This window comes from Molossus molossus, unplaced genomic scaffold (assembly GCF_014108415.1).
Source record: "Molossus molossus isolate mMolMol1 unplaced genomic scaffold, mMolMol1.p scaffold_m16_p_19, whole genome shotgun sequence".
NCBI lineage: Eukaryota > Metazoa > Chordata > Mammalia > Chiroptera > Molossidae > Molossus > Molossus molossus.
The window spans coordinates 40598714-40734269 of NW_023425354.1; the positions used below are offsets into that span (position 1 = coordinate 40598714).

Consider the following 135556-nt stretch of genomic DNA (forward strand, 5'->3'; position numbering starts at 1 on the left):
CATCTTGAAGAAAAATATCCCGCTGGAAAAGGCAAATGATCAGAAATAGAAGGATACAGGGGACTACAAGAAGATGGCCAGAGAAGATTGTTGGGAAAGGAGGCCAAGGGAGGAAAAACTATAAATGAATAAACCAGGCCTCTGTTGCCCTGGCCGGTTTGGCTCAGTGGTTAGAGCGTCGGCCCACAGACCAGAGCCGCGGGTTTGATTGCGGTCAAGGGCACGTACCTCGGTTTCGGTTCAGTCGCCGGCCCTGGTTGGGGAGCTGCGGAAGGCAGCCAGTCAATGTGTCTCTCTCCCTCCCTCTCTCCCTCCCATTCTGTCTGAAAATAAATGAAAAAATATCCTCAGGTGAGGATTAAAAAAAACCAAACAAACCCAGGCCTCTGCTATATGGATCTTCTTTCTTAAAGGGTTAGAAGTAATTGTGATTTATATATAGGACTGAAGTGATATGGAACTGGGTTGTTTATCATTGACTAGGCTTTATTCCCTTTAAGATTTTGATGAGGAAATCTCACACAAGGTAAAATTTGCTTCTTTACTCATGCATGTGAGAGGTCAACCTTACTCAATCTGTATTAAGGGCTAGATGTAGAATTTGAAAGGTTATTCATTTAACTGACCCTTTCCCAATGAGCCTTATTTACTTACACTCAAATCTTGAAAATTATCTGGAGGGCTCACAATCCTGGTAGTCAACCAGGAAGGATCAAGGGGTGGGGGTGCGGGGAGCGTCCATTTAAGGCTACTCTCTAATTACTTTTGGATTGAGGATGACCTGGGTTTAGGTCACGGTGCCAAAGCTCTGCACCCTAGAAACGAGAACTGGATTTATCCTCTCTTCATAAAGTAACTTCAACTGCCCAACTCAAGTCACGCGAAGTATACAGAGCCGAAATCAGATAGCCACCTGAACACCGAAGGTGCTTTTGTCGATATCCATCTTCAAAGCAGTTCACGGTCAAGCTGCAGTGACTAATGCAACAGGCCAGCTTTGCCTGTGGAACATTATCCTAAATGTTTAGCGGAAAGAGACAGGAAGCGGCCCATGAAGAAAGCTGTGTGGGCTCAAGCAGTGTCCCCGGAATAGAAGGTGGCAGAGCACGTGGTAGTAATTATACTCTTCAAATAATAACACACACACACATGTGAGTAGGTAGAATTGGTTAATGTAAGAAAGAGAAGAGGAAATTCATAGAGTTTGTAATGGGCCCAAAGTATTGGAATAGAGATAAGGATACACTGAAACTTCGGTACACACAGACACACGCTCACATGTACACATGGTTTTTCAGTTTAGTTTCTTAAACATTTTTCTCTCCTGACTCCACAGCAGCACATGGGTTACAGGGGTCTAGTAGATCCAGCTATGGAATTCTATGCTACTCAGAAAATATATGGCTAGCAAGACAGCATCCCTGTTTTCTCCTGCATGGTTTATGCATCCATGAACAAACAGATGTCAGATACCAATGATCATGACGAGAAATGATATAGGAGATGTTCACAGACTTGATTCTAAACCTAATCCTAACATTATAGGGTGGTTTTCATCACCTTCAGACACACCCTCACGCATCCCAAACCGTCCCGTTCAGCTGCATCATAGAGTCTGACATGGAAATACGTCCGGGAGGTTTCACTGAAAGCAGCGGCTGGCGGCCATGAGAGTCTGGGCACCAGTCTTTTGAGACTGTCTCTATGAAGAAGGCCCTTCCACTGTCAGGCGTGCTGGAAAGTCATTCAGAGAAGGCGGTGACTAGTCAGAGCTGGAGGAAGCCACTGTCCTCTCACTGAAGCGTTTTAAACGGCATTCAAGTGGATGTCTCCGTGGGGTATTTCTGTTGTTGTTTCTGGACTGATACCTTTCATAATACGCTGTTGGGAAGAAAACAGAATGTCATAAACATTCTTGTAATTTAACAGTATTGGAAAAGCATTTCAACATTAATATGACAACAAAGTTTAAATAGCATTTTAGTGGCATTTAATAGTAAGTTGGAATGGTCTCACTGACTCGCCTTAAGAAAGGAATGTCCAATTTATTCATTCTCAAGTGTAAATTAAAATAGACTTTTCGGGAACTATAAGCATCTGTAAACTACTTATGAAAGTCATTATATCACTAAAGGGAGAAAATGATGAGACTTCAATAGAACCTGTGCTGGCCTAGAACATGCCTCTGACGACCTGGGAAAACACATCGTTTTCTCGGGAAGGAGGAGGTTTCACGTGGGCACAGCACACCGCGCCCACAGTCAGGATGTTACTGATTTAATGACCTCACCTGTAAAGGCATACTGGTCAGTTCATACAAGGGTGCAAATCATCACATAATTACTTTTAAAAAGATGTGACCATTGAAATCACTCCTACAGCAATCCCATGCTGACGTGGTACTCATCACAGGGAAAAGGCTGAGACTTTTCTTTTTTAAACAATTAGAGCTCCTTTGGGATATCTTTTTTTTTTTTTTCAATTGATTTTAGAGAGAGACAGAAATATCAATGAGAGAGAACATCGATTGGCCGCCTCCTGCGTGCCCCCCACTGGGGATCGGGCCCACAACCTGGGCATGTGCCCTGACCGGGAATCGAACTGGTGACCTCTTGGTGTGTGGGTCGATGCTCAACCACTGAGCCACCCCGGCCAGGAAAGGCTGAGACTTTTAACATTATAAACAGCTGAGGTACACAGAAGCTTCAAGACAGATCTGAAATATGCTTGGGCTTGTGTATGAAATATATAGCCCGCCTTGTAAAAGCATCAGGGTGACATGAAGCAGCTCAGGGATGCGGAGAAGGAAAAATAGCAGCACTGCCGGGGCAGAGAAGAATCTTTATTAAGATGCTTAGTAAAGTCGTTGATGGCAAAACTGGATCTGAAAGCCTCTTGATTTATGGATTTTAGGGGAAGCTCTAGTAGGTGTCCTTTTTATGTTGGATTTAAAAAGTACATAGTCCCCTTCAATGTTTTTTTATGTCCTGGTTCTGGGAGTTTGTTGTTCTTTAAGAAGCAGGGCCTATAGAATTGAAACAGTTCCATTCTTGCCCGGCCAGTGTGGCTCGGGGCACAGGACTGGGTTGCGGGCTCCATCCCCAGCAGGGGGCGTGCAGGAGTCAGCCGATCGATGTTTCTCACATCGATGTTTCTCTCCCTCTCCTCCTTCCTCACTCTCTAAAAAAATCAATAAAAACATATTTTTTTAAAGTTCCATTCTCATAGTTAATGAAATTCACAAAATTGTACATGTTGTATTCCTCATGGCCTTAATATTCAAATACTGAACTCTCACACTGGAAACCCATCAAAAAGGAGTTGCTGCAGTGCCCGTCGGCTACTTGGACATGTGAAGTCATAGAAAGCAAAATTTCACAAACCATCCTTCCCCACAGGTGAATATGTAAGCTGATTAACAGAAGTATGTAAGCTGATTCAATGGAATATGTAACTTGATTGCGCAGAAGTAAACTTGCTAATTGGGAACTAGACACACAGATCACTCTAACTAACCAGCCGTAAGTGTCACACAGAAAGAGCGGAAAGCACTAAGGTGTATGGCAAGGAGGAGCCACAGTGTAGAGCAGAACATCTGGCTTCTGTGCCCTGGCCCCCACCCACCGGTTCTGCTGCCCTTCTGGCTGCTGATTCCCCCCAAATGCCAGGCCCACCCTCCTTTTCTTACTTTGTCAGCATTTCAGTTGCCAGACTACTATTGCTCTCAAAATTTTCCAGCCCCGGCCTTCTGCAAGGTGGTAATCTTAAGAAACGGATCACTGTGGGACACTTACTTATTAGGGACCAGTGTCTTCGTGCAAAATACTAAGGGCTCCTGTGAGTGGCCTAATCGAGTTGATGACCAACCTGGAGATTTCCAGGCTGCAAATCCCAGGTGAGCGAATGGGGGCTCACTCCACAGACTCCAACTTCGTGCATGGCCAGGGCCCAAAAGAGTTAAGAAACTTACCTTCCTCTTAGTCTTTATTTTTTTGACCATATCAAAATTTTACATGAAGCCTCCCTCCCTCATAGATAGAATGTTACAGATCATCAAGTATGGTATTCACAAAAAATTATAGACCCTTGGTATTCTTGGCAAAAAAAACCATGGCATGCTTTATCCCTCTCAGAGTTAAGCACACACAAGGGTGTGTTACAGCTTTTGAGAAGTCCTGCAGTAAAGGAACCTATTTAATTTGCCTTGATCCAGCATTCTCCAAAATTTTTTTTTATTCCTCACCTGAAGATATTTCTCTATCATCAGATGGAGTGGGAGGGAGGGAGAGAGAGAGATACAGAGAGAAACATTGATGTGATAGAGCTACATTGACTGGTTGTCTCCCGCATGACCCCAACCAGGGCGGGGATGAATCGCAACCAAGGTCCGTGCCCTTGACCAGAATCGAAGATGCAACTCATTGATCTGAGGGCCAACACTCTAACAGCTGAGCCAAACCAGCCAGGGCTCTCTAAAACTTTTTGGCCACATAACCTTTTCCCTCAGCAGTAACTTCTATTGATACCCCATGGAACTATTTCTCCTGAAAATATATTAACATTTGGGAAATGTTAATCCAGTCCAATGCACATTTTAAAGATGAAAAACAAGCCCGGCTGGTGTGGCTCAGTGGATTAAGCATCATCCCGTGGACTGACAGGTCCTGGTCCAATTCCTTGTCAGGGCACATGCTCAGGTTGCCGGTTCAATCTCCAGTAGGGGGCGTGCAGGAGGCAGCCAATCGATGTTTCTTACCTTGACATATCTATCTCTCCCTTCCTCTCTTTTTAGAAAAATCAATAAAACCATATTTAAAGACGAAAAAGTAAGGCCCAGAGAAGGTGAACAACTTGCCTTAGCTGACTCTTTTCCCTCCTAGTCCTTGACTGGCTGTATCATGATGCGTCCTGGTAACCCACTGTTCCCTCCCTGGTGGCCTGTGGTCAAGAAGGCCCTACAATCAGCCTTACCTCTATTACTAACAGATCTGAGCTCTGTTCATTATATACCTTTGGGTGGCGTTTGCTTGTGGCCAACAGGGGGAGTTTACAAGAAAGCTGACCAAGATTTGAGGTGCAGTCTGTGACCAAAGAATACTGACATTTATTAACCTGAGTTCCCACCCCTGACCTTGGCCTCTGGGTTTGAGTCAATAGAGCCAGTGGACCCACGTGACTGCCATAAAGGACAACCTGAAGAAACAAAGTCAATGATTCTAGGTCTGAGCGTGTTTCAAGCAACACCAGAGTTCAAGGCCCTGTGACAGGAATGAGGCGGGGACAGGTCTGGTTTGGATGCAGGAAATCAGTAACTCCGTGCAGAGCTCTGTTCACCCAGAATTCAGTTTTCCTGTTTGGAAAAGGGAATGAACTCCATTCTCAGGAAGAGCTGATGTTTCATTGCCTCATTCTCTTGCTTCCTGTTCCTTATAACACGTTTTAGGGAGATGAGTGTGTGGGTCTCACGTTTGAGTTTTGCTTCTCAAAGCCCAGAGACAAGCCCACCTCGTTCTCTGCTCATTAGCGTCCCGTCCCGGCTAGCTTTCCCCAGATCCCACTCTTCCCCTTTGAGCTTATTGCCTGCAAAAGCGCCCACCCACGGACTTATAAGTGACCGGAACTACTAGTTCTAGCAACATGGGATGAAAAAATGGCAACTCACCTCTCCCTAACCTCTAGCAGCAATTTCTACATCAGCAAACGATTAATGGCAAACGGAGGACAAAACAGAAACGGCCCTGCCCTGAGTGAAAGGAGTCAGGAGACCTGGATTCCGAGCCTCCCTGGACTGTGTGTCCTTGGACAGGTCACTGAAATACACACATTTTGAGCAGCATTATTCCTAGCCTGTGTCTGTCTGCTAATAATATCCGCCCGTCCACCTGACAGGGTATTTTGATAACAAAGTGGGATAATCTACCTGAAGATTTTTTTTTTTTTTAAATATACAATTTTGTACAAATTGTAAGGTTCTGTTGTTAAATTTTGTACAGCCCACTAGTCCTTACTCAAATGAGTCTCGCTAAAAGGGCAACTTTTTTGTTGTTTGTGTTGCTCCAGGGGCTTGAGCTAAAACTATGATATTATTATAATATCCTTATTTAGTGATGATTTTCAAAATAGCCCTTGTTACACTGTTGTTAGAACAATGACCATGGTCCTGGCCGGTTTGGCTCAGTGGTTACAGTGTCAGCCTGCAGACCAATGAGTCTTGGGTTCGAGTCTGATCAAGGGCATGTACCTCAGTTGCGGTTCATCCCTGGCCCTGGTCAGGTTGTGTGGGAGGCAACCAGTCGATGTGGCTCTATCACATCAATGTTTCTCTCTCTCTCTCTCCCCCCCTTCCTCCCTCCCACTCTATCTGATGATAAATGGAAAAATATCCTCGGGTGAATATTTAAAAAAAGGGAAGAAAAATAACCATGGACATTTTCCACCATAATCTCCACTTAAAAATGTATCACCCCAGACACCACTGATTTGATGTCCGTGCCAATGGCAAGCAAGAGGTAAAGTAGTTACTGGTAAGTTTGGGACGCGACACACACCCCACGCCGTGCACTATGGCGCTCCCAAATGACCAGCTCCCTCCTTCGCTCTTTAGTTGAGAATGATGGGAAATGCCTTAGGATGACCGTGGCAGCCATGAGAGGTCAACATGGTGTACGTTACATAAATATATAAGGTGAATTTCATGTGGTGGACGTAGCTCCTTTGAATAGAACTTAACATGAGAACCCTTTTCTCCCCAAACAATTACCAGTCTGAACACACACACACACGCACACACACACACGCACACACCTCCTTCAGTGTCCCCGGAGTGACGATCAGCCGGTAGGTTATGTATGTGGGGACGCAGAGGAAAGACGAAGTGCCTATGCAGTAACCCAGGACGATGCTCCAGTGAGGATAGGTGTACTGGAAAAGTCGCAGCTGTGGCGGGCTCATCAGAAAACTGCAAATGATGAACTAAAACAGAAATGCCAAGGAACATTTAAAAATCATAACGATATCTGTGCAGCTACAGTTCTGATATCATGAACACCGAATGTAAAGCTAAGATGCTGTCAGGGAATTCCCAAAATGTGCTCTATGTTAGACTGAACTCCGACACACAAAAGGCACTGATGTCTGTGCCTACTTTTCTGCAAAAATAAAACAGCCAGGTGCTCACCTTGCTTTTCCTCCCCACCCCCCACCTCAGCCTCTACATGGGGATGCAGAGACCTCAGTGTTATCAAGGGAGTGACAATACCCTCTTCAGGGCAAAGGGGGAGAGAACGGCATCCCCCAGAAGTGGTTTGTGCCTCTCTTAACAGACCGGAGGAGTAAGCTGGGTGACCTCTCCCCGGCCCGGCCAGTCCTAGGGCTTCCTAGTTCTCTCTGCTTTGCTGGCATTTCCTCCTGCATTCCTCAGCCGCGGTTGTTTTTGGTCTGATGGGAGGTACCTATGTCCAGGGGATATAATAAGGTTCTCAAAACCTGAGGAGGACTCGGGCTCCTGGGTCTGGGCACCTTCTCTCCCCTTTCCCTGAGCTCCCTGCTTAGCCTGGGGTTCAACAAGGCTGGCTGTGCCCGGAGGCTGGCTGGCTGCCGCAGGCCCTCGAAATGAAGGGGATAATGGAAAGAAAAAGCAGCTGATACACTTGTCACTTGAAAATTCAGTAAAAATGGTGACCAAGAAAAATTCCACGATGCGCTCCCAACACTCGGTTCATGAGCTTTCTTATTTCAGTTCAGTTTCCGGAGAGAGGGCGAGTATCGGTTTGTGCCTAGTAACCACTGTGCTGAAATACTTATTGCTCTTGATTTAATTTTATTTTATTTCGTGGTCATAAAGAAGACAGTAATGTAAATTATTTGTGTGGTTAAACATCTATTTATATCTTTTTTTCTTTGTCTGCAGGTAATAAAACGGGAAATTGTTAAACACGCATCCATCTTCTGAACAGTGTTGTCCTCGGCTCAGGAGGAGGCTTTCAAAACAGGAGCCCGGCCAGTCACAGACCTTTCTCTGGGCTCGCTCTCCTCACTCCAGACTTGGCAACTAAGGAAGATAGTTTAGGGACAGGGGAAGGGGAGGGGTCTGGTTAGGAGCCATCCCGGCTGTGACCGTCTAGTCTTGATGTCAGGTGTGAGATCCCAGCAGCTCAGGGAGGCCTCAAGCCCTGCGGTGGCCAGTACGCCTGGCTTCGGACACCCCTTTGCACATCCCAGCCTCTCCTTGCTCATACATAATATTTTCTTTTTTTATAACTTGGCTCCAGTGACAAAGACTATTTTTAGTAAGCTACTCATTGTTTACCTAAAGCAGCCTTCAAAAGCCCAGAGCAGGGGATCTGTTAAGTAAACCCAGAAGTGGGAGACAGACTTGCCTCCTCTTTGCCGCCCCGCAGCCCTCGCCTTTAGAGGACATGAGTCAAGCGAACATCACAGGAATCACGAGTAATGTGCCTGAACCCAGATCTGTGCGGAGGCTTTGCTGGACACCAGAACTCACAGACAGCACCCCAAGTGTTCACAGTCTGCTGGACAACCAGCAGTGCGCAGAAATGAAAACAGTGAAAGGCTGGGGCCAGGATTAGGGCCAGACGTGGGCACGCACCTTGGGCACATTAAGGGGTGCCAAAAGTTCAGGAATCAAGACAAATAATATCTGAGTACAATATGTTAAAAAGACAGGACCTGCCCTGTCCGCTTGGGTTCAATGGTTAGAGCATCGGCCTGTGGACCGAAGGGTCTCAGGCTCGATTTCCGGTCAAGGGCACGTACCTGCAGGTTTAGTCCCTAGCCCCAGTCAGGGTTGTGCGGGAGGCAACCAATCGATGGGTCTCTCTCACATGGATGCTTCTCTCTCTCTCTCCCTCCCTCCCACTCTATCTGAAAATCAATGGAAAAAATATCTTCAGGTGAGGATTAACAACAACAAAAAGACAGGATCTGACACAGCCAGATTAGGGTGAGGGGAGTGAGGTAAGTCCTCCCAGTACAGGGTTGGATCCTGTCTCTCTTTAAAATGTTGATATTTTGATACAACACCTAAGGCAACAGACACAAAGGAAAAAATGAACACATGGGACTACATCAAACTAAAAATCTTCTGCACAGCAAAAGAAACAACCATCAAAACGGAAAGGGATCCCCACTATATGGGAGAACATAATGGCCAATGATGCTTCAGATAAGGGGTTAATTTCCAAAATATATAGAGTGCTCATACAACAACAAAAGGAAGACAAAGAACCCAATTAAAAAATGAGCAGAGGACCTAAATAGACACCTCTCCAAAAAAGACATCCAAATGGCCAAGAGATATGAAGAAATGCTCAACATCACTGATCATCAGAGAGATGCAAATTAAAATAATTATGAGGTATCACCTCACACCTGTCAGAATGGCCGCCATCAACAAATCATCAAACAACAAGTGTTGGCGAGGGTGTGGAGAAAAGGGGGACTCTAGTACACTGCTGGTGGGAATGCAGACTGGTGCAGCCACTATGGAAAACACTATGGTGTTACCTCCAAAAGTTAAAAATTGAACTTCCATTTGACCCAGTGATCCTACTTCTAGGAATATACCCTAAGAAGCCTGAAACACCAATCAGAAAGAATATATGTACCCCTATGTTCATAGCAGTACTATTTACAATAGCTAAGATCTAGAAACAACCCAAGTGTCCATTAGTAGATGAGTGGATTAAAAAGCTGTACATGTACACAATGGAATACTATGCAGCTGTAAGAAAGAAAGATCTCTTATCCTTTGAGATGACATGGAAGGACCTGGAGAGCATTATGCTAAGCGAAACAAGCCAAGCAGAGAAAGACAAATATCACACATGATCTCACTTATTTGTGGAATATAATGAACTAAACAAGCTGCTGAACAAAATTAACCCAGAGACATAGAGGTGGGGTACAGACTGACAAGCTGCAGAGGAGGGGGGGTTGGGGGGGGGGCGATAAACCACAGAACTTACATGCATGTATGCATGACCAATTAACATAGACAACAAAGCTGGGGATGGGGGGGTGGGGGGAAGGGAAGGAGGGTGTCAAAGGGGGAAAAGGATGGGGGTCCTTTGGCAATACAGAAACATCTGTAACAAAACAAATTAATAAATAAAAAATAAAAATAAATAAATAAACAAAATGTTGCTATTTTGGGCCGGCCAGTGTGGTTCAGTGGATTGAGCATCATCCCATGAACTGAGAGGTCCAGGTTCGATTCCCCGTTAGGGCACATGCCCAGGTTTCGGGCTCAGTCCCCAGTGCGGGGCATGCAGAAGGCAGCTGGTCGATATTTCTCTCTCTCTCTTCCTCCCTCTCTCTCTAAAAAATCAAGAATAAAAATAAAATGTTGAGATTATGTTCACCAGGGACTTTTATGCATTAATTTCATTTTTAAAAAATTTCATTAAAAGAGCATTTATCTTGATTGTTGAGACTTTTGGCACCCCCTTAAGCTTTATGTCCCTGTCGAGTGCCTCAGTTGCTTTTCCCAAATTTCAGCCCCGACATCATTTCCCCGTGTGGGGAAAGCTAACGCAAACAAACAAACATGACTTCTTCCCTCACGGAACTAATCCAGTGTCTCTCCTTCCCTTGAAAAACAAATGAAAGAATGTAAGTAGATTACAGAGAAGCACTGGTAATAATATAAATTAATAACCCACTGATGCCAGGACTTAGGCTTCTTCTAGTAACAACAGGCGAGGCGATTCAGACCAACCCTCTCACTGAAAACAACCAAAATGTCTGGATTTAAAAATATGTATGTTTTGCCCTGGCCGGTTTGGCTCAGCGGTTAGAGTGTTGGCCTGCGGCCCGGAAAGACCCGGGTTCGGTTCCCGCTAAGGGCATGTACCTCAGTTGCAGTTTGTCCCCGGCCCTGGTTGGTCGCACGGGTGGCAGCCACTCTATGTGTCCCTTTCACGTTGAAGTTTCTCTCTCTCTCTCTTTCCCTCCCACTCTATCTGAACAACAACAAAAAAGAAAAAATGTCCTCGGGTGAGGATAAAAATATATATATGTTTTAAATGTATCTCCAAGTGACAGGGAGTTGGTAAGGTGATAAGGAACTACCGGGCCAGGATCTGGGGGAACGCTGGGGCCCAGAGCACACACCACAGCCACTGGGCACTGAGGTTCTGCTGCTCGGGTGGGCTTTGGTTTTGGAAACCTCCGGGTCCAGGGGAAGGGAAGGAAGTCAAGGAGGGATCCTGGGGAGAGCACAGGCAGCATTGCAAAGGCAAGGTGAGCATATTGTTCATCTCATACACTAATGTGTTGTATAAAAAGCACAAAAAATAAAGGGCTTTCCTGAAAAAGCAAAACAGATCACAAAAAGGGCTGTTTCCAAAGTCAGGGAAGGCACAGCCGTACGCCACGGGCAGAGACGTCCTAAGACGGAATGGATGGCCCAGGCACTCCTAATAAGCTGGAGCTCGATTGAAGGAAGTCTAATAAACTTTTTGGCTCTAAAAGATCAAAAAGCCTTCCTCCCCAAATAAAATTACAGATGAATGAAAGGACAGGACCTCAGACCCTGCTGATGTACACGTGGTCACTTTCTCCCAGGCTACCCCAGAACACACTTGGGATGTTAGTAGGGTGCGTTTCTGTCACCGGGCAAACATCTCCTTCAGACGGGCGCCAGGACACGCAGGGCACATGCAGCGAGGATGCAGTGGCCAGGAGGACACACAGGGCACATGCAGCGAGGATGCAGTGACCACTGAACACATCCTGGCAAGTGGGCAACCTTGAACCTGGACTTTCTCACCCAGGTCCTTTGGCAATACAGAGAGTCTACTTTTGATTCAGGTCATGCTTGAGGACCTTGGTGTGGGGCTTCTTTAAGAAAAGGGACACAGCCCAGCTGGTGTGACTCAGTGGTTGAGCATCGACCCATGTACCAAGAGGTTGCCGGTTCGATTCCCAGTCAGGGCACATGCCCAGGTTGTGGGCCAAAACCCCAGTGGGGGCCTGCAGGAGGCGGCCAATCAATGTTCTCTCTCATCGACGTTTCCACCTCTCTCTCCCTCTCCCTTCCTCTCTCTCTAAAATTAAAAAAAAAAAAAATTTAAGAAAATGGACACAAAGTTACTAGGACCCTGCTGTGAGCCACACAATACATGCTTTCCCGGCCTTGAACAGTTCTTGTCATTTGACTTTGGACAGTTCACTTAACATCTCTAAGCCTCAATTTCCTTAAATGTAAAACAGGGTGTTAGAACAATAGTACTTCACAGAATTACTGTGAGAACTAAAAGAGCAATGGGTGTCGTTATCACTGAGCGGAGGACTGAAGCAGTAAGGTGACTACAGCCCGGAGGACCCCGTGGTGTTAGAAGCCAGCAGAGGGGCGAACCACGGGGGGTGTGTGTGTGTGTGTGCGGGGGGGGCACGGTGACGGGGAGGGGACACAGAGGGGCCTGCAGCGTCTTTTTGTTCCTTGGTGTGGTTTTGGCTACCAACGTGCACTCGGTTACATTCATTGAGATGTAACCTACGATTTGTACCCTTTTCTGTATTCATGTTTCACCTCGACACCGCTTGTCTTTTATAAGTGTGTGAGTGGCTCTTTCCCCAGGGCCAGAAGGGAAAGGATAACTCACCAGGAGAAACAGAGGGCTGACGACCACCCAGCAGACCCTCCAAAACCACCCAGGGCTGAAGCCCAGCATCTCCTTCACATCACTGCAGAACTGGGCGATGCCTAAAATCAGCCGGAAGAGAAAGAGACGGATGGAGTGTGAGGACGTGGACTGCCCGACCCCTCGACTCAGAGAGAGGAGGAGCTCTGCAATTTCTCACGGGGGGAGGGGGGGGAGGCTCGGGGCCCCAACCTGGGCTGAAAGGGGGGCGGGGACTTGACACAGAACTGCATCTCATAGCAAGCAATGCCCTTCTGCACAGAGTGGGAGGACAGGTGGACATTTGGGAAGAGACTAAAGTCCCCTGTTGGTGCCCATGCTGCCTTTCTAAGATCTCAGCACATATTTTATTTTAGTGTTACTGTAGAAAAGAAAGTTAAGCCTGGCCGGTGTGACTCAGTGGTTGAGGGTCGACCCCTGCACCAAGAGGTCACTGGTTCGATTCCCAGTCAGGACACATGCCCAGGCTGTGGGCCCGATCCCCAGTGGGGGGCATGCAGGAGGCGGCCAATCGATGTTCTCTCTCATCGATGTTTCTATGTCCCTCTCCCTCTCCCTTCCTCTCTCTCTAAAATCAATAAAGAAAAAAATATAATAATAAAAAAAAAAGAAGTTAAATTTTATTTAGAAATGATGAAACTGTTAGACGTAGATTGACTGTGGCCATATAACCGAGAAAATTTTAACTACCGAGTGGCCCAGTCACGTGTCAGATCATGATCAAAGTTCTGCTGTGAAAGCGCCTGGCATGGACATGAGCAGTGAGACTCCGCCTGGTGGGAAATGGAGAAGGGGCAGGAAGGTGGCTCCACGGTGGCGTCGCTGAGAGCCCCCAGCAATCCCTTCGGCAGGTCTGTGGTGATTCATACACTTGAACTTTGTTGTCTGAATTGCAGGGCAGGTGGGAGAACTTCTTTGTCAAAAACTGGACTTGGCCCTGACTAGTCTGGCTCAGCGGTTAGAGCGTCAGCTCATGGGCCGAAGGGTCTTGGTTTGATTCTCAGTCAAGGGCACATACCTGGGTTGCAGGTTTGATCCCTGACCCCAGTTGGGGTCATGCGGGAGGGAACCAGTCAATGTGTCTCTCACATCGATGTTTCTCTCTCTCTCCCTCCCTCCCTTCCACTCTATCCAAAAATCAATGGAAAAATATCCTTGGGTGAGAATTAACCAAAAAAACTGGACTTGCCCTGGCTGGTTTGGCTCAGCGGTTAGAGCGTTGGCCTGCAGACCAGAGGGTCAAAGGTTCAATTCCAGGTCGAGGGCATATACCCGGGTTGCAGATTCTCGATACCTGGCACTAGTCAAGGCACATCCAAAAGGCAACTAACTGATGTGTCTCTCTCACATCAATGTTTTTCTCTTTCCCTCCCTCCCACTCTCTCTAAAAAAATCAATGGAAAAATACCCTTGGGTGAGGATTAACAACAAAAATGGACTCACTTGCAACTCAAAATATGGGGCCCCCGTTCTTCATATGCTGCATAATGACAAACATGCTAACACTGTTTTATTATCATAGAAACTAGAAAAATAAATGCATTTTCAGAATGAATTAATCTCGTCTTGATTTTAAAGAGGAAGAGAGGCATCTCCAAACCTGGTTGTCTTCACTTGCATTGCCTGTGCCCTCCCCACCCCCATCCAGGGACGCCTGGGACCCCTGCCACCGGACTGTCAGCTGACTGTCTGTGCTCCTGATGGTCTCATCCTTATCAGATTCCATCCCAGGACCAGAGTGGGTTTTTCCAGGGCAGATAATCCAAACAGGAACATTCTTGCCTCTTCTCTAAAAGATAAACTCCTCAACTCTGCCTCGGGGTTCTGGAGGGAGCTCCTGCTTGCGAAATTTAAACTGAGGAACACTCCAGGTGAGGGTAGGACCCGGTCCACTCTGCGAATGCGTTCACCGTGCACTGGTTCTGTGTGTCCCGTCCCGGCCTTCCAGCCAGCCAGGATCCTGGGCGAGCTGTAGGGAACCGCTTCAGCCTGTCCCCACTGGGCAAACGTTTAAACTCAGAGGGAAAAAGAAACAGCCTCCCAAGGGCATGAGCAGCCTGGTGTAGAGAGTGCGGAGCGATGACCTGTTTCTGGAGAAGGCACAGCTGAGCTCATCGTCCAGACCCGCCAGGAAGTGACATCTTGCACACTGCCCTGCCCTCTTGTGAAATCGGCCCTTCTCTGTGCTGGTGGCTTCCAGCGGACCTCGAAAGGAATGTGGCGGGTGGACGGAAGCGCCTTACCGTAGAACCAGTACACCGCGACGGCCTCCAGCAGGACGACCGTGAGCACCGCGGGGCCCGTGGCGTACTCCTCCAGCAGCTTCACCACGTAGGCCCCGCCCTGGGAATGAGACGGGCCTGGTGACCGGTCCTCCAAGGCATTGCCTCCTCTTTACCACAGGGGCCAAAAGAAACGTCAGAACGGAGGCTAATACCGGGAATTCCCACCTTGGACCTAATATGTGTTGGACTGGCCTTCTCAGGGTGGGCCAGATTCCACCCCCGCTAGGCCTCCCCCTCCCTATGGAGCACTTTCTTCTGTTTCCTCTTCCCGCTAAGTTTTAAGAGAGAGACTCAAAAGAGCCTTGATCTATTTTCAACTTTCTTCAGTTTACTGAACACCTACTGTGGAGTCTATCCTGGAGAATCCCGGGCCCTAAAGACTGAATCTGGGCCCTGGCCGGTTTGGCTCAGCGGTTAGAGTGTCGGCCTGCGGACCAGAGAGTCCTGGGTTCAGTTCCCACTAAGGGCACGTGCCTTGGTTGTAGTTTGTCCCCAGCCCAGGTTGGGGTCGTGTGGGTGGTGACCAGTCGATGTGCCTCTCTCACATCGATGTTTCTTGCTCTCTCTTCCTCCCTCTCTCCCTCTATCTGAGGATAAATGCAAAAAAAAATTGTCCTCGGGTGAGGATAAAAAAAAAAAAGACTGAATCTGGGACAACACCAGACCCACCAAGCACACTGGTCAGAGTTTTGCCTTCTGTCCTAACTCACAGACCCCTTGGGTCCTGCTCAGGGTCCCAGCACCCTACTGCAGCTCCACACACACTGGGGTCAGGCCTTGAAGATGCTTATCTGCCAACTATGCCTTGAGTCTGGACACAAGCCCAGGATGCCTGTGGGTACTATCTGACGTCAGTCTTCCAGTGTTTGCTTCAGCTTCCAAAAAAGAAAAAAAATCACTGGAGAAGGTCTGCCTTCTCCACCACGGCATGTTCTCTGGGGGAGACAAGGCAACATTGCAAACATGAGAAGCCAGCCTCCAGATGTTCTGCACATCAGGGCAGCAGGGCAATATTGCCATGAAAGTGGCCCCAAGGACTGGAAGTAAACTGGAAAAGCAAATCTCGGTTTGTCTCTAGATATTCTGCCAAGGCTGAAGTCTAGTTGGATCTACTGTAAAATGACAAGAGCCTCCAGATTCTACAAACAGATGCCACCAGAAACAGCTGTTCTTTTTATCCTTGAGGAAAATCTTTTTATAAGCCCTCCCTTTGGCCCCAAAGCCAGGGCACCATGGGGGCTGGAAGGAACGACTTCCTGTAGCATTCTGTTGCCCTCGGGAGGTTGACTCAAAGCTGAGGGTCGTGATACTCACAAAAGTCAGGGTGGTCAGGGACCCGAAGAAGCAGATAACCACCACGCCAAGCACTAACAACTCCCGACGCTTGGACCAGATGTGCGGAAACTCGTCCAGCACAGCTGTGATCACCCCCTCCAAGCCTGCAAACTGAGAGGGACACACAAATGGTCACAGGGGAGGCTTTGGGACAAATGTGGACAACAAACAGGAGGGAGGGGTTAAGGCTGCCAAGTGACCAGGCAAGCAGCTCAGGACCAGTTCCCCCTACTCACCTGCCCTCACTGGAAATAACTTTTCCTGTTTACACTGTCATTTAGAACCCATCCCTAAGGACACGAAGGAAAGAAAATACAGTATGTGGGCCCTGGCTGGTTTGGCTCAGCTGTTAGAGCGTCGGTCCGCAGACCAAACAGTCATGGGTTCGATTCCGGTCAAGAACACACACTTCAGTTGTGGTTGGTCCCCAGTCCTGGTCAGGGTCATGCGGAGGCAACCAGTCGATGTGTCCCTCTCACATTGATGTTTTTCTCTCTCTCCCTCCCTCCCACTCTATCTGAGGATAAATGGAAAAATATCCTCCGGTGAGGATTAAAAATAAATAAAAAGAATAAAATACAGTATGTGGAGAGGACTTTTTCATGTGAGGGCTCTTGGGCTCGGAGTCTTTGGTTGCACCAGAAAAGCCAACTCAAAGCCGGGACTCATTCCACACTACGTGCAAGGCGCTGAGCTGAATGCTGGGTGGGGGGCACCGAGACCCTGAGTGACCTTGCCCTGACCTTCAGCTGCTGCCATCTGGTCAGGGACAGCGCCCAATAATAACAGCTCACACGTGCTGAGCCCCTGCCTGTGCTTGTGTATACACACAGTCGTCCCGTTCACGACTCTGAGGCCCAGAGGGTGGGAAGCGCAGTCGAGGAGGATGAACGAGGGGCAGGGGAGCACCAGGGGGGAGCAGCCAACACCACCTGGGGAGGCCAGGATGGGAGGGAGGGGTACAAGTTCCTCTTCCTCCTCCCTTTCCGCCTCATCTTCCTTTCCCCCTACCCCTTCCTCCTCCCCAGAGCCAGATTTCCCTCCCATCCACTCACCGTGCTATCCAAGCCCAGTGTGATTAACATCAAGAAGAAGATGATGGCAAAGAACGTGGACGCCGGCATGTTGGCTATGGCTTCTGCGTATGTGATGAAGAGGAGGCTGGGGCCTGAGACAGGACGAGAGAGAAGGAGCCCACGGTGTGTTCAAGGACCCGGCCCTGGGTGTCAAGGGAGCTGCCCCATCCCCACCCCACGGTGAACACCTGGAAACGATTGCCATCTCCAAGGCATCACATTTCTTTAAAATCTTTGAAAAATTTTAAAGAAACATTTCAAAATAATTCAAAAGTTAGCTATTGATAAGAGCAATCCAATGGGAGCAAGGGACCTGAACAGAACCAAGGTCCTACCTGCGTCTTTGGCCACCTCGGACACATCTTCCTTCCTCATCTCAGCCATGTATCCGAGCACCGTGAAAATGACGAATCCTGAAATGAAGCTCGTCATGCAGTTCACCAGGCTGGTCATCAGGGCGTCTCTGGAGCAGAAAACCCAAGGGGTTTGAGATGTTTCCAAGTCAGGAGTCTAAGGAGCATCTGTCTCCAGGTGTGGCCAGGTTGAGCAGGCTGAGCTCACGAGACTTCAAGCCTGTCCTGGGGTCCCCGTCCCTGCGCCCAGCCTGGCCTCTCAGACTGGATGGATCAGCCTTGAAGCACAAGCTGCTGTTATCATCACACATGGCAGCGGGGACAGCTGGTCAGGGGTGGTTTTAAAATACTGTCCTGTTTCGAACCAGCATAGCACAGACCTCTCGGTTTCAAGCAAGGTTTGCTCTGAAGCAGGGCCTGGGTCGGAGTGGGAGCCAGAAGGGGACTTTGGCCTTACATTTATGAAGTCCCCAGATTTAGACTTTGACATTATGTACAAATGAGGTTATAATACTGCCACAGTGACATTCTGTCTTTTTTAACAGAAGACCCCATCACAGGACTTCTGGTTGGTGTCCCAATGCAACACAAGGCCACGATGCTTAGGTGAATTCTTTTTTATTAACCCTCACCGGAGGATATTTTTTCCATTGGATTTTAGAGTGGATGGGAGGGAGGAAGTGTGTATGTGTGTGGAGGGAGACATCAATGTGACAGAGACACATTTATTGGTTGCCTCCTGCTAGGGAGCTAACCTGAAACCCGGGTATGTGCCGTACCCCAGGGAATTGAACTAGAGGCCCTTTGGTCTGAGGGAGGATGCTCTAACCACCGAACAACCTGCCAGGGTTGAATTTCTTAAAAAAAAAAAAAAAAATTCTGTCCCTGGCTGGTGTGATTCAGTGGATAGAGCATAGGCCCTCACACCAAAGGGTCACGTGTTTGATTCCAGGTCAAGGGCACATACCTGGGTTGTGGGTTTGATCCCCGGCCCTGGTCAGGGTGCGTATGGGAGGCAACCAACCGATAGATGTGTCTCTATCACATCGATGTTACTCTGTGTGTATGTGAATGTGTGTCTCTCTCTCCCACTCCCTCACTTTCACTCTCTCGAAAATTCAATGGAAAAAAATATCTTCAGGGGGGGGATTAACAAAATAAATAAATAAATAAATTCTGCAATTATTTTATGAATAGTGTAATTCAATTGCTGCACATTGCCATCTGTGATAGAATATTAAAACAAAGCCAAGTCTGCCTGGCCGGTGTGGCTCAGTGGTTGAGCATCGACCTATGCACCAAGAGGTCGCTGGTTTGATTCCCAGTCAGGGCACATGACCAGGTTGTGGGTCCAATCCCCAGTGGGGGCCATGCAGGAGGCGGCCAATCGATGTTCTCTCTCATCGATGTTTCTCTCTCCCTCTCCCTTCCTCTCTCTCTAAAAATCAATAAAGAAAAATAAATAAAAACAAACAAAAAAAAAAGCCAAGTCTAAAGACCATGAGTAGTATTTAAATCATAATTGGTTCAATACTCTCTTTTGTCAACATTTCTGAAATAAGATTTTGCCACAAAAATTATGGCATTTTGTGTTGGTCAAAATAGTTTAATCATTATACTTTTTGTATATATATACACAAACAAATTATCACATTATAATTATTTTGTGAAATACAATAAGTCAAATCCAAACGTTTAGGGTCTGTTGCAGTTTTTGTAAATCTGCTTTAGAATCTCTTCTTTAATTTTTTTAATATACAGAAACTCACAAAACAGAAGTGGCATGGGGCCTCTCTCAACCCGAGTTGCCGGGGTGAGGCTCTGGCCACAGGTGAATTGGTCAGGGACCTCTGGCACCCCCGAGGGTCAGAGTGTCAACATGGCCTTAGTCCAGCCCAGTTTGAAGCCATCGGTTCAATCACCTTCCTCCAGACCAGCTGACTTACAGTTACCCCATTTTTAAACTTTGCTTGGGGGCCCCCGATACTCACTGATAACAGTTGTTGTTGAATTTGTTGTAGCTAGCAAAAGCCAGTAGGACCCCAAAGCCAGGACCAAGTGAGAAGAAGATCTGAGCAGCAGCATCCACCCACACCTGGAACACAGCAGAGGCAGGGTGAGGGCTGAGCCCCAGGCGACCCCCGGCGCCGGCAGGGCCAGCGCCCTCTGCCCCACTCGGCTCTGTGCAGACACAAAGAAACAGCTCTCAAGGCTCGTTCCAGGATGGCCACATAGCAAGTGCAAACAAACGTGATTTCTCTTCCTACCATGTGGGCATTAACCAATCCAGTGGCCTCAACTGTACTTTGCATGCTTATATTTCTGATTTAAAGTATCACTGTAGACTTGCCATTGAACCCAAATTGCAGTTGTCGCTCCTGTCTTATTTGGAGGACTCGCTTCACTTAATGAAATGACAGAGAGGTGCACGCCGTTTTCCTCGTTGCCTTACCCCTGTCTCCAGGAGTTTCTGCCAGCTGGGTTTCAAGTAGAAGAAAACACCCCTCCAGGCTCCGGGGAGGGTGGCCCCCCTCACCAGCAGGATCAACAGGATGATGTAGGGGGAGGTGGCTGTCACCCATACCACCTGTGAGGAAGGAAACCCAGGTCACCACGTGGATGATGGGATCTTTTATTCTTGAAAACCTCCAGGAAAGGAGACCTACCCCCCCCCCCCTCGTAAACTTAGGAGGCAGGGTGGTATAACAAAGATTGCAGCCTTTAGAACCAGACAGGTATCTGATCCACTGCTCACTGGTACTAACAACCTCTAAGTCCACTCCCCAGCTGTAAATGGGGAAAGTATCCTGCAGGAAATAGTCAAGTAGCCAGGGTATATAAAGCACTGAACACAGTCCACGATGGGTTTTCAGTAAATTATTGCCACTATTAGTAATTATGACACTACTAATGGGTTCAAGGAATTTTTTTTTATATAATTATTTTTTCCCATTATTTATCCTCACCCGAGGACATTTTTTCATTTTTTGTTCAGATAGAGTGAGAGAGAGAGAGAGAGAGGAAGAAAGAGAGAGAGAAACATCAACATGAAAGATACACATTCGAGTGGCTGCCACCAGCACGACCAACCAGGGCCAGGGACAAACTGCAACCTAGGCACACGCCCCTAGTGGGAACCGAACCCGGGTCTCTCTGGACCACAGGCCGATGCTCTAACCGCTGAGCCAAACTGGCCAGGCCTCTCCCCCCTTTTTTTTATTCTTCTTTCGAGGATATTTTTCCATTTATCATTAGATAGAGTGAGAGGGACGGGGAGAGAGAGAGACAGAGAGAAACATCAAAGTGATAGAGACACATCAACTGGTTGCCTCCTGCACGACCTGACCAGGGCCGGGAGGAACTGCAACCAAGGCACGTGCCCTTGGCTGGAATTGAACCCGTGGCTCATTGATCCACGGGCCACCACTCTAACCGCTGAGCCAAACAGGCCAGGGCGGATTTAAGGAATTTTTAAAAAAATTATGAAATGGGTCTTGAGACTGGACCATTTCTAGAACTTTCTAACAGATTTGGTGAAGGGAGCTTGGGCATCATGGAATGTCTGGCGTAGAAGGAAACCATGCCCTCTTGTCAGTGCCTGTCTGGGTGCCTGAGTTCTGAGTCTGAGATCACCTTGCCAGATGTTTTGACACCTTTCCAGATGCTAAAGTAGACAATAGTGAAGATCAGCATGATGCAGAGGGTAAGCTGCCAGCTGACGCCGCCCGGGGCCTGGAGCCCCCCAGACTGGTGAATCTGCAGGACGTGGCGCCTGGAGTGAAAGAGAAGAGAAGGCCCAGGAGACGGTCCGAGCTGCGACCTGAGGCCCCTGCCCGTGAACCTGGAGGCAGCGCCAAGAGGCGAAATGGACACAGCGCCGCAAGCACAAGTGGGCACTCAGCCTTAGCAAGAGCTGGGACTGGCTCTGCCCGACCTGTAGGAGGGGCCAGCGCCTTCCGCTGACCAGCCCTGGGAAACGCACTCAGCCCAAAGGAGCCTTCCAGGGCGCTCCTCCCCTGGCTCAGACCTGACCGCCAGGGCACACGACCAGCACGACTGGCTTCGGGGTACGTGAGGACTTGTAAGTGTGAGTAGCAGGCCCCTTCCCCACCCCAAATGTGCACGCTGCTCCAGGCATCTTCCCCCCAAGGGTCGATCCCACTTACGAAGTGAACACATGAAACCAGGAACTATGTGAACAGTGTCAAATGATCAAAGTGGTCAGAGGCTTTGCTTCCATGACACTGGCTAGAGGAGGGCCCAGGAAGAAGGGCGGTTTGGAAGCAGCGGGTCATTTTGGAACGTGAAGGTGAGGATCGTCCTGGGCACATTGGAGCCACCTGGCAGGCTCATCGGAAAGACCGGCCAGCACAGAAGGCCAGGTATGGACACTCAAGGTAGAGTCCCCCTGGGCCTGGGCCAAACCCAAGGGTGTGGCCTGCCCTCAACAGACCACCCCCTCACTTACAGGCACTTACATGTAAAACTCCTCCGCAGGCGATGTGGAGTCTTGTGTCCAGGTGACGTTGCCCTCGGAGAAGTAGTTGGTGCAGTTGTCAGTGTTCCAGGGGTTATTGCAGCTGGTCCAGGGCAGCTGGTTGGTGAAGGAGGAGATGAGGTAGTAGAGCGCCCAGGCCATGATGGTGTTGTAGTAGGAGGCGATGTAAAAGGTAATGATGCAGATGGCGTAACCGATCCCTGGACAGAGGGTGAGGGAGGCCGACATGAAAGGCAGCCCAACAGGGAAAGACTGCAACAGGGCACTGGAGGGCACGCAGCAGGGGAGGGGCAGGGTGGGGGCTGCCTCTCACTTCATTCCCCAAAAGCTCAGGAGGCAGCAGGAAAGCGGCAGTGTGGTAAACGACTGTACGACTGTACGGGCTATAGGCGTTTGCAAGGTGACAGGGTTCAGAAGTGTGTGTGCTGAGGATGCTTTAACTGTTTCCATTTCGTTTACACTGTCCTTTATTCTGTTTCCTTTTAACAATCTCATACCACTTGAGCAGTTAAAAAAATTACTGTACTCAAGTTGTCTCCCAGGGTTACCGAAAGCTTAACGGATTTCAGAAAGTCCCCAGCTCCCACCCACTGATAGAAATCACCACTTGGAACATCCACCCACCCACCCACTCAAGCCTTTCAGTTACCTTTGAACATAGGGCAGATTTTCTTCCATATTGAAATGCACCCGTTTCGGTGGTACTGGCCCAGCACAAGCTCCATGTAGAAGAGTGGGATGCCCCCAAAAATGGCCATGATGGTGTAGGGGATAAGGAATGCCCCTGAGGCAGATGAAAAACAATTTTACTCCCTGCCCACATCTGTGCCAGGACGGCCCAAGTGACCTGGACACCAGGGGCCACGCCGAGAATCGCAGAGCCCCCTGGTGCTTGAGCTGAGTGACATCACACTGTGTTCACACTCTGAATATTTCCTCCCCTATAAAATCACAAGGTTGAGGACAGCCATCCATCATAATCACTGCTGGGCTTAAAAACACACACACACACACACCCCCCCCAGGCTTCCGGAAGCAGGAGCTCCAGGTATGGGAATAACAAAAAAACCCCACAAAAAACAAACAAACAAAAATTTAAGCTCCTACGTGATTCTGATGCAACCAGCACAGGGACCAGTATTTGGGACCCTTGGAACAAAACTCCTGTGACAAGCCCTGGCCGGTTTGGCTCAGCGGTTGGAGCATCGGCCTGCGATCCGGAGAGACCCGGGTTCGGTTCCCGCTAAGGGCACGTACTTCGGTTGCACTTTGTCCCCGGCCCTGGTTGGTCGTGCGGGTGGCAGCCACTCGATGTGTCCCTTCATGTCGATGTTTCTCTCTCTCTCTCCCTTCCTCTCTCTCTCCCTCCCACTCTATCTGTACAAAAAATGGAAAAATATCCTCGGGTGAGGATAAAAAACTCCTGTGACAAACTGTAGAAGAGCTACAACAATCTACACGTCACTCAATTAATATCTTTGTTCCTTAGGATTACCCCTGACTCCAGACACTTGATTATTGATATTTAGCTATTTTCCATAATCCCATTGAATTTTGAGCCAGGATGCTCCCTCTTGAGCCATTTTGGCAGGTGTGCCTGAACAGCATAGTTTGTCGCAAAGAGGGCGGAGCTGCTGCATCTCAGCGGTGTCCCCTGGTTCTCGTGGCTGAAGCAGAACATGGAAATGCCAAGTTAAGGACTGGTCACCTGCAGCCTGAGCGTTAGCCCAAAGGATGGGTCAGCTTGATTCTCCCAGACAACGTTTCCTCCCATAAAGTGCTTTGAACCTAAAAACCCGAAGTCAGTGCAGCTCAGAAAGGTCCCACCTAACTTGCAGTCACTCTGAAGAAATCTGAATTGGGAATAAGAACCACATTGTATCATCATGGTGGCATTTGTCCAAAAGGTTTGCTTGCCTGGCTTCACCGTAAGAAATGAGTGTGTGGGAAATGGCACCGGTGACCCAGCCCCTTATGTAACGCTCAGGCTAAGGTTGGAGACGAGGTGATTCCAACCTCTGCTCCTCCTGGGCAGCGAGCGCTGGACTCCCTCTCCCGCCCTCGGAGCAGAAGCTGCCTCTGCAGCTGCATGGACCACGGCCCTAAAAAGCAGCCAAGACAGGCAAGTCCGTGTCAGGCCATGGACACAAATGAATTACTTCCCAAACCTCACTTTAGTTGCTCTCCCAAATCTGTTCCCAGAGCTCCTGTCAAAATAAATATCGACGGAAAGGATTCCCATCGTTTGTCCTGTTCCGGTTCTGAGAGCAAGTCCAGTGCGTCAGCACAGAGGCCGCACACCTGCTCACTCCTCCCTCTGGGCTCCCAGGTCCAGGCCCACAGTCAGCTTCTGTTTTTCAATCTGGAAGTTAACTACTTGGGAGGCGTTGGGGGTAGGAGGAGGAGGAACAAAAGCTAGTCTCTGGCCTCAAAAATCTAACCCTCTCGTCAGAGATACAGGGCACATCCATGCATGGTTTGAGGTCGGCATTAGTGTCCTGCTTGGCTGGGTAATTAAGACTCTGCACCTGAGCTGACGCCCTTCTCTGATCTCACCCAGGTCCAAAGGCCCAGGAGGGTCTGGACCCTAGATCTACCTCCCAGTTTTTCCTTACACAGATCTCCCCTCTCTGGACTCCTCTGAGCAGGAGCAAAGGAGCTCAGCACAGGGCTGCCGGTCATCCCTCACATCTCGCGGGTGGAGAGGGGAGCTTAGATAATGCAGGGATGAGAAGGGCTCTTCAGCAAATGGAACATTAATGATGATAAAATCTGCTGAGGTCAGATTAGGGAGATTTCATCCAACTTCATAACCCTGAGAGCCTCAGGCATGCAGACTCAAAGTGTGCTGGCTTACTGGAGATTTATCTTTTAGATAAGCTTCTAAGTCTAAGCAATCATGTTCCCAGACGCATATCAGTTAAACAAGACAGAAAAGATTGCTGGTGGCCGGTGATACTGACCCCCTCCATTCTGGTAACATATGTAGGGGAAGCGCCAGACGTTGCCCAGGTCCACAGCATAGCCAATGACCGACAGGAGGAAATCCCCCTTCTTGCCCCAGGTCTCCCGTTCCTCTTGGTGAACCTCAGCCACTAGGGCGGTGGTGGCAGCTGGGACAGAGTGCTGAGTGTCATCTCCTGCACTGGGGCTCGGAACCGCTGAGTACCCATTGGAGATGTGGCCAGATTCCACCTTATCCGCAGGGGCGGGGACAGCCTTCCGTAGAACTCCATTTTCCTGACAGTCTTCTCCATCCTTACACACTGACAGCTCCTTCTGGGAATTTAAGGGTGTGGTCTCCATTCTGCTGTCTAGCAGATAATACTGACGCCCATCTGCCGAGGACCTGGACTGAATTCTTGGTGCACAGTCTGTGGGGTCTTCAGAGTTTACATCAATGGGTCTGAGAGCTCTGTTGGAAAGGCACACAGAGAAAGAATATTATTTTATTGATTTTAGAGAGAGGAAGGGAGAGGAAGAGAGAGATAGAAACATCGATAAGTAAGAACATCATTTGCCGCCTCCTGCATGCCCCCCACTGGGGATTGGGCCCACGACCTGGGCATGTATCTTGACTGCAAATCAAACCGGTGACCTCCTGGTGCATGGGTTGACGCTCAGCCACTGAGCCACACCAGCCAGGCCATAGATTATTTTTCTTAATCCCTTCACCTTTTTCATGTGATTTTTATCCTTCGTTTTGTTTAGGTGGTGTCATATTTATTGATTTGTGGATATTATACCAACTTTGCATTCCTGGAATACATCCCACTTGATCATGGTGTATGATCTTTTTAATGTATTGCTGGATCTGGTTTGCTAATATTTTGTTAAGGATTTTAGCATCTATGTTCATTAGGGATATGGGCCTATAATTTTCTTTCTTTGTAGTGTCTTTGTCTGGTTTTAGAATTTGGATAATGCTGGCCTCATAAAATGAGCTTGGGAGTCTTCCTTCCTCTTGAATTTTATTTATTTTTTTATCCCCACCTGAGGATATTTTCCCATTGATTTTTAAATAGAGTGAGAGGGAGGGAGGGAGATAAGGAGGAAGGGAGGGAGGAAGGAAGAGAGGGAGGGAGGGAGAACGAGGGAGAGAGAGTGAAATATTGATGTGAGAGAGACAATTACCCCGACTGGGACTGGGAATCAAACCCGCAACCTGAATACATGCCCTGACTGGGAATCTAACCCATCACCTTTTGGTGTACAGGATGACTCTCCAACCAGCTGAGCCACACTGGCCCTGTGTCTTTTGATTGGAGCATTTAAGCCATTTACATTTAAAGTGATTATTAATGTGAGAGAAGAACATTGATTGGCTGCCTACTGTATACACCACGACAAAAGTTTGAACCTGTAATCTAGATATATGCCCTGACTGGGAGTCAAACCCACTACTTTTTATTTATTGCCTTTTTATTTTTTTAACTATGTCCCTCTGTTGTTGTTGTTGTTGTTGTTGTTCTTCTTCTTCTTCTTCTTCTTCTTCTTCTTCTTCTTCTTCTTCTTCTTCTTCTCCTTCTCCTTCTCCTTCTCCTTCTTCGTCTTCGTCTTCGTCTTCTTCACCCATTAATATTTCTTATAATACTGGTTTGGTGGTAAGGAACTACTTTAGCTTTTCCTTGTCTGGGAAGCTCTTTATTTCTCCAATTTTAAATGATAGCCTGGCTGGTTAAAGTAGTCTTGGTGGTAAGGTCCTTGCTTTTCATCACTTTAAATATTTTATGCCAATCCCTTCTGGCCTGAAATGTTTCTGTTGAGAAATCAGCTGTTAGTCTTATGGGAGCTCCCTTGTAGGTAACTGTCTTTCTTTTGCTGCTTTCCAGATTCTCTCTTTGTCTTTACATTCTTTTTTGTTGTTGTTCACTTCCTCACCCGAGGATACTTTTCTATTTATCATCAGATAGAGTGGAAGGGAGGGAGGGAGAGAGAGAGACAAAGAGAAATATCGATGTGATAGAGCCACATCAATTGGTTGCCTCCCACATGACCTGACCAGGACCGGGGATGAACCATAACCATGGTAGGTGCCCTTAACCAGAATTGAACCTGTGACTCATTGGTCCACAGACCAACACTCTAACCACTGAGCCAAACCAGCCAGGACTCTCTCTTTGTCTTTAACCTTTGCCATTTTAATTATGATGTGTGGGCCTCTTTGGGTTCATCTTGTTTGGGACTCTTTGCACTTTCTGGACTGTGTGTCTTTTTCCTTCGCCAAATTAAGAAAATTTTCAGTCATTATTTCTTGAAATAGGTTCTCAATCCTTTGCTCTCTCTCTTCTCTTCTGGTACCACTATGATGTCAATGTTGTTATGCTTCATGTACTCCCAAATGTCCCTTAAATTACCCTCAGTTTTTAAAAAATGTGTTTTCTTTTTGCTGCTCTGATTGGGTGTTTTCTGTACCTTGTCTTCCAAATCACTGATGTGATCTGCTCCATCCAACCTATCTTTGTAGTATGTTCTTCATTACAGATATTATATTCTTCATTTCTGATTGGTTCTTTTTTATAGTTTCTATGTCCTTTTTCATACTGTTGTAGTTCACATTAAGTTCCTTGAGCATCCTTATAACCATTTTTTTAACTCTATATCTGATAAGTTGCTTGTCTCCATTTCATGTAGCTCTTTTTCTGGAGATTTCTCTTGTTCTTTCATTTGGGGCATGTTTCTTTGTCTTTCCATTTTGGCCATCTCTTTGTGTTTGTTTTTATGTATTAGGCAGACCTGCTATGACTCCCAGTCTTGGTAGTGTGGCTTTATGTAGTAGGTGTCCTGTGGGATCCAATGACTCATTCTTCTTGATCACCTGAGCTGGGTGCTCCTGGAACATCCCTTGTGTAGGTTATGTGGGCCCTCTTATTGTAATTGCGTCTTTATTGTTATAGGTTTGTTCATGCATGGGGTTGACCCTCAGACTGGCTGACTGTGAGGATGAACCATGACCACAGTGTATGAGCTGTGCAGGTGCTGACCACATGACATGGAATTCACCTCAGCAGGGTCTGGTGCCTGCTGAGATCTCCCTTTGGATATGCCACCTGTGAAGCTATCTGGATCCTGTTCTGATGTCTGAAGATGTCCACTGGGTGTGTTGGTTCTGGGGCCTCTTGGGAAGGACTCTGGTGCCAGACAATGTCAGACACTGTCTGTGATTGGTCCTGGACAACCTGTTTGGAGCTACAAAGACTCACAGTTTGTGGCTGCCTCTGCTGGGCTTGGGTGTGTGCAGGAAGAACCAAGCTATGCACCAAGATTGGTTTTTACCAGCACTGGGCCCAGGGACAGGTCATTAAAAGTCCCAAGGCACCCTGGAATCCGCCTCTGCCTGCTTCTGCCTGCTGGCTGCCTGTTAAGCTCAGTCACTGAAAGAGCCTCTGGCAGTTCTCAAGTGCATAAGGCAGGTTCTCAGTGAGTCAGCAGGTAGGAGTGCGTGGTGTTCACCAGACTGATACAGGTTCAAACTTAGTGCCAGGGCTGGATCTGAGGCCACTCAAAAAATGTCCCAGGTTATACCAAGTCTAGCTGTCACCCTCTGGGTGCTTGCACACCTTTGTGGTGGGGTGGGGTCTCATGGTGTCATCAGGGTGAGGCCAGCAGTTTATTAGGCCCAAACAAACCAAGATTTGGCCATGTGAAGGGAGGTCTCTGCACTTGTCGGGCATGCTGGGGGGAAATGGCTCCCATTCTAGAGCCAAACATCTCAGTCTGACTCATATTCTTCTAGGAGCCCTATCTCAGCAGGGCAGGACCGCTGAGAGTCAGGATGATGGAGTTAGTGGATGTCTCATAAGGGGGACATTCCATCAGGCTTGGGGGAAGGTGGGGGCTGTGGCCCCTGCCCCAGAACCACACAATGTGAGTCTATCTTGGATTCTTCCCAGACAGACCTGCTGGGGATCCTGAGCTCAGCAGGGTGGGACCACCAGGAGTCAAGAGAGTGGGGCCTGGAGAACCCAGAGAATGGGGCTAACAGATCTCCTGTGAGGGGGGAAGCACCAGTCAGGTTTATGGTAAAAGGGGGAAAATGGCCCCCACCCCAAAGCCACACAACTCAGTCACTGACATCCTTGAGTCTGCCTAAACCTCTACACCTTGGCTCAAGTGGTTGACTGCTCAGTAGGGTGCAAGCTCTACAGTGTGGGGCTACAAGGAATCCAGAAGGTGGGGCTAGTGCATTTCCCCAGGCTGATGCCATATGGAGGGGAGTGCTCCACCCATGAAAGATGGCGTCTGTGGTGTAGGAGAGGGACTCAACACAGGGGTCCGGGTGGCTGTCCCTTCGTCTCTCTTCCCAGAGCCACAAGCCCCAGTGGCTCCTCACATGACTCTAGTCCACTCCGCCCTCCCTCCACCAGAACTCAGGGTGAATGACTATGAATGAGATTTTGTGTGTTGGCCCATTAAGAGGATGCCTCTGTCTCTAGCAAACTACCGTCTCTCCCTGGTGGACAGAATTCCCACTGTTCTTCACAGGCAGATGTTATGTGGGCACCTCTTCCCAGCTCTGGTGCTCTGGACTGGGAGCCCAGCTTGGGGTTGAGACCCCACACTCCTCAGGGGGAACCTTGACACTGAGATATCCCTCTGGACCTCAGCTGCCGCCCATGGGAGCAGAGCCAACCCTTTTTGAGTCTCCGTCCTTCCTTCCAATCTAGGTCTGGCTTCTTCTGTAAGTCTTGGTTATAAGACTTCTTTTAAGCTAGTCCTGGGTTGGTTATTCAGGTTGTTTGTTCTATGTTTTAATTGTAATTCCAATTTGGTCCTGGAAGGAGGTGAGCGTAACATCTACCTACTCTGCTGCCATCTTGGATCTGCTCATCATACCTTTTAAACTACATTGATTAATGGGATTACAAATGTATCTGTTAATTGTGATACAACCTATTTGCTATATGAGAGTCAATAAAATTAACTAAATTTTTCAATCTATGCAAGGCATCAAACCACAATCAAGTAATTTGAAAAGGAAAAAACCCAAACAAACAAAAATGGACAGCAAATCACCAAGGTCCTGACAGGCTCTGTTTAAGAACAAAGTATTGACTTCTACTTTGTTTCTTTTTATCCTCACCCTAGGACATTTTTGCATTTATCTTCAGTTAGAGTGGGAGGGAGAGAGGGAGGAAGAGAGAGAGAGAGAAACATCGATGTGAGAGAGACATATCCAGTGGCTGCCACCCTCATGACCCCACCCAAGGCTAGGGACAAACTGCAACCGAGGGACATGCCCTTAGCAGGAACCCAACCAGGACTCTCCGGACCGCAGGCCGATGCTCTAACCGCTGAGCCAAACCGGCCAGGGCTTGGCTTCTGCTTTGGAACTGGAATCTCACACTGGAGTTTACCAGTAACTCAGAAGAATGTAAGGAGAGTGCTCGCTTTAACAAAGCTCCCCCACCCCAAAGTCTGGCTGGTTTGGCTCAGTGGTTGAACATCGACCTATGCACAAAGAGGTCACGGGTTCAATTCTCGGCCAGGGCACATGCCAGGTTGTGGGTCAAATCCCCAGTGGGGGGCATGCAGGAGGCAGCCAATTGATGTTCTCTGTCATCGATATTTCTATCTCTCTCCCTCTCTCTTCCTCTCTCTCTAAAATCAATAAAGAAAAAAAGTTAAAACAAAACAAAAACCACAAAGCTCCCCAGAATACTTTGTCCTGGAATAACAAAGAGGCAGTTTTCACCTGCAAGTAGATAAAGACAGTCCTCTCCATAATTTAAACTGAACACGCAAAGCATATTCTATGTAAACCATAGATGTGACTTAAAGAGGAAAAGAACAAAGGATAGAGGTGAAAAAGGCACCTTTTGTGAGGCACCCCAACTCCTGAGCTGTGGACTTTTTCCACACTCCCTGTCACCCAGCTCTTAGAAGCCTTTGGGCAGCTTTTAGCTGCTCTGACTGTGTCTGGTCCACCTGTGTTTCTCCTTTCTATGTTCCCGTCACACCCTGCTAGTCCTACTGGGCCTCACGTGGCGCTGCTGCTCACCATTCATTCTTCTTGCCACTCCCAGCAACTCCTGTGGCTAATCCACTTGTTATTCTGCAATAGTGGGCAGTGGGGGCACCTGTCATCCACACCAGAAGAGCCAGGGGAAGGAGCTCAGCAGCTACAGATGCCAGCATGGCTGGTATCTCTGCCCCGACACGCTGTGGTGGGGAGGGCTGGGCCGGGGCCCCCGAGCCTCCATATCACTGCCGTGGGCTGGGGTGCAGGGAAGTCAATTCAGCCCTCTCTCCTCTGGATTGAGGTCTGAGACATCAAACGTGGGGTAGAAATCCGAACCCTTTTGGACTCTGAACCTATGGCCTGTTATAAAGTAGTAAGCAACCACAACCGTCCAGCTAACTTCATTTCTTCTGGGCCTGAACTTTTCAAACACTGGAAACAGTTTGAGATTTAAAGCATGTATCTGTTTAGCTCAGATCATATACCTTTCTAGCAAAAGACACCCAGGGATGACTGCCACCCCTCTCTATAGCTGCAAAGATTTATCCTAACCTTGCAAATCCAATAGTCAGAGGATGCCTAGGATTGGTAGCTAATAAGAATGGCAGTGTATACGTCAGTGAATATAACTTAACTATCTTGGAAATGTAAAGACAAAAACGTAATGAGTGAAAAATTGGAACATGAAGTAGTAGATTCACACTGAGGACTATGTACATCATATTGGCAAGGTTTAGACATGAACACCGAAGGACACAAGTAATTGGAGTTTATGTCCTTTGGGTTCTTTTTTTCTGTACAGTAAAATGTAAAAATGTTAAAGAAGTTGATTGTTGCCAAAAATATTACAGCAACAAGAGAGAAACCAGCTCTATGAAGCTAGTGTGTGTGTGTGTGTGTGTGTGTGTGTGTGCGTGTGCATGTGTGTGTGTGTAAGGGGGTGGGATAGGTGTCCTGGGTTCTACCTTATCGAGTTGTTTGGTCCCCACTCCTGACCCTAACCTGGACGCAAGGACATAAATACCACTCATAGAAGAATACAGAGAAACCCATTCTTCTCGTGTTTATGCTGCTGTTTATGTTTATCCTGCACCCCCATCCCTGGGAGCTCAACTAGACTTGAACTTTTTAAAAATATATATGGTTTTATTGATTTTTAGAGAGAGAGAGGAAGGGATAGGGCAAGAGACATCAGTGTGAGAGAGAAACATCGATCAATTGCCTCCCACACACAACCCGACCAGGGATCGAACCCACAACCTGGGAATGCACCCTGACCGGCAATGGAATCCGAGATCTTTCAGAAACAGAATGACGCCCTGGCCGGTTTGGCTCAGCGGTTAGAGCGTCGGCCTGCGGTCCTGAGAGACCCGGGTTCGGTTCCCGCTAAGGGCACATACCTCGGTTGCAGTTTGTCCCCGGCCCTGGTCGGTTGTGCGGGTGGCAGCCACTCGATGTGTTCCTTTCACATCGATGTTTCTCTCTCTCTCTCTGTTTCTCTCTCTCCCTCCCACTCTACCTGAACAAAAAATGGAAAAATGTCCTCGGGTGAGGATAAAAAAAAAAAAGAAAGAAACAGAATGACACTCAACCAACTGAGCCACACCAGTCAGGGTTTGCTGAACTTTAAAAATAACCACACATCCTCTCATTTACCCTAAGTAACTGTAAGACCAAAGACTTTTTTAAGGTTTTGTTTTCTTAGCAAGAGATGATGAGATGTCAATATATTTAAATATACAGCTGAATTCAACCCGAACTTGGTGGTCCCTGGCTGTGTTGTTTGAAGGAGGCCTCCGCACTCCCCTCTGGCCGACATCAGCAGCCTGCTTCCCACATCACCCACCACAGGACTGGGGACCAGATGGCACAGATGAAGAGCTTTACAACGGGCAGCCAGATGGCCCTCAGCGACAGAGCCGCCCGTCTGAGGACCCCTTGCCTGATCTGTCTTTCTCTACCTTCAAATTTTTACTCATTCTTTTTATCTTTGGTACCACAACTTTCCTCTCATTTAAATCGAAGCTCAAAGAGCAAAGCATCACCCAACCTTTCTCCGGCATGTCCACCAGGGTCGATGAAAGGGACACGCCCTCCATCGCCAAGGACACGGTGGTAGGCAGGAGTCCGGTGATTTGTTCTAGATTTCATTGACTTTGCCCCTTGGGGCGCTCTGCAGGGAAGTTGAATAACGTGTGTGTTGGCGAACTTTTGGGGGGCAATATGTATTCGATTAGGCTCCTCAGGGGCTCAGCCCCCAAGGCATCTGATCTTGATTTCTTAGCTACTGTCGAGCAGCTCCTACAAGAATACACACTAGTCTCTATTTTTGTCACGAGCATTACAAAGGTCTTGTTTCCTGAAACATCCCCCAGCACTTAAAAAAAAATTATCAGCAGGCAGAAATGGCCCAAGTTGGAAGAAGACGTGTTAAGAGCATCCCTCAGCCCTGGCCAGTTTGGCTCAGCAGTTAGAACATCGGCTCACGGTCCAGAGAGGCCAGGGTTCGGTTCCCACTAAAGGCACGTACCTCAGTTGCAGTTTGTCCCCAGCCCCGGTTGGAGTCTTGTGGGTGGCAACCACTCGATGTGTCTCTCTCACATCAATGTTTCTCTCTCTTTCCATCTCGCTCTACCCGAAGATGAATGCAAAAGTGTCCTTGGGTGAGGATTAAAAAAAAAAGTGTCACTTAGCCGACTCATGACCTCTCAGGTTGCTTCTCTCCAGAGGTCCGTCTCTCTCCATCCAGCTCTGCTTTCTGGGGTTCTCTTATTGTGCTCCCACCCCGATCATAGAACCTGGGGTGCAAACATGTAAGTGACAGCCACTTGAAGCCACCAAACCGGCGAGGGCCGCACATCTTTTTTCCAGCTCTCTCCACCCCTCCTCGTTACTAACCAGGGCGGCCAGGAGCAGCTGGCCTGGCTGGGCCCCTTCTCTGTGGGACGCCGTGTGCATCCCTGCTCCTTCCCCACGTTCCTGATGCTGCAGAGCACCGACCAGCTTTTCCTACGGAGACCAGCAGATAACAATGGTGGAGAGAAAGCTGGCCCAGGAATACAGAAGCGACAGTTGTTAAGGTTGGTTTCCATGAATGCTCTCTTGAAAGTTTTCTTTTTTCAGATGTTTTTATCCTACTGGATAGAGATTGCAAATGAGGTCAGATTACAGCTGTGACCTCCTCCAGGCAGGCATTGAGTATCTCTAGGGCCAGACAACGCCCTGGAAGCCTTCCCTCTGCACCTTGAATGTGTGCTGTGGTCCCAGGCTGTGCACGGACAGGCCGTGGGTGGTGCCATGTAACCCAGCTCCTGGGAGGGACAGCTTGACCTGCAGGAGCCTGGTCCCCCAGGGCGGCACAGTGGTGCAGCTGAGGGGCTGACAGTCGACTTCCTGTTCACATTCCTCCTGCTCAGCCCTGGGCTCGGACTAATTCACCCCACCAGCCCCCAGCGAGAAGGATCGCTCCTATTTAAACTTCTGATGAAATCTCCAATCTTCTTTCCACAAACCCTGTCTCCGTAGCCAAGGGAACCAGCATCTGAACAAGCGTGTAATCACAGCTGAGGTGATTAGTCATGGAGCCTCCCAACTCTTTGGAAATGCCCGTCCCTTGTCCCTACGTGTCTGTCTGATGCATGTCAGCACATTCTAAGCAGAAACACGACAGAAATGTTGGACTTCGACTTCACGTGTCGAGATCAAAGTGAGTTCGTTTCTCAGGACGCTCAGTTTCCGTCTCGAAAACCAAACCAAACCACCACGAATTATGGGTTTACCGCTGAGATAAGATTAATTACAGGTCATACAGCCAAGTGGCAATTTGCATTCTCTATTCAGAGGGAGTCTAAAGGTCCCAAGACACCTACCCAGGATGATAGGAATCATGGGGCTCAGGCACCAGCTGATGGGGTGAACACCAAGCCTGGTCCTCGGCTCCGGATCAGCCCTAGTTCGGCGGAGAGGTGCGGTGTGCCTACTATGTGCTGGCACCTTGGGGACAAGGCAGGCACCGTCTGCCTTCACGGTGTTCACAGTAAAGGGCAAAATCTGACAGGTGGGAAAAACAGCAGGATGCTTGAGGAGGGAGGGGCTGGCGCTGCTCCTGGCGCTACTGTGCCTCCCGCCCTGGACCTGATGTGACTCGCTCAGATGCCTCACATTTCCAGTTCCAACTGCCCTCGGGTTTAAAATTCTTCCTTTTGTTGCTATTGCACAGCTTCTGTCACAAGGCCCTGAATTTTTAATCCTCACCCGAGGATATGTTTATTGATTTGAAAGAAAGAAGGGGGAAAGAGGAGGAGGAAGAGAGAGAGAAACATTGATGTGAAAGAGAAACGTCAATCGGTTGCCTCTGGTACGTGCCCAGACAGGGAATCAAACATGAAACCTGGGTATATGCCCTGACTGGGACTTGAACCCATGGCCTTCGGTGCAGGGGACGATGCTCCAACCAGCCCTGCATGTAGGTTGAGTCTGGCTCACAAGCTCCACAGTGTGAGAAGGGGGTTCATATTTGTTGAAGGGTCTTTTTCTCTTTTATTGACATTTGCTGCTTTATTGAATTTTTCACTTTAAAGACAAGGCCAACATTTAAACCTCTGAACTTAAGCGTTTCAATCCGAAAGAATCAAAGAATAGCCATGATTCTAAAGTAGCTTCAATAAAGCAAAGATTATTCTTGTGACTACTACTAGACTGCACCAAAACAGGTAAAATATGAGTATCTGATTCTGACTGTTGAGTTCCCCGAGGGTGAGTGTCACAGGTAGGAAGCCACAAGGCTCCTGGCCCACCTTTCACGCAAAATAAAGAGACTTCATGATATGAAAGGAGAGAGTAGAGAAAATCTGCTTGCCCTTTGGACATAAAGGGTAGAAATGAACTCCACGATCACAGCATCGCCTCATCCAAAGACGTCCTTGTGTGAGACAACCTGACGGTTTACATTTGGAGAGAGGAATTTGATAGGCTAACATCCCCAGGTCTTTTGGGCCAGTTACCAGAGAAAGAAAAAGGGTCTCGGTCCAGAACGTTCTCTGTCTGGAAGAAGATAGCTTTGAGCTTCGCTCCACACAGAGTGTAAAATCTCGAGGCTTAGTTATGGGTGGTGGGGTTGAGATTGCTGCAGAGGCTGGCCCGAGGTGCAATGGATCACTCATTTTGGCTTTAGTCAAAGGAAATGGACTTGGCGTAGATGGGCATGCACAGCCCTCCCTAGTGAACACGGCGCCGAGCCCTGACGAACCAGCCTCCTGAGGCTCCGCTCCACGGTTCCTGTGCCCCGGCCCATGGCTCCCCTGCCTCACAGGTGTGCACGGGAATCCCAGACCCACCACTTACTGGCTGCGTGACTTGGGCAAGGTTGCTTAACCTCTCTGAGCTCCCATTGCCTCGTATATGAAACAGGCCATTTATGAAAACAGACCAGTGGGAATCAGATAAAAGGAGGACAAATACTTCCCTCAGAGAGTGGATGGTCACTACACCACCCCACAAATGCAACCCATTCTGCTTTTCTATTTCACACCCCAGTCAGGGAAATTGAGGCCCGCAGGATTAAGTGATTCATAGCCCAGGGCACAACCAATGGGCACCTTGAGCCAGAAGCGGGGCCTCCGTCCCCTTCCACAGGCCCTCACTGGTCCGTGCTCGCTTCTCTCAGTGGCTTGGAGTCACAGGAACACTTGTAAACAGCAGACCTCTGGGCTGCTCTCTCAGAGATCTTAATTCAAGAGATCTGTGTGGGTGCTGAATTTTAACAAGCATGCCAGGTTATCAGGGGCAGGTGGGCCACCAAGCCTGCCCAGTGCGTCCTCACCCCACGCCCTCACTCCCTCTATTAACCCTGCATCCTCAGAGGCCTGGCTTAGTTTCTAAACACCCACCTCCCTGAAGTTTTCCTCTCACATCCCGGCCCAAGATGATCTCTCTCTACTCCACCATTCATCATCGATTACCGTGTCTCGTTGGTTTTTGTTTGTGTGTTTATTTGCTTAACGTGTATTGACTTTGCATTCCCCTGGAAGCAGGGGCCATGGCTTATCCACCTCTGTGCTCAGCCCTGGCTGAACCTGTGTGTGCATTACACAGCTCCCCGCACTGAGGGGCTATTTCGGATTTTCTGGGCACAGGGCCCAGGGAACCACAGCTGCCGCGCTGGCAGGGTTGAGCCTCAAGCGAGACGCTCCTCTTCCTTCCTGAGGGTCCCATTCTCAGGCTCCTGCCCCTCCTGCTCACATCCATCGGGAGGATCTGCTGTGCACCTTGGGGTGGAGGGAAGACTGTCACCAACAAACATTTTCAGGGACCATAGACTGGAAAAGTCTGACATGTTCTGGGTTAAAGAAAGGCAGAGACTTTAAAACCAGTACCGGTGGGCACACCCACTGGCAGTCCGCGTTCTAAGTGTTTATCCGTGAGTCGCTTGCTCAGAACTCGGAATATATTTTTAACCCACAGAAATAAATGTTGTAAGTGGTGGTTAGCCTCTTAGCTAGCTTAGAAAATCCTAGTTCAACCATAAGAATACGAAAATGTTGAAAATGCAAGCTTCAGAACTCAGCATTACCCTCTACAACAACAGGGGGTAGGGATGACTGAGATGGGTCAGGAGTTCTTTATTTTAACCTTCTTTTGGGTTCTTGAGGGAAATGAAATCAAAGGACAGAGGATACGGAAGTAGAGAGACTCTTGTGTGGATTCCGTGGAGGTGTCTTTTAAGCACCTTTAAAGAGCTGTAGAAGATGAGACACGAATCCCTGATACACTTAACTTTGCAATTTATTACGGAAAACAAAACTACTTGCCCTCTGTCACTGTCCCATGTCTCAGCATGGACTTGCCAGGAAAGGGACTTGGGAAACTCAAACAGGTGATGTGTTGGATTAAGCAGGATTAGAAGTGTCACTTACACTATTAACACTACTTTATTGTTGTTATAATGCAATTTAGGCTATAAATAGAAATCGAGATTTTAAAATGTAGGAGCATTTTCAAACATAGATTTTCTTTTCCTTAATATAGGTATATTACTAAGAGGACTCTTGGGTGAAACAGACATGATTGGTCCCACAAAGGGAGCCAAGATGGGGAGAGGAGGGAGGAGGGAGAAGAAAACCAGCCCCGGGTGGGCGAAAGCATGTTACGAAATGAGGGTGGAGTTACTGGTGGCAGCTGAGCAAGGCGGGAGAGAGGAGGGGAGGAGAAAGGGATTTGAAGTGAGATTAAATATAACTCGAGTGGTGAAGATGAGAGGAGACGGGGAGCTGGGCCCATTTCTCCAGGTGGGAGGGCAAAGTTGGGGGAGAGATGGGGTCAGCAGCAGCGTGGAGGGGGTGGAGGCCATGGGCAGCCACCTCTCCAGCCACAGGGTGTTTGAGATTTGGGTGTTATTGCTTGAACTGAAAGTGCCTATACTCTTAAGTCAAGAAGTTCTGAAATGTGCTTTACAGGTAGTCACACATGCAGTTTGGGGACATTCATGAAGAATCAATTCATCACGACACAGTACTGATCTAGTGCTCAGATGCACTGAAGTAAGGGCGAGAGATAGTTTCCCATCCCTGGGAGATTCCAGTTTCAAAAAGTAACCCCTGAAGCTAAAAAGGATGTCATTGAAATAGTGGGGGACTTGAATATGGGCTGTCTATTGGATAATAATATTTTATCAATGTCAAGTTTTCCAAATGTGGTAATAATGAAGTTTGGGCTTGGTTATGTAGAAGAATGTCCTGGTTCTCAGGAGACATGGGCTGAACTATTTAGGAGAAGTATTTGGATGTCTGCAGATTCGCAAAGGTTCAACACAAAAATTACATACATGTGTAAATTGTATAATTATTACATTATGTCTTATACTATCTACAATGTATCGAAGTATGAATATATTACATATGCAAAAATTAGGTACGTGTAGAATTAGAGAGAGAGCACACCCACAAATGTGACAAAATGTTAACAACAGGTGATTCTGGGGGTGGTTCACTGGCTCATTTCTCTGCTTTTTCAGTCGAAAAACTTCAAAATTAAAAATTGGGGAGAAAAATAATTTGAGCCCTCAGAGGAGCTAGGAAACCTCCAGTCAGTCACAACTCCCCGTTGGGTGAGCCCAGAATAGCCTGTCTCGCTGTTCCCTCCCCCCTTTCCCTGCCCCAGTGCTCTTCCTCCGGGACAAGGAAAAGAGCCAGCTAACTAGATTAGCGTTTAAAAACAACACACTCCGGGGAGAGAAAAGAACAGAGTGCGGGAGCCTTGGTTCCAGGCCTGGCCCGTGTCCTCAGGGGCTGTGGCTGAGACTGAGTGGATGCCCCTCCAAGGCCCTGCCAGCTCCACCCCCCCCTGATTCTAGGAAACCTCTTAGACTTAGAGCAAAAGATGCAGTTTATTCTATTTTCATTCAGCAGCTCGGTAACAAAGGAAATAGAATGTTCTTTTTTTCTTGACTGTGCCTAGAAAGATCACACAGGAACACGAGAGGGCAGAGGCCCCGTGACTTGCTCCCTCGCACCCAGAGCCTCCCGGAGCACGTGCTGCTCTGCCAGGTTTGCCACTTGGCCTCGTCCCAAACCCATTCTCACCTCTTCCCTCCCTGTGTCAAATGATGACACCAAGAACTGGCCCTCAGGATTCTAGGAGCCTCCCCCATGCCTTCTGCCACTTGTCAGTGCCTGGGGACCCTGCTCACTGAGCTGGCCCTGTGACATCACCTCCATGTCTCGCTCTGCAGTCCAGAGGTTTCTGGGCCTAATGGGGGCTCTCTGCGTGTGGCTTTTTTAAAGCCTATGGTTCAAATACCCACTAACGAATGCCCTGGGTCCAGGGTTGGGGTGGCAGTGCGGGGGTTGCTGCCAGGTTCCAGGGGAGCGGAAGAAAATAAGGCAGTCAGTCATGCTGCCACCCCAATGGACACAGGCTGGGCAAACACTTGGCTTAAAAACATGTTGTTGACATTCAGTCAATGATCATTCATCTTTCCACCCAGTGGGAGCTGACAAAGGGCAGGCTGGAGGGAATGCCCCTTCACAGGGACGTGACTCAGAGGCTATCCTGAATGTGGACTCAAGTCAGACAATGAGCTCTGTCTAGAAATAAGGCGTCTGTGTCCACGGAGCATGGGTCTGTGTCCACCTGGAAAAGCAGTTCGCCCCTCTGCCCAGGGAAAATCATTTATCACAGGTTAGTTTCGTCTGTTTTCCACCTAGAAAGATGACAATTTGCTTTCCTTAGGGTTCCGTTTTGTCCAGCTAAACCCAAACACTGACAAGCACCCTTGATCCAGGATTGGAGTGGTAGTGCCTGGACCCACAGGAGCAGAGTAAGTCAGCATCATTTGCCCCAGGAGTGAAGAAACGGGGCACTTTATCGGACCTTTGACGCCACACCCCAGCCTGCCCTGTGTACAAACCTCAGGCGAGTGTAATCGATTGTAGCTCAGCCAAGTGCAGATCCGTGACTGGGAAGAAAGTCACCCAGCCCAAATCTGCTCTAGCTGGAGGCTGTTTCTGCTACACCACACCCTGGGCATCTTGCAAAGGGGATTCAGGGAGTCGGGACCTTGGGCTTGTTGGTTGGACATGGTTGAGATGCAGAACTTGACTTGTGTACTGTAAGAGTGTGCAAAGCTTCTGCTTAGGGTGGAACCCAGGAGGTCCCAAAGGACCCTGATTTGATGGAGACATCTGGGTAGAGAGTCCTAGCCTTCAGGCATTTTACCCCATCATTTCAACTTGTATTTGCTTAAAGCAGAAAGGTTAGGGTCACAGTCACAGAATGTAGAGGGGACTTGGACATCACAGGATGCAGGGCCCCCTCCTTCCCCTCACTTAGAGCTGAGATCCGTGAGACCCAGAGGAGCTGATCTGTGACCCAGAATAACAAAAGTACAAAGTGCTTTCTTAAAGCAACAGAAAAATGACTGCATTTTCCCTTTGGCCATCCAGGCATCTTTGTTTAAAAAAAAAAAAAAAAAGTCAAGTCATGACTATATCCTGTGGCTTCATTAAGCTTAATTAAAATTAAACTTCTACAGGCAGCCCTGCCTTTGTTCTCTCAAGTTATGCCTTTCAACGAGTATAAAGAAGGAACTGTCACTTACTGGCTTGTTTCTGGAATTACTTGTGTTTCTCTTTGGAAGGGTCATCCACCATGTTTTTGCAAGCCTGCGGTACGAGACAGCCCCCTCCAGCCAAGCACCCCTCTCCACTGTCATCTCACCCATTGGTGAACCTTCCTGACATGCCTCTCCGACTTTCATCAAAATGCTCAACAACTCAAAATCCCCCGAAGGGGAATTTCTGAGTTTTCTGTTGATTTCATCAAAACTTCAATGTATTCCATCCCCACCACCCACCCCTTGTATATGTATTTCTTAAGCAGGGAGACCGAGAGAAATGGGTTTGGTATTATATCTCTGAAATGTCCTAGATGGGTCACCAGAGTGTTGAGGGGACTTTTGATTCACTGTGAAGCAGTCCGGATCTGTTCTTATTCAGGTTCAGTAAAACACAGAAAAACCCATGCCCCAAAAGGCTCGTCTAACTTGCACAAGCCCCATAAAAACCTGCCTTTCACCCATGATGGAAGCAGCCACTGCCACCCCCATCAGGCACCTTTAGGTGTCAGTGGTGACTCCACACAAAGCAAAGTGATGGAACAAAGAGTCAAAGCTGTGTGTTGGCCCCTGGCTGGGTTGGCTCAGCCATTGGAGCCATGAGCTGGGGGTCCATTGCTGTCGAGGGCACGAACCTCCCCTGCGGTTCGTGGGGACCACGGTTGGTCCGCGATCTGGGGGAGGCAGCCAGTCAATGTGTCCCTCTCACATCGATGTTTCTCTCTTTCTTCCTCTCTCTCCCTCTCCCACTCTATCAGAAGATAAACAGAAAAATACCCTGTGAGGATTAAAAACAAAACCAAACAAAAAGTTGTGTCTCCCTGTACTGTTAGAAACCCAGACATCAATACAGCCCATAGTGCCCTCTGTTTCATAAAACACATATCCCAGTGTTGCTTTCTTAGACATTTTCCTATGTAATTGAAGGCAAAACACATTAAATATTTTATCTTGTCTTACTATGGTGAGAGCTAGCAGGCTCATAAATAATTCATTGACCTGGTTCATTTTTTTTTTTTTTCTGGACAAAACTGATCATAAAAATACACTCAAGCCTTTGTTATGTCTGACTCAGAAATTCTACCCTTCTTAGATTCTTTAGAACCCCAACCGAAAAAGAAATTCATTAGGCAAAAGACCCAGTGCAAAAGGAAATGTTGTAGTCCTTCGTGTTCAAAGACCTTCTTCAAGAACAAATCTGAACATACATTTTTCAGGCAACTGACGGCCACACACGTCAGCCGGGCAGAACGGCCGGCTGGAGTTTGTTTCACATAAATTCTGAATGGCCGGTGAGATGTCTGAGCGAGCAGCAGCTCCGCCAGTGAAAACAACCCAAGCGCACAGAGCCTCGTCCCACTTAAGTGTCATTCAGAGATTTCTCTAGATACTTAGGCGGTCGTGTCAACCAGACCTCCCCCTGCAGAAGTAAGTGCCTTTGCAAAGAGCCACCTGCGCGCGAGGGCAGTAAGTCAAGATCAAAAATAAACTATGAGGTGAAAACAAAGCAACTTTCCCCCAAGCGCTTTGCTTAAGACCATCTTTACAGGGTCTTCCTTGGCCACTCAGGGCACCACCAAACCCGTGCGTGCAACAGACAAAGGAAACCTCGGGAGCCCGCTGGGCCACGCCACGGTCACCTCTCCCCGGCCGGGCTCGGGTCCACGCTCGTTCTTCCCGAGGGCGCCGCCGAGCCAGGAGCCCACCGCTCAGGCGCACACCCGCCCCCGCCGGTGCCTGGTGCGCCAGAGAGGGACGAAGTTCTGGAAAGAAGTGTGGATTAGAAGCAAGAAGGAAAGCGGACCCACCTGCCGGAGTCCGAGGGAGGCTGGTCCCAGGGCTGGACGACGCGGGCGACCCTCGCGCCTTCGAGGCCCTGGGGGCGGCCGCTGCCTGTGCCCGAGCTGCGCGCGAGCGGCGGTATTTGTACTCCCGGCCCCTCACATGGTCTGATCTCTAGATATCCGCCGCCAAAGAGCTCTTCAAGAATTTTTGCGTCATTTTGAGCCGCACAAACTTCACGTTTTCCCACGGCCGCGGCACGGCGTTCCTCCGGCGGTGGGGGTGCCTCCGGGCGCGCTCACGGGGGGAGGGGCGGCCAGGGCGGCGGGGCTGGGCCCCCGGCGGCTCAAAGACCCCTCCCCCGACGCGCACACAGACACGCACGCGCTCCCTGGGAAGGGACACGGCCCCGGGCGGTGTGGGGTTGGCGGCAGGACAAGCAGAGTCAAGAATCGCAACTTTCCTGCTCTTGAACCTTGCGGGGGGAGGTAGGCTACTCCGCTGCTGACAGGCATCGTTCCTCCCCTGCCAAATGATCCCCAAATTTTATTTAGGTTTCTACTCCAAGTCACTTCCTCAGGACGGCCTGTCTTGACTACTGACCGCTCCCCATCACCCCCATCCCGAAACCCACCCTATTTTTTTCTTCCTGGGACTCAGCAGCGCCCGGCATCCCTGAGCGCATCCGGCTCTACCGCTGGGGTGTGATCAGCCGAGGGGACCCGTCTCCCTCCCCGCCATCCTCTGCCTCCCCCGGTGCTCAGCACTGCCCAGCCTAGGGGCGCACCCTAAATACGTGCAGAACGAATGCGTAAATGAAGAATTCTCTCCCACTTTGTGAAACAGCCACACTTCAAAGCGGTCACAAAAACAGATATACAGGGTGGAGCGAAAGTAGGTTTACAGTTATTCGTATGGAAAATAATCCAAGAATAAACTCATGTACTTACAACTGTAAACCGACTTTTGCCCTACCCTGCGTGGGTGGTGAGCTGCAGAAACGTATATGCCTGTGGTGTTGGGCAGGTGGATGAGTTACTGTAGTATTTTAAATATCCAAAGAGGTGTACCAGAGCCTATTGTTTTGAACCATTTGATCATATGAACGTTATTTAAAAAAAAAAAAAAACTTTAAGTTTAAAAAGGAATTTAATGTTATATTATCTTTTCAGTTCTTCTTCTTCTTCTTCTTCTTCTTCTTCTTCTTCTTCTTCTTCTTCTTCTTCTTCTTCTTCTTCTTCTTCTTCTTCTTCTAAAACAAAAAACAAAAACAAAACAACAAACGCAGTACTTGATTTGGGATGTCCCTGAAGCTGAGATGAGAGAGCGAGGGCTGCCCCACCAACCTGTCCCCGGAGGAGGGAGGGACTTAGACAGCAGAAGGCAGGAAGGAAATAGCAATGACAGGTTTGCAGTCCCCTCGGACTTGGAGAGTCAGGACCAAACCGCGAAACTTGCACCCAGCTGAGCTGAGCAGGCATCTGGACACAGGCGGTGGGAACCACGCTATCCCCCGGGTGGGCGGTGCCCCAACCTGGGAGGAATCAGTGTGAGGTTTTGGTGCCACCTAGACATCAGGGTGGTGATTGCAAGGAGAGTGGGTGCGCTTCGGAGAGCCCCGGGACTCTTGGTGAGGTAGCTGGCGTTCAGGGCGGCAAACAAAGCCAGGCTGGGACCCTGGGCAAACTGGGGAATTTCTTCTGGCTAAATCCAGGGTGGCAGGGCCCACACCCAGAGGCTCCTCCTTTCAGACGAAGTGTCTGCTGCATCCCAGGTTCCACTTGGCCTTCATAGACTGAGGCTTAAGTGTTGTCTAAACAAGGGGCTACAGCCCGCCAGTGTGGCTCAGTGGCTGAGTGTGGACCCACGCACCAAGAGGTCATCGGTTTGATTCCTGGTCAGGGCATGTGCCCAGGTTGTGGGCCTGATCCCCAGTCACATGCAGGAGGCAGATAATCCATGCTTTCTCTCATTGATATTTCTCTCTCTCTCTCTCTCTCTCTTTCTCTCTCTCTCTCCCTTCCTCTCTCTCTAAAATCAATAAAGAAAAAAAAAATTTTTTTAAAGTAAGGGGTGATTTTGAGGAGGGGGCAAGGCAGACCAAAGGGAGGAGGGCACTGGGAGGGGGACCAAAGGTTTCGGGAGGCAATGAGGTACCTCAGTCCTTGGCTAAAGCTCCTGTCTCCACCCAGTCTGTTCTCCATGCTGGCTCAATGGGACTTTTCACACCATTCCACAGCCTTATGAACTGTTGACCGCCCCATTCCTGGTCTTCTTTCTAGATCCTAGGACTTATTCCTGCCCAGCCACCCTGGGCCCCTTTTGGAGCTGCTTTCTTTGGTGTGGGTGCCTGGAGGGTGGAAGTCCAGCCAATCTGGATTAAATCCCAGCTCTGACCCTGTACTGTCTGTGTGGGTTTGTTCCCACACAAGGTCAATCCCTTCATCTTAGCCTATGTGGCCTTTGGGTCTCCTTTCCATAACATAGGCACAATATGGTGGGCACCATCGGCATGGTTGGAGTAATGGGTTGACGTGCAGTAACACCAGTGGCCTCTTCTCCCTAGGGAGACTCCCAATCCCTTCCTCTCTCTCTGGCCGGGGAGTCCCCCAGGGCCAGTCTTCCCCACTCTTGCTCCCTGGCTAAAAGGCGCTGTCAGCAAAAGACTTAGAATCACAGACTGGACCATCCCTCATTCCTCACTGTCTTCCTTGTGCAGTTCACACAAAACTGTCACAGGAGGTCCATCCTCATTTGTTTTTTTTAAGATAGAGTGGGAAAAGGAGAGAGAACATCAATGTGAGAGAGACACATCCATTGCTTGCCTCCTGCTCAACCCCAACCAGGGCACAACCCCGACCAAATCTGCAACCTAACCCTGACCAGTTTGGCTCAGCAGTTAGAGCGTCGACCAAAGAGTCTCAGGTTGGATTCCAGCCAAGGGCACATACCTCGGTTGCAGTTCGGTCCCTGGCCCTGGTCAGGGTCCTGCAGGAGGCAACCAATCGATGCGTCTCTCTCACATTGATCTCTCTCTCTCTCTCTTTCTCTCCCTTCCTCCCTCCCTCCCTCTCTCCCTCACACTCTATTGAAAAAACATCCTTGGGTGAGGATTAAAAACAAACAAACAAACAAACCTGCAATCTAGGTATGTGCCCTTGACTGGGATTTGAACCCTAACTCTTGGGTCCTGGGGCTCATGCTCTAACCACTAAGCAAAAAACCAACCATGGTGTAAAGAGCACATGTAAATGGTTATAACCCTTCCCCAGCCCTCTCCCTCTCACCACACACAAACACCACCACCAAGAAGACCCGCTCCCTGGGTTTCTCAAGGCCCAGCCACTGTTGCCCTGTGGAGCCAGGCCAGGACAAACCATAGTCCCAGGCTCTCGCTCCGGAAGCCCTGGTACCATCTGTCTGTCCTGCCTCTGCTCTGTGTACACAGTCATGAGGACGAGGCCCACCCCTTCCTGTGGCCTCTTCCGCAGCGTTCCCAGTCCAGAGTGCATGTTCCTGCCCCGTTCCTTCCAGGTACTCCCAGCCGTGTTTTTCCTGGGAGGTGACAGTTTTGGTGACTTCATTCATGTTCATCCATGCATGGAGTATGGCCCCTCCAGGGCAAGATTTGCTGCCACTGTGAGCCTTGGGCTTGTCCCCACAGAGGCCTACGTTGGGGGCCTCCACGTGGCAGGCTGTCTCCGATCCAGATGACACAGCACAAAGGGGATGGGAGGGAGAGGTCTTTAGGAGCCCCAGGAGGGTGACAGGCTCAGGGCAGGGAGAGGAATGGATGTTGGGTCAGGCTCAGCTCTGAGGAACACAGAAAACATTTGGAAGTAGATCAGTTGTGTCTTTGGTCACCTTTTCCTGGTCCCTTTCTTCCCATTCCTGATTATCCTGCTGCCTTTGCTAAACAAGTGCCCCCCCCCCCCCCCCCCCGAGACTTTCTTCCCCTGATTGTAAACACCGGTAGGGAGGGTCGTATTCTGGACAGCATTTGTTTTTACTTCCCGCCTTGGCAGAGAAGTTGAAGCCAGGAGAAGCACCGAGTACCAGGAAGGGCCCCGACAGCCCTGTGTACTCACAGATCTGTTACAGCCCTTTGAGGTCTCCTGAATGTCCGCCTCCTCCACGGGGCTCTGAGTTCCCAAGGGACAGGGCTGTGCCTCTCTCTGTGATTCAACACCTTTCGCTGCGTCAGCACACAGCAGACCCACAAACATGTGTTGGCAATAAATGACGAAGGGAATGCCTGTTACTCTCAACAGACTTAGCACCATAAAAACCAGAGCCCTAGGGACTGGTGAGCAAATCATGGCATATCCAATGATGAAGTGCCACACAGCTGTGGAAAGGGGGGAGGCAGAAAAAAAATGGGCTGATTTGGGGAGGTTTATTATTAATTGAGAAAAAAGAAAAACACAGACCAGGTGTTACTCCTATTTGGGGGGAGAGAGAGAGAGAAGCTGAGTGTGTATTGGAATCTCTCCAAGTGTACAGAAGAAACTAGGAATAGTAAGTGCCTTGGAGGGACAGGGAATAATGGTGGAAGGAGCCTGCTATTTCATTGCATAGCCTTTTCTATACTTAAATATTTGCCATGAATAGGCAATGATTTTATAAAACTTTTTCAGAAAAGCAATATTTTTTAAAAAGTTATAAAAGCAAAAAAAAAAAAAAAGGTGGGGGAGGGAGACCCAGGAAGACATTCTAGGGGCCCCAAGCTTATCCCAAAGCAGGAGGAACCCTGGATCGCTGAGGGGCACAGCTCCCTGGAGGCGGCACAGGCACGTTTCCTTCTCCAATGGGGCTAAATTACTCAGCACCATTGCAAAAAAATGTTTACCCTTATAAGGAGACAGATATTTTCTCTCATTTACTAGCACAGCTGCTCTGAATCAAGAGGTGAAGTCCAGGGCTTTGCTCAGGATCTGATCAAGAGGGACAGATTTTTTTTTTTCTTTTTCTTTATTGATTTTAGAGAGAGAGGACGGGAGAGTGGAGAAACATCAATGAGAGAGAACATCGATTGGCCACCTCCTGCATGCCCCCCACTGAGGATCGGGCACAACCTGGGCATGCGTCCTGACCAGGAATCGAACCAGCGACCTCTTGGTGCATGGGTTGACACTCAACCACTGGGCCACAGAGCTGGGCCAGACTTATTTTTAGAACTCAAGTCCTCTGCTCCCAGTCCCTGGAGTCAGTCCTCTCTCCTGCAGTCCTACGTCCAGTTTTGCTTTGCCTGCTCAAGATTATAGAACAGTCACTCTCTCGGCTCCTCTTCCCCCCAGGAACTTTGAGATAACTTGGGCTTCTGCAAATAGGGAGGTTTTCTGTTTCTCCTTGGTAAGCTGGATCACCCTCGGCTTTGATGTTTGCGGTCACTGAGGTTAGTAGTTGAAAACCAGTCAGCATTTCTTGTCCATTTCCAACTTCAAGCCCTTCTTAACTATTATGGCACTTACTACAAGACCTCACTCATATGAAGTCACCTTCTCCTTCAACTGGCTCGTGTGTATACATTTTATTTTCCTGACTAAATGGTAAGCTTCTGGAAAGCAGAGGACTGTTTTAACCCTCAGAGGACCTGGCACAACACAGGACATGATGGAGCAGCTCTGTAAGAAGTGGTTTTTAATAAAAATTTACCTTTTATTGAGCATCTACCGGGCACATTACTGCATTCTCTTCTGCTTTTTCTACTATATGGGTAACAGGCAGTATAAATCCTTTGGCTATATTTTGCTGTAAATGTTATTAAAAATAAATGATAGATTTCTACTTTTTCAAACTGTGAGTTTTCACACTTAATACATTTAAATATAATTTTCCCATAAAAGTGGCCTGGAGACTGAGCTCAGAGAGGTTCAGTAACTCGTCCCTGTTGACAAGGGCTCCAGGCGGCAGCCAGCCTGTCTGCGCGAGGCCAAGGCCCCGAGCTTTCCACTGTGCTGGGCTGATTGGAAACAAGAAAGGTACACACAGTGATCAAAGGGATGCCCTCTGTGGTTCCCTCCCTCCTGGCTCCCCGGATGCCAGTCACCTTCACGATCTCTAGGCCTTTCTGCTAAGCATTGAAATAAGGCCACGGGGGCTTTGTTCTGGTCCCGCTCACCCCTGCTGGGCAAGTTATAGGGAAGCCGACTCCAGATCTATGTATAAACTTTTAATTGAGAATAGGTGTCGGGATATAGGGCATTTCCATCCCTCAGCTGAACATATTTACCATTTACTTGTGAATAAAGGGGCAAGCGAGACAAAATCCCTGCCAGTGAGCTGCTGACAGGGAGAATCAACTTTGGGGAAAATACACATACACATAAAAGTAAAAAAGACAGCTTCAGAAAGCAATAGCACCGTGAAGGAAACAGACCCCGGCCCAGTGTCGAGTGACTGGTGTGGGAGTGGGAGAGGCAGTGGGAAGGGGATGCTGGCCACTCAGATAAGGTGATCAGGATGACACTGACAGTCCAGCCATGACCCACGTTGTGAGAAGCCACCACACAAAGACCCGACAGGAGAGCTGCTGGAAGCAGGAACTGCAAGGAGGCGGGAATGAGCTTGTTGTCTGAGGGACAAAGTGGGCCGGCCCGAGAGAACAGGAAGGTCTGCAGGGAGGCTGGGTGTGGAGAGGTGGGCTGGGCTCCAGGGAGGAGGCTGTGTGCTCCTGTCACTGGTCACTGAACATGCCCAAGTAGAACTTGAAGGGCTTCTTATCTGTTCTGAAGAAGTGTTGATGAGGTAACCTATGAGGTCCCTGCCAGGTGAGATGCAGGGAGGCTACGACTGTAAGTCCAGCACACCTGGGACGTCCCACCATATGCCCACCCTACCTTGTCCTTCTGTACAGCAGCTGATTTAAAAAAAAATTGATTTAATTCTCACCCGAGGATATTTTTTCGTTGATTTTTCTTAGAGTGGGAGGGAAGGAGGAAGGGAGAAAGAGAGAAACATCAAGGTGAGATAGACACATTGATTGGTTGCCTCCTGCACAATCCTGACTGGGACCAAGGATCAAACCTAAAACCGAGGTATGTGCCCTTGACTGGGAATCGAACCCATGTGTCTTTGGTCCATAGGCCAACGCTCTAACTGCTGAACCAAACCGGCCAGGGCCAGTAGCTGATTTTGAAAAAGCAAAACAAAAACTGTCATGAGGGAGCCCGAGAGATGGTTCCAGAGCCCACTCCATTGACTTCAAGAGGAACTACTGAACTCGAGTTTTCTAGAGAAGAAAGAGCAAGCAATTGGCGTTCACTGTACCAGGAAAGAGTGCAAAAGGGCTTTCCATCTTCTTGCAATTGTTTCCAAAGAACTGAACACTCCCTCCCTCCCTTGCTTCCCTTCCCTTTGGAAAAGGGCTCCGCGTTTGAAAGGGGAAACAAAACAACTCTGGCCAGTTTATTCCTAGTTTTCAATCAATTGTATCATAGATTCCAGGGAAGAGTAACAAGTTGTTCTAAATATGAGAAGGCTCATCTGGAGCTACTTAAAAGAAAAAATCCAACTCCACCAACGGCTGTGGCTGTACACACCCCAACCACATGCCTGGAGGGACGGGAGTTCCAGCACCAGCGCCCGGGCCTTGCCAGCAGCAATTAGAATTAAGCTGTTCTTGCACGACAAGCCAGATCAACCACATCCTGAAGACAAGCCTCATTATCAGGTCCTGGCTTCTTGGAGCATGACTCTACGTGTCTCAAGAGGAGTCCTGAGACTGGTGAGGACTTTCCAGAGGTCTGCGTATAATTCCAAAGAATTATAGGAGAAGACAATACACATCTTCCCATTTCTGAGTCACCCAAATATTAAGTTCTTCCAATTCAGATCTCTGGCTAAAACTTCGGCCGTTTCCCTCTGTCTTCAGCAGAGAAGGCAAGCCCTCCATTCTTTGTTTCTCCCTACTGGATCCTAATTTTATTTGAGAAATAGCTTTTATTAAATATTTGGTTTTATTGAACATCTTTTTATATATTGTTGATTTGGTTTATTGTATTTGGTTTAGGACTTTTGCATCTATGATTAGGGGTGAGATTTGCATGTATCTTTTCTGTTGCTATTCTTGTTAGGGTTATACCAAACTCATTAAAGAATTCCTTCTTAAAAAAATGTTTTTATTGACTTTTTTAAGAAGAGAGGAAGGGGGAGAGAGAGAGAGAAATATCGATGTGAGAAACATCAATTGACTGCCTCTTGCACACCTCCTACTGGGGATTGAGCCTGCAACCCGGTAATGTGCCCTGACTGGGAATTGAACCAGCAACCTCTTGGTGCACAGGACAATGCACAACTGAGCCACAACAGCTAGGGAAAATTTTTGTTTTTTGTTTTAATCAGTCTTGCCAAAGATCTGTTTATTTGCTTCATTTTTAAAAGAAAGACCTAACTTGTGGCCTTGTTGATCCTGTTTATTACCTATTTTTTTTAGGTTTATGTTGCTGTTCTAAGTTCTTGAAACAGTTGCTTAGTCTTTCTTATAAGTAATAGATGTAAGAAATAAAATTTAAGTACTATTTTAGCTGCCTCTCACTTTGATACATAATATTTTTATTATTGTTCGGGTTACATTTTTGTTATAATTCCTTCTCAGACCTGAGTTAATTTCTAAACATATATGGATCTTCTAGTTATGTTTTAATTTTGGTTTCTAACTTGATTGCATTGTAGTTTGCACTGCATAACAATCTTTTTTTTTTTTTTTTTGTGGTACGTGCCCCTAGTGGGAACCGAATCTGGGACTCTCTGGTCCACAGGCCCATGCTCCAACCGCTGAGCCAAACTGGCCAGGGAATTTTTTTTGTTTTGTTTTATTTTGTTTTGCATAACAATCTTTAGAAATTTGCTGAGATTCACTCCCTTGCCCAGCATGTGGTCAATTTTTTAAAAAGTTCCATGTGCTTAAAATAAATAAATAAATAAATAAATAAATAAATAAATAAATAAAAAGCAGGTGTTAGACAGTGTTCTACAGATGTCCATTATACTGAAATTATTAAATGTTTAAATCTTTTATATACTCACTTTTTTGATCTATCAATAACTGAGATGTTAAAATCTTCCACTACTAGATTACTTATTTTTCCATATAGTTATCAGTTTTTGTTTTATGTATTTTGAGGTAATGTTATTAGATACATACTAATTAAGAATCTTTGTAGTTTTCTGGAGAATCAAGTAAACATGAAATTATGCATTGATTCTCTCTAGCAATGCTGTTGATTTGAAAACCTATTTCCAGGACCACTGAGGTGCACAACTCCAGGAAGGTTGTGAACAGCACACCCTGGGCCTAGTCTGCTTGGTATTTCAGAGAGGCCTTAATTTTGCTGGTTTTCATTACAGTTACACCAGATTTAATTTGGTTGGTTTATGCTTGATTTATCTTTCTTATCCTTTGTTATATCCTAAATTGCTGTCTCTTGTCAGCTTACGGCTGAATCTCTCTTAAAAGTCCAGTTGGACAGCCAGGGCTGGTTTGCTCAGTGGTTAGAGTGTCGGCCCGTGGACTAGAGAGTCCCAGGTTCCATTTCCGCTAAGGGCACGTACCTCGGTTGCAGTTTGTCCCCAGCCCCGGTTGGGGTCGTATGGGTGGCAGCTACTCCATGTGTCTCTCTCACATCAATGTTTCCCTCTTTCCCTCCCGCTCTGAAATAAATGCAAAAATGTCCACGGGTGAGCATTAAAAAAAAAAAATCCAGTTGGACAATTTGCCTTTTTTTCCTGGAACATATAACCTATTTATGTATACTGTACTTACTGACACATTTAGATTCCTACTATCTTATCTTGGATATTTTGCATTTTTCTTCCTCTCACCTATCTTTTATGGATTATAGACTTGCTTAGAAACTACATTCTGTTTATTTTTTTTAATCCTCACCCGAGGGTATTTTTCTATTTTATCTTCAGATAGAGTGAGAGGAAGGGAGAGAAACATCAGCGTGAGAGGGATATATCGACTGGCTGCCTTCCCCACGACCCCGACCAGGGCTGGGAATGAACCACAACAGAGGTACGTGCCCTTGGTCGGAATCGAACCCGCGACTCTTTGCTCTGCAGGCAGACATTCTACCACTGAGCCAAACTGGCCAGGGCCATCCTGTTTATTTTTTAGTAGTTAATTTAGAAATTTTTAGCACATGTACTTAACATACCAAAGTCTAAAGTTAATCAATATACTTACCTTCCTCCTGTAGGACATAAGGACTTTGAGATGTTTATTCCAATCACCTCCCTCCCTAATTATCTATTTTCACATATTTCAGTTTTACCATTTTTATAACTCTATACTCACCTACAGTCACTTTGTTTAGATGATATATGTATTTACCACTTTCTTCGATCTACATCTTTTGCTGCATTTCAGACCTTCCACATGGGATCATTTCCCTTCTGTTTGTGCAACAGATTTTGAATTAAAATGTCTTTCACCCTTGTTCTTGAAAGAGTTTCACTGAATACAAAGTTCTAAGTTCACAGTTAACTTTTCACAGCACTTTGAAAATATATTTCATTGTCTTCTGGCTTATACAGTTGTTGGGAGAGAAGTTAGCTGTCAACTGAATTGTCTTTTCTTTGGAGGTAATCAGTCTTTTCTTCTTGGATGCTTCTAAGATCTAAGGTTTCACTAGGATGTGTCTAGACATCGATTTCTTTATCCAGCTTGGAACAGGATACTAGAATATTACAAACACTCTGATTAAAGCTTGAGTCTTTAGTGTTATCTTGGAAAGTGCTGATTTAGACAATATGCTCTGCTAGGACTTAGAAGACTCTTGGTTAGTCAGAAAGGTGGGGGGCTCAGGCACTGATGGAAGTATTGATTAGGGTGCTATCCATATTTGCTTTCAGTAAAAGGAAGGCCCAGTCTCAGTAAAATACATAATCTCCAGCACATTCTAAGGCTGAACCAAGCAGAGCCTCCCTTCCCATCCTTGTAGGGACTCTGGATCTGGGTGAAAGAATGGCTAATGGTGGGGTGCAGGCCCTCCTAGATGTGGTGCTTGGAAGCCCTCTGCAGGAGCCAATGAGGATCGGTACAGGCTGGGAAGTAGGGGTGCAAGCCCTCTGCAGGAGCCAGTGAGGATCGGTACAGGCTGGGAAGTAGGGGTGCAAGCCCTCTGCAGGAGCCAGTGAGGATGGGTACAGGCTGGGAAGTAGGGGTGCAAGCCCTCTGCAGGAGCCAGTGAGGATGGGTACAGGCTGGGAAGGAGCATAAGTCCCAGAGACAAGCTGAAGCAGGAAAGCCCTGAACCATTTTGCTCTGTTTTCACTTTGTAGAACATGCGTCACCCGGTTGCTTTCCTTTGTAGCTAAATAAAGAAATACTTCTTAGGATCAAATAAGCCAATTTACTCTCATTTAACAAAGTGTTTTATTCAAAAGCTTCTCAGCACCATCTAGTTGTCAGAAAGAATGGGTATCACCTTTTCCTGCCCACCCAACTCCCAAATCCAGAGGCAGAAATTAAACCACTTGGCTAGAGCACCTCCTAATAATTGTAATTCAGATCATGATAAGGTCTGGGTTATCCTTTCACCCCACTTCCTCCAAGCCTCTACTTAACCCTGACTCAAGTAGAGCTGTCAGAACAACAGGAAGGAATCATGTTGGACTTGATCAATCTCCCATTCCTGGGCTCTCAGAGGTGCATAAAATTACCTCGAAAGAACTGGATTCAGTGACTGCCATCCAGGAAGGACACTGATACTGCCAGGCAGCATGCAGTTTCGAGAGCTCGAATCGTAAGGTAACCCTCCCCCCAACTCTACTCTAGGAATAAGCACAGGTCTGCTCTCCACACTCCCCAATTGCTCATCCTCTCCTGTCTCACTGAAACAGACACTGAGCCAAACCTTCTCTAGACAGAGTTAAGAAACAAGTACAGCTGATTAAAATGCTGAGAGATCCTGAGCTGTTGGAGATGAGGAGATTAGATAGGGTGACCTGATTTTTCCCTTTTATTTTCTTTAAGAATATTTTGTTTCAACATAAAGCACGCTTCCCCGAGAGGTTCCTGGAGGAGAAATCCAAGACTATGACTGTGTCCTGTCATAGTCACAGTCACCTGTGTAACTTTGGCTTCAGTTCCTGGATCTGTCCTTTGCAGCTACTCCAGGTCCCACGGGAGGAGGCAAGAACTGGAGGCAGTGTCACTTGGCCAAAGCCCCCATGGGGTCCCACGCTGGCAGGACAATGGGCTCCTGATCTAACACAGCTAGCACCTCTTCAGGGACATGTTTCCTGTCCACCACCACTTCGTAGACATATTCCGAGAACCACTCGTCAGTCATGCACAGGTAACCTGCAGGAAAGAACAGCCTCATGAGTCCAGAGGGCAAGGGCCAAGGAGCAGAAACCCTATGGACACTATAAAGATGCCTTTTTACAAAACTAGCATTTGTACATTTTTTTTTGCTTTTCCATCTGTAATCTCACTGAGTCTAAGTCTTATTAGCAGTTCTGGGAAGCACACGGCACAGGCATGGCTACCTTCTTACCAATTAGAAATCTGGGGCTCAGCGTAAACAAGTGAGGTGCCACCACACAGGTGAGGCCCAGAGCTAGGCTTGGACCAAAGGCACCTGCAGATCCTGTGCCGTTACACTGTCCTGGCTGCCTCCTTGAAGGTGACTGGATGACCCCAGAGTTAGGTGGAAATGCTTCTGTTCATACAGCCGTACCAAGGGGGTTCGTCTCCAGGGTTAGAAGGGGAAGCACTCAGGTTCCACTCTTACTCTGCCCACCTCCTCAGCCCTGGCTGCTCTCCTTCCTTCCTCTCTATCCTACAGCCAAGGAAGCTGCTGGGGGAATCCTGAGGGTGCCTCGTCATCATTCCCAAGTAGCCACTCATTTGCAGATGATACTACGTGAATCAAATGATAACAGTCCTCGCTCTCCTGGGAGGAAACCTGTGACGAGGAGCAGGCAGAACTGGAAGACCGAGACAGCTGCTTGGCTGGTTTATGGGTCTCTCCAGTGGGCAGGTCCATAGGCACAGCCGAACTAACAACCCAGGTTGAGCTCAGCTGAGAGAGTGTAGTGTCCTCACGCATCCAGCTTGGAGTCTTAAGAAGATCGGCTTGTATCTCAGGTTCCACTAAGACAACACAAGCTCCCCTTCAGGAACACACTTCCAACACACTTAAATGAGGGGAAATGCTGCACCTGAGCCATTGTTAATATAGAGCAAAACTAAAGTGAGAGACGAAAGTGCGGGTATTTAAAACAAGACCGGACCCCGGCTGGTTTGGCTCAGAGGTTAGAGCATTGGCCTGCGGTCCAGAGAGACCTGGGTTCGGTTCCCACTTAGGGCATGTACCTCAGCTGCAGTTTGTCCCCAGCCCTGGTTGGGTCATGCAGGTGGCAGCCACTCGATGTGTCCCTTTCATGTCGATGTTTCTCTCTCTCTCTCTCTCTCTCTCTCTCTCTCTCTCTCTCTCTTTCCCCTGCTCTATCTGAATAAAAAATGGAAAAATGTCCTCAGGTGAGGATAAAAATAAATAAATAAAACAAGACCAGGCCAGGGAGCCAGCACAGAGCACAAACATGCACCTACCCAGGACACCGCATGCACCGCCCACCCGGGCCCACAGGAGCCACCGGTACCAGCACTGGCATCGTCCTTTCTGGCACCTGCTCTATACCAGACACGAGCCAATTTTCTCTGGAAGTACTTGTGCAAATCTAGGCCTGTGCTGTATCATTTCTCACTCCACAGGACCGAGGAGAGGATGCAGGTATCACTCCGAAGGCGGCCCTCCTAGTGCCGCAGTTCTTGAACTTCATGGGCCCAGGACCAGACTGTACATTGAGAACCCAGAAGTTGTTTATGTGGGTTACAGCTACTGATGTTTATTGTAATAGAAATTAAAACAAAGTTTAAAATACTAATGCATATAAAAATAAAAATTTAAAACCCACAAATATAAATGATACATTCTTAGGAAAAAATAATTGTATTTCCCCAAACAAAATAAACTTCAGTTAGAAAAGTGATACTGTTACAAATTCAATGTCTGGCTCACAGCAGAGGCTGGGCTCTCGCATTTGCCTCCTGTGTTCAATCTGTTCTTTTGGTGGAAGCAGACGGAGAAAACCTAACCTCAGACAGAGGCGAGGGAAGACCTTGCAGACCTCCTTAAAGGGTCCTCAGACTGCACTCCAAGAACTGCTGCTCTAAAAGCAAGACTATTATTATTATTTTAAATTATTATTATTATTAAATCCTCACCCAATGATACTCCTCCATTTATCTTCAGATAGAGTGGGAGGGGCAGAGAGAGAGAAACATCGATGTGAGAGGGACACATCAACTGGGTGCCTCCCCCACATGACCCCGACCAGGTCCAGGGATGAACTGCAACCGAGGCACGTGCCCCTGACTGGAACTGAACCCTCAACTCCTTGGTCCATAGGCCAATGCTCCAATCATTGAGCCAAACTGGCCAGGGCTATTTTAAATTATTAAAAGCAACAAGGGCCCTGGCCGGTTTGGCTCAGCAGTTAGAGCATCGACCTGCGGTCCAAAGAGACCCAGGCATGTACCTCAGTTGCAGTTTGTCCCAGACCCCGGTTGGGTCGTGCAGAGGCAGCCACTCCATGTGTCTCTCTCACATCAATGTTTCTCTCTCTCTCTTCCTCTCTCTCACTCCCACTCTATCTGAACAAAAAATGGAAAAATGTCCTCGGATGAGGTTAAAAATAAAAGCAACACAATAGTAAGTCTGATTTTGTGAGCTAAATGGTGTGACAGAGGACATTATTTAACTGAAAACACAACTGCTTTGTGAGGTCATCTATGCCCAGGCCTGCTCCTGACCTGTGACAGAAGTCAAAGCCCAGCATGTTTACCCTCCCCAGAAAACGCCCTGGAAAGTGCTCAGGGAAGGACTCTGACCCAGCCAGCTGAGGGAATGCAGCCTGTTCCCTGATGCCGGCCCCTGACCCAGGCTCCTTGGCTCAGCGAGAGGTACAGGGCAGGAGAGCACAGACACACTGTAGCCCGAGCTGTTTCTGGTTTCTGTCTTCAAGGTATCTTTTCTCTCTTCAAATCTTCCAGAGGCCCTGGCTTTGCTGGTGTCAGTCAGTCAGGACCTGGCCCTTACTTACCATCACCTGTATTCTTGCCACTGAGTTCTAGCATCCAGAGCATGGTCAGCTGACGGGCCAACCAGCACCATTTCTTGCTGCATCCTAAATAACTGCTGAGAAACTCAATATCTACCTTCCCACAAAGGAACCTCCAGTGGGCAGCAGACCAAATTACTAAACACTACACCGTTGAGACATGAGTCATCCTTCCCCTTACCATAATGCAGGCCGAATGAACCCTCAGAGTAGCACTGGACAGTGAGGCAGGTGAAGGACGGAGGCAGAGTCATGTAATAAAGTTCTGTGTCCTTATGACAATACTATCACCACACAATCAAATGAGTCTCCAAAGAATGCACAGAGAAAACGGATAGTAGTACATCTACACATCTTGTTCCAAAAGCAGATCAGATTAAGTCCTCACAAATTAAAACTCCTATCAATCGCAATCCACCCTTTCAGTGTCCCTGCCAAGAGGACCTGTTGTGATTAGTCTCTCTCTTCAGGATATGAGTTCTCTGGGGGCCCACAAAAACCTCACAGTCTAGGGGCTGCCAAGTAATTGCAGTCCGAGTAGATAACGAACTTGTGACTGCTGTAACTGTTGATACTGCGTGTCTTGGAGTTTGAGAAGATTAGGATCAGTGTGTCTGAAAGCCAAGTGAGTAAGGGTAAGGGAGCAGCCAAGTCCCCACTCGGCAGCTTTAAAGGGGCCATTCTGTTGGAGGAAAGATGCAGCTTCCAGCCCGTGAATCCTCTGGCCATTAGAAAAAATGTTCCCCGAGGAAAAGGGAAAAGAAAAGGAAAACCTGCTGCAGGGATTCCAAAGTTACATTTAGGGAAACAAATAGATAAATGGATAAAGTAAGTCAGCCTTAGGAACTAAGGTAAAATTAAATTTTACCTGAACTTTAATGTCTTGTTTACATGCAATGAAAAAGAAATTGAGTAAGTAAACAGTCCCGCAAAGAAACCGGCAATGTTTCTGTGTTGTTAAGAGAAAGGGCGGTGCCGGTCTGCAACGGGCAACAGTCTGAGAACAGAGCTCCAGGATGGTCAGGCCACACCCACTCGACAGCAGAAGGTTTCGAATGGGTTAGTGCAAGGGAAGGTTTAACCTTGGGCTCCCCGCAGATTTCCTTTTCCAGTGGGGGCTGCCTTTTTCTAATGACCAGAGGGCTCGAAGATACAACTTTCCTCAAACCAAAGTGGCCACTTTACCGGAGAAAACTGTTTTCTGAAATCCTACCGAGATCTAAGACTAGATCAAGGTGACGTATATATTACCACTTATAAATTAGAGGTATTTTATATTTTTTTCTGACTTTGTTCTATGAAGCATTTCACCTCACTAATAAACTATTTGTGGTTAATTTTTTGTTGTTGCTGTTTTGAAAACAGAGTGTGATGAAATTTTGTCACCTGTTCTGCTTGGATGGGTCTGTCTGGCACCATGGACTTCAGAAAGCTGGACTACTGAGGCCTCATCAAATCACTGCGAACCTTACGCCTGATGATGATAACTCCAGTCTGAAGAAAGTTTCCAGAAGAGAAAGCAGAAACCTCGCTCACACTTGTGTCACATTTCACACTTCCTAATAATGAGTGAGAAGCCACTCCACAGAACATTAGTCATTTAAACTGAAATTGCAAAGACTACGTAGTAACATGGAAAAATGTTTCAACGTGATCCAAGTGAAGTATATAAAATGGTATATCCTGTATGATTGATTACAACTATGTTACAAATTAAGATATACGGGATGGAGAGGGGGGTTTGAGAAAAACATAAATAAAATGTTAATTTTATACCATAGGGCAGGTGATCCCCCCCCCTAAATTTCTTAAATGTTGCATAGCTTTTTGAGTCCTCAAAGATTAGTCAAATAACTCATGCTCATTATAAATAATTTTGGAAACACAGGAGAAGATGAGGGAGAGAAGGAAGAAGAGGAGAAGAAAGGGGAGGATTAAGAGAAGACAAATATAAATTTTAAAAGTGTCTACAATCCCATCACCTTGGGACAAGACCTCTTCCAGTTTTACATAGATCTTGGGTAGTATCTACATGTAGACTCTATACATTTAATAAAATCGAGATATCATACATGCTCTTTTGTGTTGTTGTTGTTAATCCTCACCCGAGGATATTTTTCCATTGTTTTTTTTTTTTATCCTCACCCAAGGACATTTTTTCATTTTTTTTTGTTGAGAGAGAGTGGGAGGGAGAGAAGAGAGAAACATCGATGTGAAAGGGACACATCAAGTGGCTGCCTCCTGCACGACCCAACCAGGGCTAGGGACAAACTGCAACCAAGGTACATGTCCTTAGCGGAAACCGTACCCGGGTCTCTCTAGACCGCAGGCTGACGCTCCAACCGCTGAGCCAAACCGGCCAGGGCTTCCATTGATTTTTAGATAGAGTGGGAGGGAGAGAAACACTGATGTGAGAGAGACACATCGATTGGTTGCCTCACGCATGACCCCGACTGGGGCCAGGAATCAAACTTGCAACACAAGTACATGCCCTTGACTGGGAATCGAACCTGCGACCCTTTGGTCCGAGGGCTGATGCACTAACTGCTGAGCCAAACTGGCCAGGGCTATACATGCTATTTTATTACAAAGTACCACATATGCTGTTTTCTAATACTGCTCTTTTCATACTGATTAAAAATAGTACATCTATTTACATCATAACGTCTAAGTGCTGAATTTTATGGGTAAACTGAAATGTACTTCATCAATTCCCTGCTACTGGAATCAGGATTATTTTTTCATGCTTAGGAACAACATGGCTATAAACATTTTTGTAACTAAATCTTTGCTACATCCTTAATGATCTTTATCCTCACCAATACTTGGTATATATAATTACAGCTTTCTCTTTGGGTCCAATCTGAACGTGTGTGTGTGAGTGTGTGTGTGTGTGTGTGAGTGTGTGTGTGTGTGTGTGTGCGCTAGTTTTCTTTTGTAAAGTGCCTGTTTGGGACCTCTGCCTATTTTTAACTGGAGGAGAAGGAAGAAGAGGAATAGTGTGTGGGGGGGTGTTTGCCTTTTTCATAATAATCATTAACAGTGCATTATATATTTATATATTATAACAATGGTTGCAAACATTTTTCCAATTATGTCATTTGCCTTCTAATTTAGTTCATCATATTTTCTAATCTATTAAAACTTTTTATTTTTATAAAGTCAAACTTATCAATCTTTTCCTTTATGGCTTCTAAATTTGGTATTGCATAAACATTTTTCTGCTATGATAATGAAAAAATAAGAGAAAAAAGTAGGCTAAGCAGTGAAACACACACTCAATGAAAAACTCATCAGTCATTAAGGCGCTGACACAGTCTAGTCCTCAGTTATAAACATACACACTTTTAATAGATAACTGAGTTGTGACAATCTATCAACCACTCCTGTTGGGTACCCAAAGCATGCTCTAATACCTTACATTTATATGGAGTAGTGATTTTCAATGGGTGTGCCACAAGAATTTTTAAAACACGCAAACCTGACACTACTAGTCAGTGTGCCATGGCACACACGTTTTAAAAATTCTTGCAGCACACTGGTTAAAAATCGCTGATAATGTTGCAAATGTGCAAAATGACACAATCCCTATGGAATGCAACTCTGCAATATCTAGAAAATTTTCAAATGCATTTACTTACCCTTTTCACCAAGTAATGCTATTTCTGGGACTTCATCCTATAGACACATCGTACTGGCATGCACACAGTATGAAATATGCATTCTGTATTTATTTATGCACAATAACAACTGATACTTAGCTATTACTACGTGTCAGGCACTACTCTAAGCATTGTGAATATATTGATTCACTGCAAGATTGTTTGCATCAGCAAAAGATTGGAAACCACCCAAGTTCTAGTAACAGGGGAACTGGTTAAATAAACTGTGGTACATCCAGACAATGGACGACAATGAAGCTGTACTGGTATGGAAATGTACGAATAAGGAAACTCAAAGACGTGCCGTTGAGTGAGTGAGAGCAAGATGCCCAGCAGGGTATGAGGTATATGCTGCCTTTGGTGCACTGCAAACCCTGGAAAGATGTAAAAGAAACATACAGAAATGGTAACCTGAAGAGGAGGAGGGGAAGTGACAGAGATGGAAATAGGATCACACACACACATACACATCGGCAGGGAGCTGACACTTCACAATACAATCTCCTATCTGCTATCCTTGTTTTGATTTTAATCTTCTCAACAACATTACAAGGCAGGCAGGGTTGGTAAGAGTTGTCAAAAGTCACGCAGCCAGTAAGTAAAGCCACCCGCAAATCCAGGTCTTATATTCAGTCTTTTTCATGGGGCTCAGCTTCCTCCAATAGAGCACTCAGCAGCAAAGAGGCTGATAGTTATGGCTTCAACAACAGATAACAGCATGTAATCTAGCTTGGGCAGTAGGCTGTTTAGAATCAATTCCATCTGTTTATACATCCCACATCAGTGGTCATGTGTCCGGTTTTTGTAGGGTCCATTTATGAGGAGTTTTGCATCTTTAAACCAAAGAGATGCCATGAGTTCTAAGGGCATGCATTTAGAAGTATGGAGAACAGCATGGAGTAAGGGATACTGTTACAGCTGGATATAAACTATGGCCTCTTTCAGAAACAAAGTTTGGGAAGATAGCATTTCCCTGGTAAGTCTACTCAGAAAGAGGTGAAGTGGAAAGTGTGGTAGGGAAAGAAAGTTGTTTTGGTTTGTGGGTTGTTGTTTTTTGAAACCATCAAACCACAGCAGAGTTCAGTCAGCAGAAGTCGACACTTCCTGAGGAAGTGCCCTCTGTTATGGGGTCCAGAAACCAACCACCTCGGCTGAGCAAGAGGGGGCAACACGTCCACCAGACTGAATTCCCTCCCCCTGGACCAGGGAGCATGATCCCAGGCAGGTCTGAGAGCACACGGTTCTGCCAGGGTCTTGCTGCTGGACGGGAGAGGAAAGTGTCACCCAAGGTTCTGTTTTCCTGCAGAAATTCAATGACTTCTCTCTGTCTCCCAAACTATCACTACTCCTATATGTTCCTGGTTTTTGATCACTCCTCAAGAGCTCCATGGATGGAAGCCACACTATTCCTTGGCCTCAGACCTGCCTAGAGAAGGCTCCACATGCCAAGAGCTACCCTTCTCGGCTGCTGTTTCCCTGGCAGGCCTCCTGCTTCCTTTCCAAAAAAGCCACAACCCTAACACTTTCCCTAAAACTCCACTCACCCCTGAAGACTCGCTAAGGAGTCTTCGCATTTCCAATCACCATCTCCCTTGTAGTTTATCCCCCATATTATTTTGCATTCATTCTTGTGTTTATGGTCTGCATAACTTGTTCTTATGATACATAACTGACACCTTATAGAGCAGGATTTACAGCCATAGTTGTCCCAGTCTCGGTTTCCCCCACCCCCCAGCCTCTGAAAGAATTAAGTACTAATAGATTGCTGATGTGACATAATAGGACCTCGGGGCTTCCACCACCCCTCCACCTCTCTGAAAGTTTCCCAAAACTGTCTTAAAATCCAACCCCAAAGCCTTTTCCATGACTCATTTTTTGACTGCTCTGCTGCAGTACTAGTTACGACCAAGTTCTCTGACATCATCCAGTCCCCTGGCTTCTCTCACTCCTCCCCTCTTCCAATAACCTCAGCCTCGATGTCTTCCTATTGTTTCCCCGCCGAGGGAGCCCTCCCTGGTTCTTCCCCTTTCTGGCATCTGTTTTCTTGGAGAAATCATCTCTTCTTGTGCTTTTCTCAGGTCACTTAGCCCACATCTTCCAGTCTGAGGAGCACACCATGAGTGTCACTGTGCCACAGCACAGCCCTCTTCACATTCCCTGTGTCTCCTGTGAGTAAGCACAAATTCCTCTAAGAGCCAGAGACATTCATTTCACTGTGTTCTATGCATGGTTCCCTGCACCCCATCAATAAGTGTGAGGTGATGCTACAGCTAATGGTTTTCACTCAGCAGCAGGTTTCTTCACCTCCACTGCTTCTCACGTGAACTAAGCCCACATGACGAGTCGTCATCCAGTGAACTGGTGATGCAGCACAACGGCTGCACCAGGGTCCTGAATTCCAGGAGATCTAAAGCTAGAACCAGGGGTAAGTTAGGCAGCCCTCCTCTAGAAGGGAAAGGTTAAGGAGCCTTATGTTCTTGTTCTCCTGTCCTTATTTGTGTACAGATTACATTAACAATAATAACAGCGATAGCTAATGTTTCTGGGCACTTCTTATATGCCTGGCACAGTTCTCACAGCTGAGGTGAGTACGAGTACAATTCCCCGTCAAAGAAACGAAGGCTTAGACAGGTTCACTACCATGCCCAAAGCTACACAGACCAAAGCTGGGACTGCCAGGATGCGTACCAAGGTACTTTGGCTCCACATTCTGAGCTTTACAACCTCTATCATTCTCAAACCAATGCCAATAAGCACGGAGACAATCTGGTGAAAATAACAGCTCCTCTTCACAGGAGAAAGCACACATACACATAAACATCTATACTAAGTGGGAGAGGATTTCTCCCTGAAACTGAAGCCTGGTTGCGGGCCTCTGTGCCATAGTTTGTCCCCTCTCACAAAGAGTAGGCCTCCCCTCATCATACAGTTTGATAAGAAACCAGCAGTCAGCCCTGGCCAGTTTTGCTCTGTGGTTAGAGTGTCAGCCTGAGGTCCAGAGAAACCCGGGTTCAGTTCCCGCTAAGAGCATGTTTGTCCCCTCAGTTGCAGTTTGTCCCCGGCCCTGGTTGGGTAGTGCGTGTCCCTTTCACGTCAATGTTTCTCTCTCTCTCTCTCTCTCTCCCCCGCTCCCACTCTATCTGAACAAAAAATGGAAAAATGTCATCGGGTGAGGATTAAAAAAAAAAGAAAGAAACCAGCAGTCAATCTGAGAGCACATGCTTCCTGTTCCATTCAAATGAATTATTTTTAGTTCATGCAGGCTCTTTAGTTAATAAAAACGGAGGATGAGAAGTCCCTCTGCACAAACTCAGATACCCGCACTGGATGGTAGCAGCCCTTTTCTCAAGTCCGCGGACAGGAAAACCCCGAGGTGACATAACACATTTGTATCTTGCCCTTTTCTAGGAAATCAGAAGCCTCTGCTTTTAGCTCACGTAATTTTCTCATTTCAGCAAATTCAGCTCAATATTGTCTATAATTTACATTATTTGTGTTAGGAATCCAAAACTGAATCTCCAACAGACCTGCAAATAATGAGTTTTCTTTTAATAAGTAATATACATTTTTAGGGAAGCTGCCTGTGTGAAATTAAGAAATCTGAATCCCAATTCTCTTTCTGACACTGTGTAAATGAATAAGTCAAAACTTCTCAGTAAGTTTCAGGGTTTTTAAAAAATACACCTTAAAAAAAATACTTTGATTGATTTTTACAGAGAGAAGAAGGGAGAGGGAGAAAAACATCGATGTGAGAGCAGAACACTGTTCAGCTTCCTGCATGCCCCCCATCAGGTATCTAGCCTACAACCCAGGCATGTGCTCTGACCAGGAATTGAACCAGCAACCTTTCAGTGCACCGGATGATGCTCAACCAACTGAGCTACAGGGCCCAGGGCTCAGTTGTTGCTTTTCAAAACATAAAACAGGGGTTATAATCGCTCGTGTTGATATCTTGAGTTATACTACACTGAAGTCATGAAGAAAAAGAAATACAAATACATGAACAAACTTTGAATTCTTAAAAAGCAAGATGTTCTGAACTACATATCCCGAGTCCCTCTGACAGAAATATGGAATATTTATCAAACTCTTTAGAGTTATATAACAGTATACAAGCTTGAAAACTGCTCAAACATTTCATTTGATGGATACAGACAAACTGTAGGACCTCATAAGGAAGCAGTAATTATCTATGTTACTGAGAGAAATGTAAAACCACAAGGAGTTAAATTCCTGTGGAGCATCTACAATCAAGAAAGTGGTGCCCTGGCCAGTTTGGCTCAGTGGTTAGAGCGTCGGCCCACAGACCAGAGAGTCCCGGGTTCGGTTTCCACTAAGGGCACATACTTCGGTTGCAGTTTGTCCCCAGCCCTGGTTGGGGTCATGTGGGTGGCAACCAGTTGATGTGTCTCTCTCACATCGATGTTTCTCTCTCTCTCTTCCCCCGCCCCCCTCCTGCTCTATCTGAAGGTAAATGCAAAATGTCCTTTAGTGATAAAAAAGAAAAAAAAGAAAGAAAGAAAGAAAGAAAGTGGTAACTCTCTCTCCCGGTTCCACAATGGAATATTATGATGACTATGATGAATCTGGTGCCTTGCTGTGGGCATATGTCTCCAAAATCACATGGGGTAATTTGTCCGGCGCGCCAATTAAAGGCCACACTACTGGAAGCAGAAGTCCAGATATAATCTGAATCAGGCATATACATTTTTCTCCAGATTAAATCTCTAATATGCCAAAGTCTCTATAACTGAAATCATCAAAAGACTCTTTTAGGAGGAAGTCTGGAAATTTCACTAAAATGAAAGCAGGAACAGAGAGACTTATTTATAAGAAAAGATAAAGAATGTGGGTTAAAAACAATTTCAAATAAAACATTAATCTTGATTCAAAATGAAAACCAGGAGAGACAGAATTTTATTTTTTCCTTTATTGATTTTAGAGAGAGAGGAAAGGAGAGGGAGAGAGACAGAAACATTGATGAGAGACAACATTAATTGGCTGCCTCCTGCATGCCCCCCACTGGGGATCGGGCCTACAACCTGGGTGCATGGGTCCGACACTCAACCACTGAGCCATACCGGCAGGACTTTTCTGAGAATTTTTGTGTATATTTGAGCCAAACTAAAAAGATCAAGATTTTCTTTCAGTGACTATTGAATAGAGAATAACATTTGCCCTACCCTCACGTAAAAGTTATTTAGCATGTTAAGAAACTAAATGAGCTTTAAAAACTGTTATAATCCACACCCACAGCTCTGCTGTGCCCACCTTCAGGCACCTCAAGACTGCATGAGCCAATCACAAAGAAGTTCCAGGTAAGACTGGCTCATTAGAGAGACCATCTAAGAATTTAACTTATTAACTACCAAAAACACTTTGTTAGCAAAGGCAGAATGTTGGTAACTACTGAAACTGGGTGATGGACCCATGGGAAGGGGGTGTCCTTAATACTATCCTGTTTACTTTATATAATTCTTGAAATTGTCCATGATAAAAAAAAAAAAACAAATAACTTAAGAAAAAAAACAAAAGACATATTATAATGCAGCATTTGCAAAATAATTCTGGGTTTAGAGTGATTACATACAGTTTTTCACTTGCCCAACTCAATGTGCTACCTTTAGGCATAAACCCTCACAAGCTGCCCCAGCCCTCCCTCCTTATCCATATTCCCAGCCAGAATGGTGCTTTAAGAGCCCTTTCTCCTGACATTCACACGATGTCTTCAGATCCTTTATACAGTTTTATGTTCCCTCAGTCACTAGTTTCTAGTCAAAAAAGATCATGAAGTATGTTATTTCCCTGAGTGGACTAGATGCTACTAGAACAGAAAAGCTGAGAGGAAGCACATTTTAGTGGTTAAGAAAGTAGGCTCTAGTATCCAACTAGAGTCACCTTGGTTTAAAGATTATGCTCTTCTTTGATGAAATTTTACAAACTACTTTCTCTAACAAGCCTATAAACTTTTCAAAATGAAAGGAAAATATATCAAGTTCCAAGGTCTGTTCCAACTGTGAAGTCTGTTTCTGACACGATCCATAAACAAGTTACAAAATGCATAGTCAAGCATTTCAAGAAGCAGAGGAGGAAGAAAACCACGTTGGTTGTCCAACATGTTATATTTGCATCCAATTTTCAGTCCAGCTAAGGAACTAGAATTCATCAACATGAAGTAATCCAAAAGGCCCAGTAAGACAAGAATTAATTTCTCCTTTCATGTCTCTTGTGATCAGAAGGAACCTTTGTCCATTTTGTAAAATAGGTTATTTGATTTACTTAGTTGTCTTTGGACAGGAAGGACCATGAACATGACCAATAGGGGAAGACTATAGCCAAGACTAGGCAGAAGGCAAGGGCAGCCTGCCCAGGTATCTCTCTGCTCTCTTTATCTCCAGCTTGTATTATTAACACTGCTTTTTCAAAAACCATCCATCTTAACAGGCAGAAATCTCAAAGAGAATGGTAACAAGCTATTAACAATGTTATCGATAGAAAAAAAATCCAAGCAATGCTGTAAGGTTGCCCCGTCTTCCAAGAGAACACAGAGGTTCTGCCTCAGACATGCCAGCCAGTACCCACCAGGATGACAGACAGGAAGGCTGGGAAAAACACACATCACCAGCATAACATACTATGCACTCAGCTAAGGTCAGGCCAAGTGTGCCAATTAAATTAGATCATGTTTTCTTTCCTTCCTTCCTGTTAAGTCTTCATTACCAAGAAATACATAAGAATAATTTATTTTGGCTTTGAATGAACTATTCCCTACCCCCACTCAGTTCAATTTCTTATCTGCTGGCCCTCTACTGAAATGCTTTGTTCTGTATAATCTCAGGCATTTCAGTTATTCAGAAAAACAAAAAAGTTACTTTACTCTTAACTGGATAGCTGCATATTTCACTAGAATGAATTATAGGCAGATCATCAGGATCAAGACCCCAGCTCTCTTAACATACAGCTTTCTGTATCCGCAGGTTCTGCACCCATGGTTCCAACCAACCGCAGATAGAAAATATCTGGGGGGGGAAGTTATGTTGATGCTGGTGTGTACTATATAGTTAGACGTACAATGGTTGTATCTGTACAAGAGATGTACAGACTTCTTTTCCTTGTCATTATTCCTAGGATACAGTATAACAACTATTTATAAAGCATTTACATTATATTATGTATATAAGTATCTAGAGACGATTTAAAGTATATAGGAGGATGTGTGTAGGTTATATGCAAAGACACCATTTTGTATAAGGGACCTCCACATCTGCAGATTTTGGTGTCTGAGGGGGTCCTGGAACCAATCCCCCATGGACACAGAGGAACGACTGTAATAACAGAATTAGTCAGTAAAAGCAAAAGTTGCACTGAGTCGGAGTAGAGAAGTAGTTAAATGGGAAAAAAAAATAATAAGTAAAGTGGCCAGAATCCTCTTTAAGAGTAAGTATTTAGGTTCCAAGTAATAAAAACAATAACTCACACTACCCAAGACACTGAGCATTTGCCTGGCTTTTAAAGTGTTTATCTTTTTTTAAATGGATATCACTGCTATCTACAAATAGTGACTAAAGTCACAAGAAGCAAGCCAACTGATCTGGGCTCATCTAAACAAACCATAACTTAAGTCCTTTCCCTAGACACCAATGTCTATGATAATAATCCAAACTACAGGGACCAAATTAGATAAAAAATGAAGCAATCTATAAAAGGTTCATCTGAAGCAATTACATTATGTTTTAAAACGTTACGAATAGCCCTGGCCGATGTGAGTCAGTGGTTAGAGCAAATTGTCACAGGCCTGATTCCTGGTCAAGGGCATATGCCTGGGTTGCAGGTTCGATCCCTGGCCCCGACTGGGGCACATGTGGGAGGCAACCAATCGATGTGTCTCTTTCACGTTGATGTTTCTGTTTTTGCTCTCTCTCTCTCTCTCTCTCTCTCCCCCCTCCCTTTCACTTTCTCTAAAAATCAATGGATCGCCTGAGGTGAGGATTAACAAAAAAATAAATAAAATTTTACAAATAGTACATCCTTCCAATTCAATATAAGCTATTACCATGCATCCATTTCTTAACTATCATCAATTTAAGGCTATAAACATATTGTAAATTGTTTAGTTTTAAGCTTTCTGCTAGCTTTAAGGTTTACAGCCCTCTCTACATGGTCCCAATGTATATTTGTCGCAGAATGAAACTCATGTTATAAAAAATCACCAATTAAAATATATGTTGTAGCCTGGCCAGGTGGCTTAGTTGGTTGGAGCATCATCCCATACACCAAAAAGGTTGTGGGTTTGATTCTGGGTTAGGATACATACCAAGGTTGTGGGTTTAATCCTCAGATGGGGCGCATGCAGGAGGCATCCAATCGATGTATGTTTCTCTCTCACATCGATATTTTTCTCTGTTTCTCTCTCTTAAAATTAATAAACATATCTGCAGGCGAGGATTAAAAAAATATCTAAAAACAAAAATGTTGCACTCTTAATACATAAAAATAATTTAACAAGCACCATAGAATCACAGAACAATAACAGAAATCACAGAAGGGGGCTGCTCAACTATCTTATGATGAACAGAAATGCACTAATAATGCTTATTGTTTACATATAAACACGGAGCTGTTAAGTTTCACAGCAGATCCCAGGGACAGTTAGCCAAAACCCACCAATGCTCATTTCATGGGAAGATGTAAAGACTTGGAACAGCAGATTTAATGGCCTTCAGGTTTTGGCCACCACATCTAAGCCCGTGCTGCTCAATCGCAGAATACTGTCAAGCTCAAAACTCAAGTTAATAGGCTCTTCAAAGACAGAAGTTTTCAAATTTAAACTACTGAAGCTCCATCTACTCAATTCCAGAACTCCACATTCCTCCTCCTCTACCTTTCCCCTTGGAAATCCTAGAGCTCTGAGGAACACAGCTGGAAAAATCATTGTTCTAAACATGGAGGGAGGCAACAGGCAAAGAGTTAATGTGATCTCTACTTTCTTTTTCTTTCTTTCTTTCTTTTTTTAAAGACAATTTCTGGCTGATCCCTGCTTAGGTGAGATATATGCTGAAGTTTGATTCCAAGTGTCTGGGTATCTTACTAGCTTCCCTACCTACTTCCTCCCAGTCTTCTATTTAGTCTAGTGAGCTGTGGTTGATGTGTTTTTGCTAGTCGGAATCCACTGGCTAAAAGTGAAGAACATAAAATCTGAAAAGAGCTGCTACAAAATGCCACAGCACACAGCACACACACAAATACATGCTCATATGCATAACACTCTATAGTAGTCACCACCTTTGGACTGAAATCCTAAAAATTAAAGCATAAGAGCTCCTTAAAAGGTTTTTATCTACTATGAAAAACGGCCTTTAAAACTATAGTCTCACCCGGCCAGTGTGGCTCAGTGGTTGAGCGTTGACCCATGCAACCAGAGGTCACTGGTTCGATTCCTGGTCAGGGCACATGCCCAGGTTGTGGGCCCGATCCCTCAGTTGGGGGCATGCAGGAAGTGGCCAATCCATGTTCTCTCTCATTGATGTTTCTATCTCTCTCTCCTTCTCCCATCTTCTCTCTCTAAAAATCAGTAAAAAAAAATAATAATAAAAATATGATCTCAAAAATATGCAAGAAAAAAATACCCTAAACTGTTAATGGTGTTCTGTGAGTAATAATATTAGAGATTTTTCTTTCCTTTTTTTTATCTATATTTTTTATTTTCAACTCATATATTACCTGTGTGGTTTCTTTTTAGTCTAATTATTATAATTTACTTATGACTTCTGCCTGGGTTTTGTCGGAATAAAATAGTTCTAAACAGTAACCAACACATTCTTTTCCTCTGCAGACTTCACAACTCCTGGAGTCTTCAATAAATGCCTAAAGTTTCCTGACGATCCCATTCTACAACTCAGAGGCTCTGATTTTCTAGATGAAAATGCACTAAATGCTATGGCAAAGGGCACTCAACCTTCTTACTTGCCAACATGTTCTGGTACAAAGAGGTCCAGTAGAGTCTGCATGACATGAAACCAGTGCCAGCCCATCTTGGTCTCAGAGTCAACTTGGGGTTTCAGGCATGCTATTTTGGTCACAGGGACCCTGGGGGCAAAGTGGATCCTCAGCTTTTCCTCTAGAACAGTCTATCCAGTGGGACCAATTACTGAAAAAAGCTCCACAGTAGGGCAGCTTTCTACCCATCTCTTGAGGCAGACAGCAGAGCAGACTCTAGGTACCCCGAGTTTGTATTACCAGCTTAAGCTCACCTTTGTGGCCATTGTCTTCACCCCATGAATTCTCCACTCGCCATTTCACGAATACACCATCCTGATCATCCTGCAAAAGAGTGGATAAGAGTGGATAGTCTGAAACCAGATCCCTCCTGCTGACATGTCATGTTAATTTTAGCTTTTCTTCAGCCACTCAGAAGAAATAGCCTTCTCTGTATAGCCATGATATAATTACATGATCAGGACCACGTCTTTTCTACTATACCTAAAGGGATACTCCAACAGAAGTGTTTGAAGCTCCTGGGGTGAGAATGCAATGAACCTAACAAAGCAATCATACTATTTTCTCCTTCACATGCTATACAGAAAATAAGCATATTAAAATGCTAGTTGGGCCCTGGCTGGTTTGGCTTAGCGGTTAGAGTGTCCGACCGCAGACCAAAGAGTCGCGGGTTCAATTCCGGTCAAGGGCATGTACCTCAGTTACAATTTGATCCCTGGAAAAATACTCTTGAGTGAGGATTACAAAAATAAATAATAAACAAACAACTAAATAAAATCTAGTTGGCGCCCTGGACACTTTGTCTTAGCAGTTAGAGCATCAGGACTGAAGGGTCCCAGGTTTGATTCCAGTCAAGGGTTCGATCCTGGTCCCCGGCTGGGGTCATGCAGGAGGCAACCAATCGATGTGTCTCTCTCATATCGATGTCTGTATCTCTGTCTCTCTCTCCCTGCCCCCCTTCCTCCCCCACTTCCTCCTAAAATCAATGAAAAAAAATATCCTCGGGCGAGGATTTAAAAAAAAGCTAGCTGGCTAAGAAAAATGAAATATTAAATTACTAAAAGCAGTGAATATCATCTAAAGTCAGGACTCATGCTTTTAATTGATCAGCATTCTTTGCAAAGGCATCCCAATATATTTCAGAAATTATTCTAGATCTGGTCAGTTTAAGAAAGAAAACAAACACATTCTCATCATACTGCCTACTTTCCTACTTAGGGGAACCAAGTACTCAATCTCCAAATGTGTGCTTTTACTGATCCAGTTACACTAATACTGCATTTAATAGAGATTGAACAGCAAAGCAAAAATAAAAAGACTATTTTCATATAGTACCTAGGCAGTACTACTGTTCTCCTTCTTCTATCTTCGTTAATGAAACAAGTTCAATTTTCATCTTTTTAAAGGAACAATGATACATATCATAAAAGCCTTTACTTCCAGTCTTTACTATAGTGACACAGAGAGGGACAAAAGAAAGGCTCCATTTGGGAAAAGACTGTCTTCTCTTTCATGTTCAGCCAGGGCATTCACTAGTGTCAAAACAACTTAAATCTTTGTGGCATGAGAAGAAAGCTGGCCACTGTATTATCTGCTAATGATTTCATCTGTTAACTCCCACTTGCACAAAACTGCGTGAGTCTCATTTAGGGATCTGACTCTATTCTTGGCAGTTTTCTTGGATCTCAGAAATTTTCAGTCTTAGAAATAGCCAACAACCAAACCCACAAGTTTTAAACACTCTTATCTGTACTACCCCTTAATTTTAGCCCCAGGTACCTTCAAGAGTACATCATTAAACTATACATTCTAAGACTAGTCTGTTAAATGTCTGTTTTGGTTTTCTGCCCCCCCCCCATTGTAGTCCATCTTCACTTTCCTTTTAAATACCATTGTCAGAATCTATATTACCTAAGGTCATTTATTATAAGTTTGAAAATGTTTCTTCCCCTTTCCTTGCCAATGAATTCCTGCACATGACCTAGTTCAAGATGTTCTGTCATCTATAAATATAGAATAATACCTAGACCTCCCTCATAGGGATTCTAAAAAATCAGCACCAAGAAAGAACATCCCAGAATACAACTACCAGCATTTACCTTTGCATTACCATTCAAATGCAGTGCAAACTAGTTTTAGTGGTCAAAAACTCAAACTGGAGTCCTGGCCAGGTGGCTTGGCTGGTTGGAGCATCATCCCATACACCACAAGGTTGTGGGTTCAATTCCTGGTCAGGGCATGGATAGGAGGCAACCAATGGATGTTTCTCTCTCACACTGATTTTTTTTTCTCTCTCTCTCTCTCTCTCCCTAAAAAAATCAATAAAAACATATCCTCAAAAAACAAAAACAAAACAAAACAAAAACAAAAACAGTCCTGGCCGGTTTTGCTCACTGGTTAGAGCGTAGACCCTTGAACCAGAGTCGCAGTTTTTATTCCGGTCAAGGGCACGTACCTCAGTTGCAGTTTTCTCCCTGGCCCTGGTCGGGGTTGTGCAGGAGATAACCAATCGATGTCTCTCTCTCACATCAGTGTTTCTCTCTCTCTCTCTCTCCCCTTCCCTCCTTCCCTCCCTCCCACTTTATCTGAAGATAAATGGAAAAATAACCTTGGGTGAGGATTAAAAAAAAAAGAAAAAAACTCCTCAACCTGGAGGGAAGAGAATAATCTCATTATAAAATTCCAGCTGAGATCATGTAAATTCTGCTTTATACTATATGCATGCATGACAGTTCCATTTCCCTGAGGAAAAAATGGCATGTTAATAAACCATGCCAATCAAACAATGAAAGTTCCAGAGAAAATAACATGGCATATATGATTTTTATTTCTGAGTAAGTATGTAAAATTATTCTGAAAAATATAAATACTCTTTAACAAAGATGGAAAATAAAAAGCCAAACCTCTTAGAAATTACAAGGTTTTTAGTTTATTTTAAAGGTATTTAGTTTATTTTAGTTTATTACAAGGTATTTAGTTTAGATTAATAATCTTCTAAATAATGTAAAAGTTTAACTTTAATTTAAGGAACTTTAGTTATAAATATACTAAATTTAACAGGTCCAAATATACAAATATAAACAACTTATTTACTTTAGTATTTTATTTTATTATTTATGGTATTTTATGAAAAGTTCCTTCTAATGTCAAGTTAGTTATTTTGTGACTTTCTTTTCAGGAATTAGGTTAGAAAAATAACATTTTTACTTGTGGTAGTAAAAAATGTAAGTAGTTTGAAGTCTTTTCTTCCTATGATCCCTGAGCACAGATATAAAATATCCTTTCTACAGCCTAGAAATGGGGAGGCTTACTTGTGAAAAATAAAGCTTCAGCTGTTGTTTGCAACAGTGTGTCCAAAATCAGTGATATTACTATTCAAAATATTTCATAGGAAATTCAAAATACTTTACATCCAATTTTCTGAAGCTCTGCATTAAATCCAGTAATGGATGGGCATGGAGTCCACAAATTACTGTTATTGACATTTTACTGCAGAAGAATCTGAATGACAAATGAAAGGAAGGTAAGTCTGAACACAAGTTTATCAAGATATGAACACTTTCAGGGCACATTTCAATTCCTTATTCAATAGAAGTTATCTTCTCCTAGATTCCCTTGCTGACCTCTCTTCACACCAAGAACTTCCAAAGTTACAGAAAAGCAGTTACTTCCTTACTCCCTGCAGACCCAAAATCTGCTCCCCATGGAAAGTTCCTATTTTTACTACCTCTGAGTATGTAGCCAAACCTCAAGTGACGAAGGTCCAATGTCTTGTTTGGAAACTAACTTTTAACAAAAACCATCTATAGTATGAATGAAGTTCTGCTGGATAAATAGTCTGCAGGATAATGTAGGTCCATTTGTGTAAACACTGTGGTGGGCATGCTGAGGGTCATACCTTCTCTGAGACAGCAGTGAAGGTCATGGCGTGGGTCATAAGTGACTCACCAAAAGTCAACCTCTCAGCTTTATTCATGTTCTTCATGGAGACACCAAACACTAACTCATAGTCATAACTGTAAAAAAAAAAAAAAAAAAAAAAAAAGACAAAACAGAATAAAGAGTTCAGTCAAGGGGGGAAAGACAGTTTCTCATTGTAAAAGAAACTAAAAGGGCCCAATAAACTCCAAATAAATATGGCTGGAATTCTTCAGATGATGGGATACATGCAGAATTTAGTCTCTCAATGCATTCCATTCTCTATGTGTCATAAGAGTACTCAAAAAACATAAAGTGATTAAACATAAACTCCCCATATCAAAAAGTGGACAAGTTGAGCTTAGATTGCCAAACTTGAACATGTTTCAAAAATGGTCTACTTTAAGCTGGCAGAAGTGCCCAGATTATAAATTCATTTAGACCACTGCTGACTATGAAATTTAAATAGATAATATTTAAAATATATTGGAGAATATTTTCAAAGTTAAAAAAATCATGAGTTTTCTCTTTTAGATTTCTTTTCTCTTGTTAACTGTCAAGTTATTTACCCAACTTCCTATAAGTAACAATTTAAGTAACCCTAAAGTGGTATATTTTAATAGCCAAGAAATCTTGTATAATTTTATTCACGAATGAACCTTCACTGTCATCAACATCAAGGAAGAATGCTTTAAAGTGTGTATGTAAATTAGTACCAGTAGGCATAAAGACAAAAATACATAATTCATCAGAGTAAGAGGAGTAGTTCTGAAGGATCAAGTAGCAAGCAAGAGGTCTGGAAAACCTTTTATTACATTCCCAAATCTCTGAGCAGATTTACACAGTAATCAATTATTATTATTTTTTAAATACTTTTTTTATTTTTTGAGAGAGAGAGAGATAGAAACATCAATCAGCTGTCTCCTGCACACAACCCAGGCATATGCCCCGACAAGGAATCGAACCGGGACCTCTCAGTCCATGGGCTGATGCTCAATCTACTGAGCCATATCGGCTGGGCCATCAATTATTTTTTTTAAAAGTGCCTTTCTCATACAGGATGGCATTTTAGGAACATCCAACAATTCCAATGCAGACACAAGTATGATCTTGACTTCCCAGGTTAGAGCACATAAGTATATGGAGTTTTCGTTAAGAGTCCTCCAGCTCTACAAGATGGAAAGAGGCCCACCCCTAGGCCAACCTTACTCTTTGGGTGAACCTCAGCTGAGTCACTGCGTACGAAGAGTGCACCCCAACAGCAACAACCCATAAACGGTTTTCTATTTTTAATTTCTTACACTCACATATTCATGTCACTGAGGCCCAGCTTGTTATTGAAGTATTTTCCAACATCACAGCCAAACCACACAGCCTAGAAATAGAGGAAAGAAGAAGAAAGTCAACATAAATTCTATCTTCCTATTATGCCAAAGAAGTGGAAGAAGAGGTTTTAACCTCAATGCAGAAGACACAGAAACAATACCAACCTCTCCATCTTTGATGGAAGCGGCAACCATCTTTTTCAATAGGTCAATGGGCTGGTTGTTATATAAAGTTTTCCTTCCTCCAACCATATTGCTTAAGTAGTCCACTGTGTAAAGTTTGTTATACTTGTTCTGGGGCCGAGGGTCATTCACTAAGCAAATCTATATAGATCAAGAACATGTTAATGAGAACATAAAACCAGAAATGTCATGCAAAAAACATACCTCTCCTCTAAGTTCACATGTTTGCATCAAAGTGCACCTCTGCCTACAAGAATAGCATTACAAACAGATTGCTAAATAACAAAGAAACAAAAGGTGGCAAAATCACCGACAGAGGTCCTTGCATATTCTAATCAGTGAAAGGGACACATGTGGGAGCTGCAGCTCTCCTACTGGCAAGAATTATCCCAAAAGTAATTCTGAAGAATTGCATGCCTTGAGTAAGGCAAGATGGAGATCCCATCACTACAAGATCCCTGCTCTCAAGTTATAAGATGGGCTCAACACCTTGCAATACCTCAGCTGAGTTGGGATTGCAATCACAAAACATTTGCTTATAAGAGGGTCAAGGTGACAATAAAGGAAGGGAACCTTTGGTCATCTTGCCAGGCAGTGGAGGAAACCTGAAGAGAAAGTGAAAAATTAGGATGGGACATTGCTCCCTTCCATGAGAGTCCCCAGGGTTGGGGGCAGGGGGACGAGGAGGGTACATTTCAGAGGTACTCTGAAACCACAGTAAGAAATACCCAACACTTTACTGTGTTTGTACCTGGGAATAATTGTGGGCCCCAAATCAGGGGTGAGTGTGGGGATTAAAACTGATTGCTAGCCTACAGTTAGTTAGAAAAGTCTCTGAAGAGAAGCACTGGGAATCCTGATATGATCAATTTTATTAGGTCTATAAAAATACCTGAGAGGAAGAGATGGAAAAGTCTGCTTAGTTTCTAGTTTGATAATCATGTATGTTAACCCGAGAAGTGTATACCCTTCCTGGTAGTCAACAGGCATCTGAAAGTAAACAGCCAGTGGCTGCCAGTGCCAGTCTCCAACCTTATCTTCCATATTGAAGAGTGGTTTGACATGTTCCTTGTAAAATGCCAAGGGTGTTATGGGGCCAATCTTCTGATAATTTTTATCTTTGTCTCGATACTCCCAGGTGAATGTCTCTGGTGGATTACCCAAACAGATGCACACCACTCGAAATACCTGGGGGAAAGGAGAAGGACAGATGAGTGATGGATACAAAAAATGTTATTTATCTCTTCATTTTCCTCAAACTTGGAAAACATGAGGAACCAGTGGTTAAATTCAAGCCAGAAATTTCACAGGAAATCTAATATTGTTCCAAAAATTGGAAGGATGATGTCCAGGATTTTATATCAGTCAACTTCCGAATTCTTAAATAAACACTCTGAGCAATACAATTCTGAAATATTAATATTTACTGCTTAGTATTTGCCCTGCAAATAAAACTTCCTTAGCCAAGAAGCTGCTTACCACTGATACATAAGACCTGGTTGCTGCTCTGCTGATTATATTTCAAGTGAAACACAATGACATATGTTTTATAAATGGATTTCCTTCCCTTTATTCTTCTAGGTTTTGCTTTGATTGTGACAGGGGTCTCCACTCAGAGAAAAGTCACTAACTTTTCAGTTGGATGACAATGTCTGTTAAAAGTATTATTAGACCAAGAATAACTTTTTTTTTTAATCCTCACCCGAGGAGGATTATTTTCCATTTATCTTCAGATAGAATGGGGAGGGGGGGATTCTCCATCTTTCAATGAGAGAGAGACACATTGATTAGCTGCCTCCTGCACGGTCCCAACCAGGGCTGGGGATGAACCACAACCGAGGTACATGCCCTTGGCTGAAACTGGACCTGCGATTCTTTGGTCCACAGGCCAATGCTCTAACTGTTAAGCCAAACCAGCCAGGGCAACCCAGAATAACTTTTAATCAGTAGTAAGGTACCACTTTTTGGGTTGAGTCCATAATATATTTTCTTTCTTTCTTTTTTGTTGTTGCTAATCCTCACCCGAGGATACTTTTTCATTGATCTTTTACAGTGAGTGGAAGGGAGGGAGAGAGAGAGAGAAACATCAATGTGAGAGAGACACATCGAGTGGTTGCCTCCTGCATGACCCTGACCAGGGCTGGGGATCAAACCTGCAACCCAGGTACGTTATGTGCCCTTGACTGGGAATCAAACCCTCAACCCTTTGATCTATGGGCTGATGCTTTAACCACCGAGCCAAACTGGCCAGGGCCATAACATATTTTCTAATGATATCATAATACCTTAAGTAAGCATCATAACAATCCACTTTTATATTATTTTTAACTTATAAAAAAATAGAAAGAGATATACCTTATATAAGTTCAGAATACAGAAAGCACTTCCTCTTCTATATCAAATTTGCTATATCTTTAAAAAACCAACAACACTATAATCTGCCCTTTCTTTCCTCACCCCAGTCCAATTTCATCTCCACCATCGTAATCCAATTTCATCACTTATGATCTGCATTATTTGAACCACACATTTGTATACTCCATTACATTCAAGAGAAATGAATCTTATATTTATTAAGTGTGCTATTTTGTGCTAGATACTATGTATCTGTTAAGTTCGCTTAATTCTCATAACAGTCTCTTAAGGTATAATTTTCCCTCCTTTTATCTTTTTTCTCAAAACAGATCAAGGCTCTAAGACATTAAGTAACCTACTTAAGGTCACATAGTAAGTGGCAGGAACCACACTCTGAACTGAGGTCACACACAGTAAAAAAAAAAAGTATTGCTCCTGGGTACGGTGTTTAAAAAGGGGAACATTTACTTGAATGTCTACTGTGCCGTACTACAACCTTTGAACACTATATCTCTAATTCCTTTCGGCAACAGTGGTAGATATTATTCCCACTGTTTACAGATAAGGAAACCAAGGTTCAGGGAAATCAACTGCTTGACTGAAGTCACAAAGCCAATAAAATGGCAGAATTAGGATTTGAATTAAGACGTGACTTTAGTGCTATTTCTCTGACTCCATTATTACGCATTTATCATTTACTGCAATTTTCTGGGTTTCTCCAGAAGATGATAAATTTCTTAAGGTTAAAGACAGGTCACGGATACTTTGTGTCTCCTACAGCATCTAGCACTATATCTGACGATATAACAGCTGATCTGAACACTGTTCTGTTCTCCACATCACTACAGGATGAATAATTTTAGAAGTACCACTTTCTTGAAGTCACCTTCCTGTTGAACAGTCATTAATACTTCCTTAGTATCTCCCACAACAAATCCAAACTCCATGCCCTGATTTATTATTTTTACCTTCTAAAAAACTTTTTTACATAGGCATAACTTACATTCAGTAAACTGTAAGGTACACTAACCTTAAGTATACAGCTCAATTCAATTTTTTACATACATACACACCCATGTAACCACCATTCAGATCAACATACAGAACATTTGCAGGATCCCAGAGGTTCTCTTGTCCCTTTGCAGCCAATAACCCAAACCTCCCTCAATGTAAGCACCATTCTAACTTATTCATTAGTTTTGCCTATTTTTTATATAAATGGAATCATACAGCATACTCTTTTGTATCTGGCCTCCTTTGTTGACATAATGCTGTGAGATTCACTCATGGTGCTGTGAGTATCAGTAATTTGTTTTTTATTGTTGTGTATTGTTCCATTGTATAAATATATTACAGTTTCTCTACTCTCTTGTTGATGGACAGATGAATTGTTTCCAGTTTGGAGTTATTATGAATAATGCTGCTTACAACATTTTTATCCAAATAGCTTTCAAGGCGGTTGAAGGAATTTACATACTCACCAGCAAAGTAAGAGAGTTCCAGTTGTTCTGCATTCTTGCCAATACCTGGCATTATAATTTTACTTTGTAGGTGTGTATGTAATGGTATCTCAATGTGGCCTTACTTTGCATTTCCCTGATAAGCATGGTTGGATATTAAAACTCTTAGTAATTTTATCCAACCTTATTTCCCATCATGGACTGATCTGTGTCTCTCCTTACTGTCTGTTCACTGGTACCTTCCTAGCTCTCTCCTGTGTTCTTCAGATTCCAATCCTAGTCCCATGCTTTAAAGCTCAGTGCAAGATGCCCCTCCTCCAGAGAGTTTCCACTAATTCTTCCAGCTCACACTAACTGCTCCCTTTTCTGAATACTTCTGGCATAAAAATTTAACACTTGATTCCACAGTGCCTTTTATGTTTCTCTAATGTCTCCCTTGATGGACTTAATCTACCAGAGAAAGGATCTGGGTCTTAGACATATCCCAGTGAACCCTAGAACGACATTAAAAACACTTTTCTTAAATCAGAAGTTCTTCTCTAGTGACTGGTGTGAAATGTGAATTTAGGAGTTCGAATTGGGCTTCTGCTCTCTTTAAAAATATTCGGATGGTAAGGCCTTACTCACACATATAGGCAATGTTTCCACAGACTCCAACATCCTTAGGTAGTTAAATCAAACTTGCCAGCTCCAGTCCATCTCTGACTGAGACCATGGATTCACACCTGCCACAAGCTGATTACAGCAAATCATCACCTATCAATTCTATTTATAATTAAGGACATCTCCCTCTTTTTCCTCTAGTTAAGGGAAGAACAATGGCTCCCAAAATACATCATCATTTTCTCATTTCACAGATTAGAATCTAATACACTGGCAAATTCTGTATTGGATGGAGTGATTGCCTGACTTGTTTTTCTAGATTTCAAGTAGAGGTCTACCAAATACAGCTAAAATTAGAGTAACCAATCCTACTTGTGTTGTAGTCATTCTTGGAGCAGTGGAGCTATTTTATCTTGTAAATAATGTCCTCTTGATTCTACGGGCTATTTCTGTCCCTATGATCTCAACCAGGGCAAGATGAGGGATATCACAGAGGATTACCTGAGCCAAATCATAAAGATACCTAAAAGCAGGCAAAAGGGAAGGCTTAGTGAGTAAAACAAAGTTATAGCCTATAAAAACATGCCTCTCCTTGGACCCCACCCCATCCCCACTCTGGAGAACTCTGTTGTTTTTACTCTGACAGAGCCCACCCTCTTCTTTCAATTCACCCTACTCTCCCTTCAGAGATGTCCACTCCCACCTCTGTTCTAGAGAGAATAATTTATGCCTGCCTGCTTTTTTTTAACACCCCTACCGTCACCACTTTCATCCTGAAAGACCATTTAAGGAACTTAGTTTTTGGTACTCCTTCGCCATTCTTTAGTAGTTGTTTTGAGCAGCCAGGACATCTCCAGATTGACTTTCAGGGACACTAATTAGATACCCAATCCCTATCTGACTCCCTTATCCAACAGGGAGCATACACCCCAAATCCCCCAGTCTTCATTCATATGTCATCATCAACCACTGAAACTGCTGTGTAGTTATTTCTCTTGATCATCCCCGGGGCATTCCAGGCCTCATGAAGCATTGGGACAGATTGGAAACTGTCATCACGGTTCAAATGTATTCTCTGAACCAAAGCTAGATGATGCGGAATATGCCTGCCTATGACATCAGGACTATAATTAAGGATAAAGAGACTCTTAATCCATGTGCTATTATAAAAGACAAAACCTGATCCTACTGTCTTTTAACAAAGGCAGATTAACCTACAGAAGTCATGCTTGCCTTTCATTTCGTTATGTTCTGTTTTCCAAGACAGAATCTTCCTTTACTAGGATTTACTGTGTGGTTTATGAGCCCGAACCACCTTAAACCATCTCTCTATTTATTTATTTATTTATTTATTTATCCTCACTCAAGAGCTTTTTTTTTTTTTTTGCATTTATCTTCAGATAGATGCAGGAGGGAGAGAGGAAGGAAGAGAGAGAAACATCAATGTGAGAGAGACACATCGAGTGGCTGCCACCCACATGACCCCAGCCGGGGCCAGGGATAAACTGCAACTGAGGTACGTGCCCTTAGCGGGAACCGAACCCAGGCCTCTCTGGACCGCGGGCCAATGCTCTAACTGCTAAGCAAAACCAGCCAGAGAAAATCATCTCTCTTTTAATATTCTATCATTCTCAGGTTGGTTTCCAGCACAAAAAAGTAGAGGCAGGGCATTACATTCGCAACTGTAATTGAGCTACTCTAGCCATAGATTAGTGAGCTCAGGGAGTCACATGGACTGGAGAGTCATTTTGTATCTGCATAGCCACAAATGACAATTTTATCATGAGGACACTGCCACTGGTAAAGACAATGACAATGAGATGAAGAAAGTGTTATAGATTTAAGTGATTTGTAATTTCAACTTGTTATTTGTCACACGTGTATGAACATCTATCTGTGGGATTTTGATCAATTCTCAGTCACCCAAGGGTGGTTTTTTTCAGGTCAGCCAGGCCCTGACCAAAAAACAGAGAGGCTAGGCCCAAACCCAGTGAAGATTAAGACAACTAAGTGAATTTCTATTTACTTTTAAACATATTCTAAATATAAATATGAATGGTTTACACTATAATTTACATAGTACCTTACTGTGCACTTGATTCCATACCTAAAGTAAAAAGTGTTCAATCATTTCCTCTTTCTCCCCCAAAATGCAGTATTTGCTATTTAAATGAATTCTACAGTGAATAATTTTGCAGGATAAATACCTATACCCTATTGCATATATTTTATAAACATGAATTTTTATCAAAGATACATACAAGGAATGAATGAGAATAAGTATGACATCTCTTTCTCTTGGATTTTGGTAAAACTGTGATTTGAGACATGCTGCACTATTTCATATCCAAAGCCATTCACATTCAAGTCAGTCTGTAACACTTTGGAAGGAATATCTGGCTCCAAGCCAATTAACAACAGTTAATTAAACAAGCTCTAATTAAAAAAAAAAAATCTCCAAAGTATAATCTCCAGGGTTTTCTTGATAAGAGACTCTGCTGTTCTGAAATAACATTCCCTGTTCCCAAAGGCACAAAATTGGCAGTGAGCTTTGGATATCCAAGACTGCTCTCTGGTGGGCAACTTGGGAGTGTCACCTGCCTCTCATAAAGATGTACTTGGCATTCAGGACAATAAAAGATAGCAGATATTGAACACAAGTCATTATACAGAACTGAATAAGGGTGAATAACAGAATCAGGATAGGAAATGGAAAAAAAGAAAAGGACACAGAAAGCATGAGACACAAAACATGGAGAAAAAAAATGTGTGGCTCCCAAATTAAAGACAAATGATGTGGGGCGAGTTCATTTCCATACCCATGGTAACTAGCAGACAGACATCAAGTGAGAGGAGAAAGGTGGGATGGAATAGTTAACAATCAGTCATAAATACTTAGAAGGGTGAGAGTTTAAGGCCAACTACAGGCAGACACAATAATGAATTGAGAGTATACAATAAAGTCTAAAGCACTGGACAAATATTAATTACTTCTATTATAAAAATGTAAAGCTACAGTGTCCTTAAGAAATTATCTACCCCACCTTTTTAGTTTTATTGATGGAGAAACTACGCTCAAAGGTTAAATGACCTATTGATCACAGAGTAGAATGGCCACAAGTACATACAAGTGGCCACAGAAAATAGTTAAACTTTAAAGAAAGTTCAGTGCTGATGGTAAATTAGCTAGTTACAAGAGGGAAGGAGTAGGGACTTTGGTGACTGTAGAGATACAGAGAAAGGAGAAAGAAGGGAAGACAGCTCTCAACTGCTTTCTGGTGGGGAATGAAATAAAGGCATGGGTCTATTTAAAAAACAAAACAGCCCAGCCAGTGTGGCTCAGTGGTTGGGTCGACCAATGCACCAAGAGGTCGCTGGTTTGATTCCCGGTCAGGGCACATGCCCAGGTTGTGGGTCTGACTGCCAGTGGGGGGCATGCAGGAGGCAGCCAATCGATGTTCTCTCTCATCGATGTTCTCTCTCATCGATGTTTCTATCTCTCTCCCTCTCTCTCTAATATTAATAAAGAAAAAGATTATAAATTAAGAAACAAACAAACTGTGCTCCCAAAAGCAGGCAGGGAGATACTTTCTGGAGGCATTAATTATATTTTCAGGTAAAGAAAATACATAAAAAGGTACATTTAAAAAACATGTGCCCTTCTGTGGTGTTAAAGGAAATGAACTCATATAGGGAGTTTCAAATGATGATCTTGAGACTATTTCTAGAGTAGTGTTTGAATCAAATAGTTAGAAATGCAGTCTCCAGCCCCACCCCAGACTTACAAAGTTGTATTTTAATAAGCTCTCCAAAAGATTCATATATACAGTGAAGTTTGAAAGTGCTACTTTAGATCACATCTATTCTTTCCTTCCTTCAACACCTTGCTTCTTCAATTATTACCTCTCATTCACATATCCCTTTCTACACACTTGCTCCCTTACACTGCCCCAACCACCAAAAGGCCTTCTCTCATATCTGCAAGCCTCCTACTTCAAGATACCATGACATCCAATTCTTTTCTTTCCCTTGTCCTCTACATTAACCTGGTCCAAACCAACCAACCCCCCCCCCATATATATACATATATATATTTTTTTTTTCTCCCCCCTCACCCAAGTGGAAGAAAAGGAGAGAGGGAGTAAGAGGGAGGGAGGGAGAAAAACATTGATATGAGAGAGACACATCAATTGGTTGCCTCCCGCATGACCCTGACCAGGGCCGAGGATCAAACCTGCAACCCAGGTACATGCCTTTGACTGAGAATCAAAGCCAGGACCCTTTGGTCCATGGGCCAATGCTCTAACTGCTGAGCCAAACCGGCCAGGGCAGGTCCTAACTACTATACTTTCTCATCTACACAACCATAAGAGCCTCCTAACTGGTCTCCCCATTTCCTATCCTTATGTTCTACAATCCATTCTCAAAGTACCCAGAGGAAATTTTTTTAAAAGAAAAATTAAACCACATCACTCCTCAGCTTAAGCCCCCACCCCCACCCCGCCCCAGCCAATGGTTTACCCACTTAGAACAGAATGCAAACTCCTTACCATGGCCTACAAACCCTATATGAGCCAGTTTCTTTGTAAGATCTATTTCAGCCACTCTCACCCTCTTTCCAGGCTCAGGTCACACTGTCTCCTTTCTATTCCTCAAAAATATCAAGCTTTCTCTCAGTAAGGGCTACTGTCCCACTGTCTGGTATGCTGTGTCCACAACTTTACATGGCCGGATTCTTCTCTTAGTTATGTCTCAGCTTAGATTTGACCTCAGAAAGGTCTTTTAACACTCCTCTTTATCTTCTAACCCCTTTTTCAAACTTTATTATACTTCTCTATAAATAAGCTTCTTACTTTGCCCTTTTCTTTTTTTACTATGACCTGGCTGTATCCATTGCATATTTTTGTTTTGCTTGATATTAAATTTATTTAAACTAAAAAAATAAAACCAACCAAAACAATTAACCCATTTCTCCCACCCCCTCATCCCCACATCACTGGCAACCACCAATCTGTTTTCTGTAACTATGAGCTTGGGCTTTTAAAAAATATATATATCGACTTCCAGTCAAGATGGCGGCGTAGGTAAACGCGATATCGTGTCCTCCCACAACCACATCAAAGTTACAACTAAACCACAGAACAACCATCATTCAAAACCACCTGAAATCCAGCTAAATGGAAGTCCTACAACTACGGAATTAAAAAAGCAGCCACATCGAGACTGGTAGGAGGGGCAGAGGTGGACGGGCTGGTCCCAAACCCACATGTGGTGAATAAAAATCAGGAGGACACCTCGGCTGGGAAGGTCCTCCCTGAGGACTGAGGGGTCCCCGTCCCACACCAGGCACCCCGCTCAGGGTTCCAGTGCCAGGAAGAGAAGTCCCCATAACTTCTGGCTGAAAAAACCAGAGGGAACTGAGACTCAGGGAGGCTGAGACGGTTGGAGCTCCAGGCAGCTCCTCTTAAAAGGGCCTGTGCACGGATTTACTCAGACTCTCTCTCTCTAAGCTTGGAGAGGCAGCTCGAGGGGCACCAGAGACATACAGGGAAGAACTGAGATGTTTGGCACTGGAGCGAGGGCTGGAGAGGGGCATTTCTCCGGGACAAATGTGCTGTTGGAGGCCTTTGTTCTTTTGGTGAGCCCTTCCCTGGGGCAGCAGACAGCCGCCATATCTGGGACTCTAGCAACCTGGCTCATATTGGTTGTCCCACCCTGGTGACTCCCTGAGGCCCCGCCCCACCCAAACTTCAGGCCCACCCAAGCTGTTGCCAGTTGGTTAACCATAGGATTGGCCTGTCTTGGATCCTGCTTCAGGTTTCCCTAAATTCTTCCAAACAAGCAGCATCTGGTCTCAGCTAGCCCCATACCTCTTGTTAAGTAATACACAGAAACAAACACAGGGAGGCAGCCAAAATGAGGAGACAAAGAAACAGGTCCCAAATGAAAAAACAGAACAAATCTCCAGGAAAAGAACTAAGCAAAATGGAGATAAGCAACCTAACAGATGCTGAGTTCAAAATACTGCTTATAAGGATGCTCAATGAACTTAGTGGGGGCCTCAAGGGCATAAAAAAGGACCAGTCAGAAATGAAGGATGCACAGTCAGATATGAAGGAGGCACTAACTGAAATAAAGAATAATTTACAGAGATTCAATAGTAGAGTCGGTAAAGCCAAGAACCAAACCATCGATTTGGAATATGAGGAAGCAAAAAACACCCAATCAGAACAACAAAAAGAAAAAAGAATCCAAAAAAATGAGGAGAGTGTAAGGAGCCTCTGAGACAACTTCAAGTGTGCCAACATTTGCATCATAGGGGTGCCAGAAGAAGAAGAGAGAGAACAAGAAATCGAAAACCTATTTGAAATAATGTCAGAAAACTTCCCTAACTTGGTGAAGGAAACAGACATACAAGTCCCGGAAGCACAGAGAGTCTCAAACAAGATGAACCCCAAGAGGCCCACACCAAGACACATCATCATCTAAATGTAAAGGGTTCAAAACAAAGAGAGCATCTTAAAAGCAGTAAGAGAAAAGCAGTTAGTTACCTATAAGGGAGTTCCCATAAGACTGTCAGCTGATTTCTCAAAAGGAACTTTGCAGGCCAGAAGGGAGTGGCAAGAAATATTCAGAGTGATGAAAAGCAAGAACCTACAACCAAGATTACTCTATCCTGCAAAGCTGTCATTTAGAATCGATGGCCATATAAAGAGTTTCCCAGACAAGAAAAAGTTAAAGGAGTTCATCACCACCAAACCGTTATATGAAATGTTGAAGGGTCTTTTTGAAGAAAAAGATAAAATATATGAACAAACAAAATGGCAATGAATACATATCTATCAACAATGGAATCTACAAACAAAATGAACAGGAAGAACAGAAACATTCTCATAGATACAGAGAACATTTTGTTGGTTGCCAGATTGGGGGGTGGGGGGTCTGGGGAATGGGTGAAAAGGTGAAGGGATTAAGAAGAACAAATTGGTTGCTAGACTGACAAACCTCAAAGGGAAGGGGGTTGGGGGGTGGGAAGAAATAAACCAAAGAACTTATGTGTGTAACCAACGGACACAGACGATAGTGTGGGAAAAGGCAGGAGGGTGGTGGGAGTGGGGAAGAGGGGGTCAATGGGGGTCAATGGGGGAAAAATGAGGAACATCTGTAATACATTCAACAATAAAGACTAAAAAAAATGGGGAATAATAAGAAATATATATATTTATATATACATATATAAATATATAAATTCCACATATAAGAGAGATCATTTGGTATTTGTCTTTCTGTCTTGTTTCACTTAGCATAATGCCTTCAAGGTGTACCCATGTTGTCACAAATGGCAAGATTTCTTTCTTTTTTATGGCTGAATACTATTCCATTGTGTACATATATACACACACACACATTTATAATACACACATCTTTATCCACTCATCTACTGATGGGCACTTAAGTTGTTTCCACATCTTGGCTATTGTAAACAAATGCTGCAATGAACATAGGGATGTAGATGCCTTTTTGAATTATGTTTTTTGTTTTCTTCAGGTAAACACCCAGAAGTAGAATTGCTGGATCATACAGTTTTATTTTATTTTTTTTAATCCTCACCAGAGGATATTTTCCATTGATTTTTTTTTTTTTGTTAGATAGAGAGGAAGGGGGAGGGAGGGAGGGAGAGAGAGCGAGAAACATCGATGTGAGAGAGACATTGATTGGTTGCCTCTGGCATGACCCCAACCAGGGTTATTTACAATAGCCGAGATCTGGAAGCAGCCCAACTGCCCATCAATAGATTAGTGAATAAAAAACCATGGGAGAATACTACTTGGCTGTAAAAAAGGAAATCTTTCTTTTTGCAATAGCATGGATGGACCTAAAGTGTATTACACTAAGTGAAATAAGCCAGTCAAAGACAAATACCATATGATTTCACTTATATGTAGACAAACAAATGAACAGATAAATGGAAAAAGAAACAAATAAAAAACACACTGATAGATACAAAGAACAGACTGACAGCTGTTGGGGAAGGAGGAGTGGAGGGGGCTGGGTGAAAGAAGTGAAGGGATTAAGAACAAGAAACAAAAACAAAATAAAACCCAAAAAACAAAAAACACAACAACTCATAGACAAAGATATCAGTATGGTGATTATCAGAGGCAAAGGGCAGTGCCCTCATAGAAGAGGGCAAAGGAGGGATAAATGGTTACAGAGGAGACTAGATTTTAGGTGGTGAATACACAATACAATATATAGATGATGTATTATAGAATTGTACACTTGAAACCTATAAAATTTTATTAATCAATGTAACCCCATTAAATTTAATTTAAACAATTCTACTGCTAGAGATATAACCTATAGGTATAAACATACATATGCAAAATGATGTATGTACAGATAATTTATTGCAGTTTTTTAAAAATAGAAGTTTGAAAATAACCAGGATTTATCTTAAAATGGAACCAGTTAAATTAATGATGGTATGACCAGACAATGGAATACCATGCGAATATTTTTTTAAATGCGTAAGTTCTTTATGTATCAATATTATCAAAATTTTCCCATGAAAGATTTCCAAGATATGTTGTTAAATTGAAAACATCATTGTACAGCCCTGGCCAGTATGGCCCAGTGGTTAGAACACCAGTCAGTGCACCTGAGAGTCTTGGGTTCAATTCCTAGTCAAGGGCATGTACCTGTGTTGCAGGTTCAAACCTTGGGCCAAGTCAGGGCTTGTGTGGAAGGCAACCAATCAATGTTTCTCTCTCTCTCTCTCTCTCTCCACCCACCTCCCTTCCACTCTCTCTAAAAATCAATGGGAAAAAAATCCTTTGGTGAGGATTAACAAAAACAAACAAAAACCCCAGCACTGTACAGCTCTGGCCGGGTGGCCCAGTTGGAGCGTTGTCCTGTACACCAAGGGGTTTGGGGTGTGATCCCCGGTTGGAGTGCATATGGGAGGTAATTGATTGATGTTTCTCTCTCATACTGATGGTCCTCTCTCTCCCTCACCATTCCTCTCTCTCTAAAATCAATTAACATATCCTCAGATGAGGATTAAAAAAACAGCACTGCACAGAATATGTATGATATACTAACATCTGTGCCCCAACTAGAGGCGTAAAATAATATACACTTGTGTTGGATTGTTAAAAAAAAAAAAAAAATCTCTGGAAGGATGACTAACTGCTAATACGATAACAAACTAATAAAACTGATTTGGGGTATGTGGGAACTTAAAGGATGGAGAACAGTGCGGGAAACACACTTCTCACCATATGCCTTTTCATATATATTTTTTTTTATCCTCACCCGAGGACATTTTTCGATATTTTGTTCAGATAGAGTGAGAGGGAGAGAGAGAGAGAGAAACATCGACGTGAGAGCGACACATCGAGTGGTTGCCACCCACACGACCCAACCAGGGCTGGGGACAAACTGCAACCAAGGTACGTGCCCTTAGCGGGAACCGAACCCGGGTCTCTCTGGACCACAGGCCAACGCTCTAACCGCTGAGCCAAACCGGCCAGGGCGCCTTTTCATATTTTGATGTTAAAAATGTTTTTTAAATCAAAGAAGTCTTAAAAATATATAAATATACATAACTAGGCTTTTCTCAGGGAAATCAATTTTTTAGGTTTGGAGTCAGTCTAGGACTCTATAATGCTTTTAAGAGCTGAGAACCACTGCTATAAAATTTCATTATTAAGCAAATAATAATGGCTTTTTGTCTCTTTTCATGGCACTGACAGATATTCTTTCTAGTCTTTACGTTTTGTTTTTAACAGAGTTTTGGTAGAGAATACATTAATAATCCAAAGGGGATCCGAAGGCTAAGAAAGATTAGATGCATTGAGAAAACAGTGCAATAGAGGTGACAACACATTTCCAAAACAGATCTGACTTGTCTGTCACTTCACCAAGCAACCTGTACTCTCTTCCCTCAGAAAGAATGCCTTAGGCATAAAACCCTTTCATTCAAAGCTTTCCAAACATCATGACTATTGATAACTCATCACTTGGATATGCCTACAAGTCTAGGCATATCATAGGTACTAATCTGTGGCTTTAAAATCATAGCTACACTTCTCATTACCAAAGAGTCGGGTTCAATAAAGAGGAGTCATTTGGAAGACTGTAAACTCTAAAAATCTACTATACAGAACTCTGTAAACAGTTTAGGCAGAATCATTAAGTAAATAATCCTAAAAGCATCCATAGCCAGCATTTGGTATAATGATGCCTTACTATTTTTCCAAGGTAAGAAAAATAATAGGAGTATGGGAGGAAAGATATGTGAAACACATCTGTCCTAATTCTTATCAGCCAACCTCATGGGCAGGAGTGGATCTTAGATATATCCTTTAAAAATCATTAAAGCAGCCCTGGCCGGTTTGGCTCAGCGGTTGGAGCGTTGGCCTGCGGTACAGAGAGACCCGGGTTCGGTTCCCGCTAAGGGCACGTACCTCGGTTGCAGTTTGTCCCTGGCCCTGGTTGGTCGTGCGGGTGGCAGCCACTCTATGTGTCCCTTCACATCGATGTTTCTCTCTCTCTTCCTCTCTCTCTACCTCTCTCTCCCTCCCGCTCTATCTGAACAAAAAATGGAAAAATGTCCTCGGGTGAGGATAAAAAAAAAAAAAAAATCATTAAAGCAAACATCAAAAGCCAACAGGATGCTTACGATCTTTAAGAAGTATTATCTGGGTCCTATTCTATAACTGTTTATTGAAACTTCATCCTTACTATGCCCCACCATCTTACTATAATCATGAATGAAAGCAAATTATGCAAGAGATACAGCCTCAACAAGAGAAATCATTCCAAGCAGGAAGAAAAAAGAACCAACATTTACTGAACAACCCCTATGTGCCAGGCACTATGCCGTGCATTCTTTTACTTAATTTCTTATGTGATTCCCACAAAAATCCCATGAGAAATATATTTTAAGTCCCAAACCGCATTTTAGACAGGTTAAGTATCTCACCCAAGATCAGAGCTATTAAGTGACAGAACCAGAATTGAAACCCAGGTCCCTCTATTTTTTCCTCTCTTAAATAAGAACATTTAAGTAAAGAAAGAGTTGAGTATGAGATAATTTAAATGCATTTGGCAAAATGAAATCTCTGCGTTCATCCATTCAACAAATACTTAAGAAAGAGCTATTGTGTTAAGCATGGGCTATGCATTTGAATAAACTGAGACTTGAGAGTTTAACAAACCTGACAAAGGCTGTTGGTTATGAGAGATTCAGAACTCAGACAGTTTGACTCTAGATCATGCTTTCAAATACACTATACTTCCTCTCTAAAATTCAAAGGAAAATACGTGTTGTCCATTGCAGTAAACGGAAATTGTTAGTTGAGTGATTCCTAGTAGAGTCCTCTAGATGAAAAAGGGAAATGTTTATTTTTTTAAAAGCAATTTCAGAGGTTTAGGCATATTGATCTGGATTATAGATGGTATTAAGTAATATTCTTTTTTTTTAATACTCACCCATGGATATGCTTATTGATTTGTTAGAGAGGGGAAGGGAAAGAAACATCAATGAGAGACAAGCATTGATTGGTTTGCCTCCCGTGTGCCCCTGATAGGGGATTGAACCTGCAACCTAGATATGTGCCCCGACAGGAAATGGAACCCACAACCTTTCAGTATATGGGACAACGCTCCAACCAACTAAGCCACACCAACCAGTGCTTAAGTAATATTCTTAACCGCCTTTATGATAAATATTACCACCTCATATAATGCTTTTTAGGTTTTGCAAAGTTTACTGATATAACCATCAATACATTATTATATGTACATCATTCTCATCTTTATTCCTACAGAATAAAGCCAAAAGTCTTGGTATCTCCTGAGAGTCCCTCACAGCTCTGCCTTTCTACCTTAATTTGCTACCAAACACACTCACAAAATTTATGTTTCAGATACACTATTCTCTCAGAATTCCACCTTTGTTCATGCTATTACTTTTATCTAGAATGGTCTTCCCTATTATTCATCTGGTAAATTCTACTGCTCTGTCAAGAGCTGGTTCAAATACCTTCCCCCATGAAAACTTCAGCTGACTGAATCAGTCACCCCCTCCTCTTTGACCAGTAAATCCTTTTTCACACACCTCTAGCATAGGGTTTAGAATTTATTCATGTTTTTCTTTTTCCCAAGAGATTGAGCTCCTTGAGAGTAGAGGTTGTGTTTCTCATCTTTGTATCCCCAGTATCCACATCTTTGTATCCACAGGAGGTATTCAATATTTATGAAATGAATAAAAGAATACATTATATAGACTACCACACTAGTAATTAGAAGATGGAAGTACATACAAGTCCCATACTAAAACACAACGTTTTTACCTCAGTTTTTACACTGTAAAATAAGTAAATTTCCATTCAATTGAATATGTATTGCAGTGACTATACATCTTAAACAGTTTAACAGATGGGAATGCTCTGAAAGTTTTTTAGAAGGGTCATAAAAAATCCAAATAATTGTTATTACCTCCTCCATCATGGCATCCTGTGTGACTGAGATTTCTGCTTTGGTTGCTCCACTGTGTACAAGGTTCCGTAGTCGTATACAGAATTCTCTCATCTATGACAGAAAGTTATTCAGTACCACAATATTTACCCCAGTTCAACTGTAAATGAGCCTAACAGACAACACTAGGTCTATTTTGAAGCATATCTAAGCTAAGACCCAGGGCAAAGTTCATAAAAGCAAATGTGTTTTTCCCCAACCAATCTACTTCCCTTTGCCACTGAGTCACTCTCACAGATTTTTATTTAGATATTCACTGATTGTCTACTTCCCTGCCAAATTATTATGAGTATGGCTATGCCAACCCTCAACATAGTTTTCATTTTTGTTGTCTTCAATTTTTAGAGATGCCAAAGATAAAGGTAAGTCTCAAATCTAACCATGATGTTAAACAGGATTTTGCTTTCATCTGAAATGAAACCCAGTGCTATATGATTAATGATCGTTTAGCCTGTGGCTAAGAATCCACAGCATTTCCTGGGTGGAAAATAACCAACTTCTAATATTGGGGAAACATACCTACAGTTTATTTTAAAATCTAATCTTTCTCCTAGTGATGACAAGTCCTCTGAACTCAGCATACTCTTTTTTTTTTATCCTCACCCGAGGACATTTTTCCATTTTTTGTTCAGATAGAGCGGGAGGGAGAGAGAGGAAGAAAGAGAGAGAGAAACATCGATGTGAAGGGACACATCGAGTGGCTGCCACCCGCACAACCAACCAGGGCCGGGGACAAACTGCAACCAAGGTACGTGCCCTTAGCGGGAACCGAACCCGGGTCTCTCTGTACCGCAGGCCGACGCTCCAACTGCTGAGCCAAACCAGCCAGGGCTCAGCATACTCTTTAAGGAAGTCTCACAGATAGTTCTTTTTGGTTTTATTAGTACGTAGAACTGTCCCAGCCCACCTCCACTAAAGCCAGGTAAGAGGCACAGTACCCAGTGTGCTTCTGGCCCATATTAATTGAACGTAGGACTTTCTTTCCTGAGTACCCGGATGAAAATATTAAAATCAATAGAAATAAAAGCGGAAGATTTTTTGAAAGGAAACCCCCCACCCCCACCCCCAATTTAAAGTTAATATGTAGCTACATTTCTTTTGAAGAAAACTGGCTATCTTGTACGTTAATTGTGTATACTGAAATGCTGAAATCCCCTTGGAAAGTCAGAAGTTTTAAGGTAAGTACAGTAAATTCAATCCCACCCTGCTCCGTATGTTGTACCTTGTGATTCAGAATATCATTCATCCTTCTGGTTGCCTCTGTTGTATGAGATTCAGGGAAGCACTTCTTAGGAATAAGACCGTATTTTTCTACAAAAATAAATAAATGTTAGCGTTCAATAGGTAAAAGTAAACTCCAGCATTCCTGGCAAAAATAGCTATTGATTTAAAAACTAGGCCATATTTTGTTGGTCTAATTCAGAAACTTAACAATCTTATGCTTCATAAAATTAAACTGCCTATTTAATCTCCATATTTTTCCATCTACCTTAGAATTAATTCTATTCATCTATCATACTTTGTAAAGTGCTCAGCATGATGAGGTTTTCCCAAAAGAAAACACTTTTTAGAATGAGGACATTTTCAATGTGTTTCTTGATTACACCAATGGACAAAAGATGAGCTTTTTCATAGCAAGTTAGTTCTAGTTAATACAGCTCTTTCTTCTCCAACTCACCCTTCACAGTACCTATCTCCTCACCTCTCATTTAAGAAAGGTAGATGAGTGACTCAGATAGTTGGAACATCATCCCATACACCAAATGGGTGCAGGTTCAATTACTGGTCAGGGCACATACTTAGGTTGCAGGTTCAATCCCCAATCAGGGCATGTACAGGAGGTAACTGGTTGATGTTTCTCTCTTTCTCTCTCTCCCTTCCTTTCTCTCTAAAAATCAATAACAACATATTCTCAGGTGAGGACTTAAAAAAAAAGATACATGTGATATAAAAGTTCTTACAGCTAACTATATAACCTTCTGGGAGACTAATTCTACTCTGTACATAACATGTCTAACTACAGAGCCCAACTACAGAGCCTTGCTTAATCATGCCGTTTCATTTCCATTAGAGAAAGGCTCTTACCAACAATATTGACAAGCATATCCCATTGTCCACCATCATTTGCAGGATTTGTAAGCAAATACTGCACCAGCCTACCATCTTCAGGCTCCTTTTTCTGGGCTGTGTCCACAAAAGCATTTAAGAAGTAGTAACAACGTTCAACCTAGAGTAGAAAGTTATATAAGAAAGCTAATATTTTTATTTGCATTATTAATAGGAGTCATGAAACTGCTATAGACCCAACATAGTAGTTTGTTTTTTAATTGAATACATATAATTGACATATTAGTTTCAGGTAGGGTTGTTTTTTTTTTGGCTTTTTAAAAAAAAATTGAGGCACAATTGATATATTATATTCGTTTCAGGTGTACATAGTTGGTATTTTTAAACTAAAGTAGGTAACTAAATTATCAGTACCTAGCCTCACAAAAATATTTAGTTTCTTCTTATATCTGTGTGTACATATTCCAATAGTTTATCCAAAACAAGGCATTGCTTTATTTTTAAATAAAATCTGATATTTAGAGCCTTCAATAAATAAACATCTAATGGTCACTTAAAGACTGAAAATATTGAATAAAATTATTTAATGTTTGCAGTCAAGTACTACCCAGAGAAGGGGAATTCAATCCTAGAAAAACCAAATAACCTAAATATAGATGCTAAATGGAGAAATTACTGAAAACAAAATAAAAAAATTTAAATAAGTTATGAAACAAGGAAACAGTGGGGTAAGTCAGTAGACTTATTTCACTGCAAAACATAGCTACTTACCAACCAAAAGCAGTTCTGCCTTTGAAAAAGTCAACTTTTGATACTTTGGAAATCAGAATAAATGGTGTCACACATATAAATGGAAGTAGGACTACAACTTGAAAAGCAATAAATGAAGAGATAGTCTCTCCTAAGGCTGACAGTAAAACAGAAAGAATCTTTCAAAATCAGTCTTATACCTTGTCCCAAAAAAAGATGTAAGATTGACTAAACTCAAATTCTTCAATATTAAATTTTTTCATGAATGGAAGTCTCATAACGTTCAGACAAGAAAAGATCCAGCATCGCCCTAAAAGAAGAAAGCAAAAACCAAGAAATCATTATGTATGTTCACATAGATTACATTGTATTTACCAACAATGGACCCATTATGAGATCTTGGACAATTTAAGATTAAATCAGAAAGAGCAGAAATATTAAAACAAAACAAGAAAAGTAATAATTACTATTTGAACTATATATATGCAAAGGTATAACATTCTTAACATATAAAAAAATCTCTTTACATATCACATGAAGAATCCATTACAAATCCATAAGAAAATCACATTAGTTAAACCCTGATAGACATAAACCCTGATAAATACTGACAGACAAATATGAGCAGAGATCATAAATAGATAATTTAATGGCTGAAAAGATACAAGTGGTGACCAAAAAAAATGTTTAAGTTCATTATAAGATACCTATTAAGTGGAGAAATATTACTTTTTAATTTATAATACCCATTAGCAAGGACTTGGGAAAATAGTATCATGATACACTCTGGATAGTGATCTAAACAGATACTAAATATCTGAGGGCAATTTGGCCATATGTTGTAAAAGCTTTAAAAAGACCCTACCTTTTAATCTGGAATATACAGTATATGCTTCAACATAAGGTAACCCTAACATAAATCAATTCCCCTTCTTCCAAAGAGAATTAAAAATTCTTCACATGCCTCCAGGCATCAGAGCCTTTGCTATGATTAGATACATTCTTTCAATCAGAGCACACCACTTTTCTTCCATCTAGTACATCTGGGTCCCAGCAATGTCTTGAATCCATCCATGATGCTGTCCCTGAACATTTTATGCCATGCCTCAACTATACAATTACATTCTCCATTTGTCCTGTAAGTGGATAATCCCAGACTCTACAAGGTTACTATCTCTTGTACTTAACTTAAGCAATCTTTATTTTAGAAGGCCTATTTACAATATTCAGGAATATACTGTGTTCAATTTTTTTTGCCTTCTAAAAAACCGATCCAATCAATTGAACTCTATAATCATCTAAAACTAGCACGAACTGAGGTCATTTCAGAATAATGTCTTTGTCAAACTGTAGTTTACTTCAAAATAAATGAACTGAGAGTGGTCATTATGAGACTTTTTGTGAGGCCTCAAATACAGAGTAACTCTTTTTCTGAAAATTCAGAGGGGGGAGAAAACAACAACTTTATTTGGGCATAACTTTTACTGATATGAAATATGTTCACAATATATTGGTAAGTGAAAAAGGTAGGCAGGTTACCTAACAATATTTAAGGTATCCACCCATATTATACATACACACACACACAGAATAAAGACCTGACAGAAAAAAATGTTTACTTGTCGGTATTTTTCAAATATTCACCATTGAACTACACTAACTTTATAACAAAACAAACAAAATAATTAAAAATAAGTAACTAAAGGTTTTTTTGAGAGTCATTAGTGACCTAGTCTACCTCATCTTTACCTTGGGTTTATCTGTATGCCACCTCTCTCACGAGCAGGAATCTGCATGAGCTGTTAATGTAAAAACTGCATGAAAATAGCCGACAAACAGCTCATGTGCTATTTGTATCATTTGTAAACAACAGTGACACTATAGGATATATAAGACCTGATCTTTTCCAAATGAACATTTCCAGGCTTTTCCCTAAGAGGCCACTGCAATCTAAACTATATAAGGCCAGTGTGATATTACTAACTATAATTTGTAGCTTGACAGTCTACATCACCCCATGCATTTCTACTGCAGCAAAAGATTAATTATTGCAAGGTCATGATTTTTTCCTTAAAATTAAAAAAAAACTTTACTGAGGTATAATTTACATATAATAAAATAGACCCATGTTAAATGTATAGTTTGAGTTCTGACTGGCTCTAAGCAAGCACCGATCTGCTGTCTGTCAAAATAGACTAGGAGTAGTTTTAAAATGGATAGACTTTTAAAAAGTCCTTTTAGTCCTGGCCAGTGTTTCTCAGTGGTTAGAGCATCAGCCTGTGCACCGAAGGGTTGTGGGTTCAATCTCTGGCCTTGGTTGGGGCTGCCAATCGATGTGTCTCTCTCTCTCTTCCCTTCCGTCCTCCTCCCTTCCATTCTTTCTGAAAATCAATGGAAAAAATAGCCTCAGGTGAGGACTTTAAAAAAAAGTCCTTTTAGTACAATTTTGTTGTGTGAATGTCCCCCTCATTTAGATTCCTTTCACTGTAGCTGACAGTAGTGCTAGATAGCAGATAGGAAAACAAGAGCTCTTGATCAGTAAGACATGAGAATTGAAGATTTTTTTTGTATTACAAACTAGTCTATTGGTGTAACTGAGCCAACTTTTGCTCAAGTTGCAACCTCGAAGCATATTTAAAGATAACATTCAATGACATGTTGATGCAACTACATTGCGCCTTTTCCATTTTATACACTTACATGCGGCCTTTGAGGCGACTTGGGGGAGTCCTCTAGGAAATGAACATTTTTGCATGGTCTGTTCTGTACCAATTACATATATCTCCAGCACATGGGGATGCAATAGCACAGAGTATCATGAATTCAAACAGATGACCATGGACTTGTCACCTTAGTACTCAAATAAAATACTAACAAGCCAGAGAGCACCAAAGCAAGTCACCAAGTTATATACTTGAACCTGCCTTTACCTATACCTATTCTCCAGAAATTTACCACCAGTTCTTTCAATACAATTCTCTGCCCCCCTAAGACCGTTCTTCAAATGGGACCCTGGCAGGAAGGTCAAGTGTGCAGGAAGTTTTGAGGGTTCACCTGAGCTCTTCTGGTTGGTGACTGGCTTGCCCTCCATGGGCACAGCGTGCTGGAACACATGCTGAGCACCCTGTACCGTGGTCCTCTTCAGACAGACGTCCAGCAGGTCGTGGGTGGTCCCGACATTCTGGGCAAGTACGAACTGAGGGTCGGAATTCAGTTTCTGAATCAGAGAAGCTACCTTCTCCGAATTCAGCCCTGTTGGAAGACCAAACGGGATGATAACACCAAAAAGGGGCTGAAGAGGGCTGATCCGGGACACCCACACCCTGCCTCCTAACTTCGCGTGAGCATGCGGGGGTGACCATGGCGGTGGGGAAGCCCTTTACCGGCGTCTTCCCCCAAGATGCTGCCTCCCCGCAGGCCGCTGCAGCCGGCCCAGAGGGCTCCGTGTCCCCCCCCCCCCCCGGCCCCGGCCCCGGCCCCGGCCCTTGCCCGCTGCCGGGCCTCCGGGTCCCAGCGGTGCAACGAGGAGGACCCCGGCCAGGCCCGGGGCGAGGAGGGCGGCGGCTCACCCGCGCTGGTCATGGCGCCCTTGCAGCCCGGCTGGGGGGCGGTCGTCTTCGGCGGCCTCCGGCGAGCGCACGGGTTGCACGGCGGACCGCTGCCTCGGAGTCCCGACCGGCCTCTCGCACCCGAGCGCCGGAAAGAGGAAACGGGTGCTGCGGCGGCGGAGGGCTGCCGCCGACAGAAACGGGGTCCGTGGAGGGACAAAACTTCCTCCCTCGCGTTGCTGAGTCAGCGCCCGCGGGCCGCCCGCTCCAGGGAGGCTGCGAGGGCGGCCGCTGACGTGCTCGGTCCTGCCCGCGGCCCCGCCCCGCGGCTCCCGGGCCCGCGCCCTCGGCCGGCGAGTCCGCTGCCTGCGCGCCGGCAGCTCGAGTCGGGCGCCCAGGGGCTTCCTCGCCGGCCCGGAGCCCCGACACTCTCGCCCTGGGCAGGGGGCTCCCTGAAGCCTTTGCAGAAGCCTAGAGGGAGCTGAGGAGCCGCAGATTAAGCATACGATTTAGCACCTGTTAACCGGCCACAAAAATGTACCCAAAGGCTCTTTTAAACGGAGGTGTTTTTTGGTTTTAATTTTATTTATTGATTTGTGAGGGAGAGAGAGAGAGAGGTGGATTTGTTGTTCCCCTCGGTTGTGCATCCATTGGTTGCTTGTTGTAGGTGCCCTGACCCGAGATGGAGCCCGCAACCGAACCCAAACCTTGACTTGTGCGGAGGACGCTCTAACCAACTGAGCTCCCCGGCCAGGGCCCAGAGGCCCTTCCTGTACCGAGACAGCCTTTGCTGACCCATCACTGCATTTTCAGTGGCGACTTGTTGCTTGGATTCTAGTCAGAACCCAGTTCTTGTATTTAAGGAGAAATTGGCACCAAGCTCTTTCCCACCTTCTCAGGAGCTGCTCCCACGGCTCTACAGGTAGGCAGCTGCTAATTAAAGGAAAAACGATCCAGGCGGGGCTGGTTTGGCCCAGCAGTTACTGTGTAGGTCTGACGACGGAAGGGTCACGGGTTCGATTCCCAGTCAAGAGCATGTAGCTGGGTTGCAGGTTCCATCCCTGGCCCTGGTCTTGGTCCTGTGGGAAGCAACCAGTGGATGTGTCTCACTCACGTAGATGTTTCTCTCTCTTCCTCCCTCCCTCCCAATCTAAAAACCAATGAAAAAATACCCTCAGGTGAAGATCAACAGCAAGAAAACATCCATCCTGGGCATCATGGAATTGGTGTCTCCTACCCAGCCTAGCATGTACTTCGGGGTTTAATGAAAGAGAATGACAGAGGTCAGTCTTAAGCATCTATGCTGTTTTGCCAGACACTCTACAAAACCCACAAATGAGCCCCCATTTCCCCCCACCCCCCAAGATAGCTCAGCTGTTTTCCAAGATTTTGAGATTGTGAAGTCCTTTTATATTGTTTCTCATGCTTTAAAATCTCAGCCCTTAGTGAGATGTTGGTATGGGACCCACAGGTGATACAACAAATACAAATATATCTTTCTTATTATTGGAAACTCTGACTGTTTTCTTCAGAATAGTGAGAGTCTTCTGTGGAACCTAGAATCTAGATCCTAATTTGAAAATCCTCACTGGTTCTGAGGAATTGTAATATCTGCAAAAATCCACACTCAGACACCAACCAGTCATTTGAGAAGTCATAGTCTCTATGTCCCTAGAGATAACTAGCCAAAGTATGGGGATGTGACATAGCAAATATCTCCAACAGGGCCCATTAACTGTCCTATTCTGAGATTCTTCTGATTATCTGAAGAAAAGGAACAGGCTGAAAAGTATGCTGAAAGAAACCATTGGTTCTTTCACAAAATGATATTCAAGCATCATGCCCCAATTTAACTTATAAAATTTTATTCAGTATCTAACATAAACTAGACACTGGGCAGGCTGCTGATGATATGGAGGCTAACAAAGCTTAATCTTGTCCTTAAGAACCTCACAATGTAATGAAAAAGATGCAAAATAACTTTGGACAACCTGTACTAGCATGCCAGTAATGTTGAAGAAACAATAGGGAGAGAGCTGTTAATTAGGGCCAGAGGTGTCTGAAAAAAAGAGATGACAAGTAAGCATAATCCTAAAGAGTGGATGGGCTTTTTACAAGGAAAAACAAAACAACAACAACAACAACAGAAGAAATGTGTGCCAAGCACCAGCAAAAGCACAGAGGAATTAAAGCACACGGTGAAATCATGTTCAAGAGGCTGTGCATCATAGTTTGATGTGGTTAGAAGCAAGGAAGGTGTTGAGATCAGGGGCAACGTGTAGGACTGGAAAGGTAGGTTTGGGTCAGGATTTGAAGGGTTTTATATGCCATGCCTGAGCATCTGGACTTTAGTCTATGGTTAATTAGAAGCCAAAATAAGTTTTTAAACAAAGGAGAATATGTTCAGTTCTATGAAGAAACCCAGTGGCAGTGGGATAATGATTTGGAGGGGAGACATTTTGGAGATAGGGATACTAATTAGAAGGCTATTCCATTCATCGGAAGAAATCTGAAAAGCTAATTTGAATATATGCACCCCTATGTTCATTGCAGTGTTGTTTACAACAGCCAAGATTTGGAAGCAGCCCAAGTGTCCATCAGTAGATGAGTGGATAAAAAAGCTGTGGTACATTTACACGGTGGAATACTACTCTGCCATAAAAAGGAAGAACAGTTTACCTTTTGCAATAGCATGGATGGACCTGGAGAATATTATGCTAAGTGAAATGAGCCAGACAGAGAGAGACAAGTACCACATGGTTTCACTTGTTATGTGAAATTTAAGGAACAAACTGAACTACCAAACAAAATAGAAACAGACTCATAGATAGAGAGCAGACGGATCGCTCTGGTTAGGGGTAGGGGTGTGTGTTGAAGGGATTGAGCAAAAAAGAAAAAGAGAGAACTCATGAATATGGATAACAATGTGGCAATTGCAGGGGGAGGTGCGGGGGGTGTGGAGGTGGAAGAGAGCATAGAGAGGATAAATGGTGATGGGAAAAATGTAATTAAAAGAAAGAAAAATAAAAGGAAGGCTATTCCAGTAGTGCCTTTGGGACATGACAAAAGCCTTAAACTGTGGAAAGGGAAGAGGCACCAATAATCTGGAAGTTTGCAGTTGAATGAGAGGATGGATGGTGATGTCATACACCAAGAGAGGGAATACAGAAAAACAGACATGTTTGGGAGTATGCGAATGAGTAGAAATAAATTCAGTTTGGGCCTTGGCAAGTTTGGAGTTCTCACGGGACACCCAGAAAGAGAAGTCCAGAAGGCTGATTAAAAGATGTCTAGAGAGCCCTGGTTTGGCTCAGCGGTTATTGCATCAGCCCAAGGACCAATGAGTCATGGGTTCAATTCCAGTCAAGGGCATGTACCTCAGTTGCAGTTTGTCCCCAGCCCTGGTCGGGGTCTTGCGGGAGGCAATCAGTCAATGTATCTCTCCCACGTCGATGTTTCTCTCTCTCTCTCTCTCTCTCTCTCTCTCTCTCTCTGTCTCTCTCTCTCTGTCTCTTCCTCTCTTCCTCCTGTTCTGTCTGAAGATGAATGAAAAAATATTCTCAGGTGAGGATTAAAAAAAAAAAGACCCTGGCTGGTTTGGCTCAGTGGTTAGAGTGTCGGCCTGTGGTCCAGAGAGACCTGGGTTCGGTTCCCGCTAAGGGTATGTACTGTGGTTACAGTTTGTCCCCAGCCCTGGTTGGGTCATGCATGAGGCAGCCACTTGAGGTGTCCCTTTCACATCGATGTTTTTTTTCTCTCTCCCCCTCCCTCCCACTCTATTCGAACAAAAAATGGAAAAATGTCCTCAGGTGAGGATTTAAAAAAAAAGATGTCTAGAGATTAAGTAGAGCACAGAGGTCTTGGAATAATGAAAGCAACAAACTTGCAGAGGGAAAGAGAGTAAAGCAAAGAAAGATGAGGACTAAGAATAGCACCCTGGGCAGCAGCTTGCAGTCATACAGGGTGTTCATGGCATGAGGGTGCCAGGCTGAATGGAGTGAATGGGGCCTGAAGTCTGGTTCAAGCTCTCCTTGCCAAGCCATGCACCCTGACCTGGGGCTGTGCCATCAGTATGGTGCACCTTTTTACTACTTCTTGCAAAGATGCCACATGAGGGTAGCATTAGCTCTGGACACAGTAACAGTTAAAGACTGGGCAAAGGCAAAGGAGCTAGCAGAAAAAGATACAGCAGTCAGAGAGGTAGGTGAAGACCTGGAGAATTATGTCCTGAAATCTCAGGAGGGCAAGGAGAAGATGGTGAAGGGGACCGAAAGCTTTAGAAAAGTAAGATTGAGTTCGGCAAACTGGGTGAGAGGTGACTTTAGAGGGGGCAGCTTCAGTGGAAAGGCAGGGTGGGCAGAAGCCACCTTACAGTAAGTTGAAAGGGAAGGAAATACCAGGAAAACTCTTTTGGAAGAAAAGGAAAATGTATGTCTACCTAGAGGATGAAAAGCAAAAACCAGGACAGATGAGAGGGATGGAATCACTGGGGAAGGTGGAGGGGACCAGTTCTACAGCTGCTGCTATCCTTTACATGCTAATGATTGCAGTTCCTCACCCCATTACCAGAGATTCCTATCATCATCACCTTGCCAGTTCTCCTGCTCTGCCCTCATTGTCGGGGTGGTACCCTTAGTACCAGCTTTCCACCCAGCAACTCACACCCTTGGCACTCAGCCTCCATGTGGGCACAGGGAAGAGGTGGAGAAAAAAGCAAAACAAAACTGGTTTCCTAATAGGTCCACCCCAAATAACCCACCCAGGAAGACATTTCTGCAAGAATAGAATTCTTAGGATCTGCTCCTCTAACTCAGCAATTTTCAACCAGTGTGCCGCAAGAATTTTTAAAACAAGCAATACCTGACTATTCAGTCAGGGGCACTGACCTCTTTTCCCTTAGACTGTCAAATAAAAAAATGACAACAGCCAACACAATAGCCGTCCAGTGTGAATGAGTCAAAATTATACCTATTTTTTTTTGTCAGGTTGGCACCAAATATATATATATATATATATATATATATATATATATATATATATATATATATGATGTGCCACAGAATTTTAGTAATTAGTTTGTGTGTCATGAAATGAAAAAAGTGGAAAATCACTGCCCTGACTCCATCTAGAAGAGATGTTGTTGAGCCCTGTGGCACCTCATGGAACAAGGCAACCAGAAACAGAATTCTAGTATGAATCTACAATAACAGAAAAGAACATCTTGGTCCTGGCCAGGTAGCTCAGGTGGTTAGAGCATCTTCCAGATACGCCAAGGTTTCGGGTTTGATCCCAGGTCAGGGCACATACAAGAAGCAACCAATGAATGCATAAATAAGTGGAACAACAAATCAATGTTTCTCTCTCTCTCTCTCTCTCTCTCTCTCAAAATCAATTAATAAAAAATTTTAAAAGGAAATAAAGAAAATCTTTGTAAATCCTATGAAGTGGAATCACCAGCCATTGCAGATATGCCCTCTGCTTATTGCTTCCATGGGGCTGCCATCAGTTAAGCAAACAGGGCTGGTCTCAATGCAAATCCTTCATCCTGTGACCCCTTCCTTTGCAGTCCACCAATCTTTGATGTGTGTTGGCCAACTGCTTCCACTTTGATGGAAATTACTAGATTTTTATGTTGGATAGAAGTCTGGACTAGACTCTAACACAAATATTCTTCAATTCTATGAAACTTGTTGACATTTAAGTGTTGCCCCAATTAACTCTGAGATTTGCTATGGTCAGAAAGTCTCCTAAGAGTTTTGGCAGCGCTCCTTGATCCGCAGCTTTGCAGGAGCCGACAGGCAGGCCCACGTCGGAACCATGTTTCGCAACCAATATGACAATAATGTCACTGTTTGGAGCCCTCAGGATTCATCAAAATGAATATGCAATGGAAGCTGTCAAACAAGGTTCAGCCACAGTTGGTCTGAAATAAAAAACCCATGCAGCGTTGGTTGCATTGAAGAGAGCCCAGTCAGAGCTTGCAGCCCATCAGAAAAAAATTCTCCATGTTGACAACCATATTGGTATCTCAATTGCGGGACTTACTGCTGATGCTAGACTGTTATGTAATTTTATGCGCCAGGAGTGTTTGGATTCCAGATTTGTATTTGACAGACCTCTTCCTGTGTCTCGTCTTGTATCTCTAATTGGAAGCAAGACCCAGATACCAATGCAGAGATGTGGCTGAAGACCATATGGGGTTGGACTGCTTATTGCTGGTTATGACAATATGGGCCCTCATATTTTCCAAACCTGTCCATCTGCGAACTATTTTGACTGCAGAGCTATGTCCATCGGAGCCCGTTCTCAATCAGTTCGTACTTACTTGGAGAGACATATGTCTGAGTTCATGGAGTGCAATTTGAATGAACTGGTTAAGCATAGTCTTTGTGCTTTAAGAGAGACACTTCCTGCAGAACAGGACCTAACTACAAAGAATGTTTCCACTGGAATTGTTGGCAAAGACTTGGGAGTTTACGATGTATGAGGATGATGATGTGTCTCCATTCCTGGAAGGTCTTGAAGTAAGGCCACAGAGAAAGGCACAGCCTGCTCAATCTGCTGATGAACCTGCAGAAAAGGCTGCTGAACCAATGGAGCATTAAGTGATAATCCCCCAGTTTACATGTGTATTATCAAATGTATAAGAATGCAAAAACATGTACTGATGACAATAATCTATACTTTGAACCAAAAGACACAGTGGCGGAATGGTATGCTTTAATAATCAGTCCAGACTCGAGTTTTTCCAAGCAACTTCACTGAAACCATATAATGGGATGCATTTTTTTTTTTTTTTGAGAGGTTCTATATAATCATTTTCTAGAAAGTATAGTTATCTGTACTAATGTTTTCATATGAAGAACATAGTTTCTTTGTGTTTTTAAAGACTAGTGTGAAATAAAATTATTTTATCTGCTAAAAAAAAAAAGAAAGTCTCCTGATATTTCACCAGACCTGAGAGTATATTTTAGGTCACACATTGGTATTCTGCTGGGCCAAATTCAGCACCTAGATGTATTGTTTGGCCTAGAAGTCTTTAAAATTTTTTGAGCCAATATTTGGAATTGAGAAGATTGTATACAAATCTGGGTTGTGGGCTTCTCTTAAAAATATTGTTTCTTCGCCCTGGCCGGTTTGGCTCAGCGGTTAGAGCGTCGGCCTGCAGTCCGGAGAGACCCGGGTTCGGTTCCCGCTAAGGGCATGTACCTCGGTTGCAGTTTGTCCCCGGCCCTGGTTGGTTGTGCGGGTGGCGACCACTCGATGTGTCCCTTCACGTCGATGTTTCTCTCTCTCTCTGTTCCTCTCTCCCCCTCCCACTCTACCTGAACAAAAAATGGAAAAATGTCCTCGGGTAAGGATGATAAAAAAAAAATATATATATATATATTGTTTCTTTATGATAGTAATTTCTCCATCAAAAGCTAAAAGAAAAAAAAACAACAACAAAAACCCAGGTTAAGATCTCCTTAGGTTATCAGGTTGGCCTTACAGGGGCCACTGTTTCTTTGAAGAGCAAAACAGGCCATGGGCGGGGGCAGACAGGTCAACAGGGCCCATATAATTTTCTTTTTATCTATCTTGCTAAGCTCATTTACATCTATTGTCTGTGGATACGTGACACAGGGTGACTTAGGAGGAGTTTGGTAAGGCCACCTCTCTCCTTCCACCCTCATCCCTACCCTTAATCCTATAATTCCTGTCTCCCTGGAATGAGCAAAGCCAGCAGGGACCCACTAAGGCTTTCAGATACTGAATCCTGGGACTTGCTGTGCCCGAAGAAGCTTATATGCCTTCACTGTAATTTTCCTCCAGAATGTGGCATGCACCCAGCTGAGCATTGGTAACTGACAGCTTCAGGACTTCTCCTATTCCCTGCCATTCCTACACTCCATGTGCGCTTAACCCAAATCCTTGTCTCCCTCTGCTCAGAGAACTTAAGATTCAGATTTTAAGAGTTTCAACATATATTGACATTCAGAGAGACACACTGATTGGTTGCCTCCCGCACGAACCCAACCAGGGCTGGGGACCCAACCGCAACCAAGATACGTGCCCTTGACTGGAATTGAACCCCCATCTCTTTGGTCTGAGGGCCGATGCTCTAACCACTGAGAAAACTGACCAGAGCTATGTTTGGGTTTTTATTTATTTATTTTATTTCTTTTTAAAATTATTTTTATTAATTTATTTTTGTTACAGATATTTCTCCTTTTTCCCCCATTGACACCCACCTCCCCATCCCCCACCTTGCCCCATCCTCAGTTTTGTTGTCTATGTCCATTGGTTATGCATACATGCATATAAGTTCTGTGGTTTATCTCCCCCCCCCCCCCCAGTTTCCCCCTCTTCTGAGGTTTGTCAGTCTGTACCCTACTTCTATGTCTCTGGAACTATTTTGTTCATCAGTTTCTTTGGTTCATTATATTCCACATATAAGTGAGATTGTGTGATATTTGTCTTTCTCTGCTTGGCTTGTTTCGCTTAGCATAATACTCTCCAGATCCCTACATGTCATCTCAAATGATAACCACTCTTTCTTTCTTACCGCTGCATAGTATTCCATTGAATAAATGGCTTTTTTATCCACTTATGTACTGATGGACACTTGGGCTGTTTCCAGATCTTAGCTATTGTAAATGGTGCTGCTATGAACATGGGTGTACATATATTCTTTCTGATTTGTGTTTCAGGCTTGTTAGGGTATATTCCTGGAAATGGGATTACTGGGTCAAATAAAAGTTCAATTTTTAATTTTTTGAGGTAACACCATAGTGTTTTCCATAGTGGCTGCACCAGTCTGCATTCCCACCAGCAGTGTACTAGAGTCCCCTTTTCTCCACACCCTCACCAACACTTGTTTGATGATTTGTTGATGGCGGCCATTCTGACAGGTGTGAGGTGATACCTTATTGTTGTTTTGATTTGCATCTCTCTGATGATTAGTGATGTTGAACATTTTTTCATGTCTCTTGGCCATTTGTATGTCCTATTTGGAGAGGTGTCTCTTTAGGTCCTCTGCCCATTTTTTAATTGGGTTCTTTGTCTTCCTTTTGTTGAGTTGTATGAGTACTCTATATATTTTGGCAATTAACCCCTTATTTGATGCATCATTGGCAATTATGGTCTCCTATATAGTGGGTTCCTTTTCTATTTTGATGGTTGTTTCTTTTGCTGTGCAGAAGCTTTTTAATTTGATGTAGTCCCATGTGTTCATTTTTTCCTTTGTTTTTCTTGCCTTAGGTGTTGTATCAGTGAAAATTCTGCTGCATGTAATGTCTGAAATTTTGTTGCCTACATTTTCTTCTAGGATTTTTATGGATTCATGAGTCACATTTAAGTCTTTTATCCATTTTGAGTTTATTCTCATGTATGGTATAAGTTGATGGTCTAGTTTCATTTTTTTGCATGTAGCTGTCCAATTTTCCCAACACCATTTATTAAAGAGGCTGTCTTTACTCCACTGTATGCTCTTGCCACCTTTGTCAAATATTAATTGAGCATATTGTCTTGGGTAAATTTCTGGGTTTTCTGTTCTGTTCCATTGATCTATCTGCCTGTTCTTGTGCCAGTACCAGGTTGTTTTGATTATGGTGACTTTGTAGTATACCCTGATATCTGGTATTGTGATCCCTCCTACTTTGTTCTTCTTTTTCAAGATTGCTGAGGCTATTCAGGTTTTTTTTTTTTTTTTTGGTTCCATATAAACTTTTGGAGTATTTGTTCTAGTTCTGTGAAATATGTTTTGGTATTTTGAAATATGTTTTGCATTGAATTTATATATTGCTTTGGGTAGTATGGACATTTTGATGATGTTAATTCTTCCAATCCATGAACATGGTATATGCTTCCACTTTTTTATATCTTCCTCTATTTCTTTTTTCAATGACCTGTAGATTTCTGTGAAGAGGTCCTTTAATTCTTTGGTTCAGTTTATTCCTAGGTATCTTAATTTTTTCTGCGATGGTAAACGGGACTTTTTTTTTTTTAGTTTCTCTTTCTGTGAGTTCATCGTTGGTGTATAAGAATACCATCGATTTCTTGATGTTAATTTTGTATCCTGCTACTTTGCCAAATTCATTTATTAAGTCTAATAGATTTTTGATGGAGTCTTTAGGGTTTTCTATGTACAATATCATGTCATCTGCAAATAATGACAGTTTCACTTCCTCCTTTCCAAATTTGGATCCCTTTTATTTTTTCTTCATGTCTAATTGCTGTGGCTAATACTTCCAGTGCTATGTTAAATAAGAGTGGTAAAAGTGGGCATCTTTATCTTTCTGTTCTTAAGGGAAATGCTTTTAGTTTTTGCCCATTGAGTATGATGTTGGCTGTAGGCTTTTCATATATGGCCTTTATTATGTTGAGATATGATCCCTCTATTCCCACACTGCTGAGTGTTTTTATCAGAAATGAGTGCTGGGTTTTGTCGAATGCTTTTTCAGCATCTATTGATAAGATCATATGGTTTTTATCTTTCATTTTGTTTATGTTGGTGTATCACATTTATTGATTTGCAAATATTGTACTATCCTTGCATCCCTAGGATGAATCACACTTGGTCTTGATGAATAATTTTTTTGATGTATTGCTGGATTGGATTTGTTAACATTTTGTTAAGGATTTTGGCATCTGTGTTCATCAGGGATATTAGTCTTTAGTTTTCATTCTTTGTAGTGTCTTTATCCGATTTTGGAATTAGGATTTGCTGGCCTCATAAAATGAGTTTGGAAGTCTTCCATCTTCTTGAATTTTTTGGAATAGTTTGAGGAAAATGGGTATTAGATTTTCTTTGAACATTGATAAAACTCCCCCGTGAAGCCATCCGGGCCTGGGCTTTTGTGTGCTGGGAGTTTCTTAATTACAACTTCAATTTCCTTTATTGTTATTGGTCTGTTCAAGTTTTCCATCTCTTCCCAGTTCAGTTTTGGGAGATTGCGTGTTTCTAGAAACTTGTCCATTTCACCTAGATTATCCAATTTGTTGGCATATAATTGTTCAGAGTATGTTTCGATGATCCTTTGTATTTCTGTGGTGTCAGTTGTTACTTCTCCTCTTTTGTTTCTGATTTTGTTTATTTGGATCCTCTCTTTTTGTTTCTTGGTGAGTCTGGCTAAAGGGCTATCAATCTTGTTTATCTTTTCAAAGAACCAGCTTTTTGTTTCATTGATCTTTTGGATTGTTTTTTTCAGTCTCTATGTCATTTATTTCTGCTCTGACCTTTACTATTTCTTTCCTTCTACTTGCTCTGGGTTTTTCTTTTTGTTTACTTTCTAGTTTTTTAAGTTGTAGGGTTAGAAAGTCAATTAGGAATTTTTCTTGTTTCTTGAGGTAGGCCTGTAGTGCTGTGAACTTCCCTCTCAGGACTGCTTTTGCTGTGTCCCATAGATTTTGTGTTGTCGTGTGTTTGTTTTTATTGGTTTCTAGGAAGTTGGTAACCCATTTGTTGTTTAATAACATGGTATGTTAGCCTCCAAACATTTGAATATTTTTGTCTGTTTTTGTTGTAATTGAGTTCTAGTTTCATGCCACTGTGATCTGAGAAGCTGCTTGATATGATTTCAATCTTCTTGAATTTGTAGAGACTTACTTTGTGTCCTAACTGTGGTTTATCTTTGAGAATGTCCTGTATGCACTTGAGAATAATGTATCTTCTTCAGCTTTGGGGTGAAGTGTTCTATAAATATTGATTAAGTCCCACTGATCTAGTTCATTATTTAAGGACTCTATGACCTTGTTAATTTTTTGTTCAGAAGATCTATCCAGTGGTGTTTGTGGGGTGTTAAAGTCACCCACTATGATTGTGTTGCTATTGATCTCTTCCTTGAAGTCCTCCAGAAGTTTTAAAATATATTTTGGTGCTCCCGTATTTGGTGCGTCTATGTTTACCAGGGTTATATCCTCTTGTTGTATTGATCCTTTTAATATTATATAGTGACCTTCTTTGTCTCTTATTATGGCCCTTGTTTTGAAGTCTATCTTGTCAGATATGAGTATTGCTCACATCAGCTTTTTTTTCATTTCCATTTGCTTGAAAAAATTTTTTCCATCTCTTCACTTTCATCCTGTGTGAGTCTTTTGTTGTGAGGTGGGTTTCTTGTAGACAGCATATATATGGGTTGTTTTTTCTTATCCAATCAGCTACCCTATGTCTTTTGATCAGAGCATTTAAGCCAGTTACATTTAAGGTTATTATTGATAATTATTAGTTGCCATTTTTATTTTATGCCTGTGTCCCCAACCCCCACCCCCAGCCCCACCCCCGTTTCTTCTTCTTCCAACAGTCCCTTCAGCATTTCCTGCAGTGCTGGTTTGGTGGTGGTAAATTCCTTTAGCTTTTTTTTCTTTTTTTTCTTTTTTTTAAATCTGTGAAGCTCTTTATTTCTCCTTCAATTTCTAATGGTAGCCTTGCTGGATAGAGTAGTCTTGGGTTCAGACCCTTGCCTCGTATTACTTTGTACACTTCATGCCACTCTCTTCTGGCCTGCAGTGTTTCTATTGAGAAATCAGCTGACAGTCTAATGGGAGCTCCCTTGTAGGTAACTTTCTGTCTCTCTCTTGCTTCCTTTCAGATTCTTTCTTTGTTTATAATGTTTGCCATTTTTATTATAATGTGTCTAGCTGTGGGTCTTTTGGGGTTCATCTCGCTTGGGACTCTCTGTGTTTTTTAGACTTGTGTGACTTTTTCCTTCACCAGTTTAGGGAAGTTTTCTGTCATTATTTCTTCAAACAGTCTTCCTATTCCTTTCTCTGATTCTTCTCCTTCTAGTACCCCTATAATGCAAATGTTGTTATATTTTGTATTGTCCCACAGCTCCCTTAAACCCTACTCCTGCTTTGTCATTTTTTTTGCTCTATTTGGGTGTTTTTTTCCTACCTTGTCTTCTAAGTTGCTGATTCAGTTTTCAGCTTCTTCTAATCTACTATTGACCCTTTCTAAGGTATTTTTCATAATGTCATTCTTTATTTACTCTTGATTTTTATGCATAGCTTCTACCTCTTTTTTTAAGCTGAAGTAGTTCCCATTGAGCTCTTCATAACTCTTATTAAGTTGCTTGTAGTTCTCACCAAGTGGTTTGAGCATCCTTAAAATTATTGCTTTGAATTCTTTATCTGACAAGTTGCTTTCTTCCAATTCCTGTAGTTCCTTTTCTGGTGATTCCTCTTTTTCTTTCCTTTGGGTGTTGTTTCTTTGTCTCCCCATTTTAGCCATGTGGTAGCTCTAGATCTGGTGAGGGATATTGGGATGTGTAGGCAGCTCACTGTGTCATAAGGCTGCTGTGCCTCCCAGATTGTTCTGTTGCATGTCTCCTCTTGCCTGCTATGGATCCTGGAGGATTGACTACTAAGGGCTGGTATTGGTCTGTCATGTAGGCCCCTCTGAAGCTGTATTCCCCACTGGTCACTGGTGCCACCTACAGCTGTATTGCTCAGGCCCTGCTGAAGCCTCACTCCCTGCCACTACTGTGGGCAACTGGGTTGCACAGGTCCCGCTGGAGTCCTGGCTCCCTGCCTATCTTGTGGGCAGCTGGGTCACACAGGCCCTGATGGAGCTCAAAGTCCCACTGTTGGTGGCTGGGGAGCTCTGCTGCCCAGTGGGGCTCAGCTCTTGCTCAGCCTCTGTTAAAGCTTTCATGGATGGATCTCAGCTGCTGATCTGTGCTTCTGTTGCCTGGGGATGGATGTCTGCTCCCCATCCTCTGTTGCTGGGGGTATATCTTGACTCTGTTCCGGCTCTACTGTGGGGGATGGTGTTGGACTCTCAGTCATTTGTGGTTTCTGCAGCAGGCACCTTGACAGCTCTGCTACTGTGCACTGGTCTGTGTTGACACAGAGTGTCCACTGGTCCAATGGTGCCAGGTGCACTGGTGGGTTTAGGTTGCTGGGCTCTAGCCGCTCCCACTGCCTCCTCCCAGGGAATACCCGGGACCTTCCAAAATGGTGGGATCTCCCTGTGGTGCAGGGAGAAGCACCCTTAAGGGCCGCTTACCTTGGTAGCCGGCTGCTCCCGTCCACAGCACAGGAACCTTCTGCTCCGCATTTCTGCACTGCAAGAGTTTGGTTGTCCACCTTCACGTCCACTCACACTCTCTCACATTTACTCACTCTCTCATGCACTCACCCTCCCTCTGGTCCTGCCCGCTACCATTTTTTTTTTTTTTTTTTTTTTTTATGTTTGGGTTTTTTTTTAAATTTACAATGTTCTGGAATGACATTGTTATACTAGCAATTATTTCTATCTCTAGATATGACATTTTTGCCATTCACTGTTCTAGTGAGTCACAGAGCATGCCAGACAGAGGAAACAGCATATGCAAAGTCAAAGAGACATGAATGGGCTTGAGTATGATTCAGGAACAATGAGAAAGTCTGGTCTAGTTTTGTGAGTATCTGAATTATGTAAAATTGAAATCTTTCATGATAAACTATTAATAACACCTTACTGTATGCACAAAATTTGAAGCAATGTGAATTGAAGCCTTCATAATGTTTAACATTTGTCAAGAATTGCATACTTGCGAATCTGCACATAGCTCAGTGAAGTAAGAACTGTTTATGCTGTTGCCACATGGCGGAGCCATTTTAGCTGGTGAAATAGTATCTTCTCTTCAATAAATTTACATTTATCACTCAGTAGTCTTGCTAAATACTATTTCTAAACAGTCTTTTTATAATTTTTAATTTATTTTATTTTATTATTTATTTATTTAATCCTCACCCGAGGACATTTTTTGATATTTTGTTCAGATAGAGTGGGAGGAAGAGAGAAAGAGAGAGAAACATCTGTTGGTTCTGCGTTCAGTGCACAAAATGCCTGGTGAAGCCACAGAAACTGTCCCTGCTACAGATCAAGAGTTGCCACAGCCCCAGGCTAAGACAGGATCGGGAACAGAGTCTGACAGTGATGAATCAGTACCAGAGCTCGAGGAACAAGATTCCACACAGGCAACCACACAACAAGCCCAGCTGGTGGCAGCAGCTGAAATCAATGAAGAACCAGTCAGTAAAGCAAAACAGAGCCGGAGTGAAAAGAAGGCACAGAAGGCTATGTCCAAACTGGGTCTTCGACAGGTTCCAGGGGTTACTAGGGTCACTATCCGGAAATCGAAGAACATCCTCTTTGTCATCACAAAACCAGATATCTACAAGAGCCCAGCTTCAGATACCTACATAGTTTTTGGGAAAGCCAAGATTGAGGATTTATCTCAGCAAGCACAGCTAGCAGCAGCTGAGAAATTCAAAGTTCAAGGTGAAGCTGTCTCAAACATTCAAGAAAATACGCAGACTCCAACTGTACAAGAGGAGAGTGAAGAGGAGGAGGTTGATCAAACAGGTGTGGAAGTTAAGGACATAGAATTGGTCATGTCACAAGCAAATGTGTCAAGAGCAAAGGCAGTCCGAGCCCTGAAGAACAATAGTAATGATATTGTAAATGCTGTTATGGAATTAACAATGTAACCATCTAAAAAGGACAACCTCTTTCTCTCTCTCTCTCTCTTTTTTTTTTTGGTGTTTCTAGAGAGTTACTGCAGCTTGGTTTGAAATTTGTACTGTTTCTATCATTAATAAAGTTATGACTTCTTGTGGGATGAAAAACAAAGAGAAACATCGACATGAAAGGGACACATTGAGTTGTTGCCACCCGCACAACCCCCATAGGCCAACACTTTAACCACTGAGCCAAACCAGCCAGGGGTAAACAGTCTTGAATTATAGATGTTTTTAACTTTGTGTGAAGGTTTCAGGAATGTATCCCTAGTATAAAATTCAACGGCACCAGAATTTGGTGTCACAAGAGTGCAGAGTAAATGGTAGGGGGAAGAAGACATAAGTAAAAAATGAGTTTGAAAAGATGGTTTATAGTCAGATTGTGAAGGTCTTTGAAGAGTAGGCATTCTTTTTTTTTTTTTTTTTTAATCTTCATCCAAGGACATTTTTCAATTTTTTGTTCAGGTAGGATGGGAGGGAGAGAGAGGAACAGAGAGAGAGAGAGAGAAACATCGACGTGAAAGGGACACATCAAGTGGCTGCCATCCGCACGACCAACCGGGGCCGGGGACAAACCGCAACCGAGGTACATGCCCTTAGCGGGAACTGAACCCGGGTCTCTTGGGACCGCAGGCCAATGCTCCAAATGCTGAGCCAAACTGGCCAGGGCTAGGCATTCTTTATTCACAGGGATATTACTGTATCCACAAAATCCTACCATAGACAGTGAGAAGAATGGGAGAGAAAATCTTCTTCAAGTGATACTGCTCATAAAGGCAACAGGTTGGCAATATATTTTTCCTAATATTTTATTTCTCCCTCTCTCTGTCTCATTCATTTATTTGGCTCCTTACTGAACACCTACTATTTGGTAGCAACTTTACTTGGCACTTGAAGTACAAAAATGAATGACATTGGTCTCTAACCTTAAAAAAGAAAATTAATCACTATTTTTTTTTTATTAATGCAAAGATATTCAATGAGCACTTACTATATGTCAGGTACTGTATTAGATATAGAAATACACAGGAAAGCCAGACAGATTCAGTTCTTTCCTTCCTGATGCCTACATTCCAGTGGGGAAGACAGTTCACAAATAAATACAGATGACTTCAATAGTGGTATAAAGAAAATAAAACAGCATAATGTATTAGTGACTGGCTGGGGATAGTGGTGATATAAAAAGCTTTGCTGAAGGTCCTGGCTGATTTGGATCAGTGGTTAGAGCCTTACCCCATAAATCAAAGTATCATGGGTTTGATTCTGATCAAGGGCATGTACCTGGGTTGCAGGTTTGATCCCCAGCCTTAGTTGGAGCATGTCTCTCCCATGCCCCCTCACCACCCTTTCTCTAACAGAAAAAATATCCTTGGGAGTGGATTTAAGAAAGCTCATCTGAGGAAGTGACATTTTTGGCTGAGATTGAACAGTAATAAAGATCCAGCCATGTGCAGATTGATGGGATAAAGTTGCAAGAAGAGGGGAAAGCAAGTGCAAGGGCCTCGGGGTAGGAACATGTAGTGCCCAACAAGGTCATAAAGAAACCAGCTTCTTCTTCTTTTCTTTTAATCCTCACCCGAAGATATTTTTCCATTTATCTTCAGACAGAGTGGGAAGGAAGGGGGTGGGGAGTAGAGAGAGATAGACATAGATAGATATAGAGAGAGAAACATAGATGTGAGAGAGACAAATCCATTGGTTGCCTCCCACACGATCCCAACCAGAGTCAGGGGCTGAACTACTACTGAGGTATGTGCCCTTGACCAGAATCAAACCCGAGACTCTTTGGTCCCCAGGCCAATGCTCTAACCACTGAGCAACACTGGCAGGGCAAGAACACAGCTTCTTTATGGCACTGGGATCTGCCACACACAACATTAGCACCATCCTTGGACTCCTTCTCCTCATGCCTCCTCCTTCAAGTCCAGTGGGAAAAAAGTCTAGTTTTTCTCAACCCTCCTAAGAATGAAGACCATCTTTCTCAAAAGCTTTTAGTAAATTTCTCCTTGAATTTTATTGTCCAAAGTGAGGTCATGTACCTTTTCCTAAACCAATCATTGGCTGGGGGAATGGGATTACTCTTATATCAGTCAATTCTGTTCCTACTGCAGTAATCAGCTCCCCAAACTGCATTTCTTCTGAGTGCGGGGAGAGGAGTTGGAGGGTCGGTGAAGGAGAGTGATATGGATGTTGAGAGTCAACCATAATGTTCACTACACCATAGTAAGGAGTTTAGATTTTATCCCAAGTGCAATGGGAAGAGGTGAAGGAGTGATTTATGTTTTTAAGAATACAGTGCAAATATTTGCAACACATTTAATTTTTTTAAATAACATGAAAAATATAAAGAACTCCTAAATATGCATAAGAAAAGGACAAACAACCCAATAGAGAAATTGGAAAAAAGGCCTAAACCGGCATTTCATAAAAATAGAAGTCTGACTGGCAAATAAACAGTAATGATGGAAATGCAAAATAAAATTGTAATGTGATGCCACTTTACATCTGGATGGGCAAACATTAAAAAGTACTATTGAGCCCTGGTTGGGTGGCTTAATTGGTTGAAGGGTTGTCCCATACACCAAAAGGTTTTGGGTTCAGTCAGGGTAGTTATGGGAGGCAATAATCAATTGATGTATCTCATATTGATGTTTCTCTCTCATTCTCTCTCTCTCTCTTTCTCCTTTCTTCTCTCTCTAAAATTAATAAACATTTCCTCGGGTGAGGAGTAAAAAGAAAATACAAAAAGTACTATTGAGAATTCTTACATACTACTTGTGAGAGTATAAATTAATATTATACTTTGGAAATCATTTATCAATATCTTATAAAGTTGAAGATGTGCATACTCTATTAGCTAGCAACTTTATCTTGGGTATACATACTAAAGCTACACGGTCCAATATGGTAGCCACTAGCCACTGTGGCTATTTCCATTGAAATTAATTAAAATTAAATACAATTAAAATTTTACTTTCTCAGCTGTAGTAGTCACATTCCAAGTGCTCAATAACTACATATGACTACTGTATTGGACAGAGTAGATAATCATCACAGTAAGTTCTGTTAGACAGCCCTGCCTTAGAGGAGTTTTTGTTTACATGTACTAGGAATCATAATCGAGACTGTTTATTTTAGTAGTGTTGGTGATTGTGTACAACCTGGAAAAATCTAGTAATTTAGCAATAAAAATTTGCATAAATTGTGACATATTCATATGATGGAATACTACACAGAAGTGGAAATCAACATGGACGAAATTCAGAAACGTAATGTTGACAGCAAACAACAAATTGCAAAACAAATGCATTGCAGCCATTTTTCCAAGTTCAAAAGCAAGGAAAATTATATAATGTGTTGTTTAGAGATATATACAGATATGGTCAAAGAAATTTAAAAAAAGAGCATATTAAACATCAAATTCAAGATAGTGTTTGTCTTTGGGAAAGAGACACAGTTAGCTTCAAAGGTATTGGCAATATTTTGTTTATTAAACAATGATGGATGTATGGGTCTTTATTTTTTTTGTTATACCTAATCTATGCATTATCTTTATTTTGTATACACAAAATATTTTTTCTTGAACAGATCCCTCTGGCTGCAGTGTAAATGATGGACTGAAGAGAGACAGGAATGTAAACAAGAGACTTATTAGGAGACTATAATTTATCCAGGCAAAAGGTGAATGGCTACCTGGATCAAGAAGGCAGCAGGGTTGAACGGAAGTGGATGAATATAGCATATAATTTGGAGGTGAATCACCCTAACCCTAACCATTATGGTAGAGGTTTGCATGGTGTGATGTGGAGCATGGAAGAGGAGTATCTAAGTCAAACTGGGAGCTTTAGGGAATAATTCTTGGGAAAAAATGACACATCATCTGAGTTTGGGACAATTAGAACTTTGTTAAATGACAATGACTGAGGAAAGGCATTTTAGTTGGAAGTAATGGCGTATGCAAAGATCGCAAAGCAACAGGTCTCTGTTTGGGAACTAAAGACTTCGAGGGCCGGGGCCAAACATGGAAAGCCAGGTGTGCCCAAGCGGGGTTGAGATCTTATTCTGCAACATGCAGGGAAACTGCCTCCATTTTTCTTTCCTTTTGCCAGGGAGAGAGGAAAGTCCTCGTGCACAACAGAATAAGGCACTGAGAGAATGCTGTGAGAATCTAGCCACAGGGAGGTCCTGGTTGGGCTAATCTGAAAACACTTCTCTTTGCACCTATGATCACCAAAATCTCAATTTTGTGGAATTAGAGAAGGATCAAAATAAGGATAAAAGGAAAGGAAGGACAAATGGAAGAAAAAAAATGGTAGAGATGAAAAAGAGAAATTGGGCCTTTGAGAAAATAATAATTAAATACCACTGGCGACCGTAGACCCTGGTTTCCTTTTAGGAATGCTTTGGACTGGCTGTGCTTAAAGCCGCACGGAAAAAGTCTTCCTCTGTTGATGAACTATGATCGTTAGTATCTGAAGCAAATATTTAGATATATAATTATTATGGCATTCTTGTCCTCCTTTCAGAGACTTTTCTTGTGATGACACATAAAAATCTCAGAAATAAAGTTAACATGCTGGAGTCAGGGACTCAAGTCTACCTTTGCAAATGTATACCCTTTGTTATATTTTCTTATCAGGTTCCCAGTTTTGCTTTTCATTCAATATTTTTTTCTTCCTTGTTCCAACATGAATGATTCATCAGATAGAAGTAAAACTAAACACATTCTCCCTGGCCGGTGTGGCTCAGTTGGTTGGAGTGTCACCTGTACACTGAAAGGTCATGGGTTTGATTCCCGGTTAGGCACATACCTAGGTTTCTGGTTTGATCCCCACCTCCCACCCTTCCTCTCTCTCTAAAAAAAAAAAAAAAAAAAATCAACAAACAAATTGTCAGGTGAGGATTAAAAATCACCCAGCTGGTGTGGCTCAGTGGTTGAGCATTGACCCTATGCACCAAGAGGTTGCCAGTCTGATTCCCGGTCAGGGCACATTCCCAGGTTGTGGGCCCAGTCCCCAGTTCGGGGCATGCAGGAGGCAGCTGATCGCTTTTCTTTCTCATTGATGTTTCTCTCTCTCTCTCTCTCTCTCTCTTTCTCTCTTTCTCTCCCCCCTTTCTCTCTCTCTCTCTCCCCCCTTCCTCTTTCTCTCTCTCTCTCATATCAATAGAGAAAAAATAAAATTAAAAAAAACTAAACTAAACACATTCACAGGGTAAATGAAAAACTAAAAGAACATGCATCTCACCCTGAAAGTGGATGAAAACAATGGTCTCCCTTTTTAGAGCTGGGATGGGAGGTTGTTCATTAAAAGTTCCCCATTCGAGCCCTGGCCGGTTTGGCTCAGCAGTTAGAGCGGCGGCCTGCGGTCCCAAGAGACCCGGGTTCGGTTCCCGCTAAGGGCATGTACCTCGGTTGCAGTTTGTCCCCGGCTCTGGTCAGTCGTGTGGGTGGCAGCCACTCGATGTGTCCCTTCACGTCGATGTTTCTCTCTCTCTCTGTTCCTCTCTCCCCCTCCTACTCTACCTGAACAAAAAATGGAAAAATGTCCTCGGGTGAGGATAAAAAAAAAAAAAAAAAAAGTTCCCCATTCGAAAACCCAAATTCTTATATTAAATAAGAAAAGCAGCATATAGTTAAGAAAAGAGGCAAGAGGCTAAGGTTTAAAGGCCTTTAGACCTGGTTTTAAGCCCTAATTACTATACATAGGCATAAATAATAATTCAATCTGAGTCTTAGTTTCCTCTTCTGAAAAGTGGGATTCTAGTTATAACAGTGAATATTTATTGAGTGCTTACTGTGCCACAGGTTTTACAATGTACACATTTTAGCCCATTTATTCCACACAATAACCCTAAATCGGGAGGTAGATTCTATTATATCCTCATTTTACAGAATGAGGAAATGCAGGAACAGATGTCAGGAAACTTGCACATCATCACACGGCTAGTAAAGTGGTAGAGTTAGGATATATACCCAGCTACGTGATTCCAAAGACTAAGAATGTGAGCTCGCTAAGCCTAAGGATCAAAAGATATAATGCGAGTGAAAGCATTTTGGAAGGCAGCTATGCTCACCGCTATACCACCAATGCCCGACGTGCGTGAAAGCATTTTGAAACTTAAGTACTTTAGACATGCCAGTCTAAACAGTAAACCTGCAGATTTAGAAATTGCTAACTTGTATTTTTCAACTTGAAACAAAGCAATGATGGTTTAGGTTTCCGGGTGCTTTTACTCTAGGCTTTGACTAATGGAACATAATCAGGAAGCTTTTTTTTGGCACATACATATGCAGCTGTTAAGTTTTCACATTGGCCCATTTTAGTGGTCTGATATAGGTAGAAAATCAAGATGACTACTCAACATGATAAACAAGGATCAATGGTAGAAGCCTTAATTAGATGATGAATAGCATTTTGGAATCATAAAATGCATTATGCCTACATTTAGAGTGAACCAAAGAGATTGTGTAGAAATCTTTAGCAGAATTATGAACTTGTTATTAAAACATCAAATATTTTCTTAAAGACAAATATAGTCCGCATCTCAAATTGGATCAAAGTCCTTTAGTCATTTCCAAGTGAGCCAAGTTTGTTATTAAACACTTTTATGAGTACTATAACTATAAAATTCAGGAATTCAAGGCTATGACTCTTTAGTGATAATAAAGTTTATATCGTTTTTGGTGGAATGTTTTAAATGATGCCCTTGCGCTGCCTATAAAACCTACAAATGACAGCTGGAGGAAAGGTGACCTGCTTCAGGCTGAGAATCTGATGCAGAAAGAACATAGAGTTTGCCAAGTGACACACAAGGAGGTAGAAAGGCCTCCAAAGAGTTGTTTCATTATCATTAAATTTATTTCAATATCAATCACATGATATGAGGGTTCACAGGATCTGAGAGATGATCTTTTGGTCTAGTACCTGAGTTTGGAGTCTCTGAAAGATTGTGTGATATCCCTGTGGTGAGCAGCTCATTAGTGGCCAAGCCAGGATGAGAGGGCCGTTTTTCAAAGCAAGTTTTCATACATCTGGTAGCTTCATGTACATGTACCTAGTACCTAAAACTTTTTCATGAGCAGTGTTGACTATACGCAGCAGACTACTCCCTTTGGCACCGATTACAAACTACTCCCTTTGGCACCGATTATGTTCAATGAGACTAGTGCCTGGCCAGTGTGGCTCAGTGGAATGAGCATCATCCCATGGATTGAGAGGTCCTGGTTCCTTTCCCAGTCAAGGCACATGCCCAGGTTTTAGGCTCAATCCCCAGTCAGGGGTGTGCAGGAGGAAGCTGATTGATGTTTCTATCTCTCTCTCTCTCTCTCTAAAAAAGTCAATAAAACATATTTTAAAAAATTGATTGTAGTCAAAATTATCCTTGGAAATTCCTTGGGGTAGTATCACTTTAAAGACCCAAACACCTCCTCTTAATAAGCACAGCAGAGCAGGTTTTTATTTCATTTCAGAACAAAATGAAGTAGTTGGCTTGTGTTTAGGGGTCATGTTGTATGAAAAATGCAAATCCTTGACTCCTAGACTCATCCTTAGCACATGAAATGTTCACGTTTTAAGAGCCACAAGGGAACTAGGACTGGCCAGGGGAGCTGATTCTCCTCCTCATCTCATGCTCACTTTAGGGCATATGTCCTTTGAGCTGAATGGCAAGCCTCATGGCAGACACTTTTTAAAAATTTCAATCACAGTCTACCTTCGACACTATTACGTATCAGCTTCACATGTATGGCACAGGGGTCAGAAAACCATGCTCTCTATAGAGTGGTTTCCTGATGCCCCAAACACCCACCTGGCTCCACACACAGCTACCACATCATTGACCATATTCCCCATACTGCACTTCACATCTCTGTAACTATTCTGTAACTATCAATTTGTGCTTCTTTTTTTTTTTTTAATCCTCATCCGAGGACATTTTTCCATTTTTTGTACAGACAGAGTGGGAGGGAGAGAGAGGAAGAGAGAGAGAGGGAAACATCGATGTGAAAGGGACACATCGAGTGGCTGCCACCCGCACAACCAACCAGGGCCGGGGACAAACTGCAACCGAGGCACGTGCCCCCAGCGGGAACCCAACCCGGGTCTCTCCGGACCGCAGGCGGACGCTCTAACCGCTGAGCCAAACTGGCCAGGGCAATTTGTGCTTCTTAATCCCCTAACCTATTTCACCCAGCTCACTAATCCCTCTGACAACTGTCAGTCTGCTCTCTGTATCCATGAGTCTGTTTCTATCTTGTTTGTTTATTTTGTTCTTTAGACTCCACATATAAGTGAAATTATATTTTAAAAAAATGAAACTAGAGCACCTTCTTACACCATATACAAGAATAAACTCAAAATGAATTAAAGACTTAAATGTAAGACTCGAAACAAAAACGCTAGAAGAAAACATAGGCAGTAAAATCTCTGATATTTCTCTTAGAAATATTTTATCTTCTCAGGCAAGGAAAACAAAAGAAAAAAACAAATGGGACTGCATCAAACTAAAAAGTTTTTGCACAGCAAAGGAAACCGTCAAGAAAACGAAAAGACAACATACTGAAGGGGAGAAATTATTTGCCAGTAATACATCTGATAAGGGATTAATATCCAAAATTTATAAGGAGCTCAGATAACTTAACACCAAAAAAAAAAAAAAACAACTTAATTAAAAAGTTGGCAGATAAACTAAATAAACATTTGTCAAAAGACATACAGATGGCCAAAAGATGTGTGAAAAGTTGTTCAACATCACTAATCAGCAGACACTTTTAAGTTCTCCTTCTTCTCCTTCTCCTCCTCCTTCTTCCCCTCTCTCTCTTTCTCTCTCTCCCTCCCTTTCTCTCCCCATTTTTAACCCATTCTCCCCTTTCTCCATTATTCTGTATCTACTTTTTATTTGAATTCAAATGTTAAATATGTCACTAGTTGAGTCAATATGTTTGTTCCTGCCATATAGGATGTATTATATAAATTAGTTATCTTATTTTTTTTCTTTTTTTTTTTTTTTTTAAAGGTTAGTTTTATTATTATTTTTTTAATCCTCATCCGAGGACATTTTTCCATTTTTGTGTACAGACAGAGTGGGAGGGAGAGAGAGGAAGAGAGAGGGAAACATCGATGTGAAAGGGACACATCGAGTGGCTGCCACCCGCACGACCAACCAGGGCCGGGGACAAACTGCAACCGAGGTACATGCCCTTAGCGGGAACCGAACCCGGGCCTCTCCGGACCGCAGGCGGACGCTCTAACCGCTGAACCAAACCGGCCAGGGCTATTTTTTTTCTTTATATTGATTCTAGAGAGAGAGGAAAGGAGAGGGAGAGAGAGATAGAAATGTCGATGAGAGAGAACATTGATTGGCCGCCTCCTGCATGCCCCCCACTGGGGATTTGGCCCACAACCTGAGCATGTGCCCTGACCAGGAATCGAACTGGTGACCTCTTGGTGCATGGGTTGATGTTCAACCACTGAGCCACACTGACCGGGATTAATTAGTTATTAATGAAAGGGGCAATTTGCCTAGAGGTTAAGGACCCAGGAGCCATCCTGCCTTGGTCTAAATCCTGGTTCAGCCACTAATAAGCTGTATGACCAAGGACACATGACTTAAATTCTCCGTGCTTCAGATCTCCTCCCCTGTGAAATGGGTATAATAAAAGTAGAAGCCTTGTTTTGTGATTGTTATGAGGATTTAGTTTTAATATATTTCAAGTGCTTAGGACAGTACAGTGAAAGTGCTCATAGGAGTATAACTGTTGTTATGCGATGTCACTATACTTCAGGTAACTCAGAGAACTAAATGTTGACAATTCCTAATAGCCGTGTGTAATTCGTTTAATTGCTCATCTCCGGCCTCCATTCTTCCTGGCATATAGTGATGACCCTTAAGGCACAAGTGCTGAATGACTGTCCTGTACAAAACTGAAAGCAATTGTGCTTACTGAAAGCCAAAAGGCAAGGTGCTGAGGGGAGCGAATCTTTTTACTAGCTGTGTGATCTTGGACTTTAGTATCTCCAGTTGCAAATCCTACATAATGACAGCACAGTGTCCGTGAGGATCAAACAAAATATGTGTAAAAATGTTTTATAAACTATAAGGTAACATGAAAATGTAAGAGATTGTTGTTAATAACTATGATTTCAACAGAGGCTTACACTATTATTGCTATCAAGAGCAAAGAAATAAAGACAGATAAGTCATGAGCTTTTGCAGCAAGATTTTACTGTAGGAATTTACTGGCAGGAACACCAGATCTCCAATTATTAATATATACACAATTCTCTACGAACTCAGGTTTTGGGGTATCCTTTGTAGTATCCGCCAGGTTTTCCAGTATTATGTAAATGAAAATTGCCCATGATGTAAGTTGTTTGCAGAGATAGGCTTTTGAGAAAAGATTACCTGAATGTTAAAGAATTTGTGATTAATAAATTTATTTTGTTTTCTATAGTCATTGGCAGAGATTAAGTATAATTTTAAATAAAATGAGGCAAATTATTTTTTTCTGGCTTGCACTACTACAGCCCTATTTTTATTTTTTTAAAGCTATGTTGTGAATATATAAGTCTATTCAAAGGGAAAACATGATTTTATTCAGGTTATTCAGCATTTTATGTGATGCAGGATCCCTGATGGGAAGGATGGAGGTTATGATGAACTTGCCCCTGAAATTAAGCATTCTTTCATTAAACTAGTTGAAATTTTCTCCTGAAGTTTTATTATAAAGCAAACAGGTGCGTTCGTCAGAATAGGCTGTTATGTTGTGGTGACAGATTAATTCTAAAATCTAGTGGCTTACACAGGGTCTCTTTCTCACTTCCATGTGAGCAGGTACCTCTGTTCTGCTCCAGTGTCTCTCCCTACTTGCCATGTCAGGAGAAGGAGGAACCTAAAGAACATGCACCCATTCTGCTTTGCTTTGCCCAGAAGTGGTACCATTCGATCTGTCTACAGCCCCTCGACTAGAACAAGTCACATGTACTGTCGGAGACGGAAATGTGAAGAGCAGAAGGACGTTCAGTGAATGATCCATATCTCTGCCACAACCGCCAAACCTCTTAAGCGGTAAAATGCTCTCAATCACATTCCAGTACTTTTATCCCCACCCCCTCACCCTAGGACAGTGCAGTGTAGAGGAAGGAGCATGGACTGTGGGGTAAGGCTGCCCTGGGTTTGAATTCCAGTTGTACCTCATGCTGGTTGTATAAGTTTGAGCAAGTTTTTTGGTTTCTCTAATCCTCAATTTCATCATCTATAGAATGGGGATTCTAACACCTACCTTTTAAGGTTGTTGCAACAATAAGAAATTATCTATGCAATCTCTTTGGTGATTATTATTATCAGAAGGACAAGAAAATATTTAGGGCAGTAATTCTCAGCTCTAATCCTGCAACACTTCAGTTATCTTAAATGATCTCAAGTGTTGTAACATTTTCAAAACCCTCTTCAACTAAGATTATTTTAAATTTCCTTTACTTACTAAAATAAATTTTCTTCAGGTCACTAGAATGAGGAGTGATACTGACATCAGTCTTGGAAAATTGTACGAGAGTTTAAGTTTGTCTTTATTATCCAACCTTTGCCTCTTCTGTGATAACGTCTCCCCTACTTCAGTCTCCAGGTTTTGGATTGGCCTGGTATGAATTCCAGCTTAGTCACTCAAAGTTAGTTAAGCGTACTGAGCCCATGTCCTCATCATCAAAGTTGGGACAATCATGACTAACTACTTCATAGGGTTGTTTACAGGATCAAATTGCAGATAAGCCCTTAGCATAGTGTAACTGACTGTCTTCTGACTTAGTTCCCTGCAATCGTGCCTGAGCTTCGGGGGAGAGGAGGCTATAATGCAAAACTACTAGAGCTGTGTCACAAAAATCTCCATGAGACACTGAAAGCCCAAGTCAACACGGGGTTGTAACTTACCTAACAGATAAGGTTGTAACTTATCTATTGGGGGGAGAGGATTTATCTACTCCTAGATATACAGGATTAAAATTGTTTAATTAGGAGACTTACCCATAAAAATCCAGATTTTTACTTCTTTAAAGAATCAGATCTTTCCCAATGATAACTGTCAGCCCCCTGTGACATAGCCGTGTTCCCTATTTGCCATAGTACTCACGACTTCCTAATGTTTTATATGTAGTCTGCTTTCCTCACTGATCTGCTTGACCCCTGTAAGAATTTGACCCCCTGCCCTGGCTAGTTTGGCTCAGCGGTTAGAGCATCAGCCTGTGGACCAGAGAGTCCCGGGTTCGTTTGCTGTTAAGGGCACGTACCTTGTTTGCAGTTTGTCCCCGGCCCCAGTTGGAGTCGTGTGGATGGCTGCCAGTCGATGTGTGTCTCTCACATCGATGTTAGTCTCTCTCTCTTCACCCCTCTCTCCCCCTCACTCTACCTGAAGATAAATGCAAAAAATGTCCTCGGGTGAGGATAAAAAAATGTGACCCCTGGCCAATAGGCTCAGGAAAGTAATCATGATGATGGTGATAACAAGGGTAAAGTGGGTGAGGAAGGGAGTTTGTAAACTGTTTTTAATGATTCAAAAAGCCGAATGTCAATTATTATATTACTAACTCCTAAAAGCCTGCACAGGTTAAGTAGAGTACTAGATTTTTTTTGCTTTCAGGTGGATTTACATCACATGAAAGCAATTCAGAGTGGCAAGTAGAGGTCATGGATAAATATTTTTTAAATTGGGAAAACAAATTCCTATTATTTAATAAACAAAATTTGCTTGATAGACCAGTTCTTTCAAAAAAGGGGGCCCAGTCATTAAAATATTTGTACTACCCAAAGCAATCTATAGATTCAATGCAATCCCCGTCAAAATACCAATGACATACTTCACAGAACTAGAACAAACACTCCAAAATTTTATATCAAACCAAAAAAGACCCCGAATAGCTATAGCAATCTTGAAAAAGAAGAACAAAGTAGGAGGGATCACATTACCAGATTTCAGGATATACTACAAAGCGACTGTAATCAAAACAGCCTGGTACTGGCACAAAAACAGGCAGATAGATCAATGGAACAGAATAGAGGACCCAGAAATTGACCCAAGACAATATGCTCAATTAATATTTGACAAAGTTGCCCTGGCCAGTTTGGCTCAACAGTTAGAGCGTCGGCTTGCGGCCCAGAGAGACCTGGGTTTGGTTCCTGCTAAGGGCACGTACCTCGATTGCAGTTTGTCCCCAGCCCTGGTTGGGTTGTGCGGGCGGCAGCCACTCGATGCATACCTTTCACGTCGATGTTTCTCTCTCTCTCTCTCTCTTCCTCACTTTCCTTCCCACTCTATCTGAACAAAAAATGGAAAAATGTCCTCGGCTGAGGATATATATATATATATATATTTGACAAAGGTGGCAAGAGCATACAGTGGAGTCAAGACAGTCTCTTCAATAAATGGTGTTGGGAAAATTGGACAGCTACTTGCGAAAAGATGAAGCTAGAATACCAACTTACACCATAAACAAGAATAAACTCAAAATGGATAAAAGACTTAAATGTAACTCATGAATCCATAAAAATACTAGAAGAAAATGTAAGCAACAAAATCTCAGACATCCTATGCAGCAGAATTTTCACTGATACATCACCTAAGGCAACAGAAACAAAGGAAAAAATGAACACATGGGACTACATCAAACTTAAAAGTTTCTGCACAGCAAAAGAAACAACCATCAAAATGGAAAGGAATCCCACTATATGGGAGACCATAATTGCCAATGATGCATCAGATAAGGGGTTAATTTCCAAAATATATAGAGTAATCATACAACTCAACAAAAGGAAGACCCAATTTAAAGAACCCAATTTAAAAATGGGCAGAGGACCTAAAGAGACACCTCTCCAAAAAAGACATCCAAATGGCCAAGAGACATATGAAAAATGCTCAACATCACTAGTCATCAGAGAGATGCAAATTATATCACCTCACACCTGTCAGAATGGCCGCCATTAACAAATCATCAAACAACAAGTGTTGGCGAGGGTGTGGAGAAAAGGGGACTCTAGTACACTGCTGGTGGGAATGCAGACTGATGCAGCCACTATGGAAAACACTATGGTGTTACCTCAAAAAGTTAAAAATTGAACTGCCAATTGACCCAGTGATCTCACTTTTAGGAATATTCCCTAAGAAACCTGAACCACCAATCAGAAAGAATATATGTACCTCTATGTTCATAGCAGCACTATTTACAATAGCTAAGATCTGGAAACAACCCAAGTGTCCAACAGTAGATGAGTGGATTAAAAAGCTGTGGTACATGTACCCAATGGAATACTATGCAGCTGTAAGAAAGAAAGATCTCTTATCCTTTGAGATGGCATGGAAGGACCTGGAGAGTATTATGCTAAGCGAAACAAGCCAAGCAGAGAAAGATAAATATCACATGATCTCACTTATTTGTGGAATGTAATGAACTAAACATACTGCAGAACAAAATTAAACCAGATACATAGAGGTGGGGTACAGACTGACAAGCCTCAGAGGAGGGGTGCTGGGGGGGGGGAGAAACCACAGAACTTACATGCATGTATGCATGACCAATGAACATAGACAACAAAACTGGGGATGGGGTGAGGGGAAAGGGAGGAAGGTGTCAATGGGGGGGAAATGAGAAACATCTGTAACAAAAACAAATTAATAAATAAAAAACTAAAACAAAACAAACAAAATAAAAAGGGGGCCCAGGTAGAGGAAAATAGTATGAAATGTGTTCTTATTGGTAGAAAGGTTGGGAAGGAAGCAACTGGCTTTGTCTGTCATTTCTCCACTGGTATTTGTCATCCTAAAGGTCAAAACCAGAAGAATAAACGTTGGAATTTCAGGTATCTTGCAGGTAGAGAAGACATTTTGGGAAATGTTATGGCAGCTTCTTTTGAATTTCATGTCCAAGTCAGGCTCTAGTCTAACTTCTATATCTAAATGATAGATTTAATACAGGCTCAGTTTTGTTTTTTGTTTTTTTTCAAAACTGTAAGACAAAATAAAATGCAATGGCCATTTATGATATTGCTGTGCTCTGTTAAAACAAGTTAATATTCCTCATCTGTGCTAATGTACAAGGTCACTGTAATTTATAAGGGTGAAGAATCTTCTTACTGATGACCTGTAATTCTCAAGGATTATTACATGTCCTAGAACAAAGCTGATTCATTATTCTACTAGGTGGGGCAAAGGTATTATGTCATCAATATTTCTTGCCAATTCCTTCCGGCACCTAACTAAACAATGTGAGAATCTTTTTTTTAGCCTCACCCAAAGATACTTTTCCATTCATCTTCAGATAGAGTATGAGGGCGGGAGAGAGAGAGAGAGGGAGAGATATGCCCTTAACCGGAACTGAACCCTCAACTCATTGGTCTTCAGGCCGATGCTCTAACCACTGAGAGAAAACCGGCCAAGGCTGTGGGAATCTTTTGAGAATTTTCAAGCTAACATGAAAACTAATCCTAGACTTCTGGTCAAGATGGCGGGTAGGTAACTGCGGTATCGCGTCCTCCCACAACCACATCAAAGTTATAACTAAACTACAGAACAACCATCATTCAAAACTGCCTGAAATCAAGCTGAATGAGTGTCCTACAACTATGGAATTAAAGCAGCAGCCATATCCAGACTGGTAGGAGGGGCGGAGGCCGACGGGCTGGTCCCACACCCACATGCGGCGCATAAAAATCAGGAGGATACATTGGCTGGGAAGGTCCTCCCTGAGGACTGAGGGGTCCCCGTCCCACACCAGGCACCCCACTCAGGGTTCCAGTGCCAGGAAGAGAATCCCCATAACTTCTGGCTGGAAAAACCAGCGGGAACTGAGGTCAGGGAGGCTGATGCGGCTGGAGCCCCCGGCAGCTCCCTAAAGGGCCCACACACGGACTTATTGGACTCACTCCCTCTAAGCTTGGAGGGGAGGCAGCTCAAGGGGCACCAGAGACACACAGGGAAGAACTGAGCTGTTTGGCACTGGAGCTGGGGCTGGAGAGGGGGCTTTTCTGACGTGCTGTCAGTGGCCTTTGTTCCTTTGGTGAGCCCTTCCCTGGGGTGGCAGACAGAAGCCATATCTGGGACTCCAGCAACCTGGCTCACACTGGTAGCCCCGCCCTGGTGATTCCCTGAGGCCCCTCCGCACCCAACATTCAGGCCCACCCAAGCTGTTGCCAATTGCTTAACCATAGGATTGGCCTGTCTTGGATCCTGCTTCAGGTTTTCCTAAATTCTTTCAAACAAGCAGCATCCGGTCTCAGCTAGCCCCATACCTCTTGTTAAGTAATACATAGAAACAAACACAGGGAGGCAGCCAAAATGAGGAGACAAAGAAACAGGTCCCAAATGAAAGAAAAGAACAAAACTCCAGGAAAAGAACTAAGCAAAATGAAGATAAGCAACCTAACAGATGCTGAGTTCAAAATACTGCTTATAAGGATGCTCAATGAACTTAGTGAGAACCTCAGCGAACTTAGTGAGGGCCTCAAGAGCATAAAAAAGGACCAGTCAGAAATGAAGGCAGCACTAACTGAAATAAAGAATAATTTACACAGATTCAATAGTAGAGTAGGTAAAGCCAAGAAGCAAGCCATCGACTTGGAATATAAGGAAGCAAAAAACACCCAATCAGAACACCAAAAAGGAAAAAGAATCCAAAAAAATTAGGAGAGTGTAAGGAGCCTCTGGGACAATTTCAAGTGTGCCAATATTCGCATCTTGGGGGTGCCAGAAGGAGAAGAGAGAGAACAAGAAATCGAAAACCTATTTGAAACAATAATGTCAGAAAACTTCCCTAACTTGGTGAAGGAAACAGACATACAAGTCCAGGAAGCACAGAGAGTCCCAAACAAGATGAACCCCAAGAGGCCCACACCAAGACACATCATCATCAAAATGCAAAAGGTTCAAGACAAAGAGAGAATCTTAAAAGCAGCAAGAGAAAGGCAGTTAGTTACCTACAAGGGAGTTCCCATAAGACTGTCAGCTGATTTCTCAAAAGAAACTTTGCAGGCCAGAAGGGAGTGGCAAGAAATATTCAGAGTAATGAAAAGCAAGAACCTACAACCAAGATTACTCTATCCTGCAAAGCTGTCATTTAGAATTGATGGCCATATAAAGAGTTACCCAGGCAAGAAAAAGTTAAAGGAGTTCATCACCACCAAACCGCTATTATATGAAATGATAAAGGGTCTTTTTGAAGAAAAAGATAAAATATATGAACAAACAAAATGGCAATGAATACATATCTATCGACAATGGAATCTACAAACAAAATGAACAGGCAGAACAGAAACATTCTCATAGATACAGAGAACATTTTGTTGGTTGCCAGATGGGAGGGAGGTTGGGGGAATGGGTGAAAAAGGTGAAGGGATTAAAAAGAACAAATTGGTTGGTAGACTGACAAACCTCAAAGATAAGGGGTTTGGGGGATGGGAAGAAATAAACCAAAGAACTTATATGCATAACCAATGGACACAGACAACAGTGTGGGAAAAGGAAGGAGAGGGGTGGGAGTGGGGGGGGGGGGAATGAGGAACATCTGCAATACATTCAACAATAAAGATAAAAAAATAAATGAAACAAAAAAATATGTAAAATACTTAAAACACTATGCAAAATCAAAAAGAAAGAAAGAAAGATAGAAAACTAATCCTAATCCTCCTAATCCAATCTTTTCACTTTCCAAAGGCCCAAGAGAGGAAAAGGACTTGTTCAAGGTAACACAGCTAAAACTGGAACTCAGGTCTCCTGATTCCAAGTCCAATTAGACACGTAAGTTTTTTGTTTCCTCTTTCACTTTAAACTATCCCAACCCACCACTGTCTGAGATCTGTTTTTTCTTTTTCTTTTTTATCTTCACCCGAGGGCATTTTTTTTTTCATCCTCACCAGAGGACATTTTTGCATTTTTTGTTCAGACAAAGTGGGAGGGAGAGAGAGGAAGAGAGAGAGAGAAACATCGATGTGAAAGCGACACATCGAGTGGCTGCCACCCACACGACCCAACCAGGGCCGGGGACAAACCTCAACCGAGGTACATGCCCTTAGCGGGAACCGAACCCGGGTCTCTCTGTACCGCAGGCCGACGCTTTAACCGCTGAGCCAAACCGGCCAGGGCACCCGAGGGCATTTTTTGCATTTATCTTCAGATAGAGCGGGAGGGAGAAAGAGGGGGAAGAGAGAGAGAGAAACATGGATGTGAGAGAGACACATCGACTGGTTACCACCCACACAACCCCAACCAAGGCCGGGGACAATCTGCAACCAAGGTACATGCCCTTACTGGGAACTGAACCCAGGATGCTCCGGTCTGCAGGCCGATGCTCTAACCACTGAGCCAAACCGGCTAGGACTGTTTTTCCTTATAGTCTCTAGGTTCATCCCCGGCCTTGGTCAGGGTTGTGCAGGAGGCAACCCTTCGTTCGATGCGTCCCTCTCACATCGATGTCTCTCCTGCCCTCACACTCTATCTGAAGATAAATGAAAAAATGTCCTTGGGTGAGGATAAAAAAAGATGCTTGTCTAAACATTCGAATTTTCATAATCCTCCTATCTTACCCTTACAGCACTGTAATAGGGCTTCCAAATTCCAGTTTGAGAAATCCTGAGCGAGGGACAGGATCTGAGAGTTTCCCCACTCTCCATTCTATGCCGAAGTCTCAAAGGAAGGAAAGGGAAGCTTAACAGGAGGATATGTCGGCTCCCCTTAGAAACACATCTGTTGGGATTTCATATGTTCTGCTCATTTCTTCTTTTTGCTTCTATATCAAAAGGGACTTTTAACACCTGTCTGGCAGCAGTTTCTTCACCCCCGCTCCTTCTCTCCCTCTCTGACACATTTAGCTGCTACATTATTAGGGGGGAAATGTTTGTTTGTTTTTCTAAGATACGAGGAGGAGCGTGGGGAGCAGAGCAGAGACATCAAAGGTGGTTCTAGCCAGGACTGCCAACCCACCCCAGTTGTGTGGCAAAGCAAAGCAGAGACTCTTATGGGGGGAAAATGAAGACAGAATGGAAGCAAAGAAAGTCAGCAATAAATTATAAAAGAGCTGCAATTTAAAATTGGGGTATATGAGGAGAACTGACTCTTAATTGATATAGTTAGATCTATGCAGAAAACTTTGCAAAAAGAAGCGAAGGATTGTAAACAAACATGCTGGCCAGCCCCTGTCCCTGCTGTTCTCATCTTCATCACTATAAAGTGCACAAAGTTTGTGACTATGTCAATCACGAAGAGAAAGAAAAATAAGGACATATACTGTGTTTTTCATAACACCAAATTTCTTTCATTTAAAGGAGTATTTTATATTCTGAGATTATATCCTTCCTTTTTTAGTTGTAAAACATTTCTTTTATAAAACCACAGTGAAAGTAGATGATAATTTATATTTTTTATGGGCTTCTTTGGCAACTTAAAAAAGTGATCACTAAGTTGCCTCACAACTTTTG

At 43.7% G+C, this 135556-nt stretch overlaps 3 protein-coding genes and 1 pseudogene across 8 annotated transcripts; 2 read left to right on the forward strand and 2 right to left on the reverse strand.

Annotated features, from left to right (window-relative positions):
- Positions 1-364: 364 nt before the first annotated feature.
- SLC6A4 (solute carrier family 6 member 4) lies at positions 365-43193 on the reverse strand. The gene is made up of 14 exons (XM_036269040.1): positions 43094-43193; positions 25176-25627; positions 22862-22996; positions 22193-22412; positions 21348-21486; positions 20167-20301; positions 19706-19809; positions 17697-17824; positions 17341-17453; positions 16265-16396; positions 14909-15008; positions 12627-12727; positions 6805-6972; positions 365-1881 (listed from the first exon to the last, which is right to left on the reverse strand). Exons 2-14 carry the CDS (start codon positions 25516-25518, stop codon positions 1807-1809), a joined length of 1893 nt encoding a protein of 630 aa, XP_036124933.1. The 5' UTR covers positions 25519-25627; positions 43094-43193; the 3' UTR covers positions 365-1806.
- A 10202-nt stretch (positions 43194-53395) lies between these two features.
- BLMH (bleomycin hydrolase) lies at positions 53396-100793 on the reverse strand. 6 transcript variants are annotated; one of them, XR_004960385.1, is made up of 13 exons: positions 100637-100793; positions 100122-100319; positions 97268-97377; positions 96336-96477; positions 95473-95561; positions 94212-94304; positions 78319-78474; positions 77269-77427; positions 77086-77153; positions 75759-75876; positions 72115-72184; positions 55141-55377; positions 53396-53465 (listed from the first exon to the last, which is right to left on the reverse strand). XR_004960385.1 is itself a non-coding variant. In XM_036269337.1 (12 exons), exons 1-12 carry the CDS (start codon positions 100647-100649, stop codon positions 55226-55228), a joined length of 1368 nt encoding a protein of 455 aa, XP_036125230.1. In that variant the 5' UTR covers positions 100650-100793; the 3' UTR covers positions 54429-55225. The 6 variants fall into 6 exon arrangements, 5 of the variants coding, with proteins under 5 accessions (XP_036125230.1, XP_036125232.1, XP_036125235.1 ...); XM_036269337.1 differs by lacking the exon at positions 53396-53465 and having other exon boundaries at positions 54429-55377; XM_036269339.1 differs by lacking the exons at positions 53396-53465; positions 55141-55377 and adding an exon at positions 71388-71425 and having other exon boundaries at positions 100637-100727.
- Positions 100794-106432: 5639 nt separating this feature from the next.
- Positions 106433-107220, forward strand: LOC118634635 (annotated as a pseudogene).
- Positions 107221-115426: 8206 nt separating this feature from the next.
- On the forward strand, positions 115427-116074 carry LOC118634604 (nascent polypeptide-associated complex subunit alpha-like). Its single transcript, XM_036269251.1, has one exon. The coding sequence runs from the start codon at positions 115427-115429 to the stop codon at positions 116072-116074; it is 648 nt and encodes a 215-aa protein (XP_036125144.1).
- The last annotated feature ends 19482 nt before the right edge of the window (positions 116075-135556 follow it).

Excerpts from the sequence above, each read along its gene's own strand:
- SLC6A4 (XM_036269040.1), bottom strand. The coding sequence starts at position 25,518 with ATGGAGACCACACCCTTAAATTCCCAGAAGGAGCTGTCAGTGTGTAAG. Across the intron at positions 21,487-22,192 it reads CCTGCGGAGGAGTTTTACAT|GCGCCACGTCCTGCAGATTC; the intron begins GTAAGTGCCTGT and ends CTTTCACTCCAG. Across the intron at positions 17,454-17,696 it reads CGAGGTGGCCAAAGACGCAG|GCCCCAGCCTCCTCTTCATC; the intron begins GTAGGACCTTGG and ends GTCCTGTCTCAG.
- BLMH (XM_036269337.1), bottom strand. Across the intron at positions 94,305-95,472 it reads ATGATATTCTGAATCACAAG|ATGAGAGAATTCTGTATACG; the intron begins GTACAACATACG and ends TTTCTGTCATAG. Across the intron at positions 55,378-72,114 it reads TGAAGACAATGGCCACAAAG|GTTACCTGTGCATGACTGAC; the intron begins GTGAGCTTAAGC and ends TCTTTCCTGCAG.
- LOC118634604 (XM_036269251.1), top strand. The coding sequence starts at position 115,427 with ATGCCTGGTGAAGCCACAGAAACTGTCCCTGCTACAGATCAAGAGTTG.